Source organism: Panthera onca, chromosome D1, assembly GCF_046562875.1.
Source record: "Panthera onca isolate mPanOnc1 chromosome D1, mPanOnc1 haplotype 2, whole genome shotgun sequence".
Lineage (NCBI taxonomy): Eukaryota > Metazoa > Chordata > Mammalia > Carnivora > Felidae > Panthera > Panthera onca.
In genome coordinates, this window is record NC_138348.1 from 25,762,349 (window position 1) to 25,894,508 (window position 132,160).

Here is a 132,160-nt window from a genome sequence, read left to right on the forward strand (position 1 = left end):
GAATAAAGGAGACTAAGAAAATCTAATAGCTCCCTCCCTCCCAAAGTGCAGTTTCAGGTTAAAAGAGGTTTCCACTGCCATCGTTAGCCCTCCTTCCCTTATGTACCCTGTGCATCTGTAGACTGTACAGAGCAGGACCTAAAAAAAAAAGGTCCAAGTCTGCTGCCCCACGGCCTTACTGTATGTGTGGTGGTCGGGGTGTTATTCACCAACACAAGGCAGACTCTGTGCCACTGAGAGCGAAAGATTAAGACAAGGGGTTGTGAACCCTTTTAGAGCTAGATTTAAATCCTGGCTTCTCGTTTATTAGGATGTGACCTTGGGCAGAGCATCTAAGTCTCTAAATCTGATTCTTGTGCAAGAAAATAGGAGATGATAATGTCAGTGCTCTGAGAATTAAATAAGATAATGTGTAAAGCAACGAGGCCAGTGCCTGGCCCGGAGAAAGAGCTCATTAAATGGTAGCTAGTATTATTAACACAAGGATTTAAAACTGGAGATTGCAGTTTTTAACAAGTACAGATACTCGGCACAGCCAGTTACTGACTTTAAGTGGTCTTTTCGGTTTTTTGTTTTTTCTGTGATATTTTCTTCCAAGATTGGCAGCCTGGCTTTCTCCCGGGCCAGGAGATGTCCCAGACAAGCTGCAATTTCACCCTTTTATGAGTGTAAAGGAAATGGGGCCACCTGGAAGTTGGACCAAGCAAAGATCAATGAAACGAAGTAGAGTTGTAGCTTTCCGAGGGAAAGACAATAAAATGAGAAAGGGCTGGGGCAATGGGATGTGGTGTTGAGATACTGGCACCAGGCAGTAGGGAAGGAAACCTCCAGACACGTTGTGGTTTGTTAAAACATGAGACTCTTGAGTGCTACGGGGCTTGGCAACCCCGTCTCACCAGGCAGAAATGGCCTCAGCAACCGGAGAGGGGAAGGAGGAGACGCTTACAGGAGACAGAGAGTCTGCTGTCCTGGCTCTGTCGGTGTGGCTCGCCGGGCGACCTTGAGTGACCGACTCACCTCCCTATCTTGGACAATTTCTCCGAAGTTCACACAGTCCCCCAGCTAACTAACGAGGTCTGATGGAGACAAATTTGTTCAAAGGAAATTCAGAGTAGGGTTCATAAATCGCAGCTCCTCCAGACATGCCTGGTGGTGGGTTTTGGGAGGGGTTTTTATACAGTGAATTGTAATGCCTTTAGACAGGACTTGCGCTTTCGGTTCACAAAGTGTCTACTCTCCTGGGTTCTCACATTTTGCCTCCGTGCATATGACTTTTGGTTTCACTGCAGCCCCACAGGTGGAAGTTGGGGGGCACCTAGATGGCTCAGTCAGTTAAGCGTCCGACTCTTGATCTCAGTTCAGGCCTTGATCTCAGGGTCATGAGTTCAAACCTGTGTTGGGCTTCATGCTGGGCGTGAAGCCTACTTAAATATATATACATATATATAAATATATATACATATATATATCTCTCTCTCACATGTATAGCTCCAAGGTTCCACAAAGATGTTTTTGCTGGCCTACCTGTAATTTTCTCTACAAAGATTTTTTATTTCTAGAAAATATAAAAATTAAAATCTGATGTGCCCCCTGGTTAATCCAAATTGTAAAGCTTTAATATTACTTGAAAACATCATTCAGGATCAAGTATTCTTTGGGTTATAATCTAACTCTGCTCAGAAAATTTAACCTAGGCATGGATTGTTTTACTTTGAGGAGAAAACATATCTGTAAATAACGACTTTAAGTGTATCCGCTTGCCCCTTCCCAGAGATCTCCAAAACCACTCTGGAGAAGTCAGGAGTAAATGAGCGTCCGTATCTAATAACCACACATCACCGTCTCCAACATCCCCACAGTTAAGGATGGAGATCATCATGAATATTTACACCTAGCAGGCTCCTTTGTGCACAACTCTCAGAGACGAATGGTATTTCCAGTAATAGTTTATTGATTTCCAAATGCACAGGGGCGCTGAGTCCAAACATCCTGGGATAGCGGTAAATCTCTCTTACAAAATAATTTACAGTATGAAAATGATATACTGAAACATTAACTCAAATGTGTAATTCCCTTGGAAGAGCGAGTGTTCCCTTGTTTAACGTGAAGGGTGGAAGGAGAAGGTAAGGAGGGAATGTGACTGTGCACAGGAAAACAGGCAGAGGACAACGGATTCGTTGCTTGTCCCCACCCATGCAGTATGGCCTGTCACTGTACAAAGACTGGTCAGGTTTGATTCCTGTTAATATAAGTCCACTGTCCCCTCAAGGTCCTATCAACCCCAGCATGGGCTCTGTGGCATGTTTTGCACCTTTATACCCACAAGTGTCTCAATTTGTTTTCATTTTCCTGCCCCGGCACTCCTTGTGCTGCTTCTGGTGTGTTTTCCGTTCCAAATGCTACTCTTCCACCAGGCAGGCCCCCTGGGCCTGAGTCTGGGAATGGGCTGGGTGGGGGCTTCAGAGCACTGCTGGGTGTAGGCCATATTAATGAGATCTCAAGTCTCTTCTCTCTCTCTTAAGTCTGGGCTGTGTCATCCCTAAAGAGATTTGTGTTTTCAACGAAAGTCCAGATGGGCTAGGCACACAGCAAACATGCAACCAATTTTCTGATTACGAAGCATGTACTAAACAGCCATTATGTGCGTATGAAACTTCAGGTGTTGGCAAGAGAACACTTTCTGGGTGGGGGGAGGGGAGGACTTCCTATACCCTGCCACCAGCACAAGTCACAAACTCTGTAGCTGTGCCCTCAGTCCGGACTGGAGTGGGCAGACTCCTGGGTCCTCAAAATGGCTGGGTTATCGTTTCCCATATCGTTAGACATCTCGGAGCAGGGCTGGAGCCCACCTTGGCCCTGTGCTTTAGGAGCCGACAACCTCTGCCAAGGAGCTGTTCTTCTCGTGAGCACCTTGTAAGCAAGCTCCTGAGCTCCGACTATGTGGTGACACTTGTGATCGGGGCTGGCAGAAGCCTCCGCGGTGGTGCTGTGGTACACAAGATCAGGAGGGGGCCGCCCCGGTCTCCCCTGAGTTCCCCCACTATGTGTGTGTGAGGGTCTATGCATGTACCCTTGTCATTTACATAAACATATGTACTCAGTGTGTGTGTGTGTGTGTGTGTGTGTGTGTGTGTACACATGTCCATAGCAGGTATCAGCAGGAAAGTCTAGATTCACCGAACTTTGAGTTAACACATCGTCAAAGAGCACAGGACAGGCTGGGCTAAAATAGGAAGACTGCCTTCTCTGAGGCAGTGCAGCAGCAGACATTTTCAAATAAACTTAGCAGAACCCTCTTCACTTGGACCATTTCTAAGAACTTCTATACTCTTGAAGGCCTAGAAAAAGTCTCATTTCTGGGGGATGGCGCCAAAAAGGAAAGGCTCCCCCAACTCCTGGGGGCAGGCTCAAGTTAGCAATGTGGACTTCACGTATCTGCTACAGTGGCAGAATGAGGCTACCTCGATGCCATTTCTGAGCCCAAAGGATAGCCGTGAAATGTAATTTTGGAAAAGAATCCATAAAGTGGGATGGTCGGATTGCAGTGGGGGGGGTCTGAGGCCTCCTCCTCCCTCTGTATCGTCGATGTGCCACCGACCACCACAAAGTGAGGGAGAGCTGGGCTCAAAATCTGGCTCTAATACTTCTAACTGTGTAACTCAGGGCAACGGGGTCTTCCACTCCACATCCATTTTATCAGCTGAGAAACTGGGGCCTAGGGCAGGGCCTGGCTCACAGCTGGTCCTCAATATAGGTCACTTCCCCCCCACAGCTGAGACTCTAAGGACTTCTTAGAATCGGCCTGGATTCAATGATATCAAATCAAAGGACAAACCCACTCTCAGCCTCCAGAGAACCAAAATTTGGAAAGCAGCCAGGGATCGCTGTGGGGACCCAATTCGTTCTGGACACACTCGTGACCTGCCTCCCTCGGTGACTTCTCCCCGGGGATTTCTGCAACACCCACCCCTCCCCCCACAGCCTGCAGTCGGTCAGCACACACTTTCGAGCACTCTGTTACTGACCTGGCAGTAAGGCCTCATCCTGCTGGGGCTTGAGTCTGAGCAGCGTGCTCTGGCTCCAGGGGGGGGGCTGGTGCCACTGCAGGAAGCATCCTCGTTCTTACATTGATAAATGCTGCTGGCAGGAACTCAGGAGCCTGGGCAGAAGCTGTTGCACCATGTTTAATGCTTCCCTGGTTAAAGTTTTATCAGGTGCTGAAGACAGCAGGAGCCCATCGAGCAAATCTGAAATCCTAAGTAAAAGCAAAAGTGCTTTCCTTGAGGATTACAGAGATATGATAACATACGGAGATAGGCTGGCATGTATTTTTATACTTCTGTTCGTATCTACCGCATACATGCTCGAGTTCCCCAGAAACTGACTTTAAGTAATAACATATAATCAGGTATGGAGGAGCCAATGGTCTGTCCATTGCTAAGATAAGGCTACTACTTGGGAGATTCAACAATAATTATTGGGGAAAGACAAACACAAGCATCCAAATCCTCAAGTGTTCTTAATCTGTTGGTTTTTAAACTCTTGTAAGAGTGGCCCCTTGTCCTTTTTGGGGAGTTCTGTTGGGTGAGGCTGGAGGTCGTCATTAGTGGTATGCCAAATTCTCCAGTCTTTGCAGGCAGGTAGGGAAAGCACCAAAACTGTCTTAGCCATTTGTTGACCACCAGTTTGAGAGAAAAAAAAATATATATATATATATTATTTTTTTTAACTGCCCAAAGGACTCCTGGTCCCAACATCCTAACATATGTAGTGAGTCAGGGTAATCCTAACCCAGAAGCAGATATGCCCAGTAGCTTCCTGGCCTCAAAGAAATAGTTTCATAGCAAACACAGGATTGGACAATGACATAAATAGGCTTCCTACAGTAAGTATTGCTTCGGCCTCAAAACCACCCCCCCCCCCCCCACACACACACACAAACCAGCTGGCCCTAAAGCTCTGTGATAGGTACACAGGTCACAGGCAGGCAGGAGGAGAGGGATTTCTCCAGGGCAGATGCCTTCAGCTCTGCTGCGGAGGCAACTAGAAGTCGAGGCCCTGAGTCAGCTGCGTGGATACGGTTCCGATTGTACTTCTCGGGAGTGGACACCAAAATACCGCTAAAGGCAGAGGACAGGGAACACATACATCCCACTCGCAAATAAGAATTCCCTGGGAAGTGTCCCATTTTACCTTAACTGCGTGTACGAACATTCTATTTCATAATTAACTGTTTTATCTAAAAGTAAGGGCATCCCCTAACTCCAAACCATAAACTGATGTCTGAGAAAATGCAGGTTCTTTAGCTTGCGGGTTTGCACTCCCTAGAAATCATGGCTTACTTGGGAATAGAAAACCTGATGGTAAGGAAATGTGACTCGGGAGTGGGGAAGGGCTGGAAGGGCAACCACGGTGTGCCTCTGCTCATGGTACTCGAGAGGGGAGAGCCTGGCTGCAGGAGAGGGTCCGAAGGCCGGTGGGTGGGATGCCATGGGAAGAGGGGTTCCAGCTGGAGTGAAAGGTGGGTGCACCTGCTGGGAGACGGGGCTTGACTCAGCACACCAGAGCGATAAGAACTCTCCCTACACTGCATTTAAGCCAAATGAGGCCACGGGGGTTGGGGCGAGGGCACCAAAAACCTACACTGAAAAATTCCCACTTTGCAATATACATTGCAGACTTCATGTTGTGACAAGACCCAGAAAACTGGCAGAATTCACCCAAATAACTCAGGCTCCATCAGATCCTTTAGTGACTATTTTGGAAACTCAGGCAATTTGAGTTCAGAAATACTGATTTCAACTTTTAATCAGATCTCTTTGGTCCTTTTTTTTTTTTTTTTTTTTTAAAGTCATTTCCTTTCCACCTCTTCAATCATTTTTTTCATTTCCACAGCAGTGAATTATGGATCTGAAGTGCTGGATAACCTCATATACTAAAAATATCCCTGTATTTCAAACTTTTAACTCTTTCTCCAACCCCATCTTCAGGCCACCCATCTCACTTCATGGAACCACATTTTCACAACTGTATAATGGGACTTTCAGAAACTATCTACAGAGCCCTGCTTTGCCCCTCCCCCATTATTTCATGCTTCAGTATAAATAAAGTGGGGTTTTATTCGCAGGTAGGGAAAAAGTTCTGACTGCCCTTCAAGATTATTCCAGATCCTTCCAGATGAAGCGATGCTGTCTGGGTATACGATATTCCAAGGGCTGGCTTTCCTGAGTAAGTTCAAAGCAGCCATTGAGGGACTACCTGAAGGACGCTTCTTAATTAACTGCTCCTGGTTGATCACAGGGGCACTTTTCCTTGACCTACCATGACAAGAGAATGACAAGCACAGTCAGTGACAATAAAGTTGGTCATCCCTTGGACAGATGTGTGCCTGCTGTGGACCTGGGGATGGATCCGGTGGAAGGACGTTTGTTGCTGGGCAGCTTTCACAGAAATCAGAAGCCGTTACATACACGCCGTCACATACACACAGGGAGAGGGAGGAGTTTCCACTGGGGACAGCAAGCCTTCATGTGTCCTCGTCTTCACTGGCACCGCTGCAGAGGAAAGGAGAACCAGGTGAGTTACGACCTCACAAGAAGGGGGGTAGCCTAGTCTACTGGCTGGGGGCACAGGCCCTGTTCTCAGACCCACCTGGACCCCAGTCCTCAGCTACCACCGATGGGCCGTTGGCCACGGGCAAGTTAGTTAGCTTCTCTAAGTTCTGATTTCTTTGACTACAGGGATAACTTTGATGATAAACCCTGCTTTACTGGGTTATTGGAGAATTAAATAAATAATATATGTAAAGTACACAATGCCTGTACACAGTAAGTGAATAGCTATCAAGGCGCAGGTGAAGGTCGTAATATTTTTTAAGCTTACTTGACAAAAAGCTAGTAAAAATCAGCAGTTTGACTTCCCCTAAGCCTTAAATCCTCTATTGTTAGGAGAGAAAAACAAAGAGAAGCTCTGTCTCTGCACTGGCCAACAGCACGTCTCATTTGGCATCAAGCCAACGTGTCAAGTCGCGCCCCAGGACAGTCACAGGGCTCAAATGTCACCTCTTCAGGGAAGGTACTCCCTCTATCGAAGTCGGATCCCCTGGTCATCCCCCCATTTTATTTCTTTAATTGCCCTTATCACATCCTATGAATTGTCTGCTATTTACTCTCCACTCTACCTCTGACTGGAGCCTACAAGAGTAGCCACACTGTTTCTTGTATTAGCACGATCTAATATTTTATTAGCAGTATCTAGCGTTGGTATTGTGCTAGGCACAGAGAAGTGCTCAAGAAATAGTTGTTGTCAAAAAGGGAGTGAGAAGTAAAAACAACAGGAAGGGAGGAAAGGAGGGAGCTGAAAGGAATACTTATTACTGCCCTGACCAGGTGGTCCTAAATGTCAGTGATATTTCAGGCACCAAAAAAGTGAGCTGTGAGTCCCAGAGGCATGGCTAGGACCTCGGGCGCCTGAGGTTAGAGCCTCCCTGGCTCGGTCCCAGAAGGGAACACTGTTGATATAGGGACTGGGTAAGAAAAGGGCAGGGACAGAAGTGAGCCCACTACAAAGGGCATAAGGAGCAAACTTGCCTGGTTTCTCCTCCTCTGCTTCTAGAGGCCACTGTCCTTAAAATCAGACGAGTCAACTTGATCATGTGCCTACTGTGTGCCAGGGACCCTGAGCTAAGCGCTGCTCATGATGATCCCAGAACATAGGGACGGATGGCGTTATCCCCACTTTGCAGATGAAGAAAGTGAAGCTGAGAGGTGGAAAATCCTCAGTCACCAGTGAGGTCTGTGTCCTTAAAACTTAATGATTAGTATGGGCTGGATGAAATCTGAAGTAGTGAAGTGGGGGGTGGGGGGTGCTTACAAGGGCAGAAAAAAATCTTCCTCTGGTAGAGATAGGAGCTGGAGAAAAGGGAAGGTCTGGGGTGCATCCACTCCCAGCTATGACCTAGAAATGTTTTATCTCGTGACAGATTATCTACGTCCATATAAAATCTGTGCTTTCTTGCATCCATTTGGGAGAGAGGAAAATATCCCAGGCAACAGACTTGTAGTGCTTCCGCTAAGAGCAAAAACATTTCGAGACACAGAGCCTGAAATTAATGTAAGTGTACTCTAGGAGCCAAAAACTCAGCAACCTGCACTATCCAAAACTCTGCCTTATTTCTCCCCTTTTCCTGCCTGTGGTCCAATCACAGGATGAAGGGTGCACGCTAGGAAGGGCTGGACAGTGGACTGTCATTCAGGAGTAGTGTTTGGTGGCATCTGTCCCAAAGGGAACAAAGGGTCTTTTACGAAAGTGTCTCACCAGAAACGAGGCACGGCTGGAACCGGCGCCATAGTCTCCCCTTTGGTACTATATCCAAAGCAAGCTCTTATTGTTCTCTTGTCAACTTTCCTTCAAATATGAGAGGTCTAGCAGGGTGACTGTGCCCTTTCCTTAAGCTGCATTTCACTCTTTAGCATTCTTAACTTGAGATGCATAGTTTAAAGGGTTCATGAACCTACTTAAATTGTACATCAAATTTTGTCTGTGTGTTCCTTTGTTTCAGAAAGGCCGTAATTTTCATCATATTCACAAAAAGGTCAACAACCCTTCCTCCCAAACTGAGTATAATAAAATTAAAAATAAATTGAGTGCTTTTCTAGTTGCTAGGTTCTTTATTCTAAGACTTGCAGGGTTGGCTTGGGGAAAGGATCAGAAGCCCTGACTGACAGAATCTTTTCTCATGACCCTAAAAGAGATCTATTCTGGAGTCTGAAAGATATAGTTCATCTCCTAGTTTAGAAGCATGAGATCTTAGATTCTGGCATATCACTGATTCTTTCATTTGCTAAATACTTATTGACTGTCTACTATGTGTTAGGCATGATGCTAGGCACAACAATGAATGACGGACACAGTAGCTGTCCTCATAGACTTTACAGCCTTGCAGATGAGGGGCGGGGGGAGAGGAGGGAGAGGGGAAGGAGAGAAATGTGGGGAAGGGAGAGAGAGAGAGAATTTTTGTATCTTCAAATACAGTATATTTATTTTCACCATTAACAAACAAGCTCTTTTTCACAATAATGAAGAAGAAAAAGGATCTGAAGTGAATCGGCGACACAGAACTTTGCTCACTTTGTGTGTGGTCTCTTCTGGAAAGTTACACAATCCAATTAGTATGAGATAGCATCTCCTGAACGCTTCTTCACTTTGTATATAAGCTGGTATGTGTTCATAAGACTTTATCTCAAACAGTCTATGAAAGTCTTTACTCTCTCCTAGGGAAGTAACACAGCCTTCTACCTCAGCCACTTAACATCTTCCTCTTGAAACATCTGCTGATCACATTTAGATTTAGATTTATAATTGGATTGGTACTCGCATGTTACGGAGATTCCTCCTACTGTCCGCGTTGTTACTGATGTCATTGTTGTTGTTTTGAGAATGAACTAAGGGTGTTAGAAAGACAGCCCGTTCACGTGAACTACTCCAGAATAGTTAAATAAAATAAATAAAATACTTAATTTAAAAAAAAAAAAAAGGAAAGACAGCCCACTCTATTGTAGGTATTGACCAATGGGAGAGGCAGCATTACAGGACTTTGAAGTCACCAAGACTGAACTAGGTTCAAATCTCTGCTCTGGCACTAATGAGCTGTGGGCTTGGGTGAGTTACTCAACCTCTCCGAGTCTGTTTTCCTCATGGTATTTCTATCTAATCTTACAGGTTTATTGTGAAAGTTCTATGTATTTCATGTAATATAAATGATTAAAAATGTGGGCTCCCTTCTTCAACCTACCTTCCTTCTGTCCCTGAATCAATACCTCCCGCCTCCTCCTAACTCCTTCAATGTTCCTGGTCCTGGCATCTGAAACGCTACACTCCGGAGCAAATGTGTCCCTATCTGCAAATGCCCTTACGTTTCTGGAGAGCGAAAGTGCCTTTCTTTGCTTGTTTGAGGAGTTTTGTTTTTATTTTAATGACAGCTTCAGACCTGACGAAATACAGGTACTGAATAGAAAGAAAGGCTGAGTTCTGTGGTTCTGACCCTTCCAGCTGACAGGTCTCTGCCAAACAGGAGTGAAGACAAATACCGAGTGAAGCTTAGTTCACTGGCTGCAGTCACAGACTGACGCAGTTGGAGAATGCTGTTGTAGCTAAAAGCAGGGGTTTTAAACTGGGGCACACATATCCTTGTGGTACATAATGATTCTCCAGGGGGTATGAGGGCATGTGTGATTTTTAAGGAACTCCAGGTCTAGATCCTTAACTTCCATGTGTACTCTTTCTTAAAACTCACTTGTCGGGGCACCTGGGTGGCTCAGTCGGTTGAGCGTCCGACTTCAGCTCAGGTCACGATCTCGCGGTTCGTGGGTTCGAGCCCCGCGTCGGGCTCTGTGCTGACAGCTCAGAGCCTGGAGCCTGCTTCGGATTCTGTGTCTCCCTCTCTCTCTGCCCCTCCCCTGCTCATGCTCTGTCTCTCTCTGTCTCAAAAATAAATAAAAACATTAAAAAAAATTTTTTTAAACCCAACAAACCTCACTTGTCGAAGAACGTGCCCTCACGTGATCTCTTAAGTCCCCACTGTAGGCCACTCCCGCCTGCACAATCACCGTCCTGCCCTTCAGAAAATAAACGCACGCCTCTCACCCTCCTGACTCTTACCAGGGGACGATTTTCAAATTCCTTGCCTCTAAGAGAGTCCTAGGAGAGCAAGGCAAGACACAATCAAGGACACAATCCTTCATTTTGCCCAGGTGACAAACTCTTGGCCAGGTTGTGTGCTCCTGTCTGTCTGTCCACAGACCTAAGGGTTCACATTCAGAAGTCAGATGCTTGTCACGATGTATGTACTGCTATTTGATTGAAAAAGGTATCCAACTTGGATCTGACAGAAAGCAAGACTGATCTGGCTGGACGGTTTGACCACAAAGACCTCTGCCAGTTAGATTAGGTAGCGAATCTTGCCCGTCAACTTCATAGGCAGTGCCAGAGTTTTGCCAAAAACATGGGCAAGGCTCCTCCCATGTCACATGTCAGATATCACACCCTTTGAACTATCTATACTTGATGTGTAATTTCAGGAGTTAACTTTAAACTGGACAAGGAGGCACGTAAGTTTTCTTTTTTGAGAGAGAGAGAGAGAGAGAGAGAGAGAGAGAGACAGCACGAGTGGGGGAGGGGGCAGAGAGAGAAAGAGAAAAAGAATGAGTGGGGGAGGGGCAGAGAGAGTGAGTGAATCCTCAGCAGACTCCACACTCAGCTCGGAGCCCAACACGGGGCTTGAGCTCACCGCCCTGGGGGCATGACCTGAGCCAAAATCAAGGGTCGGACGCTTCACCGACTGAGCCAACCAGGCGCCCTGGCACTTAATTTTTTCTAAATAATTTTAGCAGGTAGGAGACACAGTTTCGCTAAGGAACCGAGAGCCCCTAAATCCGGACTGGGAGAGTGGCATGCCATCTGACACACCCCTGGCCGGGGAGCCAGGGTCGCGGCGGGTTGGGGCTGGGATGGGACTAGGAAGCCCCAGCCAGCAGAAGGCCGTGCCCCCTCGGTCAGCCAGGCACACTGTGGAGGAGGGATTGCGTGAAATCGAGGGATCTACCAGGGTTACAACACAGCCCCCGGCACACGCAGCCCCTGAACACCTGCTGACAAGAGTGGCGATTCTTCAGGCAGTCCACGCAGATAGGAGCTCAGCCTCTCCACTCGTGTCCCCGGAGATGGCAGCTTATGAGAGGACGTTAATAAATGAGGTGTGCGGCACTCTGACCTCGCGAGTTTAATAGCTTCTTTTCCTGAGAATATAATACAACTTAATTTGATTTGGCATCGCTCCTATCTGCTGAGTCCTTGGCTATTTATTAATTCATTATTGCCGTAAAAGGATTATTCAACTCGAGAGGATAGAGAAATTAAGAGGTATCAACAAGGGAGGAAGGTTAGATTTGAGAAGATAGATTTAGTAGTCTCCGAGAGTGAAGCCACACAGGCATCGTCACGGAGCTCACCGGCAGCCTCCATTAGCCACCTGAGGCTGTGGCTGCCCAGTTCCAGTAAGCGTGTGGCCGGTCTGGCTTCGGGGGTGGACCGCACGCCCAGATCCAAGAACACTCCTCCACCAGACGGAGCAGGACAGCCACCTCTGTGCCCCTTGTCACCTGCCCTAGCCTGCCAGTGAGCAGGGGTCACCGTGCTGTAAAGAATTAGAACTTCGATTTTTAGCCGCTGCCTATGGAACTAAGTGAGGTATGAATATAACAGGAAGTGAAATGTCCTCAGTTTATCCCGGGTTAACTGAGAAAAACACGAGAGGACTTCAAAGTTTTAGTCCTGGCTTTGCTGGGGGACTCTGGGCAATCAGGATGCATTGCGTTCTAAGTGAAATTTAGGAAAATTCCAAACCGGACAAAAGCCAAGCTCCTTTCTGACACACAGGCTCGCTGAGCTAATTAACTGGCTCTCATTTATACTGTTTTCTCTCTTGCTTCCTGTGTACGTCCCTCTCCAGCTCAATCTGAAGGCTGGCCTAAATGTTCCAGGTTCCTTCACCTCTTTCTCTGGCGGGGTCCAAATAGCAGGTTGTTGAATAGCACTGCTTGATTAGGACCCACTACAGAGAGCCAAGAACTAAAGCCTGGTGGGAGCAAAAGCCCTCTGACTCGTCAGTTCATCATGGCTCTTAAAAAAGTCTCAGGTGGCTCCAGCCTTGCTGTATCTTCCTTCTCAAATCACAGGAAAGACGGGGGAAAAGGATCCTTCTCCCCAGATCGCATTCTACTTTATCCCATGAACCTTCTCTTCAATAATAACCATTATTCACAGAGCATCAACTTAATGGTCCATGCGCTGTGCTAAGCAATTTATACACACAATCTCACTAAACCCGAATAGTAGCTTTTGGATGGGTGTTATGATCTTCATTCTACAGATGAGAAAATGGAGGCCAAGCAAAGGTACATAACTTCCTCGGGGTAAACCCAGTTGGTAAATGGTGGATCTAGATTATGCAGATTCCAGAACCCTGAGATATGCAACTGGGCTTGGGTAAGAGGTGTGACATAGGCCTGTATCTTTTAACACCCTGTTATGCAGTCAGTAAGTGATAGCCATGAAGTCTTCTGAGGCTTAATTTTTTTCCCCTGAAAAATGAGATGATACCTACTTCCATGGGTTGTTGTAATACGATGGAAGGTACACGCAAATTCTTTTTAAGATGAGACAGTGCCAGGTAAGGGTAGGATTACTACAGGAGGAGAAGGCAACAGACACTGGGTTTGCATCTCAGCCCTCCAGCTGCCTCTGCCTTTACAGACCAGTGTGGGCGCCTCTGAGAGAGGCTTGGGTCTCCAGCCTGGCCTCGGGTCCACCCTCTGACCACAATGCCAGCTCTGATCTCCCTGCACCCTGCAACCTGTGTGCTGTTTTTTATAGGTGGCTACCCTTCTTACACTCCACAGGGGCTAGTGGGTGGTGGCCTGTTTCTATGGGAGCCAGGGCGGGGGGGGGGGGGGGGAGGGGGGAGGGGGAGGGCAGTTCCAGCAGGTCTGTTCAGGTGGTGCATGTCTGTAGGGAGACACTCACTAGCCTGCCAATGCCCCACCTACTCTCAGAACTCCCTTCTTAGGATGGAGTCTCCTGTTGCTGTGGCTGGATTTATAAAGGAATCATTTCCAGCCTTCTTTTTTTTTTTTTTTTTTTAAATTCAGAAAGTAACATTTTACTTTTTGCTGATCTGTACTTTCTGTAACAAATACTGCTTCCATGAAAAGAAAGAAAAATCCATAGCATTATGCATCAGTGATAATTACCTTTAACACACTGAAAGGTATTTATCTTTACCCCTTCATGCATATATAAAAATACATGCTTCACAGGCTCTTTCAGAATCTGCTTTTTCCACTCAACTAGCAATCATAAATACCTTTTCTTATCAAGAAAATATATATCTAGGGGCGCCTGAGTGGCTCAGTTAGTTAAGTGGCTGGCTCTTGGTTTTGGCTCAGGTCATGATCTCACCATTCTTAAGGTCAAGCCCCGTGTGGGCTCTGCCCTGTCAGCACAAAGCCTGCATGGGATTCTTTCTCTCTCTCTCTCTCTCTCTCTCTATCTCTCAAAATAAGTAAATAAACTTAAAAAAGAAAGGAAATACATGTCTATAAGATTGTGATCCATGACTTAATTGTATGGATTTACTGTACCTGGACATTTAAATTATTTCTAATCCTCACTTGTTATCCCACACCTCTGTGACACATATCTATGTGGATGAATCTGCAGGTTCATCCTTAATTATTTCCAAAAGGAGAAGGAAGGGAAACACCTGGGTCACAGGGCATGTTTTTAAAATAAACTTTATTTTTTATAGCAGCCTTAGATTTACAGAAAAATTACAAAGATAGTCCCCAGGGTTCCAACATGTAGTTTTTCCTATTATTAACATCTTACATCAGTAAAGTGTGTTTTTTACAATGAACCAATATTGGCACACTAGCACTAAATGAAGTCTGTATTTTATTCAGATTTCCTTGATTTTTCTCTGATGTTCTCGTGCTGTTCCAGATTTTACCCAAGTACCACATTTCATTTGGTCATCATGTCTCCTCAGTCTCCTCTTGGATGTGACAGTGTCTCAACTTTCTTATCTTTGACAACACTGGCAGTTTCAAGGAGTACTGGCCAGGTATTTTGTAGACTGTCCCTTGGCTGGGATTTGTCTGATGTTTTTGTCATGATTAAGCCATGGTTTTGGGCCTTTGAGAACTATAGAGACGCCTGTTATTCTCATCACATATCCAGGTCGCCAGCAATAGGACTTAGCACTGCTGATGCTGACCTTGATTGCTTGGCCCAGGCTGTGCTTGTTAAGGTTTTTCACAGGAAAGCTACTCTTTCCCTACTTCCCATACTGTACATTCTGGAAGGAAGTCACTATGAGCAAACCACACTTACGGAGTAAGGAGTTGTTTTCTCCCTCAATCAGGGCAGAGTGTCTGCACACATTATTGTAAATTCTTCTGAACATGAGATTTGTCTCTTCTTTATTTATTTATTCAATAGTTTCTATCAGTATGGACTCATGGATATTTAGTTTTACACTTTGGATTATAAACCAATAAATACTACTCTGTTTATTATTGGTCAAATTGTTCAGCTCTGGCCTTTGGGAGCTCTTTTCATCAGCTCCTATGGCCCCTGACATGCCCTCATCAGTGAGGGGTTTGCTGGGGGTTTGTTTTGAGCACTTCCTTACTTTCTGGCACTACAAAATGCTCCAGGCTCATGATGTGTATTTCCTTCCCCAGTCCTAGAATCAGGTATTTCTCCAACAAGCAAAGAAGATGTACTTTTAAAGGCATTTGATATACGATTGTTACATTGTCCTTCAGAAATCATCAGAGGCTGAGTTACAATCATTACTCATATAGGTATGAGAGTGCCCCTTTCCTTACACTCTTGCCAACACTGGACAGTTGCAAAGTGTCTGAGAATGGGGGTGTGTGTGCACACAGCGTACATGAGTGTGTGTGTGTATCTCGTCTCTGAAATGGCTTCCATGTTATTATTCAGTTTCCCATTGAACTTCAAGAGGAAAATGCCATGGGGGCATTTCTCTTTCTGTGGGCCTCCCCCAGCCTCCCTTTCTTCCCCCAGCACAACTGGATGTCACATAACTGATGACCTCCAGTGGTGGGGACTGGAAGGGAACCTTTCCTAAACCCCTATTAGGAGCCAGGCAACTCTAGAGGGTGGGGTGGCTGGAAGCAGAAAATAGCCCAAGGGCTTACCTTCCCTGCTCCCTGCACCTTCAGGAAATCCCCCTGACCCCATTTTCTCATCTTTTCTTGCAAGTGAATAATGGAAACCAAATCTCACTCAAGCAGCTTCCTTCCACAGAAATCTTAAACATAAGATTTCATAAAATGCTGGACTTCAAATTTCCTGTTGCCTCAGCTGCTGTATCTTACAAGTTACCAAAGGGAGAGGGAGAAAGGATCAATAAATAAATACATACTTGACACTAATCTCTAATCTCTGTATGAATTGTGGGCTTTTTTTTTTTTTTTTTTAAGTATTCCAGATTAGTTCTCAGTAGTTTTGAGTCCCACGGTGACCTTGAATTGAGGTCCGGAAGTTGAAAACTGGAAGCAAACCAATTCTCAAGACCCACTGTGGCTTCTTATATCACAGAGGGTTATAAATGTGGATTTAAGGGAAGAAGCACCTAGGTTTGAGTCACAGCTTTGCCATTTACTAGCTGTGGGATCGTGAGCTCAGTGTTCCTACCTGGAAATGGAGAACAATTTAGTGCCCTCCTGGAAGAGTTGCACGGAAGATTAAGCAGAGATGAGCATATACAGAGTGCTTGGCGTGGCATCGTACCTGGCACACAGAAAGTGCTCAATACGTTTCATAGTTCTAGATGAAGAAATCAAGCCTAAGAGAGGCTGACGCTCATACAGTGAGTTGATGGCGGTGAGATGAACTGGAAATCAACATTTCTGGTTCCTGAATACACTGTCAAACTTGCAGGCCCCGTTTTCTCTAAGAATGCCATTTATTAACAAAGAGAAGAGCCAACATGGACGTCACACATGTGCTGTAGGCGTCATGCCATCATTTGAATGGGTTCAAGATTCCTTGAATTCCGGGCCTGTTCCCTTGGTGTCTGGTAACTGGCCATTTGTCAATGATGGCAGCAAACAGCTAGAGCCTATTAAGTGCATCATATGTGCTGACCGTTGTGCTCAGAACATTAGAAGCACCCTCTCCTTATCCCATCGAGTCCACCAGCAAGTTCTGCTGACTCGCACTGCAGAATCCATCCCATGCTGGTTCCCTCTTCTTCTCCACGGCCACCACCACCTCTTGCTTGACCTACTGCCCTTGCCTTCTGACTGGTCCTCCTACTTCTACCCTTACTTCACTACTGCTTAGTTTTCAAGCTGCATTCAGAGTAATACTTCTCAATGTGCAACAGATTATGGTGCTGCCGCACTTAAAACTCCTTTAATGGCCTCCCGTAGCCTTAGAAGAAAGCCCACCGTTCCCAAATCCCTGCACGATTTGGCCTCTGCCTCCCTCTCTAACCCGTTTCAAGCCACCTGCTGGCCACACTGGCTTTGCCTGTTCCTGCAGGAAGGCTTTGGCATTGCTCTTTGATTCCCTAAGTTCTTCCCCTCATGGCTTGGAGTGACTGGCTCCTTAACATTCAGGTCTTGGCTTCAATGTCACCTTCTCAGAGGCTTCCCCTGACCAAGCAGTCTAGAGCAGCCACCCCAGCCCTGCACAATTACGTCAGACTGTTGTATTGTCTCCATGGCACCTGTCACTACCTAAAGCTACTCTGAGATGCTAAGCGGCCTTAAGTATTTTGTTCCCTGCTGTATCACCAGTACCGGATAATGTGCCTGACACCAGGGAAACCTCACCAAATATTTTCTGAATGAATGACCCAGTGAATTATCAAAATAACTCCTTGAGGTATTATTGTTCTAGAAACCTTCCAAGCCTTCCCAGGTTAACTGCGGGCAGCTTGCCAGTCTCAGAGAAACTTCCCAGGAATCTCACGGACAGCTGATTTCTACAGGTGAGCCCGAGCTCTATCTCTTTTCTGTCACTGCAATCACCGGGCACACAGAACCACAAGGGGGTGGGGGGAGGCACCAGGTGTGGCTGAGAATGCTGTATCAGACATGGTTACTCTTACAAATGACTAAGCCTTACTGGTAAAGGATGGGTATGTCCAAGGAATGCTGTGTCACTGAGGGCAAAGCAGAAGCAAGCTCAAGTCCAGTCCTCCCCAAGCAAGGAAATCTGAAGGGCCAATTCCTCCGCGTGAGGAAATGTTCTCATCTGGCCTCCTTATAAAACAGCTGCATGTTTGGCAACTTCCAGCCCTCCACAATCCAGCTGTGAGCTGTGCTCAAGGCAGGTCTGGGTTCTCAACTTTAGCTATCCTCCCTTCCCCTAATGGTGTGCAGAGGGAGAGAGTCAAGCAGGCCAAGGTGGAAGTAAAGGGGGCCTTATTCGTGGTTCTCCTCCCTCCCTCTGTAGAAACACCAGCTGAGGCACGGGTCCAGAAGTGGGAGAGCAGGGATAGCCACTGTGATGGTAGGGACGGTGGGAAAAGCACACAGCTAAGAACCGGAGACAGGGCCTCAAGGCCCCGGTCCACACACATCAGCATGAGACCGTGGGTGGGAGGCCTCTTTAAACCGACGTCTCCACATCTGTGAAATGAAGATAGTGACACGTGTAAGGACTCACTAAGTGGACGCCATCGTTATTATCTGCTGGGCACTGAACTAATCCCTCTCCAACATGTTCACGTTCAGTTTTTGTAGCAAGAGCCCTAACAGCACTAGCAGTCCATTTTACAGATGAAGAAACACGAGGAACAGAGAAACGAAGTGACATCCCCAAGTCCCACAGGTAGGCGGAGTTGGAACTGCGACCAAGGCTGGGCAGGGGACTCGGTGATGGGTGACAGCGGCACAGGAGGGTGCACGTGAAGTCAGCCTGGCTGCGTTCCTCACTCCCAGTGGCGCGGGCGGTGAGCTCTGCTGACCGCTGAAGATCTGTCCAAGGTCTTGGACACTGACACTCCAGTTTGGACATCAAAGACCAGAAACCTTCCTCCCTGCTGTAAGGCATCCCAACAGTCTCTCCGCCTGTGACCTCCCTGTAGGACCCTGGCTGCAAGTTCGCTATTTCCCTCAGATGCTCATCTTGGTTCTTGTGGGCTCCAGCCAACAGTCGTGCCAAAGGGCCCGCCACCAAGACACCATCCCGGGGACTTAGGGCAGGATGCCTCTGGGTCAGACACTGGTTTCAGTTTCAATCCTGTCTGTCCTGAGGTCAGAGGCATCCACCTCTTACCCTTTTAATTAGGATGCTCCTTTCAAGGTTTCAGCCGATTTCCACTCTACCCCCTAGAGGAGAACATCTGAGTTAAGCTGGGCTGACACCCCCTTATCTGCCTGCAGGGAGCCGGTGATGAAGGTGGTCTGACAGATCCCTGCTTCTCCCCGACAGCCTCCAGGGGTTCAGGGATTCAGCACAGCCCTCATGCGGTTGTATTATAAATGTGTCTTCGCCACTTGAGCTCCTGGGAGGCTGAATCTGTTTCTCATTCGCCATTTTATCCCCGGTGTTTAGCAACACGCCTGGCACTTAGGAGGCATCTGACGGCTGGCACACAGTACCTCACACAACCTGCACTGGCCTAGGAGAAAGGATTTAGCAGGTAAAGTGGAAGATGGGGAAGAATGGCCTTCAAGGCAGTAACTGTATCCAACAGAAAAGCAGACTTTCTCCTAGGAACATGAAGATCTGTCTCCTTGGAAAACGCCTAACGAAGGTGGTATCATCTGTGAGGATCGTCCACTTTGGAATAAAACCAGGATTCCCATCCAAGCCCTTCTAAGCTGGGTGACTTTGGCAAAGCTATCTGATAACCTCTCTAAGCCTCAATCTGCTTATCTGTGACACGGGGCATCTTCATTCACTCCTTTGCTCTTTCAGCGAACAAACGCTCCCCGAGCGCCCACGGTGTATTAGGCACTGTACTAGTGCTGGCATTGCAGCAGTGAGCACGGCCGACAAGGTCCCCATTCTCATGGAACTTCCTGTCTGGTGAAGGAGACAACCGAGCAACAAGGAAACAGATCGTTTCAGACAGAGGAAAGTACTGTGAAGAGGGTAAGCAGGACGCTGGGGCAGAGAAGGACGGGCGCATGGGTGCCGGAGGGCAGCTCAAGAAGGGGAAATACCAGGATCTCCCTCCCAGAGTTGCCAGGAGTGTTAAATGAGGTCATAGGTAGGGCGTTTAATGTACTTACTGACAAGTAACGAGCACTCAACCGCCTTCAACAGTTTTCATAGTACTCCTATCCCAAAGCCAACTGCTTCTATTTCATCTCACGGCGGCTGAGCCCCTACTGCCTGCCGGTGATGGAAAAACAGGGGGTTCGGCTGGAGCTCACGGACTGGCAAAGAATGCAGCCTATGCGCTATGAGACAAGGAAGAGATGGTAAATTCTGCTCACAGAGACCGAAAAGACCGCCACTCAGTGCTGACAGATGGACTGGTAGTTTCCAGGAAGCCTACGGGGCCAGAAGGAGGGCACCCCAGGTGGAGGCAACAGCCTGAACAAACTCCTGAAGATGTGGAGCAGCTCGGCATGTCCAGGGAGCTGTGGGAGGTTCCCAGCGGCTGGAGATAACGTGTGAGAGGGTGCATGAGGGAAAGAGCATCTCAGCAGCAGCTCCTAACACTTATCTTCATGGGTCATGTTCAAAGCATCTCTCAAGAAGATGGGAGGGATGTGGGTGGGGAAAAGCAGGAGACGAGAAGGGGGTCAGGGCTCCACATGGCGTCTGCCACACGGCCAGCACTCCACAACGTGAACCAGGGCTATGTTTAGAATATTCAGCCTGGGTTCCGTGTGACACTCTCCAAGGCAGCGCAAGCAGAATTTTAGGGGAAAAAACACACCCAGCAGTAACTCAATATAAAGCCTGCATGGGGGCCAGGCAGGCATCAAGCTGCTCACATGTGATTATGCACCATTAGGGCAAGTCCAAGACTCCCCTTGGATGGACACTACAGTTGCCAATGTATGATGCTGGGGGTCTGGAGTGAACAGACGCTTGCTCCCAAGCAGAGCCCACGACTCCCTCTTTGCCAAAGCCAGACTCACTTGTCCAGGAGTCGAAGGCCTGTGCCAGGGACAGTGAGGGGGCTCTGAAATAGGGAAACAGTAAACTACAAGGTGGTGTCTTATGCCTAATGAACAACTCAGGCATCTCCGGCCAGCTTATATTCTCTGAAATGAGCATAACTAAGAAGAGGTTTAGAAAAAGGAACCCATCAGACGGAGGCCTGGCTCCCTGCCTCTTTATTACTCTGTCCTATCCCTGCCCTTGCAGTAAACACTCTTGCTAGGAGTCCCCCTGCCCCCCAGGAAGTGGAGAAGGTAAGAAAGCTATCCCTACCCCAATGTTCCAAAAGCTCAAGGTACAGCCAAGATCTGGACTGTAGGAATCTGCTCCATTGATGCAGACAGACAGCCAAGGAGAACATCCCATCCAATTTACGTTCGGCGAATCCTGCAAGAGGCTCTCCCCAGGTTCCATGTCAGTGCCGTCAGATGAGAGAGGGCACCAGTCTGGCCAGGAGAGAGGAAGATGACCCAAAGTGCACGGACACACCACGCCGGAGAGCCAGACCAAAGAGAGAAAAGAGGAACGAGTGCTGCAGGTCTCCGCTCTTTGCATGCCATCACCCACTCTCAAGGCTGAACAAAGCCCACTGCTCTGAGTCAAAGGGCTGCCCTAGGCACCGGGGAAAGTCACAGGTACCCAACACGACATCATGGAAAAGGCAGCTACGGCCCCTGTCATGTTCAAAAGATCTCCCCATAAGCCACTAAACCTGAAGACCTTATCGACGTTGTTCCTTTAGTCTGAGGTACGACACTTTTGGCTGAGTCCCTAGAGTGAAAAACTTAGTAGCTATTGTAAGACAAAGGTAGGTCATGGGACCACTGCATGCCACTTGAGCACAGATGAGTTTCTGGGTGAGCCAGCTGACATCTTAGAAGCTGACGGGACAAGGTAGCTGGTTAAGTTTTGTGAGAGAAAGAGAAATTATCATCTTTTACAGGGCCAGGACTAGGGTGTAAGCGCAGGGTGCTGAAGGATGCAGATAAAGATTATTAAAGGCATCTTCTGCCTTCCTCCTGTTTTCTTTCTGAAGTCAGCTCTGCTGTAACACTCAAATGACACAGTCCCACCTCGTCAGACCTGTTCTATCCATCTGCAGAACATCTTGATTATGGCCCAACATAAATCAGATGTCGGAACATTTATTCATGATACCTGAAAAGCAACTGTTCTCCACTGGGGCCAGCCAGAACAAGATAATCCAAATGCCCCAAAGCATCAGGGGAATGTTCCCCTTAGTATCAAGGAAGGCCCAGTCACCCTCCAAAGCTGCAGAGTTGAGGGGCATCTGTCCGCAATCTAGATGGCTCCCTGCTGTCAGACTTTTTCCACCCTGGCTTTCACACTGAGAGGAGCAGGAAGGACAGAGAAATCAGGGTTTGAATTCAGTCGTTCCACTTATTAACTGGGTCCCCTGGGCAAAACTTACTCCACTGGGCCTCAGTTTCCTCATTTGTAAAATAGGACCGATGATTCCAGGTCCTTTATGAATGTAAAAGCATATGGCACATGGTAAATGCTCATTAAGTAACCGCTCTTCTCAGGAAACGGTGTGCAAGATAGTGCCTGACCTAGCAGACTTTCACTCCACGTTGCTCCGTTCCCTTCCTCCTTCCTGGATCAGATGACAGCTCAGGCTCTCACTTCTGCGTCCCAATCAGAATTCTGTTTTGTATAGGATAGTACACATGTCTGATGGCTCTTCTACACCAGCATGAGACATTACCAGGAAGTGTAGAGAGCTTGTGCTTTCCCCGCCCACTCACCCACTCACTGTTTAAAACATTCCACTGCGATCTTCACTCCACCCGGCACTGAGGGGTGGAGGGAGGGAATGACAATGAAATAAATATGCCAGCTAACCACTTTGGGGAAAAGATGAGAGAATTCTTTCAGGGCCTGTTTTTAAATTAAAAAACATTTGCTGGGAGACAATAAAGCCACTCCTCTCTAAAAACTATTTTTAGGGCCCTTGACTGAAATATACACGAGAAAGAAAAAAAAAGGTTAAAAAAATGACAATTCTGTAGATAGAGTTTCAGCAGAGCCTATGGAACCACTTGCTTTATGCTCAGCTGGAAGACAGTGCTTTCCCAAACTGCTTCCCCAAGCTCTCTGGAGTCTGGTCCCCCCCCCCCCCCCCGCAGCTTTATCGAGATATAATCGACACGTAACACCGTGCAAGTTGAAGGTATACGCTGTCATTATCGGGCACGCGTAGATGTTGTAAAATGTCTGCCACAATGAGGTTAACCCATCCTTTGCCTCTTGTTGTTGCTCTTATGATGTCATCTGATGTCCGACAGGCCTTGGAGCCCTGTGGGGCCGGAGGACTCTGGTGGCTAATCACATGCCTCTTCCTGCCCAGTGGAGAGGATGGCAGACCAGGCTTTGGAAACGGGGTGAGATTATCTGTAGGGGCCTAGCAACCACCGCGGGAACCACGGTCCATGTTAAAGAAAAGATGGTCACCCACTTAGCTCTTACTCATCTTAACTGGAATGAACGGTCATATCAAGGCTTTATAAAGGGCACTCCTGCCAGGGGTTAAGACCAGACTCTCAAATCAGGCCTACCATAGGAATGCAAAAACTGTCTGGGGGAGGAGTGTAAAACTCCATGAATCTGACATAACTCTGCACTAGAGGCTTTATTTTCTCCTTCGTTCCAACCTCCCCCCTTCCCTTGCCCTCCAGTAAAGAACAGTAATGGCATTGAAATCCACAGATAATCCTTAAATCTCTGTGGCAGCTCCAGTTCTAAACTCCTCCTTCACACTGACGGCTTTAACAGCTGTTAACAAGTCATAACAAGGGCCTCTCTTGCTCCAGCCTGGAATAGCAATATCCTCTCCCTTTCCCTGCCCAAATCAGAACCAGCCTTCCAGGCTACGTCTTCCATGCAGGGTGTCCCGACCCTTCTGGCCTGCACAGGCCATTCAGCATTCAGCTCTCAGGCTCACAGAGCCTGGGACTTGGCGGTGACCCTGCTCAAGGTAGGGGGGTGGGGGGTGGTACAAATGTAGAATCCCAGGGGCTGGTGAGACCAGCAGACCTAGGAGCAGCCTGCGTGGGGAAATATGCATGAACAACTGCCACGGACGCAGGGCAAGGGTCGGAGCTGGCAAGAGGGGCAGAGGGACAGCCTTGAGTCGTGAGCCAGGTCCATGAACAGGACAATCCATTACAAGGTCCAAACTTCAGAAGGTCCAGGAAGGCTCGGGAGTGGACAAGGTGAGCAGGGCTGAGAGGTCAGGAAGGAGGCTGTGAACAGTGGTGGGCACAGAAGCCTCTTTATAAAGTCCTGGCTGTGTGGCTTAGGGCACAGCCCAGCAGGTACAAGAGAGTCACACACGACTTAATGTGACATCTGTTTCCCCGGCACTGGTCGCTGGCCACCACACGTGTCTCTTGGGGTGGTATTAACCCCATATGATACTTGGCTTTTTCTCCTCTAGACAGTGAGCTGTTGCTCGAGGGCACGTATTATGACTAACCGCTTACAACCCTGTTTAGCAGCTGTGTGTCTATTTGCGAAATGAAGACACAAGGGATTTGCATTTTCCCTCCATTTCTTGCACCTCATCACCTTCCCCTTGACGAAGACAGTCATATTTAGAAGGCTAAAAAAGAGTGGGAGGCAGTGTGGGCCCCCAGGTGGCAGGCGGTGGAATAATGGCTGGCTGGCGCTGGCGACTGCAGATGACCCTGAGGACACCGCACCGCTCCTCACAGCGCCGACCCAGAGCCACCGCGGAAATGTACTTCTAGCAGCCCTCTGTGTACTGTTTTTGTTTTTGCTTTGTTTGTGGCTGGTGTCAAGAATGTGGGGGTCTACCCATACCATAATCCTCTGCTGAGGACACTTCCGGACGTGCAGGAGAGAGGTGGCAAAGGTGTGAAGCAAATGTCTGCGGCCATTCCTCCAGCTGCCTGCCGGCTGCTCAGGGACCCACCACCCTGCTTTGCTGGAGCAGAGCCTGACTCCCTGCTCACCCCCCACTGCTCTCCCAGAGGTCAGCCGCAAGTTCACATCAGCAGCCATTACAGATGGAGTGCCTGCTGGGAATCTCTTTCTAGTGTCAAGCGGCCATTAAAAGCACTTAAGGAAATCACAAAAGGGAGGTGGGAGAATTCTTCAGGGAGGGTATAGGATAGAAAGGGCAGGAGGGAAGGCTTCAGCCTACCTCCCACCTTGGAGGGAAAAACAGGCCATAAAAATTAGAACTGGTTCTGAAGATGAACCCGCCTCTGGGGAAACTGCAGAGCACTGGATCGCACCATTCTCCTGCCGGGGCCAAAACGCTTCAGGGTGCCTGGGAAACCTTCTGTTAACACACAGTAAAATGACATTTTAAGCAACCATGTATTTAAAAAAATTTTTTTCTAATGAGGGGCACCTAGGCAGCTCAGTTGGCTAAGCGTCTGACTCTTGGTATCAGCTCAGGTCATGATCTTGCGGTCATGAGACAGCCCCACGTTGGGCTCCATGAGGAGCATGGAGCCTGTTTGGGACTCTCTCTCTTACCGCCTCCCCACCCCCCTCCCCGCCCCTCCCATGCTTGAGCTCCCTCTCTCTCAAAATAAATAAATAAACTTTAAAAAAATTATCCAAGGAGCACGCATTACAATTGGCAGCGACATACACTCTCCCATCCCATTTGGACCACATCTCTGGGAAGAAGGCATTATGATGCCCTGTTTCACAGATGTGGAAAACTGAGACTCAGAGAGGCCAGTGACTTGATCACCTCTGGGGCCCGGATTTGCCCAACTGCAAAACCAATGTTCTTCCCACCAAAAAGAATGTCGGGCAGGGCAGCGACCCTCGCCAGGTGTGCATTGTGCTGACCTACCTGTTGGTACCTGTCACCCCTGGGTTAATTAGCTCTGGGTCTATAGAGCACCATGGCCTTTCCTGTCCACCTGATTAAAGTAAGAGGAAACCTATCTATCTTAAGTGGGCTAACAGAATCTCTTTGATGACATCTTTCTTCACTCTTCTAGTTGGCAATAACCATCTGAAAGGGAAGGACTGGGTTCTGAAGTAAGTAGATACTAGAATCTTGGGAAAGTCACTTTCCTCTCTGCGTTTTAATACCCTCCTGTAAAATGGGTCCAAGAACCCCTACGTCGTAGAGTAGTTGTGAGTACTAAATAAAATAACTTATTAAAGCCCTCAACATGTATCTGGCACAAGGTCCATATAAATGATGGCTATTATTATAAATGGTTTTATTTCAGTGAACAGTTTTAGAAAATACAAAGATTTGGTGTCAACCTGTTCTTATTCAGTAGGTGCCACTTGTTGTTGAGGAAAAATGTAAAGACCCTGAATTTGTTTCATGGCTAAGGACAACTGTAACCAAAGGATGGCAGTGGAAGTACAGACAACTTAAGTCCAGGGAAGAGGGAGCCATAGTCTCTGTGGGGCCGGTCCCCCGGCTGTCCAATCATCTTAGAGTGGACTACGCGCACAGCTATTTAGAGACCAGACGCTTGTGTCTGCATATGGCAGGAACCTTGAACATTTCAGGAGGCAAAAGACATGTGTAGGATGAATTAACGCAAATGGCTCTGCATCTGGTTATATGGTCCCCTGAAGGCACATTTGCTAGAGGAACTCTCTTAAGATCAGCAGCTCCCCCAGAGAGCAGTTCAGGCTGCTTCTCGGGCTTGCCCGCCAGCTTAACCGAGCAGGTAGCAGCGAACTGAAAGAGAACCAGGCTGATACTGTGTCCTCACCCCTGCTCCTCACTCTGGCCCCACAGCGGCGCGGAGACCCAGAGGTTCTTGGGCTTCGGTCTCCTACACTTCAGATTCCAAAGCGCTCTGGTGGTAAACTGCAACTTCTGCCGTCTGTCCGAGGAGGAGACGTGAAGCCATTGCTCTAGGAGACAGCTTCTATCTGCACCCTCATTCCTGCACTCCCTTCAGACCAACCCCGCCCCAGGGCAGAAGTGAAATCACTGCCCCTCACCTGGGTGACTCAGTCAGTGAAGCCTCTGATTCCTGATTTTGGCTCAGGTCACAATCTCCCGGTTTGTGAGTTCGAGCCCCATGTTGGGCTCTGCGCTGACAGCGCGCGGAGCCTGCTTGGGATTGTCTCTCTCCTTCTCTCCCTGCCCCTCCCCTGTTCTCTCTCTCTCTCTCTCTCAAAAAATAAATAAAAACTAAAAACAAAAAACAAAACAAAAAAACAAGTCACCACCCCTGAGGAAATGGTGAGCAATGGGGCAGACTGCCCAGCCTTGTGGCTCTGAAGTGTTCGCCTCTTGCTGTGTTCTTGGAGAGGATGCGGCGAGCAGTATGGGCATTTGAGTTTGTAATAATAGAGAATGTGGGACTCAGAGATTCAACTCAGAGCTGGTACGTTCATGGTGTTTTCTTTTTTTCTTTTTTAAGTGTTTATTTATTCTTGAGAGAGAGAGAGGCAGAGTGTGAGCAGGGGAAGGGTGGAGAGAGAGGGAGACAGAATCCGAAGCAGGCGTCAGGCTCTGAGCTGTCAGCACAGAGCCTGACATGGGGCTCGAACCCATGAACTATGAGATCATGACCTGAGCCAAAGTCGGACGCTCAACCAACTGAGCCACCTGGGCGCCCCAAGGTACATTCGTGTTTGAATAATGTATTTGGTCCAACAGAATTTCCTGTAAAATGGAATTTTCCATAGAGGACAGTGTTAGTAGATTTTTGTCATCAAGGAAGTAAAGAACAATAACTTCTTTAAGATTACTGCACTGGTCTTCTCTGGGTTCATATTTCTAGAAAGATTTGGAAAAACTAGTTCTTTCGAGTCTGTGTTCTAAGTATTGACAGAAGAGTCAGGTGAATTGTGCAAAAATTAAGGCTGCAGAAACTTGGAGGGGAAAGCACTGCCTATGAAACAGAAAAGGACAAATATTGAAATGCTACAGTCTAGATTCTGATAGATTTTCTTTTTTAGCAATAAGAAGCTAGTGAGATTTAAGATCACTTAGATATAAAAATGTTGCTCTCCCCCACACCAAATTTTAGAAAGGGTCTTTCCCTTTTTTGCTAAAAGAAAAACATTTCCAGACCCCCCAATCTATGTGCATACTGTATATACATGCGTATATGAAGTCAGGAGTCCTGAACTGAGCACACAACTTTTACTAAAGGGCAACTGGAATAGGTGTGATATAAAAATGTGGGATTTGACAGAAATTTAGGCTACTCTTCTGTAAACCACCAAGTCAGCTTCTTTTGAATTCCTAGAAGCCCTGAATGAAGATTCCTAATAATGGGGCTCACATGCTATCTTCCAGGGTGCCCTGTAACCACCTCAATACCAAGCCTTGGAAAGGGTATGTTTGGCATAGATGTATCTGAAAAGATACCACCCTAAGTATCCCCAACAGACAGGTCCGATGTCTAGAGACTTATGGCCCACATATTGTTTCAAACGTAGGGAAAACCATTTCTTGGACAGCTGAATACTTCAGCCTCTCTCCACAAAGAAGCCACACTCTACCACAATTTGGCATTTCAAACTCTATGCCTACCATCATCCCTCCACCTCACAGATAGTCTCTCAAGGTAAGGATCAGTTCACACAACTAGCCCCGAACCAAGCACCTTCTGCTCCCCAGTGGGCCTGTCTCATTACTCACCCTCAATGTCAAAAAGGCTATAACAGTGTGTGGCTGGCTGATGGGGTGATTTGTTGGCACTGAACACATCAGCAACCTCGCAGGCTGTGCACATGAAGGCAAGCTCTCGGGATACCCCAGGACCTGGATCCCTCAATCAGCTAAGTTTTCACTCTACCCTTTCTAACAAAATCTGACTATAATTTGTGTCCCTTCAGTAGGCCCAGACACTCATTCATAGAGAAACCTGCTTGCACAGGTTCGCCGATAGGCACAGCAAATTACCTCCAGTGTGTCCTTCCAGGAAAGGGCCAGACTCATTTCAGGCACACAATTCATTCTGACCAAAACATTCCATCTGCTGCATGAATGCAAAAACATATGCATACACACCGGGTGTCCCTCATTTCCTCTGGAGTAATGGGAGCCCGGGCAATACTTTAAGTATTCATTTTCCAACATAAATTAGAATGGAGCATCGAAAACACCAGTGACATCTGCACGAATACAAAATGTACTCATTATGGTCGGTGCTATTACAATGAAAGGAAATGCATTCATAATGGCAGAACATTTGAAATAATGTGTTGCTGGATTCTCTGTCCATAAAGGCAATAATGAAGAAACAGGAGTGGCTCAAATAAATTAACAAGACTAACAGGGGCATGGGATGGCTTCAAGGGCTCTGGGCAATGTCAGTGAGATGGCACATTTACTGGATCCATGGGGAGAAAGTTCGGAGAGTTTCCAGGTAGAAGAGGCAAGAAGAGCATTAGGAGAACTGAGGCTGGAATCCCGGCTCTGCTCCAGGCTAGCTCTGTGACCCTGTGCAGGTTATGTCAACATCTTACACCTCAGACTGCTCATCTATCAAGTAAGGAGAGCCTGCCTCTTGGGGCTGCGAGGACGAAATGAGAGAACAATGTAAAGTGCTTCGCATAATCTGGTGTGTAATAAGCACACAATCAACATCAGCCCTCATGCTGTTGTTGTTATTGCTAAATAAAGGTACAGCTCTGTGATTTCACGATCTCAGTTTCTTCTTCTGTGAAGTGGAGCCAAGAACACCTGCTTCTCCTACTCTTGAGCTTATCATGAGGAAAAGTAAAATGAAATGTGTTTGGCAGACCACTGTTTGGTTGATCTAGTCACTGCTAACTTGCTTCCCTTGCTGGTTTCCACTCTGGAGGGTGGAAGGGTTAAGTATGTGCATACACTGCAGGGCGAGGCGGGGGAAATGTAGCCTGGTCTAAGCCCATGACACAGAAGAATAAGTCTTCTGCTTTGGGTGGGGGATGTTCACTTTTCTGATTAAGACAGACATGGCCGTTTTTCTGACCCCTTTTTCATGCTTGAACACAGATATGATACCCAAAGCCATAGCCCCGTTTTGATCGTATGGCAACAAGTCCAGGGAGTCTCAGAGACATGTGGCAGACTGATATCATTAGCTACTGAACCAAAGCCAGCAGTCACCTCCCTCCAAACGTAATACGTGTGACAAATAAACCTCTGTTTGCTTAAGCTACTGATACCAGAGTTTTACTCAAAGCCTGATACAATTCTGATACAATGCATAAGCACTCTAGAGAATTAAAAGCCTTGCATCTAAGTATATGATCCTCCCAGTGCCAAGAATTTCATTCCCTTGGACCCATCTGGCTAATTTATATACGTCCTTTAAACTTAGATTTAGTGATCCCTCCTCTAGGAAGCTTTCCAAGACCCTATGGCTAGCATTTGCCCCACTGTGTGGACTTCTCAAAGCACTCCATAAACACCTCTATCAGTACATGTTATAGTGCTTTGTAATGATCCATTTACTTGTCCCTTTGCTCTCCAGACGCTTAAAATGTCTCCACAGCAAGGATTCTTATTTTAGTCATTTAAAAAATTTCCTAGCACTTCGCATACTACCTGGCACACAGTGGATAACTCATTAAGGATTTGCTGCAATACGGAAGGAACCAATGTAAGAGTGACCGAAAAGGGCGCGGAGTGAATGATAGCCTGTCTAACCTTATTAGCCATTCATATTCCTGAAACGCTGCAAATAGCTTTCTAATTCCTATTACTACGTTCAGGGTGTAGAGGCTGGGAACACACTGGTCAAGGCAGTGATTCTTAATGTTTCGGAAGTTATTCCACTTGAACCTTTTTGAGTTCATGGCATTCCTTCTACTTCCTAAATTATTTTATGCTCTGTATTTAGTCCACGCTTTCCTAAAAAAAAAAAAAAAAGTGTTTTTTGTTTTAATTTCCTTGTTGTTTTAGAATTTACCCATTGGGATAACCAAAAACATCCCGGGAATGACCTCGTTTGGTACCAAAATAAGTGTTCTCATCATCCGGCGGCTCCCTTCCTAGATGTCCGAGTGCTGTCTGTGTGATAGGGGCTCCTGGAGGCCTCCCCCTGATCCTGCCATATCTGGGTCCTTACCATCCCTGAATGCAGTGTGACACTGCCCAGGCAGAGCCTAAGGTATGTGGGTCTTTGCCAGGAAACAGAGGTGTCTTCTTCCTACAAACCAGCTTGTGTCCCTGACTTGTATAGCTCACAGGCTTTTTAAAGTAAGTTTACTAGGCCCACTGCCGAAATATCTAGAAAAATAATATCAAATAATATAATATTGTCATTCAAATTATAAATCAGAAACATTGCTCCACTGTTAAGCACATTACATTAAAAGAAAAAAAGTCTAAAAGGTGAAGTGGTCTTCCTGTGACAGTCCCCCGGAGGCCAGCCTCTAATCTGAACTTCCTGTTCCCTTTGCCTGCAATGCTCCCCATGCCCATTTGTGCTTGACTGGCTCCTTTGTGCAGCCAGCTTTCAGCTCAGAAGTGACCTCCTCAGCTTTTCTTTGAACACCTTATCTACAGTAGTGTCTTCTCCCCAGTCCTTTTCAATCAAATCCCTTCTTTCCTTTCCTAATACTGACATCTGAAGTTATTTTATTTAGTGGTTTACTAGTGTTTTCGGTTTTTTGTCTGCCTCTTCCCACTAGAGTTAAGGAAGGGACCTCCTCTTATCTGGCTTGTTCACCCTGTATCCTCTGCAACAGCAGCTATTCCTGGCATAATGTAGCTGCTAAATAATCATGCGTTGAAAATGAGTAAGAAGAAAGTGAGCAGTGTGTATTCACTTAGTAAATCTACTTTGCTGGCCTTTACTTGAGCTTCCTTTTGGGAGCAGGGATGAGAATGGGTTGGATGGCCAGAGTGAACCCTTAGAGATGGTGAGGTTGGCTCTGAGAGGCTCTGTGCAGTTATGGAAAGAGCCAGAGTCCTGTCCTGCCGCTTACAAGATGTATGAGAATTGGAACGTGTCTCTTAATCTCTCTGAGCTTCAGTTTTGTCATCTGTATAATAAACTGTTTCACAGGATCAGTGTAACAGTTATATGAGACAGTAATAACACAGAGTAAATAAGTCCATTCCCCTCTGCCTGTCCCTTAAGGCTGTGAAAAAGAGAAGCAAGCAGTCCAGGAGCCCTGGGAAAGTGGCCTAATGCTTCTTCCCATTCGGGCCGTCACCTTAGCAACCACGATGCTTGTTCACAGAGATAATGTCAACCTGCTGTTTCGGGGAGTCTTAGCCTACAGGCCAACTCTGAAGTCCTGGGTACATTCTCAAAACACTAAGCACAAGTCTACCTTGCAAGATTACTGGAGATTTATTCCTCTCTTCTCAACTTTGTATCACCTTGTATTAACCTGGGATTGATATTATTCCACAGAGGTAAGCTTATAAATGTGTTTTACAGCAGTTTGGGTGCTGATTCTGCCACAACATGCACTTTCTCTAGGCTCATTAAAACCAGAACATTCAAAGCCATCAAAAATCTGTGGTTTCCAGGCCTGCCAGAGACACTTTTGGTGACATCATCCTTGACAGCTATTTGCCTGTTTAAACACATTTAATTCTTTACACTTTATTCCGCCCACTCACTTGTTAATTCAACAAGCATTAATTGAGTGCCAACTGCATGTCTAACCCTAGTAATCAGAGTCACCATACACTGGCAGTTATTAAATGTAAGGCACCATGCCTAACCCCCGATGACCATCAGGTCATTCAATCTGCTTTTCACCCCACAGGCACCAAGATTATCCCCATTTAAGAGACCAGAAAACTGCAGCCGAAGAGTTTACTTAAATAGCTTAAGTGGGCAATAAATGGCAGGTCAGTGCTCTGACCTCAGTCTTTCTGAGGTCATATTCTAGCAAGTAGGTCTTGAACCCGCACTTCGTACATACCAAGGTGATAGGTACTTTAATGAATTAAAAAGAGACGATGCTGAGCTGTGATATTCCTCAGGGTAGGACCTCCATTTTACTGTTCTTTTCATTCCCAACCCCCCAAACGATGCCAATGGTGTTTGCTGAACTGAAGATGACAATGTGGTTCCTGTTCTCAAAGACATAGTAGAGCCAAATAGACAAGTCTAAGGTCTTTAAGGCATGAAAGACCTTAAAATAGCAGCATAAGAAGGCCAAGACACATGGGGCACCTGGGTGGCTCAGTTGATAAGTGTCCAACTCTTGATTTCAGCTCAGGTCGTGATCTCACGGTTCATGAGTTCGTGCCCCAAGTCGGGCTCTGTGCTGACAGTGCGGAGCCTGCCTAGGATCCTTTCTCTCCCTCTCTCTCTCTGTCCCTTCCCTGGCTCATGCTCTTTCTCTCTCTCTCCCTAATAAACTTAAAAAAAAAAAAAAAAAAAAAAAAAAAAGACCAAGGCACAAAACAAATGAATAAATTGGGCCAGGTGAACACTGGTAAATTGGAAAGCACCTGCCTATCTAAGAAGCCAGCTGGTCAACATCATGGAAAAATATGGATCTAGTATTGTCAGAACTTTTGAATTTCCAAAAGAAGCTTTAAAAATCTGTTTTCTTTTGGGGCGCCTGGGTGGCTCTGTTGGTTAATAAGCGTCTGGCATCATCTCCATGATCTCATAGTCCGTGAGTTTGAGCCCTCTGTCGGGCTCTGTGCTGACAGCTCAGAGCCTGGAGCCTGCTTCGGATTCGGTGCCTCCCTCTCTCTCTGCCCCTCCCCCACTCACACTCTATCTCTCAAAAATAAAATGTTAAAAAAATGTTTTAAAAAACTTTGGGTTTTTGAGGTAAAATTGTCCAAGTTTTAAATGCTCATCAGTAATTCATAAAAGTATTCATAAAAAATACTTTAGGAGCCAAACAAAACACTTCCTTACAGTAGATTTGGCTGATGACCCATCAGTTTGCAGTCTTTGGATTAGACTATATTTCACAATCGTTTTAACCATCAATGACCCCTATATACCTTTCAGGAGCTTCAGAATCTGAAACTCTTTGTCTAACAAACAGCATTTTTGAAAATTTAATTAGTTTTCTTGTATTAATTAAATAATCAATAACTGACAAATTAGGTCAGAAGGAGGGGAAATAGCTAACATAACTCAAAATCCTGTTATAGTTAAATGTTAAGATTTCCCATTACAATTTTATTTCTATCTTCATAGATCCTCTTGGATCTGAGAACCCCCATCAGAAATCACTGGATTAAAGTGGGCTCTAAGATCTGGTGCCAGTGACACATAGAAAAATGTGGGAATTTGAATCAGATGAAACTGGACTGAATCCTAGCTCTTTAACTTACTACTTGAGTGACCTACGACTCATTGTTTCTTTTACTTGTTTGCAAAACGGAAATAATTTGTGATCCACGTTTTTTTCCTCACCATCACCATCTGATTAAAAGCAACCCAGATAATAAAAGCACCCCAGATACCAGTCCATGTGATACCATTGTAATGATTAAAACAATTCCACCTCCGAAATGAACCAAAGGCCCTCTATCATGACCAGGAACCATGATGATATGCACACCGATGAAGAAGCATACACCTATTACCTCTCATTACACCTTTCATCCAACGAACTCCAAGTGGTTCACGACAGCCCTGAGACTTAAAGGTGGAGAGCCAGAAACTTGATGTTTAGGGATCTTGCCTAAAGCCACGACCTTCCCTGGGTAAGCAAATGACAGATGGTCTATTCCATAGCACCTCATGTTAAATGCCAAACAAAAAACTGTATCTTTGTTCCCATCTCTAACATAATTTATTAATACCTGAACTCATCTGTATAGTGTTTTACTATTCACAAAATTATCCAACACACGTTTACCATGAGCTCCTCACAGAGCACCCAGAGAGGCTGGTGAGGAGCAAGTCAACCCCATTCTGTGAATAAGGGAACAGAATCTAAGAAGTTGGAACTAGTTCACAGTCACCAAACTAGCAAGAGATGGCAGTAACTCCTGTGACTTCAGATTCATAGTTTTTATCATATACCCTGGCTTGCAAGAAGTCACAGCAAATGAGAGACAGGGGTGCCATTAGGAACCGTATGTTGGTCGAGTGTTTCATTCTGTGAAACAGTTAGGTGAATAAGAAATGGAACTTGTCTGCGATGGGCACTCTGTTGTCTAATTATCAAAAACCGTGTTAGGGAAAGCTAAATTGTCATCCTACATTATGCACTAGTTTGTCTCTCTAGGGGAGCATAGCAGAATTTCATTCAATCGTGCCTCCCTTCCCCAACTCACTCTGCTGCCCTGCCCCCTCCTGTGGAGAAGCCCTACAAACCACACGTCCTCCCCTCCCCCCCACCCCCTTTGTTACTGAAGCTGTGTGGGTGAGGTACGGCCACCTAACTCAAGGGCAGATAATTAATAGACATGAACTAGCTGGGTCTTCTCTCGAGACCCGTGATGAGGCAATACTGAATCCTGCGTCAGAAAACTGCCATACAGCTGGGCCCACAGTGGCACCAGGGTGAGCTGGAATTACAAGGGAAGAGGAGGGACAGAAGCAAGCACAGGAGGCTGCTCTGTCAGGTGGAAGGTGAGGCAGGAAGAAGACAGGGACGAAGAACAGAGACAGAGAGTCTCGACCAGCTGACACTCCCGTCTCCACCAGGCACAGGAAGACTTCCTTCAATCAGGTTCTGTGAAATGCCCCATGTCCTTGCCGAAGCCGGCTGTGCTGTCTGAACTAGTTTGGGTGGTTCTGTTCATTACCAACAGTCTCACTTAGGAAGCTGTGCTTACAACACAGAACTGCTGAAAGAGGAGGAGATCGTTAAAAGGAAACTAATCTCCTTCTTTTACATTGCACAGAGAGGGAGAGAATGTGCGAATGGATGAATGAATGAATGAATGAATGAATGAATGAAAGTTCCAAAGTGAAAAGGCCCCCAAAATAGCTTCGAAATATGCCAAGTTTATTTCTATTATGTCCATGCTCTTTTTAGAATCAGAAGGATGAACGTTGGCAAAACTCTCTTCTCACGGAATAAAGCACAATGCTTACCAAGGGCTTAAATCATGAGATAGCCAACATCATGTCAGGACTTAAATATCTGCCAGTTAAAAGGCATATTTCAAAACACTGCCTGGTGCTAGGGATAGGAAAGAGGCTAAAAACCTCAAAGTTGTTAGGTACAACTGTCATCCTTGGTGAACTTAGACTGCACAATAAAGTCAATACTGAAAAATCAAAGTAGTCATTTAACTGAAATGACCACATGAAAAAAGTAGCAAACTCAGCATTTTGGCCGAAGTGGTTAAAATGCCAGATACAGAGCTGGACTAAGCTTCCTAGAAACACAGCTTCCGGGTCAAGCAGACACTGGCTGATGGCCACTCAGCTTCATAAACACACTACTTGCTGTGATGCACGGTGACGAGCAGTCCCCTCTCTTAACAGCTGCACGTGCCCACTGGAAAAGCTGAGGAAGGGGGTCTGAAAGCCCTTACCAACCGCGATATGATGCCAGAAAGTGTTCTGTGGAAGGTCATGGTGCCGCTTCTTCACTGTATTCTCATTTCAAACAAGGACAGCAGGGACTTAAGGAGCTAAGTTGCCATCAAGGTGCTACTTTTGTTAATGGAGACCCAATTAATAAAGTTCCGTGCTGCCTGAGACGGACCCGTGTCTGAGGCTACACAAAGTGCCTCCTGCCACCAGGCCACTATCTCAAAGTTACCTGAATTGCAGGGCAGGAGTGACTCACTCATCTAGTCACCACAGATAGGGAAGCTGGAACAAAGACCTATCTGCGTCCTTGAGAGGCAATTCCTTCCTAATCTGCTTACCACAAAGGAGAGCAGAAGAGCGAGGGATCCCCATCCTGCCTGAACCAGGTGAACCGAGAAAGCAAAAGAGAAGAGAGAAAGATATGGCCATGTTGTCTTTTCAGTGCAGTGACTGTTAACATATTCACCCTGCACAACACAGAAGAAAAGCCAAATGACCGCCAGACTCTTGCCAGTCAGACAAGTTACCCCTCTTCCCAAGGGCAGGGGCCAGTAGAAGCTAAGGGAGGCAGAAGCATGCCCTCGAGAGGAAGCGTTGGCAGAAGTTTCTCGCCGTGAGGATATATGGGGGAGGAGGCAGTAAGTTTTCTCCCCAAACAGACCCCCAGGCTGACATGGTGAAGATGTTCTCATAAGATGAAATATGCTGGAAGAAGCGTATAAAGATGCCAGGATACTGGAGAAACACTGTACACACGGCTACATAAGTCCCACGACCTCAGGCCCTGTGTGTCCACAGATCCCACTCTGGAGATGAAAAAAGAAATCCTATCTCTTGTTTTGGATTCACAACAAAGCCCAGGAGAAAGTGAAGATTATGAGCAGAGAGGCACAGTGGAAGGCAGAGAACCCAGGGAGCTGAGACACATGCAAACTGGAGTTCTCACAACGTCTTCCTTTCCAAACCAACTTTCCCTGCCAACAGCCTGGGTCCCCACAGTCTGTGGCCTCCTGAGACAAAGACCTTGTAGTCTTAGAGCCACAGAGGGACAGAGCTGGAAGGAACCTCAGGGGTCACATCAGACTCAGGTCTCCCCTTTTATTAAAGTTCACACTCCAGCACCGCAAGCCAGCAAAGCTCAACGACTTGTCTGACTTTATGTGAGGAAGCCGTGGCAGGGCTAGGCGTGGAAGCCAGGGCTCCCGATTTAGCTCCCTCTTCCTCCTTTACTCCTCAAATACGGTCATTTGCTACGTCCTCTCCACCTCCCCAGCCCATGCTGCCCCATCTATCCTTTTCTCCCCACTGCTCCTGTTCTTATCCAGGCCTAGAACTTCGAGATCTTTCACCTAGATCCCTGCGACGATGCTTGGGCCATCAGGACCTAGATCACTGCAACAATGCTTGGGCCATCAGGACTCTTCTCTCCGTCTGAAATCACTCTGTGCATTGCCCCAACGGTGACCCCCTGCTCTACAGGGGTGGGGGTGCACGGTTTTGGCATTGCTCTTTTCCCTTTGCGTGCATGTCCCACATGGGAGCTGCTCCTTAGTTTTGGCCTTAGAATGAAGAAGGGAGCAGAGTGAAAGCTGATCCTCCATGGACACAGACTATGAGAGAGAAATAAACACCTGTGTTGTAGCCACTGGGATTTCAGGGACATGTGCAAACTCCATACACTTAGATGCTGCCTTGCACAAAGAAGGCACTCAACAGCCCTTTTTTGTTAACTGAGTAAATATATCATCTCGTTAATCCTCGCAGCGACCATATTTTAGACACTATTAGCATCTCCATCTTGCAGACGAGAAAACCAAGCCTAGGGAGTTTAAATGAGAGGACTAGGCTATATAGGGCACTAGGTGTATAAGGCTAGGAATTCAGACCCAGAACCTCTGATCCCAAGGTCGTAATTGTTTAACGAGTACATCTTGCTGATTCTAAGAACTCTTAAAACTGTGAGAGTCTAAAACACACATTTGGTTTTTAGTCTGTATTATCTCACTGTTGTTGTCTAATTACTTCGTATATTCCAATCTTGACTATCCTCCCCATTTCCTCTTGGTTGTAAGCAACCCGCATGCTACCACAAGCCTAAGCACCTGGTTAAGACTCAGTAAAGACCTGTTTCCTTGACTGACGATGGTTGATGCAGGGCAAGAGCTCACTTTCTCGCTTCTGGCCCCGTGGGAGTCAGAAGTCTGGCCCAAGCACTGCTCACCTTGACTCAGAGCCCCAGAGGCCACAACTTAATTTTAAACAACTTTCGGGTCTGGTGGAGATATAACCTTTGAAGGAGTCGATCACTTCCTTCTTCCCAGATGTCAGCCCTATTACCCAAAGGCAGGAAGGAAGAGAAATGCCTTCTAGAAAGATTGTTTTAAAAAAAGAAAGAGGAAACAGCCAGGCCTCAGCTGGAAAAGCAGGAGTCAGAACAAAAAGTCTGTTTATTTTAGGAACTATCTTGCGATGATACATCTGAGATCGCCCCTGCTTTTGCAGACAGCAGCTTGCACGGGGGCTGGCTCAGATAGGCTGCTGCTCTCCAATCTCATCATGCACAAGGCACATGGGTCTGAAGCCGAATGGGCGGCTACGGTCATGCTAGCACCTCTGTCGCCTGTTACTTGCCAAGGACAGGAAAAGAGCACTGCCCAAACCTCTCCAGGGGCTCTTCTGCCACAGTCCTGGGAACACAGTTTACTCCCTCCAAAGCTCTCCCTGCCGCCTTGCTGCCCTTCCCAGAAGCTGAAACACAGCAGACAGAGCAAGTGTGCAGCTTTAAGTGAAAACAGCAAAGGAACTAGCCTTGAATAACTAGGTTAAAACCCCTCATTCGAGTAGATGTGCATGGGAGAAATTTCATTTACTTAATATTTATCTGCTAAATATTGAAGATTTTTGTTTATTTATTTCAGCGCAAGCCTACAGTGGTGATTTGAGAAGGCAATCGAGACAGGTGGGTGTCCAGATGGCTCTGGTTCAAACCTTAGTTCTCTCCCATTCACTGGCTGCGTGACCTTGGACAAATTATTCCATCTTTCCATGTTTAATTTTCCTCGTCTGGAAAATGGGGACGGTAGCAGCCTCTACCCCTAAGGGGCTGTTGTAAGAATTAAATGAAATCATGACACATAACACCCTCAGAACAGAGGGTAAGCCCTCCATCAGTGTCAGCTATTATGGCCATGATCATCATCATCCAAGGGATGGCCAAGGGCTCACCAGTCCTGGTCAGTCACTTTCCCAGTCTGGAACGTGGCAAAATCCTGCTCAGGTATAGCATTAGCGAAAAGCGTTAACAGACCTGCTACGACTTCCTGAGAGAAAGAAAAATAAAGTACAGACGTTGCCATTCCAAAGCTCACAGGCTGTTGGTGTGACACAGCACACACGTGATTACAAACGGAGGAGAAAGTGGTAAGTCCAGAAATGAACCATAAAAGCTGGAGGACCACAGGAGGATTCAAAAGAAGGAACTGATTTGGACCCTGAAGGAAGGGTAGACGCGGTACAGGGTAAAAAGCAGACAGATGGCGGAGTCTCCGTAACAGCCGAGCCCTGGAGGGACGGCAAGAGAAGCTGCTGCTGAAGAGGTGGCCCGGACACTGGCCACGAGGGTGGCACGAGGTCCAGAATGGTGTTTCCACGAGGCCTGTAAGGAGGCTGACTGTTGCCCGTGCTCTTTACTTACCGGCGCATCTTTACAAGAACTTCTTAACTAACTACTTAGCTCTCTTTTATGCACCCGAAAGATGACCACTAACACCAAGCCTGAAGGCTCAGGGCAATGTTTACACACAGGCAGAGCGCTTAGTGCTTACTAGGCACTTACTAAGTATTCAGTGAGTGGATTCTATTACACTGCTACTATTACGTTGACCTAGATCTAACATTTGTAATCTGATTCAGGTCAGGAAGAACAAAAGAACCCAAAGCGCAAGGAGGAAGGCAGGATTCTCAGCTCCGCACTTTCGAGAGGCAGCTTCCTCTCCTGAAACTCCTCCTGGAACTACAGTGTGTCCCCAGCCATCAGGCTGCCTCCAGGGCCTGCTGCAGAAGCAGGTAACGGTTCCTCCCCATCTATACTTCTTCCCCTCAATCTGGGGTGCTAGAAGCAGCAGCTTAGGCTCTGAGAACAGTCCGGTCCTTCCTCTTCACCCACAAACCATCCCCCTGTCCTTTTATGTGAACAACTAGATTTTATTTATTTGGTAAGGCCCTTCATTGCCGCAAGACTCATGCTAAAAGTGTCAGCACAACTTACAGTAACTAGAAATTTCACTGCATTACCAGTCAGCTTCTAGTGAGAAAGAAATGGTTCAGGATGACAAGTGCCTATATCGGTCGGAGGGTGAGCGAGACGGCCCCTTAGAGGAGGTACGAGGAGAAGGAGGCTGGAACCAGACACCACATTAAGGCTGAGTGTCCAGGGGCAGAAAAACAGCAGGGTATGGGTCTCCAAAAGGAGTCCTAGCCCCCTGTGGTGTCGACACACAGTGTTACGACAGGAGGGTCAGTTCCTTTAAATCGATTTGGTAGCTGCAGAGGATGAGGCCTTCCCGTTCCAAACCGCATAAAGGTTAGATCTGGTCTGAGAAGTGACAGTGTTACTCATCTATTTAAACACAGGCATGTTCAGGGAAACAAAATAAGACTGAGTATAATCAAGAGAAGATTTTCCCATTGTTAAGGTAGCCCCGTGTAAGGAAAACTGCCCCTAGATACTTTAGTTATCAGTGGGTTGTAAGCAAAAAATTATGATGCATAACCATTATTTTGCATTGTCATTTGGGAACCCTATGGCTTGGTGTTCTTTAGGCAGGGTTTGAGGATGAATGAGAGGGCCTAGGCTTACGATTTTAGCGTTGCCAGAATAGTCTCTGCCAAGCCTTATGGGTACAGAGCTCAAGAGCTCTGAAAGTCACATAAGGGCTTTCTCTTCCACGTCTTTTCAGAGGATGCATACACATTTGCTCGTTTCATCTCCACCTACTCCTCCCACTCCAGATTCTATGACCTTCTTACGCTCATTCTGTGAAGTTTTGTGGATAACAAAAGCAGACTCACCAGTAAGAGCTGATGGTGAATGGCCTGCCAAGGTGATAGACTGAAAATGCCTTCCAGTGAATCTAAGGGTTTCCTATTCCAAACCAGGGTTCCCACCACAACTCAGAACATGGATTTTGCACAGCTATTCATTTTTTCAAAATCTTAACTGTGTGCCTAGAGCGTTCTAGGCACTGAGAATGCAGTGGTGAGAAAGGCAAGGCTTTTCCCCTTATGACCCTTATTGTACAGTGAGGACGAAAGAAAGTAATAAGTTACATACATAACATATTTTCACGTAGTGATAAGTATGTGCAGAAACCCAAAGCTGGGTAAGGAATGGAGGTCTCAAGAGGCCTACATAAGGTGAGAGAGTGAGCTATGTATGAAGATCTGGGAATGAACATTCAGGCAGAAGGGAACACCACACAGAGGCCCTGAAACCAGAAGGAATGCCACACGTCACACCTGTTTGAAGAAGAGTAAGAATGCAGTGTAGTTAAAGCGAGCCTGGGGTGAGCGGCAGGTGTGTGGGGACAGAGAGGCAGGTGGGAGCCACGTCTTGTGGGACCGTACAAGCTCCCTTTCCCCCAGTTACTCTGGAGCAAATTGCAGACACGACAGAACTCACACTGGAGGACTCTGAGTGGACAAAACCGCATGATCTTCACATCCCAGAAGATCATTCTCGGCTCTATGTGAAGGATGCAGTTGGAGGTAGAGGGGAAGGACAGATAAGGATGGTGACAAGGGGAAGGCAGGGGGACTCTTGGAGAGAAAGGATCTGGTTGGAACAGGAGGTGGGCTGGTAGTGAGAAGTCCTTGGATCTGATGTATACTTGAGGGCAAATCTGACAGGATTTGCTGACTAATTGGATATGGAGTGTGAAGAAAAGAGAGATATTGAATATTATTAAGTTACTGCCTTGAGACATGATGATGCTATTAGCTGAGAAGGTGAAGTCAAGGGCAGAAGCACGTTGGAGAGGGAGGAGAAAACAAGAATTATCCTTTGAACCCAAGTAGCTGTGAGAGCAAAGATACAGAATACAGAACAAGAAGGCCTTCCTTCCAATAGCGCGGACCCTCTCCACTACCAGCTCTAGCTGGGAGACCCTGGACAAGTCACTTACTCTCACTCAGTCCCCTCAATCTGTAATGTGAGGACAGCAAAACCACCTCTCAGGCTTGTCAGTATAAGGAAATGAGATGTCTGTGCATACCCCGTAAGTTGTAAAGGTGGTGAATCAAGGTCAATCTTCTTGTTTCCTTCATTACTTCTGGTAAATGTTTATTTATTTATCCTGGTGTTTATTTAAATGACTCATATACGAACCTCAAGTTGTAAACACAATTATGTCTTAACAGATACCATTATACAAAGACTTCATCTTGTACCATCCAATCCTATTGTGCTTGCTTCACGCTTTATACTTCTGAAGGGCACAGAGCATCATTCTCATTTCTTATCTGCATCTCACATACTATCATTCACATATATGCTCACTTGATTCTCAATACAGACAGAGAGGGTGCCCTTAGAAGGCTGAGGAGAAAGCGGATGGGCAGAGGTTCTCCCGAAGGCTTGACATCTGAGTCCCGTTGCCAACGTCTCTTGGGCCTTTAAGTCAAAACGCTGCGATCCTGATGTATAATCCATCTGGCATCAGTGCTTGGTTATATCAGGGAAATTTCTGAGACAGAATGCTGAGCACTTCCATAATCATTGGTAAAATACAAAATACACCTATTCCCTGGGTGAAGCACTTAACAGTTTGCAAAACACTTTTATATATGTTATTTTCTTAGTTGCTCCTAAACTATGATAAGCACATGACTGCTACTGGATATAAGAGGCACCATCATGTGATAAAAGGGCGGGCCCACTTTATACACTGACTTAAAGCAAACAAACAAACAAACAAACAAACAAACAAAAATGACCTTGTTCTGGATTATTCTGTGTTTAGTAATGTCCCTTATCATTGTCTCATTCATTCATTCCTTCACTCAACCAACATTTAAGGGTCTACTCTGTTCTAGGCAAGGTGCTGGGTGCTTGGTATGCACCGGTGTCACAACTTTTTTGTTGTTAAAAAGTGAAAGGAAATACATTAAGATGAAAAGAACAAAAAAAAATTAGTTATGATGGATGTCTTATTTTTAACGGAATTATGGAAATCCAGGTTTTATCTTTTTTCATGTCAATTAAAAAAAAAAATCCCAGTGGCCCTTCCTAGGTTTCTTTTTCCCAAGAATGTATATCAGCTTCAATTATTTGTACCCCTGATAACTACATTTCCAATTGTACCGGAAATAAATCACATCAGTGAAAGCAGTTCAGAAATCCCAGTTATTTGACATGAAGTACAATGAGGGGGAGATTTCAGCCTGAGAGATGTACACTCCTAATATATCGCCTTAGGTCTCCTGCCCTCTTTGAGTGGCCAATTGTCAGCATTCGGTCTCATCGTCTAGTGGAGACTGAGCTGCATTCCTCCAGGTGAGGAACACTGTTCTGGGGGATATTTATGTGATAGGAGTTAAAAGAGCCTTATAATCAATTAGTTTGGGAACGTTGGGTTAAACAAGGAGGCAGGTCTCATTATCACAAGGCTGCTCGAACTCCATCATACCATGCACGGTACTTGTGGAGCTCCGAGATAAACGGGTAGCACGTTCCACACTTACTGGACGTGGAACTCTACCTTAGAAGAGTAAGTCAACAATTCAAATTAGCGTTCAGTCCACTATATCTGGGAAGCCTTGCACTGGGGGATTTCCATTTACAATTGCACATGACATGCAGTTTTTTAGTAGGCTGCCGATTCTTTACGCTTGCAGAGAGATGAGCAGACAGAGCAGATGTACGCCCCTGAAATGCGGAGGAGAGACCGACCACTGTACGTAAACAAGGGCTGGTTTTGATTTTGACTTCTACGACAGCTCCAACATCTAGCACTGCCTAGGTCATAGCAGACACTTGGTAAAATCTGCTCAACAAATGGGTAAAGGAATAAAACTCACAGAAAGGAAAGAAGGTTATGTTGATTTCAGTATGAGTGGCCACACTGTTTTTCTGTCTTCAATGATTTCAATTTCCATATCTAGACTTCTAGACAGTGCTTAATTTATTTTCTTAGAACAAAAGACTGAGAATTGTTCCCACAGCCTTTTGCATCATGACCCTGTACTAATCTAATAAGAGAAAGGTTACACTGCTCTTTGTTGATGAGCAGCACATTAATGAGATCTCCTTGAAATAATCCCACCTCTATTATGCAGGCAAAATTACATTTTCCAGCATAATTATTGTGTCAGTCGAACTCCCAAATTTTGATATTAATTGTTTCACTTACAAAGGCAACATCAACTTAGGAGAGTTTGTCAAACTTCTGGAAAATCGAGGGGAAGCTCATAGTTTTAAGTGGTGATTATCAACATATACTTCACTTTTATTCTATTTTCTGCATATTTTCCTCCCAGTCAGAAGGACTGGACAAGTTTGACTTCCTATAATTGGTTTTAGGAGAGAGGCTAATGGATTTATTTAAAATGTGTTTTTAAATTATACACCACTTTCATTTCACAATCCTTACTTGAGAGTCTAGGATATAACCTCATTGAGGACATGAACCTTGAATGTTTTGTTGGCAACTACACTCCTAGCACCAAAGACAACACCTGGAAGCAAGTAGGTGCTCTGAAGATACTGCTGGATAAATGCTAGGTTTCTCTTTCCACTGAGACTCATCACTTTAGTTGTTGTCTCATAAGTAATCTCTACACCCAATGTGGGGCTCAAACTCATGACCCTGAGATAAGAGTTTCATGCTCTACTGACTAAGCCAGCCAGGTGCCCCTGAGACTCATCATTTTAAAGCAAAATTTTTCTCTCCCTGGTCCTTTCTCCCTCTCCACCCACCCCCATCTCCCTCTCTCTCTCTCTCTCTCTCTCTCTCTCTCTCTCACACACACACACACACACACACACACACCTCTCTCTCTCTCTCCCACACACACACACTCACAGAATACAGGAAAGTCTTGCTATACAGTATGACATTTTTTCCCAATGAAAAATACATAAACCAAGGAAGTTTGACTAAAATACATCATTAGGTGGGCATCTATCTGGGTGGCTCAGTTGGTTAAGCATCCGACTTTTGATTTCAGCTCAGGTCATGATCTCAAAGTTGTGAGATCAAGCCCTGCGTCAGCTCTGCACTGGGTGTGGAACCTGCTTCAGATTCTCAATCTCTCCCTCTGCCTCTGCCCCTCCCCCACCTGTGTGTGCCCAGTCTTTCTCACTCTCTCTCTCAAAAAAAATACATCAGTGGGGTGCCTGGCTGGCTCAGTCAGAAGAGCATGCGACTTTTTTAAAAAATTTTTTTATGTTTGTTTATTTTTGAGAGAGAGAGACAGAGTATGAGCAGGAGAGAGGCAGAGAGAGAGGGAAACACAAAATCCGAAGCAGGCTCCAGGCTCTGAGCTGTCAGCACAGAGCCCGATGCAGGGCTTGAACCCACAAACTGTGAGATCGTGACCTGAGCCGAAGTCGGACACTTAACCAACTGAGCCACCCAGGCACCCCTAAAGAAGAGCATGTGACTCTTGATCTTGGGGTCATGAGTTCGAGCTCCACATCTGCAAAAAAATAATCTTAAAAAATATATAACAAGTTAGGAAGGAACCATGACTCACACTTATTCCCCGATCAGAACTGGAGACACAGGGTTAATCTGTGAGATCTGTGAGCTAGGAGTGTGACAGATCTCAGAAGCATGACAGGACATTCTCCAATATTTCTCATTCAGTAATTTTTATTTTGTAGCTCACCTTACCTCCACTAAAAAAAAGTATTTTCCTTTTTACCGTAAAGTGTTCATATCTACTTAAGTCTGATTCTTCCCTATAGAGTGATATAGGTTTTATTTTATAAATACAAATCAATAGGACAATAGGATTCAGCACAGTGACTTACTAGCTCTGTGACCTTGGGCAAGGTACTGAATATTCAAATTCTTTTAGGAGAATAACAAACACCTTCACACTAGGCGGCTATAAGGATTAAATGAGATGGATAATCCATGTGGAATGCTTAGCTTACTTTCAATGTTACAGTCTCTGAGGGTTTACAGACTAACAGCCACAATGATCAAGCACCTCAACAAGTGCCTTGTCTCTACAAGTCTTCCTTTTACTCTCTATGAAGCCGCTGTCCCTCATTCCATACATAGAAGTACAAACTCAAAACAGGTGTGCTTTATGGGCCCTGCTTTCTCTCCAAGCACGAATTCTTCCCGCAGAGTTCAGATGGCATTTCTGGATTGCTTCTAGACGGCTGCCGTCATTTAGGGTAGTCATTCACCTGACCCCCTGAATTTCTCTTCCCAGCCTATGTAACGTTCTTCTTTCCTCATCTGGTTCCTTAAAGTGTCTTGGTTGGCTGGGGACGAGTTATCAAAACTTCCTAACCAGAGGGGATAGGCACTGAATTCCAGGGGCATCTGTGTCTGGCCTTTTCATCTATGCAGCTTGCTGGTAATTGCTAAGTTTTCCCTCCTGAAACAATTATCCCCCCATTCCTCTCCTTACCCCCCTCCCCACCCCCGAGTTAATTATCAGTTCTGGAATTAAACTTGCTCGCCTCTCCTGCCGTTGCCATGACAACAGTTGGCCTGCACCTGCCACTGGGTGAACAGTGGCTCTTTCAGAAAAGGCGATGGCAGTTGCTGGCTCCACAAAAGCCAGGGAGTAAACTCATGTTTACCTGTCTGGGGAGAGAAGTTCTGGTTCGTTCCCCCTCAGGCAGTTTCCTGGCAAGCTCTGCTTCAACTTCCATCTCAGGCAAACTGCTTGTTGCCATTCAACAAAGAAAATGAAAAGTTTTTCTGATAAAAATGCCAAATCCCTGCCGCCTTGTCACTTATTCCCAGCCAAGACATTGGAAGATACGAATCCTGCATCACCTTAGAAAGGCAGTACGGCGCAGTGGTTGAAAGCACAGAATTCTAAGCCTGACAGATCTGGGTTCCAGTCCCGATGGACTCACTTTCTGACGGTGTGACCATGGCTTAATCATGTAACTTCTTGGAATATCAGTTTCCTCGTCTGCAAAAAGAATGGAATAACTCTACCTCACAGAGCTGTGTTCAATGTCTGAGTACGCTATGCAGATCCGGCTCCTGTTTAACGTTCGGCACATAAGCAGGCAGCGCCCCTGCTGCCGAAGAACTGTGAGTCCTGGACAAGCGTGGAAGGCAAAGCCGGCCGCCTGGGCGGCTCTCACTGGTCCTCAGGTGGAAGCACCTGTTCAGGTGTGGGGGACCACACAGCACCCCACTGCATCTCCACCGAGACGCGTCTAGCAGCCAGGGGGCAGCTGAGAGATGCTTCTCTCCCACCTTCGCCGAAGTTCTCACATCCCCTCCTGCTCTGGGCTGTGTTCCTCATGCTCCACCTCACTTTCCTTTAAATAGAACTGATGGAGCCAGAGGGGAAGGAGACGTGTACTCACCAAGGAAACAAATGCTTTTCCACTTTACAACCACACCACAACCTACGGGGAACAATCGGCAGCGGTGCGAAGCAGTGGGGGGAATGAGACATTTATATAAGAAGGTGCTTTTCTTCCCCGAAACCCCTGCTTGTGGCTAAGGAAGTATTTCTTTTATGAACATACACACGCTCATAGTTAGGTCCTAGGTCCAAACAGGCACATACATGAACACTGGTCCTTGGCAAAGACCTCACCATTTAGGGTACCCAAGTTTCATCTTGGCCTTCAGCCACCTCTTACTGTCCTGAAGCTACCTCCCTGGGTTTAAAGAGACCTACGCTTATTAACTCTTAACTTCACATCATCTTTGAAGGAGAAAAGAAAACAAAAACAAACCAAATCACAAAAACACACCAGCTTCTGCTCCCAGCATCTGTCATGGATGCTGCGGGTTTCTGGGTAAAGAGGTGAATGCAGTTCAGGCACACGGAGCTACAAAAAAAGGAAAGATCCTTGGAAGCTGTTGGGAAAATGGAATTATTGACCTCTTATGTGCCTCTCACTGGGAGCAAGTGAGAAGATGCTAGAGCTTGGCAGGTTTCTTCTAAAATGAAAAAGACACCACTAACGACAATTTTACAATGGCTGCCCCAGGAGGGGGGCACAGGCAATGACATCCAATTTAGTTATTCTTAAAACACAGACTGGAGTTTTGTGACTTCCTCAAACGAATTATGTTTAATTGCTGGTCCAAAATGGCTATGAAGACAAACAAGGAAGAAGAGAAGTAGGCTCCAGCCAGACTCTTCAGCACCAGATCTAACTCAGGGACAAATGTGACATCGATTTAATTCTTTGACAAGGTTTTAAAAAATATCTTTAGTCCTAAATCTATTTGGAAAATGTCGGGGCTTTAGTACTCCTTTTCTCTATTAATTTGGAACTAGATAACTACTTTCCAAACCCGATTTTCAGTTTGAGGAAGGCAGGAGATGTCAAAATAGGGTTATAAGACACAAATCAAACAATTTCCCTCTTCAGCTACTTTAGCTCAGCTGCTTGTTCTTCCATCTAAAAAAAGAAACCCAAAAGAACACACTTTCAATGCTTCACGGCAAACTTGTCTTTAAGTATAACAGGATGTGTTATTTTGATGGGGAAACTGAGGCACAAGAGAGCAAACAATTTACCCATAACAAATCATGAGATACAACTACAGGAAGAGACCCGCAAGATTTAGAAGTCTGTCCACTTCTTCTATAGTAAGGACAAAGCGATAGTACAACCTTCTGGCATCCCAGCATAGCGCACAAGACCCTCTGCAGGGCGAACCCACCCATCTGTTAGGCCCACCTCCCGCCACAGTCCGGTCATGCAGTGGCTCACCATTCCTCACACAGCACATGCGTTTTTCCTCCGAGCCTTGAGACATGCTGGTCCCTCTGCTTGGATGGCCTTTCTACCCTCCCCACCTGGAAAGGCCTACCCATACCCATTCTTCGAAGTCCAGCACAAATGTTATCTTTTCTGACTCTCTGCTCTGCGTTGGCTGTACCCTACTCTACATCCAACATACTTCTTACCGAGCACTGTGACGGTGCAGTGGTTAAGAGTCACATGTTCGAGTCAGACTACTGGAGTCTGAACACCAGTTCTACCGTTTTTCAGCTGTGTCACCTCACGTAGGTATCACCTCTCTGCAGCTCTGGATAATGGATTAGCCACCTATGAGGACTGATATGAGAAATAAATGAGGTAACATACATAAATGTTCCCAGTAAAACCACAGTATGCAAAGGGACACCCGGGCCCCTTCCCACTGGGGCTCTTGCTGTTGCTAGCAATATGCACAGCCCAAAAAGGCAGGCAGCTGCTCCTGGCCGGCATTTCTAGTGTGAGGCCGATGGAGGTAAACCAGAGGCACCCTGGCTGAATTTTCCAGCTGTGCCTGCATCCTCTGGTTGTATACCAATATGCATAAAATAAGATAAAGTGACTATTATGGGTAAATATCTGAAAATCAATTACGTTAGCTTCTATTACTGAGAGGCAGCATAATGCACAGCAGAACTCCATCCCTCACCTGGGAGAGTAGGGGATAAACGATCCACATCAGCAGGGGAAAGCAAAGTCAACCCAGGTTCTGTGACAGGGAAATGCGACAGTTAAGAGATTCTCTGTACAGGAGGCCAGCTTAGATGCTGGGACCCCACTTCTGTATAATAAGCAGCCCTGATCACTCCATCCCATGTCACAAGCATCTGAGCCATTTTCTTTGGCTTCGAGCTAGGTCTTCTGAAATGAAGACAGTGCAAAACCAAGTCATGAATTTGCAATCAGAGGACAAAAGAAACCTACGTGTATCGCTGATTTAGTTCTCTTTTATCTCTACAAACTAAGTTTTCAGGAGGAGAGATGTCATGTCTAAGAACATACGGTTATTATTTTGGGGGTGGGGAAGAGTACCTTGTATACAGCCCCAAGAAAATTTTTAAAGAAACAAAATTCAGAAGATTTTTTTAAGAATCTACTAAATTACAGAATCTCTAAGAAGCAGATTCTTTCCACTCCATATGTAATATAAGACTGTATTTCTTCACACAACCACAACCCCAAAAAACTGGGTGGAGAGCAGGGGGAAGAAAGGCTAGTGTTTACAGAGAAATAAAAACAGACTACACAGAGGCAACGAGGTTGAATGACTAGCCCAAGGTCACGCAGTCAGTCTCAGGCAGACCAAGAATAGAAGGCAGGTCTGCTGACTCTCCTTGAGCTCCTACTTCTTCAGAACTCGCTGCCTGTTTGATCACAGAATCGGCACGGGTCAGATTCACACTGATCTCAGCGGGAGCTTTTTGCCTGAATAAGAGCCAGCTCTGAAGATGAAATATTCTACAGAAGTCCCAAATATGGTTGTTACTATTAAAAAGCCATTTTCCTCTATGTTAAAAAAAAAAGAAAAAAAGAAAAAAATCACAGAACATCTCAATAACAAATCAAGATTTCATATTGATCTTGCTCCTTTTTCCTCCGAGCACAAGAGTTTCGGGGTCCTTCCCTCTCTGACTTCCTCCCACTACAAAACAGCTTTAAGGCAGCAGCATCTATTGCCACCCCCTCTCCTGGAATATATATCACTTCTCAGCGGGCTCCAGCAGGCGCTGAGGAGCCGATCTGTGAGGGAGTGAACACAAGATCTCCCGTAATAGCACAGAGAAGACAGAAAATTGCTGCCAAAAGTGTAAATTGCTTTTTTTGCTTGGAAAAAAAAAAATCACTCTGGGCTTCAAAGACACCCTCTTAAAAGATGACTCCACGATGGGTAATATCCATGTTGTACACATGAGGACTTTTGTTCCTCCACGCCCTCCAAGGACCCTCACCATCTATGTAGCCATCACGTGGATTTGAGGAGTAGACCACCAGATGCAGGGGCAACATGCGGCCGATTCTGCGGGGGCGGGGTGGGGGGAGCGGGTCAAAGGAAGGCCTGGCCGCCTGCTCCCCAGGGAGTCTGAAAGGGCCCCGTTTGCTGCTGACCCTGAAAGGGCACTGTGTGCGGGTAAGCGAAGAAATATCCTTTTAGGATGACAGAGGCTAAGGAGGGGAGAGGCAGCTTGCAGAAAACAGAGGCCCCAGCAATTCAGTGTCAAAGCAAGTCAAGACCTCCCAGGTCAGAGGAACAAGAGCAAGGTGATCCCCCGAGGAGTAGGCGTGAAGCCTCCCGGCTCTCACAGCTTTCGGGGAGGAAAAGCAGTGCGCTGGCCGATGAGGGCAGATAGTCCAAATGGTGGTGGAGGGTATGAACCCTGAAGCCAGACTGGATTCAAATCCTAGCTCTGCCACTTACTAGCTCTGTGATCTAGGGCAAGTTCATCCTTCTGAGCATTAATTTCCTCATTTTACAAGTGAGATAATAACCACATCATAGGCTTTACATGAGGATTAAGTGAGGATATATATAAAAACACCATACGTAGTAAACCTTCAGTAAGTGACAGCTATGATTATTACTGTTATTGATTGGTAGGACAACTACACAATAAAATTCAGGGCAAGGAACAGACAGGACCAAAAGTACAATACTGAGACATGTCATGTCAAATGGCTTGGGGAGTCAGAGGGAAAGGGGGAAGAAGGCAGGGAGACCCCAGGTGAGAGGGGACACACACAGCTCTGTTACAGACAGAGACGTTTCAACAGGACAGGAAATCTCCTTTGTTCCCGCCACTGTGGAGAGAGGCTGGACTTCCGTGCAGACAGTGGGGAAGCGGCTGTACGGAAAGAATGCCAGCAAAGGAGACACAGGTATAACCATCCAAGAGACCTGGATGCAGAGACTGCCGATTCATTCCTCTTCCATCCCCTGTGCAGGCAGACCCGCACTTCCTTTCTGTCTCCCTCACACATCAAACTCTCATTTAATACTGTCAGCAACACAGGAGCCTTTGGAACAAAACTCGGTTTGGTTTATTGGGATGGTGAAGTGTATATCATAAATGAGAGAAATTTCAGATCAAAGGCAATCCGCCCTGAAGTGTTAATTGGAATTAACTGAGCCAAATGGTAGTTCAACACAAACTGAATGGAACCAACGAGTATAAATTTAAAGTTTAAGAAGAAAATTTGACTCCTCTTTTCTCTTTCTGCCAAATCAGAACATGTTCTTCAAGTGCTCATCGTACCACAAGAGGGTTCTGTCGAGTCCCGGTCCAAAAGAATCCCTGCTAACATCCATGACAGCCTCGCTTAGGGAGACAGCTTGACTTCGTGGCTGCTCGTAAAGAAACTATGCTTCACGACTGTCTTGTCAAAATGACACGAGGGTATCTGCAATTAAACTCTACAACCAGTATCTTAACACTAAATAGTATCTTGGAAGTGAGGTAATCTCTTCATAAGGTCCCTGTATTCTTCTACTCAACGTGCCTCTGACATGTACCCATAAAGACAAGACGAGTGTGTTCATCCTAATCAGGCTCCTCCAAGCCACATAACCTCTGTTAAGGTGTTTTCATTATTTGGTCTTGTCTGAACGTTCTTTCTGGGGACGAAGAAAGTTCAGGGCTGTCCTCGGCCCAGATTTTCAGGAGCTAGAGCTAGTCTTGAGAGTAGGAGAGATGGAGTGCCAAGGAGACAATTTAGAGTCTGTTGAAACCGAAGGTCTATGCAAAATGGTAAAAACCCGGTCAATAACTAGAGAAGATGTGGATTTAGGCTCCCAGGCTCTGGTGTTAATCCACTTCCAGTTCAGGCATGCAGGGGGGACTTCCAAAATGCAAATCTATCGGGGTCAATTCCCATTTACAATTCTTTAATGCTTTCTCACTGCCGGTAAGCTAGTGCTCAAATACCATAGGTGGCCTCTAAGGCCCTAAATGATCTGGATTCAGCTTTCTTTGCTCCACACTTCTCTTATCTAGAGCTTTCCCACAAGTTGTTCTCTCTCCCTAGAACAACCCTACCCCCTCCTCCTCCTTTGCCTGTCTTCTCATCTTTTAGAGCTCTGTTCATATATAACCTTTTCTGGAAAGCCTTCCCTTATCCTCCAACACCGACTTAGGAGCTTTCCTAAAGCAGCCTAAACTTCCCTTAATCATAGCACTTCACCCACAGTGTAGGGGCCCGATTATACGCTTGTTTCTCCCACAAAGATAGGAACCATGTCTGTCTTAGTTATTAGTGTATACCCAGTATGTAGCATGGTGCCTGACACATAGTAGGTCATAAGAAAAGAAAGGGGGGGGGGTGGCGCCTGGGTGGCTCAGTTGGTTAAGTATCTGACTTCGGCTCAGGTCACAATCTCATGGTTTGTGAGTTTAAGCCCCGCGTTGGGCTCTCGACTGTCAGCACAAAGCCTGGAGCCTGCTTAGGATTCTGTGTCTCCCTCTCTCTTTCTCTCTCTGCCCCTGCCCTGCTCCTACTCTGTCTCTCAAAAAGTGAATAAACATTAAAAAAAAATATTTTTTTTTTAAAGAGAGAGAGGGAAAGAGGGAAGCAAGGAGGGAGGGAGGAAATAAGTGAACCACAACACAGAAGAAGTCTGTTCCTGAGAACAACTGGGAAGAGGAGTTTGAAGAAATTTCCTGAGGCTCTGCAGTTTTAAAGCCAGGGCGCCTGTGGCTTTAGCCATAGTAGACAAGGAGCTAGATCTACGCTGAGAAGCACAGTTCCAAAGCATTAGGAGAGACAAGATGTGCGGTAACATGGCACCGAGGAAGAGGCTCAGGATATGGGGACAGAAAAAGAAAGAAGAAGAAACTTTGTTTGTTTATAAATGAAACCAAGGAAGGACCAGACGCTGATTCCAGTAAGGTACCTTGGACAAGTCATTTAGCTTCTTTCAATGAGAAATTTGAACTAGATAAGTGATTTTCAAACTGAGTTCTGAGGAACCCTAGGTTTGTACATTGGGATTCTACTTAAAAGCTCATTTGAAAACAAGGGCACTTCTTCTAAAACTAAAGCTTGAATAGCAGTGGCCTAAATGAACTTCCTGGTATCTCTAGCCTTAACAGTCCTTGTTGATCCTATGTGACACAGGGGACCCATCTGGACGTTGTATTTTACTTTGCACAGAAGCCCCCTGATTGTGTTGATGGCCAAGCTGCAGCATTTCCGAGAGCCCGTTCTCACCATCTGAGCAGCAGGACAGCAGAGGTAAGTAAACCAAATTCCAGATTTACTGCAAGGCTGAGGCGAGAGCCCGTTCTCACCATCTGAGCAGCAGGACAGCAGAGGTAAGTAAACCAAATTCCAGATTTACTGCAAGGCTGAGGCAATCATGAAACACGCTTTCTAATCTCATGTGATGATATAGAAGCAGAAAGGATTTTTTTTTTCCTAAACGAAGTTCCATAATATCATAGGATTCATGGTATAGGTGTCTGTAGTCAGACACAAAGATGTTATAGATCAGAAATAAAGAATATTGGATCCAGAGCCCATTAAAAAAAAAAAAAGCAATCCAATTCCAATCAAGAAAGAACAATTCAAAAGTTTATCTAGGCAGTCCACCTGAGAGCCTAATTACCATTCAAAATAGTGCCTACTCTTCTTAACAAGGTATTCTGAAGTTACTGTCATTACATACTTTAAAGTCTACCTTTATCTGAAGGTTACAGGCAGGAAATGGCATAGATGGGGAGGGAGATGGGAGCCTTACAAAATAAGATCTTCAAAGCCCCGGCTTAAGATGTGGAGCCCTTTTCTGTGCTGTTCTTTGGCTGTCCATATTTCATGGGGCATTAAAAGGCCACAAATGTCACTCTACTTCATTTCTGAGAACAGACAAGCAGCAATAATGTGATCTTACCTGGGTCCTTCCTCGTCACCCTGAAAGAAACAGAAAGAAACAGCATTAGAAATCGGCATTGGTAGAGACAGATTTATTTTCCTTCTTTTCCCTCTCCTCTGGCAACGCAGAAGCATGGCTTGTGCATTTATTTTAACAGAGACATACCCAGTAGATGTCCAAGGGCTAAGACAAGGGCTAATATAATCCTATGCTCGAACTGCCCAGCAGAGATGAACTGATAATTTGCCCTTGCAAGCAGATAAGTGAATGCACAGACCTAGGAGGCCTAACTAATAGCCTTGCCTTTTTATTTGTATGGCTGGCAGTATTTAGTTCTGAGCAAACCGAGAGCCCAAAAATAGCAGCAGGTCTTAGGCAAAAGCTGACCAGCTCCAAAGGCATCAAGCTGTTTCCTTCAAAGACTCATTTCTGCCTTGGTCCAGCATTTTTTCTCCAAACATGAACATAGCAACTCTAATATAGAGCACACTATGGTAGAAAGGGCACTGAACTGGGACTCAAAAAATGGGGATTCTAGGCCCAGCTCTGTTATTTATTAGCTATGTGCCCTTGGGCAAGTTAATTAATGAATCTGGACCTTTGGTCTTCTCCTTTGTAAAAGGGTAGCTCTGGCATTTGATGATCCACAACATCCTTCAGCCCAACACCGGCTTTTCTCTTTTTCTCATCCCTGTCTGCAAAAACAGTGTGTGAGGGTTATTTGTCCGGGTACTGGATTTTCTGAACCTAACTTTACCAGTGATCAGAACAGAGTCCTTTGAGCCTCTTCTTGCGAATAAACAAAATTTTTCAAATGACTCTCAAGCCTTTTCCAAGGGACCTCACTCATCCTTTTGGTTACAGGGTATTTTACATGCTTCTCTAGCCATTCAGGGTTGGTCTCAATAGAGAATCTATCTCCTAGTTGTTGGTAAGTCCCCAGGGAATGTATCAGATTGACTGTTTCTGTCAGTATAAAGGAATGAACTCTGGAGTCAGACACTCTCAAATCTTTACTCCATCCACTTGTGTCACCCTGGTCAAGTTATTTTGCCTCACTTAACTTCAGTTTCCTACTTTGTAAAACAAGGCATAATACAGTATACAAGGAGTATGAGGATTAAACAGGGAAATATTTATGTATAAACATCAAGCACAGTGCCTAAGATATAGGATGCACTTAATAAAGGTTAGTATCAATATCAGTAATGATTCAGTATGATCATTAAGAAACTACTACATGTGGGCACTGAGGGTGAAAGATAAATGATGATCTAACCTAGGAGCTCCCATTCAGGAGCAGGGGAAACAGACAAAAAAGAGACAGAAAATGAACTGTGTCGAGGGCTCTACCAAAGAAAATAGACAGACTGCTTTAAGAGTCAGAAGGGAAGTGACAAACACTGCCTCTTCTGGGGAAGGGGGAAGGGAGGGCTTCACAGAGAAGGTGACATTTATATTGGCCCTTGAAGGATAAGCAGGATTTTCCCAAGTTGACAACAGAAGGTGAGTGGGAAGGGCACCAGACTAGTAAGAGCAAAGGCATAGCGATTTAAAAAAAAAAAAAAAAAAAAAAAAAAGTATTTTTAAGGAATTTCGAGTTTAATGAAAGTAGAGAACGGGGACGTGTTTGTGTGTGTTCCAGGCAGGGGAGGTGGCAGTGGTGTGGGGCTGGAGGGCTGCGAGTGCAACTGAGGTCAAGGGGGACTGCCAGGGCACAAGCCTAAAAGGACAGTTGTAGCCAGAAAGGTGATTTAATTCAGATGATACACTGGAGATTGGAGAAGGAGGGCATTTTTAGCAGACTGCTAAGGACTTGCAGTCTTAGTCAGGGCACTAATCATCCACACTCTAACGAGACAAGTGGGGCGAGCGGTGGAAGGAGGGCATAGGGGTGTTGGAAGCTTTCTTTGCATTTTGATCGACTAGCAGGTCTTATGGGAACTATAATCTAGTAAGAAAAAACTTCATAGAATTTAAATTGAATATGAGTTACATAACTATCAATGACTTAATTAAACCTCAATACAATTTTTCAATTATCTTTGGATGTTCAAAGTAATTGTCTAGGAGAATCTTTTGGAAAAGAGTAGCCAAACTCTCTCCCATGATTTAGAGTCAGTCCTCCTCACAACCCTGTATCTTGGCACAGCAGTTAAGAGATGGGGTTTCTGACTTAGAGAAACATGGTCTCAAATTTGGGTCCGTCAATTCCAACAGTGAAGCTTTTGGCAATTTGCCTTAACTCCCCAAGGTTCAGTTTCCTGCTCTACACATAGGGATCCTAATTCTTACCTCACAGGGTGGCAATACGGGTTAAAATAAATGAGAAAACATGTAGAACACTGAGTAAGTGTCTGGTACATTACAAGTGTTCGACAAATGGTGCCCATTATTGTACTTTCCCTGAATTGATTAATAACGTCTCTAGGGAGAGTGGGAAAGGACAGAGAAGATGGGGCATAAGACAGTGCTTTTACATTCATTCATTTCTGCTTATAGATATGTGGCTTTTCAGAAGCAATAATCACGCTCACAAAGCATAGAGAAAGACTAGGGTGAGCGTTTCAACCGTTGAAGGAATGAATAAAGGAAAGAACAAACACACACACACACATAGGGCAATTCTGAATAGGTCAGCAGACATCCAGAAGTTTGCAAATCTTCCTTGTAAGAGTGTGCATGCTAGTCCCTCCTATTATGAAAGCCTAATTCCTATCCATCCTGTCAGATCAAGCCTCACTTGGAAATTTTCCCTCACTGACAGATTGAGCGAGGTAATCCTACTCTGTCCTCCACATTTTTATGGCTCATACTTCTGGGCTGGTTCTAGCAGAAAACCAACAGTGACAGTACCATACAGTAGCTCCCTCTTTGGATTTTAACTCCTTGAGAACAGAAACTGTGTGTTGTTAATCTCTTTATTCGTTGCATCTAACACAGCACAATGCGTGTTAATAATTATTCAAGAATGGGGGGCGCCTGGGTGGCGCAGTCGGTTAAGCGTCCGACTTCAGCCAGGTCACGATCTCGCGGTCCGTGAGTTCGAGCCCCGCGTCAGGCTCTGGGCTGATGGCTCAGAGCCTGGAGCCTGATTCCGATTCTGTGTCTCCCTCTCTCTCTGCCCCTCCCCCGTTCATGCTCTGTCTCTCTCTGTCCCAAAAATAAATAAAAACCGTTGAAAAAAAATTTAAAAAAAAAAAAAAATAATTATTCAAGAATGGGAAGGAGGGAAGGCAAGATGTAAGTAGGAATTAAGATTAATTTCTACCCCCATTGCGAGTGAATTTTGGTGTCAGAGAGTATTAGAAGTGAAAGCCTGCAAAACAACAGCTTCTCTTTAAATGACCTGTTAGATTAAGCAGTGCTTTCCAATCCCTCCATCAAATATCCTGTATGTTCTTGGCTGGTCAGCTACTTTCTAGTACCTACGACCTCTTGTTTCTCCTTCCACCAGAGGAAATGTATGTTCACCAAGCATCAAACAAGTTTGTTGCTAAGCCTGTTTATGTCAGCTGAACTTGTAATTAGGACAGCACATCTTATAAATAGCAAAAAGTGAATGAAGGAGGGTACTGCTGCTTCCATGAAAACTAAGTTGAATGAAGAGGAGTTACTTAAAAACTGCTGTCAACTCTGGTGTAGGTGAGACACATGCAAAATATTAGAAAAAATAAAATATACAAGTCTAGGGTTCTACATTCAGTTTGCTTCAAATGTCATCCTGAAATTGGGCCTTATAAACAGTGCAGTACGGATGTGGTTTATGCCAGGAACATGATGCTCCACTCCACGTGGCAAACCCATGTTCTTAAAGAAAAGAACCTGATTGAAAAATCAAAGAAATATACAGATATGTATTTCAAGTTTAAAATAAATGTTTAGGGTATGCACGTATCACTTTTAATTATTTGCTCATTGGAACTTTTTCTAAAATTATCTCACGTTGCTCAGTACTCTTCTCTCCCAACTAGACAAGAGATGGAAGTACTCACGACATGCAAATAAAAATACTTGAAAAGTACTTGACTTTGGCAAAGAAGTTGATAAAATTCAGGCAAAAAACGAGAGACTGTCAAAACTGATGATGAAAATCTACACTGATGTAACTGTTCTATGGACAGTTTACAAATAGGTACAAAAGCCTAAAAAATGCCCATACTTTTGACTCAGTAATTACTTATGACTTATGCCCTGTAATGTAATAAATGGTAGTCAGAAGTCAGAAGTAACCTAAGATTAAGTAAAGTTTGTATCATTGAGATTCAAACATTATGCTTATGAAGAATTTCTAATAATATGAGGAAATTTAATATATAATGTTAAGAAAAAAGAGCATGAGGGGATGAATAGGTTAACCAACTTTATTGTGGTAACAACCATTTTGCAATATATGTATGTATTAAATCATGACACTCGTACACCTGAAACTTACATATATGTCTATTTATCTCAATAAAGCTGGGGGAAAAAACATATACCAAAAAAAGAAGAAAAAAGGAAAAAAATGCCCAATGATAACTACCAATTTAGTGCATTTACTTTCTGCTCTGTCTATAAGTTTTTAATATTCTATAGTGATTAAGAAGGAAACAACTTTATTTAGTTAGTTATTTGAAGAGGGGAAAGAGCACCTCCCATTAGACCTATGGGAGTGGTACTGAAATTCCTCCCGTACCCTATATTCTATAAGAGGACCCAAAAAGATTTACTAGAAATGCATTTTTAAAAAGAAATGTCACTAAAAAACCTTGTCATCTCTGGACTTCCTCAACCAGAAGCTCTGTGATTCTACTTGGCCTAATCAAATTGATCCTACTGAAGATTTCTTAAAACAGGCACACTGTGTTAATGGACGGGTTTTTAAATAATCTTCATAAATCAAAGGCAAATGGCACTTGAGCAGGTAGAATATTTACAATTTTTGTTTTTAACAGCTTCATTGAGGTATAATTTATCATACCATAAAATTACCTGTTTTAAGTGTATATTCAATAATTTTAAATTCACAGTTACACAACTATTATCACAAACCTGCTTAAAAACTAGATATATACAGATACAAAATTATGATTTTATTGTCCTTAACTTAAAAAAAGAATTTTATTTATTTTGGGAAAGAGAGAACGTGTGAGTGGGGGAGAGGGGCAAAGGGAGAGTGAGACAGAATCCCAAGCAGGCTCCAGGCTCAGAGCAGAATCCAATGTGGGGCTTGATCCCATAATCCCGGAATCATGACCTGAGCTGAAATCAAGTGCTGGGCACCCAACCGATTGCGCCACCGAGGAACCCCTGTTTTCCTTAACTTCTTTAGAAGCATGTGACTGTTTGATATAAAATTATAACTGCCTTGTAGTGTTTATAATGTAGATTTTTTACATATGACAACTATAACATAAAGGACATAAAAAGAGAATTGGCCTATATAGTTTCAAGGTATCTACATTTTATAAGAAGTGGTACTATATTAATTATAAGTAGACAGAAAATGTAAGGATCTATACATATATATAACATACATTACATATATCACAATATATGTTATAATCCCCACTGAAACCACTACAAAATAAGAATAAAGTAACAGAGCTAAAAGCCCAAAAAATATATTAAAATGGAATTCAATTAACAGTGAATTCAAAAATCCAAAAGAAGACAGGAAAAGACAAGAGGAATAGAAATAAAGGGATAAACAGAAAACAAATCATGGCTGACCTAAATTTAACCAGGTTAGTAATAACATTAAATGTTAATGGGCTGCATACTTCAATTAAAAGGCAGAGATTATCCGGAAGATGAAAGAATAAGTAAGACCCAGCCATACGCTGCCTAAGAGAAACACACTTTTAACAAAAGATAGACCAAAAACAAATGGATAGAAACATACCATGTATAACAGTAAGTAGAAGACTGGATCAGCTCTACTAATGTTAGATAAAATACACATGAATACAAAGAGTATTGTCAGAGAAAAAGAGGGACTTTTTATAATGATTAAAGGGTCAGTTCATCAGAAAGACATAACAATCATAAGCATGTATTTGCTTGAAGAGACTTCCAAAATATCTAAAGAAATTGATAGAGTTAAAAAGAGAAATAAATAATTCCTTAATCATCCTTAGAAATTTAACCCTTCTCAGCAGTTGATAGAACTGGACACAAAAATCAGTAAAAACATAAATTATTTGAACACTAATTGATATTTAATAGAACACTACAACCACAAACTACAAAACAGGTGCACATATGTATTTACCAAGATAGACCATATGCTGGGCCACAAAATACGTCTCAATAAATCTTAAAAACTTGAAATCATTCAGAACATGTTCTCTGATCATCACAATGGAAAAAGTTAGGAATGAATAACAGTATGACATGTAGGAAAATCCCTAGTATTTGGAAACTAAACAAGACACTTATAAATAATCAGTGAGTAAAGAAAAGATATCACGTGGTAAATGAAAAATATTTCAAACTGAATGATACTGAAAATAGAACACAGCCAAAGTTTAGGATTCAACTAAAGCAGTGCTTAGAGAGAAATGTACAGGTCTGAAAACTGACTTTAAAAGGTAGTAAAATCAATGATTCATAAAGCTAGAAAAAAGAATAAGTAAACTCAAACTAAGCAGAAAAAAAGGAAATAAAAACAGATATAAACAAAATAGGAAAGAATAAAATTAGCAAATCAAAAAGTTCTTTAACACTAACCAAATTAATAAAATAGCAATTAGACTGCTCAATAAAAAAAAAGAAAAATCACAAGTTATCAATAATGAAAGATAGGTTATCATTCTAGATGCTGTAGTTAAAAAAATAACAAGAAAACACTATGAACAACTTTACAGTAAAAACTACCACTTAAATGAAAACAACAAATTCTGTGAAAATTACAGCACAAATAAACACAACACAACTTAAATACAACACAAATTAAATTTAAATAAACATGAAATCAAAACAGCTCTATATTAAAGAAATTAAATTGGTTATCAAAAACCTTTACATTAAGAAGTTCCAGGGTAGATGATCTTGCTAGTAAACACTACCAAATATTTAAGGGAGAAATAACATCAATCACACACAAACTTTCAGAAGATGAGGAGGGGATACTTCTCAGCTTGTTTTCTGAGGCCAGCTAACCCTAATAGGTAAGCCTGACGATGTTATAAAAATATCAAACTACAGATGAATATCCCTCATTGAACACAAACATAAAAATTTTAATTGAACCCAGATAATAAATACATAATGGCCAAGAGGGAGTTTATCTCAGAAATGCAAGGTTGATTTAATATTATAAAATTAATCAATATAATCAGCCATTACAATAAAATAATTTAAAACACCCATATAATCACTTCGATAGATACAGAACAAATATCTTATATACACCACATTCATTCAAATTATTGTTCCCCATAGCTAATGTGTCATTTCTCTGTAGCTACTTTGCTTTCGAGATTTTTTTTGTCCTTCGTTAGTTTGATTTTAATGTGTCTGGGTATGAATTTCTTGGATTTATCTTGCCTGGGTTCATTCAACTTCTTAAATCTCTAGGTTTATGTCTTTCAACCAAATTTTAAAAGTTTTGAGCCATTATTTCTTCAATTTTTTTTTCAGCCCCACATTCTTTTTGCTCACCTCCTGGACGTGGGTGACGTGTATATTAGGTCTTTTTTTATTGTCCCACAGGTCCTTGAGACTCAGTTTTAGTTACTTTTCTTTTTTTCTTGGTTGTTCAGATTGGATCTATATCTTCAAATTCATCAATTCTTTCCTTTCTTATCTCCAATTTGCTACTGAGCCAATCCAGTGAATGCTTTATGTCAGTTACTGTATTTTTCAGTTCTAAAATTTTCATTTGGTCCTTCTTTATATCTTTTATATCTTTGCTGAGATTTTTTAGTTTTCATTTGTTTCCAGAGCATGTGTTATTGCTCACTGAGTCATTTTCATTAAATAGTGGCTTTAAAATCCTTTGATAATTCTAAAATCTGTGTCATCTTGGTTGTGGCCTTTTCTCAGAGTTGAGATTTATTGGTTCTTGGTATAATGAGTGATTTTGGACTGTATCCTGAACATTTGAGTATTTCAGAATCTGATTCCTATTTAAATCTTCTATTCTAGCAAGATGTCAACCTATTTAAATTCAAAACATATGTCCTCTTACATTAATGTAACATTGTACATCAGCTATACTTGAATTTAAAAATAAATAAAATAAAATAAAAATAAAAATAAAAATAAATTATGGTTTTTAAAAAAAAGAAGAATCAGAACACATGTCCTAGATCAGGTCTGTGGACTATGGTTCAAACATCAATTTAGTTTAAAAGATTCTGCAGTGCTATTCTGGTCTGCCCCACTACGTGACAAAACTCCATGCTATAGTCAGCACAGTGCTAGCTGGAGCAGGGGCACCAATTCATTACTACCGGGTAAGAGTGGAAGATGAGGTTCTACGCGCTGACCCCGTTAGGGAGGTATATTGTCTAGTTAGTGCAGGGGTGGGGAGGGAGGAGTTAGAACTCCATCTACAGTCTCCATAGGGGAGGGATACTACTTCCTTCCAGATGCTGCAGGGCAGGGGGGTAAATAAGAGTTCTACCCACAGGCTCCATGGGAGATGGGCACCACTGACTACTGAGAGAGGCAGGGGTGATGACAGAAGCCAGTCTTTCACCTAGAGGCTCCAGGGAAAAGCAGGGGAGGATAAAAAATAGGTTTTCACTCCACTGGCTCCACTACTGCAGTGCCATCTGGGGCTGGGAAGGGGTGCAGCATTATTCATGGTGTGTGTTTTCAGAATATGTAAGATGGTCAAAAGCTTTCTCTATAGCCGAAGTGCCCTTTTTCCTAGTCCTCTAACTAAAGAGAGCAGGCTTTTCTTGGAGATTTTCTTTTTGTCTGTGCTCACTAGGATTTCCAGTTTGCAGGGCACCCAGGCCAGGATATACGGAAGCAAGAAAAATCCCAGAGAACTCACTGCCATGAGTCAGGACCATCTTTTCTCCACGCTTTTAAGAGTTTTCTGGTAGGTGATTTAAATATTTTGTTCGGGAATTTTTGCTGTGATTAGTGGAATAAAGTGAAATATGTTTACTCTATCTTGTTCAGAATCAGAAGCTGCAATTTGATTTAAAAAAATTTTTTTTAATGTTTATTTATTTTTGAGACAGAGAGAGACAGAGCATGAATGGGGGAGGGGCAGAGAGAGAGGGAGACACAGGATCAGAAGCAGGCTCCGGGCTCTGAGCCATCAGCCCAGAGCCCGACGCGGGGCTCGAACTCACGAACCGTGAGATCGTGACCTGAGCCGAAGTCGGACACTCAACCGACTGAGCCACCCAGGCGCCCCGCAATTTGATTTTAAATGCATCAAAAAATAAGATGCATTGAAGATTGGAAGGCTGGAAAGATGGCTATGTATATATCATGATTCAGGTATATTAAAATATTAAAAAATGTTAATGGTAGAATCTAGGTGGAAGTATAGGGTGTAATCTGTAAAATCCTTTCAATTCTGCGATATGTTCGAAAATTTCTAATAAAATGTTTCAGGGAAGAATCTTTTGGCCAAATCCAAATGCAGATGATTAAAAAAAAAAAAAAATCTAGAACATGCAAAAGGAAGAAAAGAATTCCTCTGTTGAGTGAAAGAGAGGTACTAGGGATTTGCTCTGATCAATAAGTTACCAGATTAGCTGGAACAAGAGGCTATTAGATGAGAACAGCTCTTTGTAAAAGCCCTAGCCAGCTGAATGCTACTTTTTGTCTTTAACAGCTTATTCTGTCCACAGCCTGGTCCTTAGGCCTTGTCGGTTTTGCATCCCTAGGAGTAATTCCATCAGAGTTAACAAGCACAGCTCAGCTGAGCAGCTGACGTGCTTAGAGGGCAGTTAATGCAGGGGAGGGACTAAATTCATTATTTGAAATGAAAATAAAAGAGAGATCTCTAAAAATTAAATCTTTACTTTTGAAAAAGCAACCTAATCAACACACAGAAAAATGTGGGGGTCCGATTTGCAGAGAATTTGGGACAGAGTTAGGTCATTGATCCCTTGAGTTAACTCTGGTTGAATTTTTTGTTTAAGATACAAAGTGAGCACCTCGACACTATAAAAGATCTTAGGAGTGCAAAGCCGTCTAGGACACTAATTCTCTTCATTTTCCCCACATAAACAAATGGGACACTTGGCATACAGCATGCAGTAGGGAAAACACACAGGCAACTGGGACAAGATGGACTTAAATCTGAACCCTGGCTCCATTTTCTACTAACTAAATGATACTGGCTCAGCATCTCTGCAGTTCTCTGTATCTCAATATCCCATCTGTAAAACAAAGATAATGGATGCTGATATAAGAATTAAGTGAAATGATGAATATAAACTGCTCTCTTCCTAGCTAGAAACTTACTTAGGCACACACTTTCTTAATTCTGGGGAGGATAAAATGAAAAGAACAAGACCTATTTTATCCTTTTCACACATGGATGAAAATTAATCAAGAACCTTGGGTGAGTGAAGCAGATAACTGTCCAATAGTCTCTTACATTTTCTGTCAGGTAGGCTCAGACAATACCTGCCTCCTGGATTATACCTTGGCTCTTCCGTTGGCTGGTGTCTTCTGTGGCTAGGCTGTCCCGGGCCAAGGCAAGACTGCTAGCTAAGCAGTAAGCTCAGTGAGTCAGCAGCAGTCCTGGAAAGTCCACAGGACTGCCCTAGGTTTTCTTCTAGAAGGGCCTACCCTTCTGGCATAAGCTTGACCAGAATTTTCAACAGTGGCTGAAATATAAATTCCATAATATTTTTTCAAATGGCTGTCTTGAATTTTATTTTACAATTATATTCTAAATGCCAGAATATGTTGTTTGGTAAAATGCCTAAGACCTTTTCTGCCTGTTACAAAATAACAATGAATACAGTGACTAACATCTGTAGTGATTCAACATATACCTTGTGTCCTTCATTCACACCTTTTTTTTTTCTTAATTTTTATTATTTATTTTTGAGAGAGTGAGAGCAAGTGAGCACAAGCCAGGGAGGGACAGAGAGAGAGAGAGAGAGAGAGAGAGAGAGAGAGAGGGAGATGTGGAATCCCAGCAGGCTCCAGGCTCCGAGCTGTCAGCACACAGCCCAACGCGGGGCTCGAACTCACGAACTGCGAGATCATGACCTGAGCCAAAGTAGGGATGCTTAACCTACTTCTCCTGAGCCACCCAGGTGCCCCTCATTCACACCTTTCTTGATCCAGTGCCACATGCCTCTCTTAATCCAACAGTTATGCCCCCAATTTATGCAGTTGGCTCCATATAAAAACCAAGCTGAGGCTCCTTTCCACTACTCACAAAATCAGTCCAAAACGTTTCATTCTGGGCTGCTTTATGCCCTACATCCTGACTTACTCTCATTCACCTTGTTGTCATCCCTGTGATGACTTTATTTGGAGGCTCATTTCACAACTGGGAATCTGTCAACTGCCTTCTTCTGTGACTCTTATTTCTCACTTCCCTCCTTAACTGTGATTAGTATTTGCCCTATCGACTATGCTCCTTTAAGTCATCGTAGACAAATATTTTGCCAGCTCCAGCTGCCGGGTGTAGGCCCTAGCAGCCAATACTTCCATATTGGTTTATACACCGATCTAAACACTTACACCCTATCTGAGCTTTCAATTCACTCATGTTTAGGGACCACAAAGGAGAATTTCCAGAGCTAACAAACAGGGCAGTCCGTTTCCTCCAACTTCCGCTACGAATAATTATAGGCATTCTCCTTTACCTCCGCCTTTGGCTCAGCTGATTCATTAGAGGTATCATGTTGTTCCTTGGCTTGGGCCATCTGAGTCATCAACCTATCCATGTGGGACTGGATGTCTGCCAGTATCTCAGTCACATGAGCGGTAGCCATTGCTTCCTGGATGTCCACTAGATGAAGGGCCTTCTGCTCCTCATCAGCAATCACTTTCTGAACTTTCTTAAATTCCTGCTGTATAAACACCTTCATCTGGTCCCGGGTTACCTGCAGAACACAGACATGTAAGAATAATGAGTTGGACACACAGAGAAATGGAACGGCAGAGTTGCTACTGTAAGTGCTGGACCGCCCTGGCCAAAAGCATTTCCTATCTGATCCTGAAGTTTTAGGAATATCCCCTAAACAATGTTCGCCTGAGATTGTCGATGAATTTCTTACTAATCTTTTTGCCTTTTTTATAATCTTTATGAAGTAATTCCGTATCCTTCCCGTTTTGCTTTTCCTTTTGTTCATTTTTATACCAATAACACATATTACTTTTTACAATTTAATAGGTAAGTGTAAATTGTAAAAAATGAACTTACTCCTCTCTCTCCATCTCAATACCATTTTTCTCTCTGGAGGGTAATTACTGGTATGTAACCTTCCAGCCATTTCCTATCCAGTTATATACATGTACATATACAATTATGTTCTTTTTATATAAATGGGTCATAGTGAACATACATTATGTGTCTTTTCTATTTAAATTATGTCAGTACATACAGATCAACTTCATTTGTTTTATTTTAAATGTCTGTATGATATGGATGTATACAATATGAATACTTGCATATATAAATAAAAAGTCAAACATACCCATTAAATATTTTCCTTCTTAGTGGAAATACAAGATATTTCCAAACGTTTGCTATTACAAACAACACAATAATGAACATCCTTGGATAGATCTCTTAGTATTTGCATATGAGTTTTTTTAAGAGACTTTTGGAGTCACCGAATCAATTTATATGTACTCTAAAAATACTGACTGATACAGCTAAACTGCCCTCCAAAAAAAGATGTACCAATTTCATTCCCGCAACAATGTGTGAAAGTAAGCATTCTCTACACCTTCACCAATATTAGATCACGTCAAGCCTTAAAATTTTTATCCTCTGATGAGTAAAATTATATTACAGATTTATTTTGCAGCAACCACCGAGCCAACCAAATAAAATATGGCTGCAGGCTATACGTGGCTAGGGCATTAGGTAAACAAAGTGAGAAACTACCAGAACAAGAACTTCTAAACTCTTGTCTCTTACCAGTAACTACACTTACTGATGTTTCCCAACGACCATGTTTATCTGAGGAGTACTTTCAAACCACTATGCATGGTGAATAGCTAACGTAGGGAATAGGGAAAATGTGGAGCAGTGGACAGAAGAAAGGCCAGTAGAGAATTTTAGAGCTGAAAGAGAAAGTAGTTGTCACCTACGTGACAACTTTCTTTTACAGATAAGGAGACAGATGCAGCTGCAGGGGACTTGTAAAAGATGCAGGGGACACCAATCTTCTTGTTCCCAGTGGTGCTCTGTTCACTGTAATAGTCTCTGGGAAGGAAAAGTCAAACTGGGAAAACCTAAAAAGTAGACTGAAGAAGAGAAAGTCTAAAGAAGAGGAAAGATGGGGCCATTTTTAATTAGCTCTTAAAAAGTGAAGGAGGCCTGATACTTTAAGCAGCTTTTGTAACACTGCCATAAGAACACCAATACAAAATAAAGCCTGTATGACAGTATCCATATCCTTTCACATATCAAGTGACTAAGTGACATGAGCCCTCAGGAATTCATTATACTCTCTCCCCGTGCTAAAGAAAAGGGGAGGGGGAGTGTTAAATGTTATTAATGTCCCTGCAAATTCTGTATCAGATTTGAGAACTGTGATTTGTGTTTATTTATATAATATCTTTTTATTTTTAGTGTGTTTATTTCAAGGCTTTTCTACTTTATGATGACTTTTACGAATGAATCTGTAACCTTGAAATAAATTACATCTTCTAAGATCTAAGACCTTCTCTTGGAGACTAAACCTAGAAAGTTTTAGCTAAGAGATGAACTTTTCTGAGTGCCTGAAAAAATCACTCAACAGTTACAAGTGACTAAAAATGAGAACACAATAAAAACTGACTCACAACCTATTTTACTAGCCCTCACATATACATGTGGTTTGAGTCAGAAGCTGCTATCAGTCAGGAAAGGTGTGACTAGACTGCAGCAGGTGACTAAATCATGGGTTTAAAAAAAAAAAAAAAAAGTCAAATTCTCGACTTCCCATTGCTTTACATAGGTTTTCCAACATTTATTCTGTACAATTTATCTTATACAGACCATCCACAAATAAGAATTGAAGGCAGAATAACCTACTCCATAAAACCTTTATCCTTTTCCCTACTAATTAACAAATAGGTATTCTCCAACCTATTTCAAAATGAAAAGAACAGATTTCTGGGCCATAGCATCCATTCAAATTCAGAGGCCAAAGAAGGGACTCCCGGGGTACCTGGCTTGTGACAGGTTGAGTAGTCAGGAGAAAGGACTCCTACCAATGGCAGGAGTGAAACAACTTTCAAAATTCCTTTTCAAGTTTTATTACACCTCCCTGCCATCAAAACTCCATTCTGCTACAAACTTCACAGTTCTCCAAGAGCAGCAGACTCCTCCTGTCAGCACCTCTACTGACATCATTTCTGAGTGGGTTTCTTGGAACTTCTTCAGCCTCTATCCTATAGCTCCCCAAAGGTGAGAGTGATAGTCTTATATTCCTAACTATATTACATACAGTGTTAGTAAAAAAGAAAACTCCACATATGCAGAGAAGAGAAGGGTGGGTGTATCACAGAACGGTGAAATTGGCAATGTAAAAGATTCCTTTTTTTATAGGATCTACTAGTAATTGTTAAACTTTTTTAAAGCCCAAAACTTCTTACCCCGAACAAAATCTTAATGTAGAACCCTAAAATATAACAGAACCCAAAATAGAACTATTCTGCTTAAAAGAAAAATCTCCTCCTCCCCCTTAAAGTAATTCCTAGGGCACTGGTAGTGGTCTCCAGCATAATCTCCCCTGAGGTACCTGGGTCCTCTACACAAATGAAACCCTAAAAGGATTTTGCTTCCTTTGGTCACCTGGCCCCTAAGCTGTTGAAACTTAAAAGCCATGGGTTACACACAAGTTGATATATCTTTGTTATGGTTGCATTAGGGTGAGAAACTATGTTATTATTTAAACATAGAATTTTACCAAAATTACTTAAACACAGCATTGTAATTTGAAAAACTTGATGGCTTATTTGTGAATAGTTATAACAAGTGAAGATCTGAGCTCATTAGAGTGGAGTCCAACCTCTTCATTTTATAGGTAATACATACACACATACACACACACAGAAGTGCAGTAATAAAGTCAAGTTTAGAAATCAACTTCCTTTGGTCCACCCCAGTATATTCTGTGTGACAACATTACCGCCTGTAATGATCCCTTTCTGCCTGCTTCAGATCCTTCAAATTTATTTCTTCCTAATTGAGATGTTTTCCTTGGTTAACAGGCAGCACTGATATTATCCCCACTGAGATGTTATTCCCCACAAGTGAATCTTGGGATAAAGGATGCACATCTGAAGAGGTAAGTTTTATCCCATGGTACATCTATATGCTCTCATAGTTAATATTTCCAAGCCAGGCTGGACCCAAGAGGCATACAGACTGGCACTTTACACATACATAATTAAACACATAAAACCTTGAATTAAGAGCTTGTACTTAAAAACAACACCATTCAGTATGCTTGACATGGGTTATAAGCCATCAACTCCTAGCTAGCTGGCTTGTAGGAAACCAATGTTTATTTTTCTATCATAGGCAGATTATTTTTTCAAAAGGGAAAAAGCACACTAGCTAGAAAGCATCATAGCTTAAGAAAGATTTGTTCCAGAAAAGTGTTGCTGACGGGAACTGAGAAAGATGGAACACAGTCAGGAGCAAGAAAGCTACACAAAAGAAAAGCATCAGAGTCTATACTGATTGAAGAGTTAGAAATACTTGTTCTACTAGACAAATTTCCTGCAAGTAAGTTTAAAGGGTCTACTCCAAAAATGACCTAAAAAAGTGTGAACTGTATGAAATGGTTTGTGAAGACTCTAAATTCCTCCCCCAAAGGTGAAGAAGTCCACTTTTACTCCCCCTTTCCTTTTCTGAATGACTGCAATTCTAAAATAGAAAAATAAAAAAGCACGAAATGGAATTTTTTCAGATGCTGCAATCTGTCTTCACTCCCACCAGCACACTGCCCTTCCCTGCATGCCAGTGTCCATGGAAACTTTCATGTTGGGAATCTCAAAGTTCAGGCTTCTATATAGCCTCTAGTATTTATTCTGGCATTTTGTTGCATGAGAGCACTGTCCAAATCTCTATCAGGCTCCAGTGAGGGCAGGTGAGGGAAGAGCTTCATCAATGAGGAGGATAAAGTCCTTTTTCAGTGTCTTTTGTGTATGAGAAGAATAGCCACTATCTGTGACTAAAACCAATGCTCATTCCTAAGGCTTGGAAAATTATCCAGCAGCCTAGAAACACAGCAGACACAAACTATGAACTACATTCCATTACTCACATTCTGATGAGGTCAAGTATTTTCCTGACAACCTGGTTAGAAGCCTGAATCGATTGGATATTACGATGGGGCACTGAGGAGGGTATAGAAAAGGTAATTAAGGTAAATATTTAATCTCTTCCTTAAACCATTTTTCTTATCTTCATCAAAAGACTCTAGACAAAAGCAGTCATGTATATCCTTACTTTCTTTCATTATCCCATTGTGTAAATACAGCACCATGGGATCTCTACCTCACTTATCAATTAGTTACTTCAAGTATCCACTCAATGAAGTAATAATGATATTTACTGTTTCTGTTATTAATATTTCTATTATAAAAGACAATAAGAAATACACCAAAATGTTGGAGAGTGGTTACCTCAGAGCAATGGGATTAAGAGTATTTTTTTTTCACTTGCAGTCCAAATTTCCTATAATAATGTGTGACACTTTTCTTGAACAGTAATTTTTAAAAAGAAATGAAGCTCAAAGAAAATCCTCAATAAGATGTTAGCAAATTGAATCCAACAATGTTATAAAAAACTTACACACCATGACCAAGCAGGATTTATCTCAGGTATGCAAGGCTGTTTCAACATTTGAAAATCAGTTCATATAATCTATCATGTCAACAGGCTAGAGGAGAAAAGTCACATGATTATATTAATAGTTGCAGAAAAATCATTTGATAAAATCTAAGTTCCACTTATGATTTTAAAAACTCTCAACAAACTAGGAACAGAGGGAAACATTCTTAACTTCATAAAAAACACCTACAAAAAATCTATAGCTAATGTCACACTTAATAATGAGCAACTACAGTTTTCCTACTAAGATCAGGAACAAAGCAAGGATGTGTCCTCTTACAGCTCCTTTTCAACACCATATTGGAAGTCCTAGCTAATGCAGTAAGACAAAAAAGGAAATAAAAGGTTTACAGATTGGGAAGGTACAAATAAAGCTGTCTTTGTTCACAAATAACATAGCTGTCTATGTAGAAAATATCAAAGAACTGACCAAAAAACTCCTGGAACTAATAAGGAATTAAAACAAGGTTGCTGGATACAGAGTTAATATACAAAAGTCTATCACTTTCTTATATACCAGCAATGAACAAATGAAGTTTGAATATAAAAGCACAATACCATTTACAATAGCAACCCAAAATGAAATACTTAAGTATAAACCTAATAAAATATGTATGAGGAAAACTACAAAATTCTAATGAAAGAAATCAAAGGAGAACTAAATAGATCCATATTCATGGATAGGAACAATAAATATTGCCAGATGTCGGTTCTCCCAACTTGATCCATAGGTGCAATGCAATGCCAATAAAAATTCCAGCAAGTTATTTTGTAGATATTGATAAAATGATTCCAAAGTTTATATGGAGAGGCAAAAGACCCACAAGAGTCAACATAATATCCAAGGAGAAGAACAAAGTTGGAGGATACTACCCGACTTCAAGACTTACTATAAAGCTACAGTAATCAAGACAGTGTGGAACTGGTAAAAGAACAAACAAATATATCAATAGAACACGAAAGAGAGCCTAGAAATAGACCCACAGAAACCCCTTGAACAAAGCAGCACAGGCAATACAATGGAAAAAGAGTCTTTTCAACAAATAGTGCTACAACAACTAGACATCCATGTGCAAAAAAAAAAAAAAATTAAACTAGCCACAGGCCTTTCATCTTTCACCAAAATTAACTCAAAATGGATCACAGACCTAAATGTAAAATGCAAAACTATAGAACTCCTGAAAGATAACACAGGAGAAAATCTAGATGGCCTTGGGCATGGTGATGACTTTTTAAATATAATTCCAAAGGCATTATCCATGAAATAAATATGTGACAAGCTGGATTTCATTAAAAACTTCTCTGTGAAAGACACTGTTAAAAGGAGGAGAAGATAAGCTACAGACTAGGAGAAGTATTTGGGTTTTTTTTTTTGTTTGTTTTTTTGTTTTTTGAGAGAGAGAGACACAGTGAGAGCAGGGGAGGGGCAGACAGAGATGGAGGCAGAATCTGAAGCAGGTTCCAGGCTCTGAGCTATCAGCACAGAGCCTGACTTGGGGCTTGAACTCACAGACTGTAAGATCATGACCTGAGCCAAAGTCAGACGCCCAACTGACTGAGCCACCCAGGCGCCCCCTGGGAGAAATATTTGTAAAAGACACATCTGATAAAGCACTGTTATCAAAATATACAAAGAAGTCTTAAAATGCAACAATAATAAAACAAACAATCCAATTAAAAAAGGAGCCAACAACCTGAACAGACACCTCACCAGAGAAGATATACAGATGGCAAATAAGCATAGGAAAGATGCTCAACATCATGTCATTAGGGAAACTCAAGTTAAAACAATGAAGTGTCATTACACACCTACTAGAATAGCCAAAATCTGAACACTGACAACACCAAATGCAGACAAGGATGTAGGGCACGAGGAACTCTCATTCGTTGCTGATGAGAATGCCAAATGGTGCAGCCACTTTTAGAAGAGAGTTTGGCGGTTTCTTAAAAACTGAACATACCTTTACCACATGATCCAGCAATGATGCTCCTTGGTATTTACCAAAGGAGCTGAAAATTTGTGTCCACACAAAAACCTGCAGAGGGGTATTTACAGTAGCTTTCTTCATAACTGCCAAACCTTGGAAGCAATCAAGATGTCTTCAAGTAGGTGAACCAATGAATAAACTGATATATTCACACAATGGAATACCATTCGACGTTAAAAAGAAATGAGCTATCAAGCCATGAAAACACATGGAGGAACCTTAAATGCATCTTACTGAATTAAAGAATTTAATGTAAAAAGGTTACACATTGTATGATTCCAACTACATGACATTCTGGAAAAGGCTATGGAGGCAGCAAAAAGATCAGTGGATGTCAGAATTCCGGGAAGAAGGAAAGATGAATATGCAGAACATGGAGAATGTTTAGGACAGTGAAAATACTCTGTATGATACTATAATGGGAGATAACATATTACTATACATTCATTCAAACCCCCAGATATATAACACCAAAAGTGAACCCTAATGTATACTGTGGACTTGGGGTGATAATGATAAGTCAATACAGATTCATCAAATGTAACAAATTTATCTACCGCTCTGGTGTGAAACATTGAGAGTGGAAGAGGCTAAGTGTGTGGAGGCAGAAGGTATATGGGAACTTGGTTATTTTTTCTTTTTTTTTTGCTCAATTTTGAATCTAAAACTGCTCTTTAAAAGTCTATTAAAAAAAAAAATTAAACAATTAGAACAAAACTAAATAGCCACTGAAATGGAGCCTAGAGAAGGTCTGGGGGGTGAAGTGAGCATCCAAAGGGCCAGGCCAATTCAAGTTCTTCTACGTCTCAGGCACATCAACATTTTCATTCTTTGCCTTCCCAGTTAATAACGGACCCTTCCTTCCTAATCGGACTCCCTTTTCTATAAGAAATCAAAGGGTTTTTTTAAGCCCTTTTCAACTTAAGCCCATTAAAATAGTGGCTTCCGCAACAGTCAAGCACTTAGCACATGCTACTCCCGTCATTTGAAGGTTCTTCCATGGGAGCTTCAGTCCTCCCGAGGCTCCTCAGATGAGCAGGTTTCAGCGTCTTGAAAAATTCTAAAAAAGATCTAACTAACTAATCCGATGAGTAACCAAGTGTGAAGCCACATATTTTAGAGAAGTATCGGGCTCATCAATGAGAAATGGACATCCTAACGATACATCAGGGGGACATCTGCTTCAGGACCTCATATAACCAAGGAGCACTAAGCCTCATGATACTGCTTTTATTACAAAGTGGGAGATGGAGTTAGAAGCCACGCTGGGTGGAAAGAGAAGGTATGCCTAACTTTGGCCTGATTCCATCACTGGACATTCTCGGATCCTTTAATCCATGACAAAGACAGGGCCTTATGAATAATGACAATGAAAATACTAAGAGCTACCACGTGTAGTCAGTGTTCCAGGTGCTGTTACAAGTGTTTCTAGTCTAACTTTCAGGTAGGTAATAACGTTTTCATTTTATGTTAAGGGAAACTGAAGCCCACAGTGATTAAGTCACCTGCCCAGTGTCAGGCAGCAGGTAAGCTGTGGAGCCAAGATTCGCCTCAGTCGCCCCTGTTCCAGGTCACTGCCCTGACAGCCACCCCACAGAGCACCACGCGCCTGAAAAGGAAACTGAGCCCCCGCGAACCAGTATCAGACGACGAGAGAGCAACTCTAGTAGTTGCACAGAGGAGAGCACTCAGGATGAGAAGGCAGAGGCCCTGAGGGAGCCAGTCCTGCCTTCTGGAACCAACCAACCAGGTGACTTGGGGCAATCACTGATGAATCTCTCAGGGCCCCAGGCTCCTGAGCTACTAAGAGTGAAAAGCCAAACGGTGTCCCTTTTATCTCTAAAATGATATAACTGCATCAATTTAACATTCCTGGAGCAGTGCTTCGCCAATTTGGATTTGTCTCTAATCACATTTGTTGCCAAAACTAGAGGGGCTTTTGGGAGACTAGGAATCTGCTATAGAAATTCTGAAGGGGACACAAAACAAGAAGTAAAGAAGAGAATAAAATAAACTTTTCCCTTGACAATGCTGCCCTGTCAAGCAATTACCCTCTCTCCTACCTTTAACCACCAAGCTTATTTAGAAAGGCACCTAAAACCCACTCATGAACACCACTAAAGAGTCAACTAGTCACCAACTCCATTTAACCTCGCTAGTCACCTGTCTGTAGCATTTAGACACCACCGATGTCCCTCAGTCTTTAATTTCCTTCCAGGGTTTCTGTGACCCTGGACTTCTCGGGCTTTCTGTATATCGGCTCCCTCCCTGCAGTTCTACCCTCTCTCTCTAGGTGACTATGATGGAGAAACTCCTCTAACCAGGGTTTTTTCAACCTCAGCATTATTGACACTCGGAGCTGAGAACTCTTTGTGTAGAGGAAATGTCCTGTGCCTCGTGAAATACGTAGCAACACCCCGGCCTCTTCGCAGGAGGTGACAGTAGCGCCGCGCCCCATCTCCAGACATCGTCAAACACCCTCTGGGGTCAAACCACCTTCTCTCCACACCTTCCTCCTTAGTCATTTCATCCCATTTTTGCAATTCAGCTACTGCCTCCACACAGATGGCTCCCAAACCTCGATTTTCTCTTCAGGCCTCTAGTGTCGCAATTGCTTTTGATGTGTGGCTCTACCTGGGTGCTTTTCTGTTACTCAAACCATTAAGCCTCAACTGAGGCCTCTTCCTCCTCCTCAACATTTTCCTGCTGCCTGGTCTGAGTGGCCAGATATTAAGTACTATGGAAGCATTTCACGTGTTTTCCTTCAACTAGTCATCACAATGACGATACCAAGTGGTGGCAGTTATTATTCCATCAACTTTACAAATGAAGAAACTGAGGTCCAGAGGGGGTGAGAAACTCACATAGAGTAAGTGGCAGACCTGGAGTTTGAACCCACATAGTTTGACCACACATCTGCCTTTTAACCACAATATTATTCTTCCATATTCTCCCTTCAGACCTTGTCCTATTCCTCGCCTTCCCCCTTAATGACACCAGGGTTTAGGAAATCAGCCAGGCTCTAAACTCTGGAGTTCAGTTTTATTTTCTCCACCAGAGAATAGGTCTTTTGACTTAGTATCTAGAGGAGAAACGATGACACCTTTGCTTAGGCTCTTGCACAAAACGGTGGTCAATACATTCCGACTAAATGTGAGAAGCCATCCCACATCTGCCTCTCCTCCACCACAGTGGCTAAAGAAGTCTGCCCTGTATCTATGAAAACCCCTTTCTTTGCATTCCCTTCCACGACTCTCCACCAAATACCTATACCCGGTCTCCAGACCCACACTCTTCACTTTAGCTCCAACTGCCACCACCCCCCTCAGGCCCTTTAGTTCAGTCCCACTCTCACTCGTACCTCAAACTTGCTAACCAGAATCCCAAGCCCCAAAGAAATTCCGGCTGATCCTCCCTTCCCTCCTCCTTGGTGTTTAGACTTTGCTTTGTCCTAGGCAGTCCTTGGTTTGGCGTGTACCTTCGATTCAGGTAGGAACCCCGTATTCCAGTCAGAATACTCCAGCCTTCCTTCATTTTATGCTAGAGTGCTTCTTCCTGTGACTGTAAATTTTGGTACCTGAGCCTAAGTACTCTCTTCTTTAACAGCTTCATGCATATGAACCTGTTGTATGCTTCTTCTGAATCTCCTCCTTCATGGTTTTCCCTCCCCCAAATGCAAATATGAACATACATGTACACGCACGCATGCACATACGCTCACAGCATTAGAGGCTCAGGACCGTGCTGCCTAAAGGCTTTGTACTGGAAAGGTCCTAACAAACAACTGAAGTGAATCTGCCAGTCAGCTGTGAAGCAGATAGCAACTGTGTGCCCCCAGTCATCTGAGAGAGACATGGTCACAGCAGACTGATGAGCAGCTCTTACGGTGAGAGACGGAGATCTGGCCACGATGGTTGTGGCATCACCGCCAAGCATCCTCTCCTCCCAGGGCTGCCTGTTCATGCTGTCAGCTGCTATGACTCTATTGCCATGACAACTTGATGTGAAACCCAGGGTCACTGAAACCCAGTGGTGCTGAACTGGAGGCACCGGAGAACAGTTCAACGGGAAGCTAGGCTCACTGAGAGTCCACTCAGTCTACTGCTTGCTCTTTAGAGGCCTTTCTCCTTGCCTGACCCCAGGCTGGCAATAAAGAAAGCAATCACAAACTTCTGAACACAACTCTTCCTGAGTGAGCAGAAAAATAATTGTGAGTGACCTCCCCCACCGCAGAAATGTGAAAGGAGTCCCCCAGAGACACCCAGGACCTGTAACAGGAGTAAGAGTCAGAGCTTCCAGTTTACCTTGTTCTCTTGCTTTTCTTCCATCTTAACCTGTGCATAAGCTAGAAAGACAGTTCTTGCCTCAGAAATTATCCTGTAGGAGGTGGGAGGTGGGAACTGACACTGAAAGTTTCAGGGGTAACTAAACAGAAATACTGTTTTCAACCCTTTTAGACTTGAATATACTAAGTAGGCCTATATTACCTGCTGAAGATTAAAGCAATTTTAAAATAAGACTTAGCCCTCCTCCTCTATTCCACTTCCCTATTTGAGCATTCTCCTTGCAAAACCACAGTTATTTGTTGGCCATCAAAACCAAACAATGGCACACCACCAAGAACACCGAGGAAAGGGCACGGAGAAAGGGCAAAACAGGTCTCCTTTGCTACATGTCAAAACGGCAAACCTCACGGAGTCTGTTGTGGTAGAGAAACAGGTTTCAGTACTGACTAATAACTGTGTTTCTGAAGCTCAGAAAGGTGAAAGTTTCATCTGTAGAACGGAGATAATAATATCTTTCTCACAGATATTTTTTGTGAAGTCTACACAATACACAGAAAGAACTTCGTATTCTCCGGGCACACGGGAACATCAGCAGAACTATTCTGTAGGTGCAGATGACAGTAACCATGAACGTGTATTGTGTGCCTTTTACACGGTACCCACTGAGCTCTCACAGACAAAGAGCCCCCAGTTAGTTTTCTTACAGAAGGAGAACATACACCCTTGGGAGAGCAGATTCAGATTTCCCAAAGGAACACAGGAGGGACCTTCTCGTACAACCTAGGCAGGAAGAGTAAGGATGTCAATCAGGGGCTCCTTGCCTTGGTTTCACAGGCCAGCTGTCAAGGAGCAACGTTTGTCTCTTCTAGTTTGATAAGATCAGATACAGTCTACTTCAGTGACACCAGGGCAAAACACAGCACGCGGAAAGGGTAGGTCACATTCTGCCCCACAGCTCCTAAGCACAGTCTGCCTCAATCTCACAACCTACCTCTACCATATTGTCTCTCTTCTGCAGACTGAAGCCCTATTACACCCCTGGAGCAGCTAACAGTCTGCTTACCCAAGAACCACAGGGTTCTAAGGTACTAAGTACAGTTGCGAAAATACTTTTTCGGTCCCCAAGGCCATGCTTCTTTTTTTTTTTTTTTTTTAATGTTTATTTATTTTAGAGACAGACAGACAGAGCATGAGCAGGGGAGGGGCAGAGAGAAAGAGGGAGACACAGAATCCGAAGCAGACTGCAGGCTCTGAGCTGTCAGCACAGAGCCCGACACGGGGATCGAACCCACAAACTGTAAGATCATGACCTGAGCTGAAGTCGGACACCCAACTGACTAAGCCACCCAGGCACCGCCCCACCGCCCCCAAGGCCATGCTTCTAACCATCCTCCATTATTTCTTATCTCCTTCTCAAAAGTTTCCATTTTCAGGGTACTCAGTAATAAAAATGTAATATGATTAGTCCTAGCTTATGGGTGACGCTAAAGGCTCAGACAAATCAAGACGGACAGGTAACAAGTGCCAGAAGGACTCAGGTCATCTGACTCCAAAGTCTGTGCCCTTACGCCACAGAAGTAAAGAAAGCATGTCATACTCGACAGGTTTTTTTTCCCTGGAAGTCTGAACAAACTCTCTATTGGTATACTCTTCCCAACCCATTTCTGTAAGTAAAAGTTAGTAACTTCCTACAACTACTATTATTTCCACATAGCAATCATAAAAAGGCAATTTATTGGCATCATTAACCTTGGACAAGTCATTAAACCTGTTAAATCTTTGTTTCCTCCTCTGTAAAATGGGGATTATACCGTCTAGCTAATCAGGTTGAGTTAGGAATTAAGGATCTATCATAGAATTTATTTCACCAGCCGCAGAGGTAAACAGAAGCTATTCAACAAAGGTTAGTAATCAACTAAATCACTGGGTTTAACTGACCTTCTCTACACAGCCACAAACGGGTTTTGCCGTTTGGCTAAATGCAGTCAGGGGAGAGATGTGGTTCTCAAATTTTACATTTTATATATACACACAAGCATCTACATACAGACCTGAGGTAGACTGAGAGTCGCACTCTGTAACTTTAGCCTTAAGAGATCAAAGAAAACATCTTTTTTACTTGAGCAGACCTGAGTGTTATTTCCTAGCTGAATGAGAGGTAGAACTAACAGGAAAAGGGGAAGAAGGGAGAAAGAAGGAGGCCGAGGCCATTACATAAAAGTCTGGGTGGTTTTTATCGCTATTATCACAATAAAGTTTTATATCTAGGCACCCAACCTCCTAAATTAAATGTCAAATACAATCCTGCGCTGGCAACATGAAGTGTGGCTGCTCTGGGGGAGCCCCGACAGCCCCACTCCCCTCTCCACACTGGTCACGTAATAAGTCCTTCAGGCTTTGGCAGAGAGTATATTATCAGGTCTCCCATCAGTGCAGACAGGACCTGGAGCAGGGGGAAGAGGACATCACAGTGTATTAATTTTATTAAGCCATTTAAAGCTCAATCCCTTTGCTTTCGAACAATGCTCTAGCCCACCAGGCAGCTCAGAAACCATGCCTACCGTAGTTTTAAATGCCCAGAGTTGATTTGTACGGTACTTCAATTAGGAGCTCTGGTGCTCCAATAGAAAGAGGATGGCCAAAGGGTAAAGCTGCAGGAGAAGGGGGAAGTAGGAAGAGAAAAAGAATCTCAGTGGTGTTTAAAGTCGAGACATATCTCCTAATGTGTTTCTTAAATGTGACACTTAATTTCTTCTGTGACTCTTAATTTATTTTTTTTTAATTTGGCACCAGGCAGTTTTGCTAACTACAGAGTCTGCTCCACAACAATAAACCTAACTGCTTCTATGCATTGATTTCTTATTTCTATTGGGAATATATGGACACACAGCTGTAAACTCCCAAGGCAGAGATATGTGCCTCAACTTGAACGGGCCACGTTGCTACACTGAACTAACGCCAGGCAAGGAGGCCACGCGAGGCCTAGAGCCAACCAGCCAGCCAGAAATACCAAGGGGCTCCAACTTGGGAGATTTAACTCAACTTAACTGCATGCCATTATCGCTCAAAAGAGGTAGCAGTGGCCCTTCAAAGTGTCACTAATCCTGGGAAGCGTTAATTGATCAAAGTATAGAATCTAGTTAGGTATTAACAGGTGGCTTACTTTTCTCCACAGGGATCAGAAGGCCTCCTCAACTGTGGCTTGGGACACGGCCCCCACATACCCATAGCCTTCCGCTGGAAGCAGCAGTGGTTCTCAGGACTAGGAGAAAGCTAGCAGCAGCCTTCCTTCACAGGATATTGTACAAAGCACTTTAAATGGATTATCTCACTTAATCTTCCTAACAACCCTATGAAGTATGTACTATTATCCCATCTTTTGCAGCTGAACAAAACAAAAACCTGAGCAATGAAGAGATTAAGCACGGGATCTGCCCTGGGCTGGAAAAGCGGTCGACACTAGAGGTAATCTGACCAGCCGCGGTCCCATCCAGAGCCTGAGTTTCCACTAACTGTAGAATACTGCCTCCCCATGACAGAGGCTGACATCAGGTTTCTGCCCCTCATCCTTGTCTGGGGAGAAAGACAGACTATTCCCTGATGATGCTTTTAAGTGAAGGGCTGAAAAAAGGGACTGGGACAGAAATCTTTCTTCCTCTCTCAGAAGCTTTATTGAGATAGAACTCACATAATCATACAACTCACCAATTTAAAGATGCAATTCAGTGGTCTTTAGTACATTCACACAGTTGTGCGATCATCCCACAATCAATTTGAACATTTTCATCACACCGAAAAGAAACCCCCCAGCCCTTACCAGTCACCCCCACCCCATTTCTCCATCTCCCTCAGCCCCAGGGAACACTGGGTCTATTTCCCACCTCTATAAATCTGCCTGTTCTCGACATGTCATATATACGGGATCACACACTATCTGGTCTCTGGGGATTGGCTTCTTTCACTTAGCATCACATTTTCGAGGGCTATCCTTTTTGCAGCTTGCAATGGGTGCTTCATTTATGTGTATCGCCCGGCAGTATCCCACTGTATGGACATACCAGGTTATAGTTACACGGTCATCCGCTGGGTGGTCTCCACATTCCAGACGGTATGATCATGCTGCTGTGACCACTGGTGTGCAGTGTTGGTGTGGACACCTGTTACCATTCCCCTTGGGTATCTATCCAAGAATGGGCTTGTTAAGTCCTATGGCAACTCTGTTTACCCCTGTGAGGAACTGCCAGACTGTTTTCCAAAGTGACTGTACCATTTCCAATGTTTCTACACCCTTGCCAAGTTGAAAATGTCTCTCTACTGGAAAAACTAGAGCCCTGTAGTCCTAAAAACTGCCAGCCAGCTCTGGCTCTGCTATCACTGCCTGGGTGACCTCCGGCAGGGGGTCCTGGCACCTCAGTTTCCTCAGCTGTTAAGCAGGGGACTGGAGATGGCCTCAGACTTTCCACTGAGCCCTACGTTTATTCGTTTAGTCACATCACGTGAGACACCCTGACCAGTGGGAAGACAGATGCTGTCAAAAGCTCAGCTTGGGGCTGACTACACACCTGCGTACCTGACTTCGCATTAACTCAGTTTCCCCTGTACCTGAATAATCTTACACGGTGACTGGTCTGCCTGAAAAAAAAAATTAACAGAATCTGCTTATGCTATTAGGAAGAAAACAGAAATGCCTTACTGGATAAAACTTCCCTTTGGCAATAATGGCATACTGGCCTTTAGGATTTTAGTTTTCCAAGTACCAGTTCAAAGACTGAAGTGGATTCAAATGATAAAAATGTTTATAAGGAATGATGTTAGATGAAAAAAGCAGGATACAAACTATGTATGCATGTGTGCGTGTGTATATATATATGCATACACACACCCACAAATACACACTCACACCAATACATACACATAGATACACACAGGATAACAGCTACACAGAGAGAGACAATAATACTAATTTTCTATTTGAAAGACCAACACATCAACCAGTTTTCTCCTAGGTGTGTCTTCAAGTGTGAAGAAGTGACCATGTGCACCAGAATCACGCAGGCTGTGTATCACAAGAGCAGTCTCAGAACTACCCAGTTGGACGTTCTGGGTGAGGCTCAAGAATCTGCAGTCAAAAAAAGAGGCACTCGAAGCTTACAAACCAATGCAAATAGCATAAGGCTTTTTCCTTTCTTTTTGATGCTTGTCTGTTTTCCACGTTTTTCTACAGAGAGAATGTATTATTTTGATAACTGGCGGACAGGGAAAAAGGGAAGCTGTCTCGCTTTGTTTTGATAAAGGCAGGGGGACAGTGAAGGAGGATAAAGAGCATGCTTCTCCTCTTTCTGCTACTCAAGTGTCCACAGAGGAAGAAAAGGGCCACGTTTGTTTCTCAGTGGATTCTAGGCCTCAGAGCCTAGATCGGACCTGAGAAAGCACAGCCATTTTTCCCACTTGGTGTTCTACATCAATAACAGGCAAATGCTGAAACACCAGCCTGGGTTCTTCATTTAGTCAGGGCTAAATGCTCCGGGCTGTCATGGCTCCTTTGCCACCTCCCCGTACTTGTTGTTGGAAAAGGCCATCTTCCAGTCCTCGGACCCTGGGGCTGTAGGCTGCAGGACCCGGTAAAGGCAGGTAAAAGAAGAATGTGAGGGAAAAATAGTCAGTGAAGAGTCATACTGCTAAGGACGATAGCACATCTATCTACGTTTACTCATCCGTGGGTTCAACAACCGTGTGTGGGGTAAGAACAGGAAGCACCCCAATGTGGAGTCCTGCTCCCATCACTTACTAGCAAGCTATTTAACCCCGCTAAGTCTCAGATTGCTTACCCAAAGAACAGGGCAAAGGATAGTATTTCTTTTCATACTGTTGTTGTAATAGATAATGTGTATCTATTACTATGGCCAGGTACCCGACTAGGGCTTGAGGGTACAGAGATAAAAAACACAACAAAACACTTCAAGATTACTACTTACAACTTCCTTTATTTTTTATGAAAAGTGCAGAAATAGGTCAGTAATTCTAATTGCTTTCCAACCAAAGAATCACTTTTGAATGAATCATCTTGATAACTGAGGCATCTCAATTCTCTGCTTCAGTTGGCTGAATAAACACTGTCCCAGTGAATGCTTCTGTCTTAGGGCAGGGCAAGGACCAGCACCGAGACCTGGCTTGACCCTGGTAAATAACAAGACACTAACAACGGGAATTTAAGTTAGATTTTGCTTACATCCATTTCTATTTGTACATGCCAAACCTACCATTTTAACAAGAGTCTGATTAGCACAGTAGAGTGAAGGACTGGGCTCTGTTCCATTCAATGATATCAGCTACTAAAATGGACTGCAAAGTTCTCTTGCAATTATAAAATGCTATGTAAATGCTAACTAAAAATAGGACAATTCTCAGATATATTTAATTTCACGTGGCCAGACAATTCTTTGGTTTCACACTTTAGTACGAACACCTTTAGAAACTGAAGAAAATACAAAAAAACAAACAAAAAAAACCCCTGTTATGCTTTAGGCAGTCTTAGTATGGCTAGCTCCCATGTTTAATCCCACTCCAGTCTGAAAGAATGTGAGCCATTTGGCTTGAGTTTAAGGCACTTTTTTGAGAATAACTTCTTAAAGATTAGTATGATTTTTTGAGACACAACTGTGTTTTTAACTACTTGTTTCAAGCACACCAGACATAGGAAACAATGAACAGCGCATCTTAGATGGAAAGAAAAGCAATCAATACTAATAGAGAAAGCCACTAATAGAGTGGCTGTTATTAACTGCATAATAAGAGGTTAGTTGGACTGAGTTTAGCATGTTATCCTTTTGGTTCAATGTTTTCTGAGAGGCTGGACAGGGGGAAGAAAGGGAAAGGAATCAATGTGTTTTCTGAGTTTTAGTTTCTTCTGGGTAGACTATGAAAGATTATTGCATAGTCACTTCATAGGAGAGCTGTGAAGAACTCAAAATGTTTTCAAGCTGTTAAAAATCCAGGTGTGGATGGACACGGACACAAGGACACAAGGACACAAGAACACACGGACGGACACACACACACACACACACACACACACACACACGATTAACTACATCTTTTAATTTCCCTGAAGTCTAACATAAATATAAGAAATCTACAGATAAAAATCGTGCTTTGTGCAATAAATGTTTCTGAAAAGTAGGACTGAAAAAAAATTTGTTTGCAAACTGGTTCGTATCAAACACATCAGGATGCCTTATTATTTAAAAGACCACTTCCAATGAAACAAACTAAAGATTGCTTGTTACTAAAAATATTCTCTTTCCATTGTAAACAAAGTTCTAGATCCCCAGAGATATGCACCCTTAAAACAGGGCTCACCATAGCAACATGCATGCACACAACTTAATCGGGTTCTGTGCCTTACTTCCCAACCGCCACTGGCTCTGATTCCTGTCCTCAGGCTCACCCCTAGTGGCTAGAAATTTGGTGTCCCCTGATGTTCCTCTGGTTTTAGAACTCAGCCCACTCCTGTACCATGGCATGAGCCTCCGTCACCCTCTTAAATCCTGACCAGAACTCTTCTCCCTCTTTCGGGCCTTGGTGTTTCTCTGCTGGACATGGTGCCTTACAGGAATCCTGTCCTCTCAGGCAGCCTCGGTGTACCTCCCTCTCCTCTCCTCTGCCCCCTCAGCTCAATTTGTTTGTTTTCTAAGTCTGAAGTTTTATGTATCTCATTTTTTTTTTTGAAGTTGAAATCGCTTAGATTTATTTATAAGGGCTCTTCTGGCCATCTGCTGAAAGGAATGAAAAAAAATCAAAACAAGAGGGAAGGAAAATCACTAAGGTCCACCATAGTCTCTAATCACCACAGACCCACTGAATCAGCAACCATGGGGGGTGGGCCCAGCACTCTGTATTTTATAAGTCCTCCAGGTGATTTTTAAAACATTAAAGGTTAAGAACCACTGGTCTGAAAGAAAAAGGGGCATCAGACAAATATTTAGGACAAAATGAGGCTTCTCATTCAGAATAATTAAGTCTACATTATTGATACAGAAGTATACCCAAGATATTCTGTGTAGTAAAACCACAGGTATAGTATATTTCTTGTAAAAAAATCTTAGAAGTATATTTCCACATGGAAAAACTGTCTAGAAGGTTACACACCAAACTGTTAGTAGTGGTTAGCTTGGGGGAGATTCACTTGACTTTTCCTTTATAGATATCTGTATTTTTTAATCTATAAGCATATATTATTTTATAATTTTAAAAAATGGTTAATCTAGTCATCTTCCACTCCTCTCTGACAAAACTCAGAGGTAAAAATTAACTCAGTCCCCTGTAGATTTCAGTGTCTGGACTAATGAAGCTTTGTGATGCTTTAGGGAATTCTAGAGGAAGTGAGGCAGAGATAGTGCTCAGTGCTCCATGACTCAAATCAGTGCTTCTATGAAAAGCTCCTGTGCCAGGAAATGACAGGTCATAAAGCCTGAGAGATTCTGTCCCTCTTAAATAGGCCACCTTAAAAAAGATATGGTGGAGTTCTGAGGGAAAGCAGAACAAACTAAAAACTTCTCTCGGAAGACGACTATTTATTTGTTGCAAAAATGATATATATAGTGTCCCATTTCCCACACACCCCCCTTAGTGATCTGACATTCATTCTGCAATTACAGTGGTCCTTCTTCAAGCTAGCTCTGGGTCCATATAGCATATGTATACAGGAAACTGGAATGGGGCTTGAAAATAAAATAGATTGGTGGAAATAATCTGGGACAAGATAAAAAGAAGATAAGAGAGGTGAGTGTGTATGCACATATCCAAGATCAAGTCTGGTCCTAACAAATATCCTTTAGCTTATGATGCATCATGGGAAAATCCTGAGGCTTCCAGGAGTTGCTCCCATGGGACCACTCAATTTTTTCACCTCTGGCAAGCTTCCCATTAGAAGCACTATATGCATCCATAAAGGACCCCAAAGCACTTTACTTGTATTATCATCATGCACAGAAGCCACTCAATGTAATCTGTACACGTCCTCTTGCTCCATCACTGCCCACAAGCATGTGGGTGTGGCAGAAACAGAAAACACAGTTGTCTCCTTCAGGATAGACGTTGCCCCAGAAACCAGAGAAACTCAGTTAAAAAAAAAAAAAAAAGCTTTCAGTAATCTTTAATAATTAATTAGGTCATCTTCACTTAAAGAAAACTACTCACACCAGGGGTCTTTCTACTCTGAGCTAAGAAAATTGATGAAGGCCACCCCGATATTTTTCTATCAAGATCCTCTCTATCTCTGGAACCCTAACTATACCAGAAGATAAGAGATATTACCAACGTTCCAATACTGTCGATGCTATATGAAGAGAAAATTATTTTGCAGATTCAGGACCACAGCCACCTTTTGAAAAGCCTGTCATTGTCTGTGACTCTGCCCTGATAGTGTTTCCGATTAGAAAATCGAGGCACAATGTGATTAGAGGATAGAAAGGAGGGCTTGGTCTGCAGCATGACATAAAAGAAAGAGCACAGCTACTGGAGTCAGTATCAATCGCAGCTTTAAATTATACTAGATTCAGGGCAAATGGCCCTAACCTCCCTAAGCCTCAGTGTCTTTATCAATAAAATGGGAATAATAAGCTACTCTACCAGGTTGTTGCAAAAATCACAAGAATTTAATTCAGGGGGAATAAGAAGCGTTTAACGGGCAGAGAGTTTCAGTTTGGAATGATGAAGAAGTTCTGGAGATGGACGGTGGTGGTGGTGATGGTTGGACAACAATGTGAATGTACTTAATGAGACTGAACCATACAGTTAAAAATGGTTAAAGGGGTAAGTTTCATTATGTACATTGTACCACAATTTTTAAAAAAGGAATGTCAGGCTCCCAGCACAGTGTCTGGCTCCCAGTGGGTACTCAAAAAATGCTAGTCTATTCACCATATGAAGAACTTTAAATAAAAAAAAAAATAAAAAAAAAAAAAAGGTAGGGGATACAAAACGTGAAACAAAATTGTGCTCTTTTCCCTATTTAATTGTGAGAGGCTCTGATTGTCAGGAGAGCCAGCTGGCATCGATACCAAGTAGTGCCACAGTAAGTCGTCTCCGGGTAGGAGAAGGGAGGCTGTGTTAGTCATAATCCCTCCGGCATGTTCAGTTCCCAGTCCACCCCCACCCTGGTATGGAATCTCCCAGAATATCAATCCTACAGCTCCTAACATCTTGCAAAGAAAGCTGGGAAGCTGAAACCATTTCCCAGACCAGACTCGAGGTCATGAGGACAAAAGCATTCGCAGTGGCAGCTGGTTCCTGTAAGTGGCAGAGAGACAAGACGCGAGTGCTGAACACCAACTGGAAAAGTCTGGAGCCTGTTCCAGTCCCCAGCATTAAGCTGATCAGTACCTCGGATGCCTTTGGCTGAATTAAATGGGCACAAAGGACAGAAGTCTCAAAGGCCTGTTAAAGGAAGATTAAAAATGCACTTGTCTGCAGTTCAGAGAAAACAATTAATGATTATGTGTTTTAAGTCATAAAACAGAGAAGGGAAAAAACAGATGACTTATCTCTAGGCATATGAGAACAATGCTTCTGATAGGCAGACTTAATTAGATCTTGATGCGACGTTCAGATAGATGATCATTAACATCCCTAGAACTTAGCTCAAGGAGAACGAAATACTTGGAGTACCAATACCAGATCAATTCCAAAACAATACTTACTTTAGGATCTGAGCTCTTGAACTTTAACCTTTCCACCAACTCTATCATAGCCGCCTTCAGTCCACCAGAGTCTTTGCTCTAGAAGAAAGAAAAGTCAGGGGTCATTAGACAGTGTTTTGTTGCTCTTTCAAACACAAATAGCATTTCATGGGACAATGAAATGGAAAGCAATTTTTTCTTCTTATTAGCCAAGAGAACTAAACGACTAAGGAAAGCTGCACTGTCCCTCTTCCTCTATTGGACAAAGAGGGTCGGGACATAAATTGCCCACTGACCTGAGAGAACTACTGGAATGAAAACTAAATGCAATTTGTACAGGCTGACACATTGCTTCATCTTAGGGTTCAACTGCGCCAGTGCTCACTGAGGGCTGAGGGTCTGAAAAGAGATTTTGATCTGGGATGTCCATTTTATGACTTAGTGGTTTTTATTTTGAACTTCTACATGCCAATTACAGAAGTATACAGTATTAAATATTCTTGTAAAAATAAAAACAAAGAAAATGCCCCGAGATTTCAAATGGTATTACAGTGTGCTGTTGAGTACAGGCTTTTGAGTCAGACATGTAAGGTTTCAAATTTGGGGTCTGTCATTAACTAGTTGACTAACCTCAGATAAATTACTTTCTCAAAACCTTCTCCCCTTCTATAAATGGGGATAATAAGCAGCATTATTTTGAGACTTCACTAGAACAGTGTAAAGGTATTTGCTCAGTATGTGGCACTTAGTAAGTGCTCAATAAATGTCTGTTATTATTGTTATTTCATTAGAATGATTAGAGTAACACAATCCAAGAGAAATGTAATGTAAGCCATAAATGCAAGCCACATATGTAATTTTAAGAGTTCTAGTAGCCACAGGGGCGCCTGGGTGGCTCAGTTGGTTAAGCTCAGACTTCGGCCTAGGTCATGATCTCGCAATTCGTGAGTTCGAGCCCCGTGTCAGGCTCTGTGCTGACAGCTCGGAGCCTGGAGCCTGCTTCAGATTCTGTGTCTCCCTCTCTCTCTCTGCCCCTCCCCTGCTCATGCTGTCTCTCTCTCTCTCTCTCTAAAATAAATAAATGTTAAAAAAAAAAAAAAAAGAGTTCTAGTAGCCACAAAAATAAAGTGAACTTAATTCTAGTATATTTAACTCAGAATACCCAAAATATTATCACTGCAACATGTAATTTCAACATGAGATATTTTATACATATTTTTCATACTAAGTCTTTGAAATCTAGTGTGTATTTCACAAATGCAGCCCAATTCAATTTGGACAAGCCACATTTCAAGTCCTCGAAAACTATAGATAGCTAGTAAGTACTGTGTTGGTCAACACAGACTCAGTGAATGGACTCTACAGGCACACAGCCTGGACTCAAGTCCCAACTCTACCACTGGCTGTGTGACCCAAGGCAACTTAGCCTCTCTACGCTTCTATTTCTTTACCTGTATAACACGAAGCTAATAACAATACTTGCTTCATGGGGTTATATCAAGATTAAATGAACTAGTATACGTTAAGGTGCTTAGAAAAGGACTTGGAACATGGTAAATGCAACAGATACATGAGACACTTTTATTATTGTTGTCTATCTGCCTCATAATGTTTTAAACTCCTTAAGGGTAAGAACTACATCCATCGCTGCATCTATGCCCAGCATCAAGAAGGGTTTGAAAAAGTCTACTGAACAAATGAATGAATATGCAATCTGAAAAAAATGAATGACCTAATTATAATACATGTGTAGCACACTCTAAAATCACATAAATTAGCTTATTTTATCTCAACTCCTTTGTGGGGTACGGTAGGATCATCACCCACATTTTACCAGTGAAGAAAAGGAAGCATGAGGAAGTAAAATGATGGTCATTTTTATGGGGAAAAGGATAATAAAGAGGTACAATATAAACAAACACTACAAATATCTGTTACTCAAAATTGGTCTCAGAATCAGTGATATTTTCCAAATTTGCAGAACCAATTCCAATTCCTCTAAAACAGGCAATACTTAGTAAGACCCCTTAAAGTAGATTAAAATAGACTAAAGGCTCAATGTTTTTTCCCCTCTAACTCTCTTTCTCTTCCAAGTCTATCCAGTAAAAGCCTGGTGTAATACGACTAGACTGGTATCTGCTTTAGATGTGCTCTCTAAACACAGAGTAGTTGACATTCCCATCCTAGCTGTGGTTCTAAATTTTAATAATTTGTAGTTTTAAAATGATGGTTCACAACTCTCCAAATTTCATCACCAATTTAAATCCTTAATCTCTGTGGTCTCACAGCAGACAGTTGGGAAAAGGAATCCAGAGGTCACATACCAGAGAGTTGGGTGAGACCGAAATACCTAAAAAAGGGTTAAGTCGCCAGACACAATCCTGCTTTTATGAGATGATCAAACAATAAAGCCTGTCTGGTGATATCATTTCTCTAACCTGCTTCTCATTGGCTGAACAAGCAGGTCACTTGTCCCTGGAAAGCTCTCTTCCCCCACATCCCAGCTGCCAGCGCCCAATTTAAGCTCTTAAGCAAGAGCCCTGATATATTATGACTTCCCCCCCGGCTCTAGACAACAGAAAGGAATGCACCAAAACTGTGCCTTAAAACATTCAGAAAAGAAATGGAACGACGAAGGAATCCCTAAGAAGCAGACAGCCCCTTTGCAGGCAGACGTGCCTTGTGTGGAGAGATAAGGGAACCCTTAGCCTTCTCTCATAAAAATACAGTGTGTCAGCAGAATCCTTCCTCCTCTTCACCAAGCATCAGCAGCACTGCCTACCCAGGGGAGAGACAGAGGAAGATGCACAGATATTCTCCTTTCAGGAAATTCACCCATTCCACCCCCACCCCACTCTTTTTGAGAATTATTCTCAGAGATTAACTGGGGTCTATATTGAGCCAGCTATACTCAGCCTCTAAACGGGTGGTGAAGAAAACATGCCCCAATGGCTTCCCCCCCCCCCCCCATTAAAATAAGCAGATGGTTAGAAGGGAGAGGCTCCTCTGGGCAGACCTGCCCCCAACAGCTGCAAGGCTGGGGCAAAAGTCCAAGTGGAAGACCCTGTCCCCAGATTCACCTCGTTTCTTTCCCCACACACCAGCCCCTTCCTGCACCTGAAAAAGCCTTGTGCACAGATGTGAAAACTAGTGCACCCAAGCTCTGGGAACATCTCTCTCAAGGAGTTACCCTTGGCCACATCTGGGATCTAGTTATACACATTCAGGGGTAGAATCTAACGGCTTGATCCATCTTCGGAGGAACAGACTCAGAAAGAGGCTCTACAGGCCTCGAAAGCAGATTCAAGATATTTCATCAGGTAATTCTTGAGTCCTGGATACTTGGGAGAGTAGTCACGAAGGGGATGGCGAAAGGAAGGGCCCTCTACAGCATGCTACGTAGGGTAGAAACACAGGGTTATCTAGGTCTGAGGTGGCATTTGAATTTGCATGTCCCCAAAGCATAGAGTAGTATGTTTTAGTTAATCATCTGTTTGCAAAAGGTAACCAGGATAGGAAACTATACCCTCATACTTCCCTACTGTGGGGGGAGAGAACTACTGCCTATGAAGCTGTGTTCTATTTGAGAAGTGGACCATAACAGTAAGAAGAGCCAGGCTAATTCTAACCCTGTAGATATCTGGTTCCATAAATGGCCAGATTCTACTGTGTCACGCCTGCAGCAGGCATTTTGAGTGGCAAAGTGAGAGTCTCCTGATACTGCTCTCCTCCACCTCCATCCCACCCAATACCTTCCAAGAACACAGGAGTTCAATGTAAGCGTATCTTGTTTACACATCTCTCTCCTTCCCTGAAAGAATGTAGAACACAAAGAGACAATTGCTATGTTGTGACACCCGACTCTTAGAGTTTGATCAATCTGTGGAGAGTAACATCCTTCAGAAAAGTCAGCTCATAAGGGTGAGTCATAATAAAGCCAAAGAAAGGAAAAATGCCTTACACTGGAAGGTGTTCTTTACTCTCCAAAGCACTTTCATATGCTCTTTCATTGGCATTTCACAATAGACTTAAAAACTAGTATACTCGCACTTCACAGCCAAGAAAATGGCTCGTGGAAATCAAATGAGGAACCCAAAAATCACACGGCTCATACACTTTGTCAATGGCATTTCACAGTGACACAGTAACTAAGAGGTGCTATGTTCTCACTTTACAATGGTGAAAAAATGGTTCTGTGGAAGTCAAATGAATACCCAAATGATGCCCCCAAATCACAAAGCTAGTCAGTAGCAAAACCAGGATCAGAATGATTCAAATGAAAAAGATTGAGATATATATATAACAGAAGAGATTGGTGTCAAGAATACCTAAGAAAATACAAAAGGGATTCCTATAAACAAGTAAAAGTCAAATATGCCCCAGAGAAATCCAAACATAGGATAAGAACATAACAGAAATGTAGAATGGCTAATAAACATCTGAAAAGATGTAAAAGATGCTCAAACTTCTTGCAATTAACATATTTTTTATTCATCACATTGAAAAAAAGTTCTGGGGGTGCCTGGGTGGCTCAGTGGGTTAAGCGTCAGACTCTTGAGCTCAGCTCAGGTCATGATCTCGTGGTTCAGGAGTCAGGCCCACATTGGGCTTTGCACTGATGGCGCAGGGCCTGCTTGAGAGTCTGTTTTCTTCTCTCTGCTTCTTCTCTACATGTGCACTTGCTCTCTCTCAAAATAAATAAATAAACTTAAAAAACTGATAATACGAAGCGATGAGGGGCTTTGGTGAAACTAGGAACTCTGCTACGTACCTGGATTCAAGGCAAGACATAATGATTTTTTTTTTTAAAAAACCTTGCAAAAGGAAACATAGTATACCTATCATTTATTTAAAAACAAACAAAACTATTACTTTTTATGGGTGCTATGTATGTATGTAAAAGACCTGAAAGAAATGACTGCAGGTGCTGGTATTACAGATAGTAGTAGGAAGGGTCGTACATTTAGCTAAACGTATTCCTATTGTCTATTTAAGATTTAGTATCCATAAAGGTGGGAGTGAGGGAGGGAGGATAGGCCTACAGCTTAAGTACCTCTCTACATGAGTTTGCTTAAATAAATACTAGGGCACTGTTCCCCTTTACTGCAAACATATGAATCAGCAGGTAATAGGTTTCTTTACCTGGTGTTCATGTAACGATTCCAGGGAGTTAGAAATCCCTAAAATTGTATGCAAAATTTGGAATGTACTGCACTTTTCTAGGGAAAGGGGCTTAGTTTTCCTCAGAGCACCAAAAAAGTTTAACTTTCCTAGTGCAAAGACAATTGCACACAAAGAAAGAAGACCCAGGTTCTAGTCCTACTTCTGCTACTAACCACAGTGTGAGCCTGGGAAAGTCATTTTATATCTTTGGGTTTCTGTTTCTCAATATGTGAATAAAGAAAATGGACCAAATCAGAATCTACAAATTTGTAGCCTGCAGCCTACAGAATTTTTTTTTTTTTTTTTTTTTTTTTACTTTTTAGAGTGTTGTCCCACATAGCATACTGGGAATTTTAAATTAGTTGCCAGCATTTAAAAATCAGGAGATAAGCTAGAATCGTGTTCTGTCGAGGACAAAACACAATTCTAGCTTCTTTGGAAAATCTAAAAGACCTGATTTATACTGGGCTTCCATTCTCATACAGCAGCAACCGGCTGAGTAAGGACCAGCTATCTGCCTTCTACCAGGCAAGCTCTCTCCAGTTTGCCATAGTCACCCTCATTGGCTTCTCTCATTTACATTACCTTCCTGGTCCTGCAGACATCTGAAGTGGCTGTCCCTGGAGGCAACACTGAAAAGTTCTCTACCTCTAAGGGTCCTCGTATTTGAACACCAAAAGTTGGGAGGTCTTTCTTCACAGGGGTTGAGAACACCTCATCAACACATGTCCATCCAGTCACCTCCAAAATAAAAAAATAATGTAGCTCATTCTAATGTAAATGTCCTTTGAAAAAGCGTAAGGGCAGAAACAAAGGTGGAATACGGTAGGTGAAAGCGGCATCAGAGCTCAAGAAGTATCTCTTGACTTTTGTCTCTTGACAAGAAGTATCTCTGTAGTTTTATGGGAGTTAGTCTAGTCTAATGCCAATAACCAGCTGGACACCAAAAGAACAATCTGTCAGTAGAAATGCAAATGTTAATCACTTAAACATCCTCAACTGGTTCCTAAGTATTGACTTCTGCATTACAAAAAAATCAGAAGATACCGAGTTCAGAAAGCACACTGGCTGGCTGTTTTGGTTTTTTTCCTATCCCACTGGCCTTGTGTTGGTAACATGCTTAAAAAAAAAAAAAAAAAAAAAAAAAATCAACCCAACTTTGTTATTTTTACAAAAAGAGTTTTTTTGGGAAAAACAGTGGAAGAGGGCTAAAGACAGAATATACAACAAGTCCTCCTAAGGAGTCAAATCAGAAAGCAAAGCCTTGTCAAAAGGAAATGAAACTGAGTTTTTGTATCACCACGCCATGCATAAAAATTCTTTACTGTCTTCAACATGACTTGATTTTCCAGCTCCAAGTCCACTCCTATGTTGGGCGACCACCTTCATACAGTTGCTCAGATCCAAAATCATTTCTTGGTCTAAGGAACCCACCACCAAGTCTTTCTAAACCTAACTCTAGAACACCTGCCGCCTCCAACTACTCTTCACCGTCCACACTACTCCTCGGGCCAAGCAGTAACACCGCCCCCGTTCTCGATACCCTACCAGCCGTTCTCCACACAGACACGGTGGTGAAACCGTAAGAACACAGGCCATGTTGCTCACACCCTTTCTTAAACAGTCTATGGCACTCAATCCTCATCATGGCCTACCTCATCAAGGTAATCAGACCTTATCTGTTACTATTGTTCCTTCATCCCCTACCCTTACTCATTTATTCTCCAGCCATCCTTTTTATCTTCCAGCAAGCTTATTCTGGCCTCGAGCCTCCTCACATTCTACTCCCTCCACATGAACCACTATGCCTCCAGATCTTCCCATCACTGGCTCTAACTCTACCCAAGTCACTACCCTCGAAAAACTCCTCAGATCCTTAAATAGCTTCCCTCTCATTCCCCATCCTGGTCAGTCTCCTCTCCTTCTCCTAGTTTCTTATTCACGGTATTTATCATTATTTGAAATACTATTTACTGTTGAACTTCCTCATGTCTGTTTTGCTCATACAATACGAGCTCCATGAGAGCAGGGACTTAGAACTACTTACTGTTAAATTCCCTGCTGTCCAAAAATACTCCACACCTGATTAAACGAATAGAGCAAAGAAAAAAATCATCACGCTACTAACTTTAAACACTACATAAAAACATCTCAATAAGTACTCTACCTCAAAGAACGGTGATAAAAATTAAATAAGATAACGTGGGAAGCTTATAGTAAGGAACTTAACACATACTAAGTTCTCAATAAGTTTTAGTTACTGTTGTTTGTTATTATTAATTGAATAACAACATACTGAGGGACTAGTAAGTACCAAGTACCGGACTCGAGAAGTGATAAATGGAAAAAAAATGACAAAATGATCTGTTATTAATCAAAATACTGTGTAAAATATCTAAGAGGAAAACTTCAGATTGAAGAGAAAGAACAGTTTTAGAATACTCAGAAAGTATTAAATGCTTTCATACAGAAGGTAAACATCAGAATGTGCTGGTACAACATTCAAGTTTAAATCTAAGTGGGAATAATTAAAACGTGGGAGTAGAGGCAACAGGAGGTGGTGGAAAGAACATGTACTTTGGTATCAGACCTGGATTCAAATGCTAGTCCTTCTACTTATTAGCTAGGTGACCTTCTGCAAAGCTCAAGCTCTTTGAGTATCAGTTTTTTCATCTGTAAAATGAGAACCATAATATAACTTATTGTGGGAGTTGTACCGAGATCAACTGAAATAATGAATGAAAAGCACCTGACCTAAAACCACTCAGTAACTATTATTATTATATTCTCATCTCCAGAAAGAGCCTCAAAATTCAACAGCAGACAAGAGTTTCTAGACCTCCTTAGTTTTATAACCTCAGCCAAAGATTAGCATTTTCATTCTTCGTACACGTTAAGTCAGAGTCTACCACTCAACACAGGTTATACCCTACCAGGGTTCAGGCTGACCCAAAGAACAGAGAGGAGAGCAGAGGGGTGCCTACACTACCTCTCCCCTACTGGAGAGAAAATGGAGGCTATTTTCTAACCAGAAAGTAAAGGGTGTATTGCCTCTGCCTCCCCTCTGCTTCTATAAAAATTTCCCACAGTTCAGAATGTAAAACAGAATTTAAAGAGGACAACCAGCAAGACTTGTGAACCTAAAATTAGACCTACCAGCTGTGTTTTGGTTAGCTAGTGCATAAGGCACCAGCAGGACACTGAAACATACAGGAGCCTCTTCTCAAAGATAAGGTTTTCACCAGACTATCTTGCCACCAGAATAGAGCAGGCAGAAGGAGCAGAAGGAGAGGAGGCTGAACACTTTTCACCCAAAGAAACTTGGTGTCCAGAACTTCTACTGCTGCCAGACTAATCGGTCTGGAATTGAACTCAGAACAGAACCTTAGATGGCTTTATAATGGTAATAAGAATAAGACCTACCAATTGCTGAGGGCTTATTATATTCCAGGCACTATGCTAGCCTCTCTACATGTATGATCTTTGTTTATTTTTCACTATAACCCAATAAGGAGAAACAATTAATAGCCCATGTTACAGACGAGGAAACCAAGACTCAGAGAGGCTGAATTATCCAACACGACACAGCTAATAAGTACTCAAAAGCACAGACTGCAAAGCCAACTGATGCAAGACTGCTTGGCCCTTCATATTTATTGTCCCATTTTCCCTTAGTAACAGACCCCAGCTTTTAGCTGGACACAGCCTAGAGAAAACATCTCCCCTGCAACTAGATAAGGCCACAGGACTGAATTCTGGCCAGTGAAACATAAGCAGCAATGTATACAACTTCTAGAGGGTTTCCTTAAAATGGAGAGGCGTTCCCTTCTTCACCTTCCTGTGCCTGCTATCCTGGAACCTGGATGTGCTGGCTGGAACACCAGCAGTCAACTTGGTCCATGACAATGACTACACCCTAAAAGTAGCAGAGCAGAGCTAGAAACAACCTAGATTCCTAATAACTTCACAGTTTCTCCATACTAGCCTTAGACTGCTTACATCCACATCCCTTTGACACAGGGAGAAATAAACATCTATCTTTTATTTTGGATTTTGCTATTATTTGGGATTCTTCCAAATTATTTCATTATTTTAGATGCAGCTGAATTAATGGAAACACTGATATACTAAATCATGCAATACTGTCTCTTTCAGTTTTTCATTGACACCCTAGGACTAGATATTTCATATCACATATTTACCAAATATTATATGTACATCTACTACTCAACAGGCACTGTGCTAGGTACTGGGAACACAAAGATAAATAACATAGAAGAGTGGCCCTAGAAGAGTTTATAACCCACATTAGACATGAAAAGATATAACACTGATACAGTACGGTATTTAATACCACAGTAAATATGCATAGGCTGTTGCTATGGGAACATAGAGAAGGGGTACCTAACAGTATCTAGTCTGTATTTACCTAGTAAAATCCTATCCATCCTTTCCACCTCGAATACCACTTCTGCCAAGAAATCTTTCCTAATTCCATGCTTACAGATGAGGTTAATTTCTCTTTTCTTTGAACCCCCATAGCATACTATTTGTACCTCTCCTCTAACATTTACACACAAACAAGCACATGAAGACTATCTCTCCTACTAGACTATAAGCTTCCTAATGTAAAAAACTTGTCTTTATTCTCAATATACATCATACAGCTCACCAAAAGGACTCAAAAATTACTCAGATAAATAAGATTAACTTAAAAATACCAGTCTTTAACAATAAGCTAACTATATGCTGTAGTTTGTACACATTAAAATGAATGTCTTCTTTAATCTTTTACTGAAGTTAAAGGGTTACCCTGCTACCTGATCAAAAACTAAACACATCTAAACTAAGTTTAGCACATAATGAAATGTTGAATAAGAATATGGTTATTTGGCCTACATTATGGAGAGAGCTTTAGCATATTTGAAGAATTTTGTTTTTTTCATTCTTGATTTATTTTGTGACATCTAAAAAGGGTATCAATATTGGTATTTTTTTTCTTTGATGCCATGTTGGCTTGATCCTGATCATAGTGATACACACACACATACACACACACACACACACACACACACACACACACACACACAAAACAAAACACACATACAAGGGATTTAAGTCTCCTAGGGCCACAGTTCTGTTTCTTCCCCCATTCTCATCTCTACCCCACATATCAGGACTGAAGCTTTCATTTCACCTATTCCTTGTATATATTCTTTCCCCTCTTCTGAGAGGTCCGTGAGCATCTGTGCTTCTTCCTGTCACATACGTTTAGACTCTGGCTCTGGATATTAAAATAACCAACAGGGACAGGAATGTGAAACTGAGCTGGTCATCTCAGGCTGAACTGTTATTTCAAGCAGAAGACACAATGAGCACTGACACAGATCCACCTCTGGCTTCTCAGTCCTGGGTCGGACGCAAGGGAAGAGAAGAAGTGGGTGCACCAGTGAATAGGCAGGGCGACTTCCATGCTACAGGCTGTAGTTAAGAGAAGCTGGTGCCACAGGCACACAGTCCTTAATTCTCAGAGGGGTTTAAGAATTATAAGACTACTGCATCAGCAACCTTACCCTGAAAAGCAATAATCTAAAAATATAAAATGCCCATTAACCCACTCTATTTTGTTTTCTGGTTTTGTTTGTAAAGTTTATTTATTTATTTTGAGAGAAAGAGAGGGAGAATCCCAAGCAGGCTCTGCACTGAAAGTGCAGACGCGGGGCTCGATCCCACGAACCATGAGCTCGTGATCTGAGCCAAGATCAAGTCAGACGCTCAACCAACTGAGCCACCCAAACACCCCAACCCATTCTATTTTGATTGAAAGGTCAGGGAAGAGAAAAAGAGGGCACTGGATTCTTGGGAGAAAGAAAAGGAGAAGCCTGGACCTTTTCTGTGAAGAGTCAGCTGTTAAGACTCCTGGCTAAGCTCGCTCACTTTCCAATTGTAGGACTCTGAGCAAGTTATATGAACTCTCTATGACTAAGTTTCACTTTTCTTTAAAATAGAGATAATAATGTACCTCCAGGGTTGTTACAAGGATCAATTTAATATATATATAAAGAGCTTAGAACAGTGCCTGGCACCTATTATATAACTACCAGCTATTAATCCATTCTGTCTCCCAGACACCAACAGTGATAAGTCATCTTGATAGTGTGTACCCTTAATTCTGCGGTCTTCCTTCCCAAAACTACTAACTCCAGTCTAATCATGAGACGAACACAAGACAAATCCGAATAAAGGACATTCTACAAAATACCTGACCATTCCCAGAGATCTTGATTTGATTTCACTGGCTGGGATAGAGCCAATCCAGGTATTTTCTAAACAATCACCTCCACAGATGATTCAGAAACGTGGCACCGAGGTAAGGAACACAGTTTACTTTGTTGACCTCACCTTCTACTCCTCTTTCACTCCACTCTACTTCATAATGACCTTTTGTTGTCCCTCCAATACCCCAAGTTCACCTCTACCTTAGAACCTTTGCATTCACCATTCCTTCTACCTTAACCACTCTTCTCCCGGAATTTTTTTAATTTTTATATTACAAGGTATAATTTTCATTCTTTCATGCACAAAAAGTCCATTTCTTTAACAGGACACACTGAGATGGCTTTTTCCCTGCATTTAACCCCGCAGAAGCCCTCCAGGCTCTCTTTAATGAAGCACTGCCTTAGGGGATGTTGAATCCCCTAATAAAGTGTTGTAAAAGGGATCCCCATCAGCTCATACTCCCTCCACAGGGTAATATTTTCTCTGTGCTAACAGAACATTACAACTGCTAGAATAATGTTATTCTTCTTACTTCAAGAGTCAACTATCCCTTTATGAAAATTTATATGAACCAAAGCAATCATATCTGCCACGAATCACTGAACTTTGCAAAAGCAGTACTCAATTGGTAACACAACAGAAGAGTTTCCCTAGATCTCATAAATTCAGGTCTCTGCCCAAATGTCATATGCCCACAGATGCCTTCCATGACTACCTCATCAAAATATAACCCTCTGCTGCCATGCCACTCACTCTTTGACTACTATGATTTGACAAAGATTTCATACTACATACTACCATCCAAAATTACCTCTCTTTCTCCCCAGCTAGAGAGTAAAGTCCATGAAAGCTGGGGCCCTGTCAGTCCTCTTCACTGCAGAACTCCAAGACTTATTACAGGGTCAGAAAGTACATTTTGGAGGACAGACTCATATAGGGAATCCCAGAAGTACAGGCCTCTCACAAACTTTTCACAGAACGAACCACTGGGGTGGAACTGGTAGGAAGCCATTCTCTTTACCTTAATCTTAGTTTGTCTTATTCTAAACAAATAAATAAGACACTGAACCACTACACAGCTAATGCTTCATGGTTTTATTAGAAGTTAGCCCAAGGGTGCCTGGATGGCTCAGTCGGTTAAGCATCTGACTTCAGCTCAGGTCATAATCTCGTGATTTGTGAGTTCAAGCCCCACGACAGGCTTTGTGCTGACGGCTCAGAGCCTGGAGCCTGCTTCAGATTCTGTCTCCCTCTCTCTTCCCCCCCCCCCCCCCCCCCCCGCTCGTGTGCATGCACTCTCTCTCTTTCTTTCTCAAAAATAAACATCAAGAGGCACCTGGGTGGCTCAGTCAGTTAAGCATCTGGCTTCAGCCCAGGTCATGACTTCAGGGTTTGTGAGTTCAAGCCCTGCATCAGGCTGTGTGCTAACAGCTCAGAGCCTGAAGCCTGCTTCAGATTCTGTGTCTCCTCCTCTCTCTCTGTCCCTCCCATGCTCATGCTCTGTCTCTCAATAATAAATAAACGTAGGTATAAATAAATAAATAAATAAATAAATAAATAAAATATTAAAAATTAAAAAAAAAGATATCCCAAATCTTTCAGAGAATTAAAAATAATATAAACAGGTCCATTTCAGCAGACCTTCAAGCTTCTGCCTCCCTACCAGAGCTGCTTCTTATGAGCTGACTGAAGAGCCGGAGTCATGGACCATTATAGGATGTAGCAGTGACCTACCTCCAACTCCAGGCCTTCCAGAACCACAGCTGTTCTGAGCATATGCGTATATCCTTCTAACCTTCCACTACTAGTGCCCCTTCACCAGCTCTTCTCTGCAGTTGTTCCCAATGTCACTTAACCCAACATTCTTCTCCCCAAATACCCATCTTAAAGACACACTCGAGGGCAGAGGGTGTGGCTTCAAATCCTTTGATCTATCCATAATAAAGCCATGTTAAGAATTCTACAGATGCTCATAAGCACTTGCTGAACTCTGCACCACTTGTCTCAGCCATTTTATAACTTACCTTTTCCTCAGTGATCCTCGAGTGAGCTAGACATGTACTGTTCAAGTCACAGGACATAACCCATTAATGTGCAATACAATCAACTTAGCGGGAGAATCCAGACCTTTTTTGAACAGAACAAAAACAGAAAACATCGTATCTGGTAAGCCATACATGTTCCATTTGAATTAGTTAAAGGAGTGTGTATGTGCGTGTGTCTAAGCAAGGTTACAGTATAAAGCACACTTCCCCTACTGTAAGTTGTGTTCAATTTTTTAAACTACTGGTCTAGAATTCTGAGTATATCTAATTGCACTTCTTTAACAAAAATGATTCATTAACGCAGCTATGAATGCAAATCCCCTTGACAATATAAGAATTTTCATGTGACTAAATCCATAAGCCAGATCGAGTTCCTTTGTCAGACCCAATGACCCATTTTCAGGGCCAGAAATTATGGTAAGAAAAACCTGCGTATCTGGACGAGAGGTTATGACCCAGATGAGAGATCATAATTTGGGCTGTGTAACTATATTTCTATGATAAAGCTGGAACACATGTTCAATTCAAATTTGGACCCACAAAATTCTTTGAAGACAGAATCCTCTGGATCCAAATGGAAATAAATACAGCATAGGAGAAAAGGCAAGACTTTAAAAATCACTTCAGGGACTAGGTGTTAATCTTGTCCCTTCAAAGTGTTCACTTTAGTTCTTTTGGCCTAGCCTTCCAATAACCTCTCCTCAGTCCCCTCTTGCTTGACAACCACCTTGGTTCTCTGTCTATTCTTAAGTTTGCTTTCCTCTAAGTGTCAGCAACCCTTGGCAACAATTTGGCCTTCTACCACCAACACCAGATACTCACAGCCTGGCTAGGCATGAAGCTACCAAAACATATATTATACAAACTCCTCTCAACTCAGAACGTATATTTCACTACATTCCTTATATTAATAATAAAAATAGCAGCTAACATTTGCTGAGAACTTACAATGTGTTAAGCATCGTTAAAGTGTCTTATCACAAGCTAAACCATTTTATTCACATCAAAATCATTTTATTTTTAAAAATGTTTTAATGTTTATTTATTTCTGAGAGAGAGACAGAGTGTAAGCGGGGAAGGGGCAAAGAGAGAGGGAGACACAGAATCCCAAGCAGGCTCCAGGCTCTGAGCTGTCAGCACACGGGGCTCGAGCTCACAGACTGCAAGATCATGATGTGAGCTGAAGTCAGACGCTTAACCGACTGAGCCATCCAGGTGCCCCCAAATCCTATTTTACTTTATTTCATAACTTTATACCCATTTTAGAGATACAGAAGTGTAGCCAAACAGCTTGCCCAATGTCAAAAAGCAAGCAGCAAAGCTAATTTCTGTCCCTCTCTAATCCTGCACTGTTTTATATTTTTCTTTACAACACTTATTACATGTATATTTGCTTATCTGTTTTTCTCTATTTTCTTAGCTGCAACAGATATAGGGGCTTTTTCCACTGCTCACTGCTATATCCCCAATACTTAGAAAGCACCTGTCCTTGGCCTATACTCCATAAATACTCGCTGAATGAATGAATGCAGTGGAACATGGATCCTGTTCTCTCACCATCATCATGCAGTGCTACTTTTATAATATTTTTTTAATGTTTATTTTTGACAGAGGGAGACGAAGAGAGAGAGAGAGAGAGAGAGAGAGAGAGAGAGACAGAGACAGAGGCAGAGCATGAGTGGGGGAGGGGCAGAAAGCGAGGGAGACACAGAATTTCAAGCAGGCTCCAGGCTCCTAGCTGTCTGCACAGAGCCCGACACGGGGCTTGAACTCACGGACCGTGAGATCATGACCTGAGCCGAAGTCAGACGCTCAACCGGCTGAGCCACCCAGGCGCCCCATGCTGTGCTACTTAAAAAAAAAAAAAAGTTTTTTTTAATCTTTATTCTTGAGGGGGGGGGGGGGGGGGGGGGAGGGGCAGAGACAGAGGGAAACATAGAATCCAAAACAGGCTCCAGGCTCTGAGCTGTCAGCACAAAGCCTGATGTGGGGCTGGAACTCAGGAACTGAGAGATCGTGACCTGAGCTGAAGTTGGTTGGTCACTTAACCAACTGAGCCACCCAGGTGCCCCATGCTATGCTACTTTTAATATTCCAAGAGCCTTACTCTCTTCCAATAAGCAAATGTACATTGGCCTCAAAACATCTGAAACCAGAGTGAACTGAAACTAAAGCTGTAACTAAGCTCTGATCCAAGCTCAAATATTTACTGGATCAAAATAATTAGCCCTTCATCCTAGCTGCCTAGTAGAATAAATAGCATACACCCCTTCTGAGGGACAAAAAAGAAAATACTACTGTCCCCAGTTCTTTTAAACACAATATCTAGTATTAGATGAAAAATCATGAGACATGAGAAGAATTATGAAAATGTGACATAAAATCAGACCCCAAAAGATCTTTTACAAGATCTTTTAAAAATAAACAAATAAGCATTCTAGAGTTGAAAAATACATTATAAACTAAGAATTTAACAAATGGGGGCGCCTGGGTGGCTCAGTCGGTTAAACGTCCAGCTTCAGCTCAGGTCGTGATCTCGTTGTTCGTGAGTTCAAGCCCCGCGTCGGGCTCTGTGCTGACAGCTCAGAGCCTGAAGCCTGCTTCGGATTCTGTGTCTCCCCCTTTCTCTGCCCCTCCCCTGCTCATGCTCTGTCTCTCTCTATCTCTCAAGAATAAATTTAAAAAATATTTTAAAAAAAGAATTTAACAAATGATATACAACAGAGTATATGTACCTGTAAATAAATAAACAGATTTATCTATTATTTCCCAGACATACTAAGTAAAAAAGCAAAGCAAAAGAGATAATTTATATCCTCCAAAACCCAATTAATTCCAGTTTCACCATGTGAAAAACATCAAACAAATCCAAACTAAGAGACATTGCACAAAACACCGGACTAGCACTCCTCAAAACTATCAAGGTCATCAAAAGCAAAAAATGTAATGTGACCACAGGATCCTGGTACAAAAGTCATTAAAGGAAAAACTGGTGGAACTGTAATAATGTCCATAGTTTAGTTAGCAATACTCCAACGTTAACATAAGAAGAGTACAGGAAGGAGCTCTTGTTTTTTGTTTTATTTATTTTGAAAGACACAGAGACAGTGTGAGTGGGGGAGAGACAGACAGAGGGGGAAAAAGAGAATTCCAAGCAGGTTCTGTGCTGCCAGCACAGAGCCCGACCCAGGGCTTGAACCCATGAGATCATGACCTGAGCCAAATCCAGGAGTCCGATGCTTAACTGACTGAGCTACCCAGGTGTCCCTGGGAAGCAGCTCTTGATCTGAGCACATTCACTGATCCGAAATAAAATGGGATGTACATTTGACTGGGGGTGCAAAGTGAGGAGAAGGTAAGAGAAAGCAAAGTTGATGACATGCTCAGAGTGAGATTTTTTTTTATTTTTATTTTTTAAAGTAATCTCTATACCAACGTAGGGCTCAAACTCATGACCTTGAGATTAAGAGTCAGATGCTCTACCAACTGAGCCAGCCAGGTTTCCCCCAGAGTAAGACATTTAAAAGAGACCCTATCCACACAGACCTGAGATGCTTTCACAACTGCCAAAGAGTAAAATCCTAGAGTAAAGACAAACTGAAGTAAACCTTTCACTATCTCACCCTCCAAAGGGGACTGTGGGAGTGTTGCCTTGGAGCTGAACAAAAGGGGGTGAGGAGCTGTGGGAATGGATGAAAGTAGAATCTTTAAGAAGTTGTAAACGTGGGCAGGTACCTCCTAAAAATTTGGTCCAGGAAATCTCAAGCAATTAATTTAGTTTAAGGGGGTTCTAAATAAATTGTACCCTCAGGCCTTTGCACAAGCAAATTCAAATCCTCTTTCGAAGAATATAGCTTCATGCCGAAGAATACAGCTTCGTGCCAAGGCTTGGGAAATCGCCACAAATAATTTTTCAAAGGCATTGAGAAGCTATGCAGGCATAACAAAGCACAAAAGGAAATAAACATGAAAAACACCATCAAAGTGTTCACATACTGGATCCACAAAGTCTTCACATACTAGAATAATCAAAAACAGATTATGACCAACATATTCACTGTTCTCAAAGGAATAAAGAGAATAGTTACAATATGAAGAAAGACAATAAGAGCATATGATTCACAAATTTATATTAACACATTTAAAAAGTGAGACAAAATGGACAAACTTATGGTAAAATGTAACTTTTCAAAACTGACCTGAGGAAAAACAGACAACTTGTACAGACCTATTATCATTAAAGAAATTGAATCCATAATCAAAAATACCATAGAAAGGGGGCATCTTGGGTGGCTCAGTTGGTTAGGTGTCTGACTTCAGCTCAGGTCATGATCTGACAGTTCATGGATTTGAGCCCTGTGTCAGGCTCTGTGCTGACAACTCGTGAAGCCAACATAACTTTGATAGCAAAATCTCATAAGGACAGTACAAAAAAAAATTTATAAGCTAATTTCTCCCATAAATATGTGAAAAAAATCCAGATAAATTATTAATTAGCCAAATTTAAAAACATAAAGATATTTCATCATGACCAAGTTGTGTTTCTCCCACAAATGCAACGTTGCTTTAATTGTAAAATATAATAATAATGACATGAAGGGATGGAAATAAGACCATATATATGCACACCCCTGTGTTTTTGTGTACAAATACAAGAACATTTGAAAACTTAGCAAGAAACTAATAGAAGTGGTTACCAATAGTCATGGGGGGGGGGGGGCACCACGTGAACGGTACAAGGGTGAACAAGAGACTTTTGAGACACGTGAACATATTACTTTTTTAAATTTAATTGAAAAAATCAATTCATATAATTCACCTCATCAACATAGTAAAAAAGTAAAATCACACGAACATCCCAATAGATGCAAGAAAACCATTCAAAATTCAGTATCCATTCAATATTAAGAAAAATTTTTAAACTAGGATTAAAAAGGAACTTTCTTGGGGCACATGGGTAGCTCAGTCGGTTGGGCGGCCGACTTCAGCTCAGGTCATGATCTCGCAGTCTGTGGGTTCGAGCCCCGCGTCGGGCTCTCAGAGCCTGGAGCCTGCTTCCAATTCTGTGTCTCCCTCTCACTCTGCCCCTCCCCTGCTTGTTCTCTGTCTCTTTCTCAAATAATAAACATTAAAAAAAAAAAGGAAAATTTCTTAATCTGATGAAATATATCTGTGATATATATAATATATAAATATATTACCACACTTATTTGTGAATGTTGTAAATTATTCATCAATTAGAACAAGACCACAATATCCACTATTACTTACATTCAACATTATATTGGAAGTCCTATCTGAAGCAATAGGCAAGAAAAAACACATATAAGGATTGGAAAGAAACAAAAAGTGTCTCTCTTTGCAAATAATAAGATCATGTATGTAGAATAAATCTACACATTATTAGAATATTTAAGAGAATTTAGGAGACATTTTAACACAAAAATCAATACATAAAAGTTAATCATACTCCTATATACAAGTAGAAAACAAGTTTTGGGGGCACCTCAGTTGGTTAAGCATCCAAATTCGGCTCAGGTCAGGATCTCACAGTTTGTGAGTTCCAGCCCCGTGTAGGGCTCTGTGCTGACAGCTCGGGAGCCTAGAGCCTGCTTTGTTCTATGTGTGCGTGCGTGCGTGCGTGTGTCTGCCCCTCCTCCTGTCATGCTCTGTCTCTCTCTCTCAGAAGTAAATAAACATTTTTAAAAATTTAATTTTTTTACAATACTATAAAGTTTTAAGTGTCCAGGAATAAATTTCACAACGAGGTACAAGATCTTTCAGAAAAAAAAAAACTATAAAACTTTATCATGAAGCAATTTAGACCAAAATAAACATACCAGAAGACTTTATCTTGTAATGATGTTAATTCTTCATATATTGCTTTATACACTAAATGCAATACAAAAAATGTCCTGCAGGCTTTTTTGGATTCTTTTGATTCTTTTTTGGATTTCTTTTGATTCTAAGAAATATAAAAGGCCAAGACTGGCTGAGATACCCATCTAGAAGAACAAAGTGGAAGGACTTGCTCTACCAGATATTAAGTCTTGTTACAAAGCTATGATAACTAAGAAAACATGTTTTTCACACAGGGATACACTAACAGATCAATGGTACAGAATAGAAGACCCAAGAAACACATTCACACACATATAGGCAGGTAGTATAGCAAATCCATGTAGAAAAGGCAGACTTTTCAATAAATGTTGCTAGAGCAATTGGCTACCTGTATAGAGAAAAAATGAAATAGAGTCCTTACTTCCGCCACACAGAAATCAATACTAAGTGAAATAAAACACAAAAGCACTAACAATAAAAGCAATTATTGATAAATTCTACATTAAAATGAATTTCTACCCAAGACATAATTTAAAAAACAGAGAAGATATTTGCAACCCACATAAACAACAAAGAAGTCAAAGAAATATATGAATACGCCTATAAGTTAATGAGAAAAAGACAACCTAATAGAAATATGAACAAAAAAACCGAAAGGGTATTTCACCAAAGGAGAAATACAAAAGATACACAAAGTCCTCAGTAACTAGAGGAATACAAATTTATTTTTTTTATTATTTTTTTTTAATGTTTATTTATTTTTGAGACAGAGAGAGACAGAGCATGAGCAGGGAAGGGGCAGAGAGAGAGGGAGACACAGAATGTGAAGCAGGCTCCAGGCTCCGAGCTGTCAGCACAGAGCCCGACGCGGGGCTCGAACTCACGAACTGTGAGATCATGACCTGAGCCGAAGTCGGATGCTTAATCGACTGAGCCACCCAGGCGCCCCGAGGAATACAAATTTAAACCACAAGAAGATACTATCACATATCCACAAAATTGACAAAAATTTTAAATTCTATAATAGTAAGTCCTAAAGATACAGAACAACAGGAATTTTCACATACTCTTCCTGGCAATGTAAATTGGTACAACCACTTTAGAAAATAACTGGCAACATCTGGTATTATTTAAGATATGCACAGTCTGTGACCGGACAATCTAACTCCTAGGTTTATATTCCATTTAAGTATATGCAGATATGCACCAGGAGACTTGAACAAGAATGTCCATACCAACATTGTTTATGATAGGCAGAAACTCCAGAATTTCTAAGTCAAATTTCCATCACTGACAGAACAGGTAACTTGTGGCACAGTCATAAAATGGAATTCTACACAACAATGGAAACGAACAAACCACAGCCACCCACGGGACAAATCTCAGAAACACAATGTTGAAAAAATGAAGCATAACTCAAAAGAATGCACAATAACGATATGATATCAATTGTGTCAAGTTCAAGTAAGTTTAAGAATGTGTGGACAGATGGATGGATGGATGGATGGATGGATGCATGGATAGATAAGCAAGGAAATACCACCTCAGAAGTTGGATAATGGTTACTGGGAATGGGAACTGGTTATAATTGGAAAGGACACTGGGCTTCAATATTGCTACTAATATTCTATGTCTTAATCTGGATAGAGGTCACATCAGAATTTGCTCCATAATGACTTGTTAGACTGTGCACGTTTTCACACACTGCATATTTTACAATAAAAAAGGGAAAATCTCAATAAAAGAGATACTCATTAACCAAGTATTTGTTATTCCATTGCCTGCAATTGCAAGGTTGCTTAAGGAAACCAGTCATCATAATATGACAACATTCACTAATAACTTGATCATTCGGTTTCCTCCCTAGTTAACTCCAGCGATTTCTCTCACTGGCTGTAAATAACCACAATATAAATAAAAGGCAAATCACTTGCAAATCCATTCGCCCAGCAAATATTGATTAATGTCTACTACTTTCCAAACACGTCCAGGGGACTAGCAAGGTCCAAAATAGAAGGCCCTGCCCTCCCATCAAGAAGGAGCACACAGGGACTCCCACTTGCATTCCAAGTTTGCCTCCAACCTCTCATCTTCCTTTCCAAATAGGTATCACACATGAAGAACCTAAAAGAAACTCAGGGTGCGTATGACCTTAATAGGATACCACCATCTCCGACGGTCTCCTCACTACAGAGGAACTACCTGGACTCATCTGGCCAAACCACAGCTTCCCGTGTTTTCAAGCAGGCAAAGAGACTGCCTTACCAAGTCAAGGCACTATGCTCAACAGGGTGATGTTGTGGGAACTGGCTTACACGGAGTCAAAACTCCCAAGGAATGCTTCACCCGGGATCCAGGGACCAGTGGCTTGCAATTTTCCAGAGAAAAGTGTACACTAAGCTTTGTGTGTACATATATCTCCCTTGGGTCAGAGTCCAGAACTTTCATCTGATTCTCAAAGGAGTTCAACCAAAAAGGGGGAATACGCACTGCTCCCAACAAGTTGCACAGACTGGCTTTTTAGGGTTACGGTGAAAGCGAACGTTGACACCCAGGTGTCCTGACCTCTAGACCTATGCTCTCAACTCCCAATACTTACTCTTAGTTCCTCGAAGGCTTCATCTAGGGTGGAGAGCTGGTGTCCCTGGTGAGTCCCAATGACCGGACACAGGACACAGATAAGCTGCTTATCTTCCTGGCAATAGGTGCTCAAATCGAGCCCATGGTCCGGACACTTCCTCTTGGCCACTCTCTCCGCTTCCATTTCTATTTCTGGGTCAAATTCGCTTTCTGCCTCCGTTTCTCCCTCGGCCTCAGATTCTCCTTCTTGGTTGTCTTCCTCTGCTTCGCTCTCTTGCTCATCCTCCATCTCTTCCTCACTGTCGTCTTCACTGTCTTCATCGCTCTCATCCTCACTCTCTTCCTCCGTCTCGCTCTCTTCTTCGGATTCACTGTCTTCCTCGGACTCGCTCTCCTCCCCCACCTCGCTCTCTACATCCCTCTCATTCTCCACCTTGGCCTGGGCATCTTCCTTCGCGTCGCCCTGCGCGGGGGCGTCCGCGGTCCAGGCCGGGGCGGCGCCGTGGACGTACTGGGCCAGGTGGTGGCTGGGGAACTTCTGCCTGTGCGCCTCGGCGTGGCGGTGGCAGTAGCAGAAGGCGCACTCTCGGCACACTTCCTCGGCCCCGGGGGCCTCGTCTGGCTCGCACTCGTCACACGTGCCGTCGTGCGGCAGCTCCTCGAAGGCCGCGCCCACTCCGGAGGCCATGTGGCTGCGGTGACGCGGCCCAGGCCGCTGGGCCTCCGAGCTCGCCGCGGGGCCTCCTCCCGTCCTCCTCCCCGCAGGGGTCCCGTCCCAGGAACTGGCCGCGCCGGGTCTTGGGACAGGCCTGGGGCCGCGGCGCCGCCGCCGCCCGCTCGCGCCAGGCGTAGGAGCGAGGGGCCTTCCCGCCGGCTCCGCCGCTCGGCGCCCGCTGCGCTTCCTCCCGCGGCGCGGGTACTTCCGGCGCGGCGGCCCCGCGCCCCCGTCGGCCCCCGCGCCGCGCGCCTTCCTGCCTCGCGCAGCCCGGGGCGAGATCGCAGCGCCGCCAGCCCCGCCGCCCCGGTTCTGCTTTCCCTTTCCCTGTCAGCGGTCTCTTTTCACTTCCTGAGTCATTTAAAGTGGCAAGGGCCCTTTTCCGCGTTCTATGGGGGGAGCTCGGCAGCCCCGGATGGAGGGGGAGGATGGAGGAGGTCTCCCGCTCACTCCCGAGGCGGGAATCGGGCCCCGCCTCCCAGGGTCCCTCCCTGTAGGTGTCAACCTGACTTTTCAAGGCCGCTAGGCAGGTGTAAGTGGGTATTGACTGCAGTCTCTGTCCTTCCAGTTGGTCGCCGCCCGTCCCAGTCCCCATCGCCCCGTGTTCCGCCAGGTGCTAGGACTGAGTGTTGTTTACCAGACCGAACCTGACCGCTTGGGATTTTATGAGGGCCCCCGGAAGGGTTGTGTTTGTTCTTTTAGGCTCAGGGAATTTCAGAGTCAGGCTGGGCAAACAGACACTTTCGATCCACAGCAATACTATACTTTGTCTATTTGTAAAGTCTATTTGCATTCCTGCTTCTCTGGGGCTCAGAATCTCTAGGGTGGCAACCTGAATGCCTTTTTTTTTTTTTTTTTTTTTTTTTTTTTTTTCTGAGAGCTTCTTGCCTTGGGTTTGGCTGAGATGTCAGGTGAAGCAAGTGAGGAGAGAGGATTTGTCCAGTGAGAGTTCCAACGTGCAGTCATTTTGCTTTATGTTAGGAGACCGCCCAGATCCAGATTGGGATTCAAGAGAAATGAAAGGGACTGTTATTTATTAACCGGTTCTGAAGTGCCAAGAATTGGACCAGATCTTTTTGTGTCATTTTAAAAGCTAGTTTTGGAAGATCCACTGCCGGGGGGCTCCCAATTCTCAGTACTACAACTTATTGGCTTTGTGATCATGAAGAAGTTAATTGATCATTCTGTGTTTCGCTTTATAAAAACATACATAAAGTGGAAATAATGGTAATCTCTACCTGCTGGGGCTCCTTTGTGGATGAAATGTAAAGGTGCCTGCCTTGTAGAAGTATTCACTACATTTTAACTATTATTATTGGCTCAAATTCTATTTAGTTGCCCATATTTGAAGGAAGTTTTAACCATATTTTTAACGCACTAGGCATTATTGGCTAGATGCTGGTAGTATAAGCACCCCCCCCCCTTAAACCTCTACCCCATATCTAAGTCTCTCCAAGACTAAGAGCTTTTGTTTTGTATGTAGGAGAGGAAAAGGACATTTTGATCTAATCCAGGGAGAGGCTGAGGTATGGTTGAACAGAATGGAGGGGAATGGAATGGTGTTTGTTTTCTGTTGATTCACTTCTATAATTTTGAGCTGGGATTTCCATTTGAGTTTCACAAAATGCCAGGGCATGGGGTGAGGTAAAAATCATTTAAAATCATTTTTAATGTCTTCACATATGTAATGTATGCTTCATTTGTGTGCAGCTTTTGTCCAAGACTTATGTTTTTGAAATCTTTTTTTTTTTTTTAACCTCAGAGTAATTGTATAGAATTTTGGTGGGGGTAGGGGGGGATCAGAAGGAAGGTTTGTTTTATTCCAATTCCATACACATTTCTACTTTCTCCATTTCATTTCTTTGGAAATTATTTCTGTGCCTGCATTTGAAACAGGGATTGATGCATCATTCTGAAAAAAATAAAAAAAATAAAAAAAATAAAGTCAACAAATGTCAACTCAAATATCAGCAATAGTATACCTAGTGAATAGTGTTTCCTGCTTGCTAATTTCCACCACCCCAGGCTTAAAAGAAACAGCAGCCTATACAAACATAATGTTATCACAGCTAGAAAATATTTTTTTCAGTGAAAACAATTTTTTAATGTCTTAAGAGAACATTTCTGTGTCCAGGGTCTTTGGTGGAGAGGGACATGTGTCTTTTGTTGTCATTATTATTGTTGTTGTTTGTTCTTAACTTTATCTGAGGGAAAGTTAAAAGATCATACTGTGCAGTTCAGTGTCTAACATTTCACAATCTTTCTTTGAACTCTCTGCGATAAGAGGATCTTAGAGGCAGAAGTTGATGGAATTGTTAAAAAGGGACTTCATAAAGTTCTGGTAATGGGGTGTGGTTGACTCCATGAGATGGACCTTCTGTCCCCCTCAGCACAGAAATCAGAATGGTCTGATTCCCCAGGAATCTTTGGGAGCATCCAGAGATAGAAACTTTGTTATATTAATGTTTTTGCTTAGAAAATTACATCAAAAAGTAGCAGCTTAAAACAGTAAGCATTTATGATTTCCTACTTTCTGTGAGCCAGGAATATGGCAGTCACTTAGCTAGGTGGTCTAACTCACAATCTTTTAAGAGATTTCAGTGAAGATGTTGCCTGGGGCTGTAGTCACTTAAAGGCTTGACTAGAAATGTTAAGATTTGCTTCGAAGACAGCTCACTTATTCGGCTGTTGGCAGGAAGACTTACCACTTTCAATTGGGCTGCTTGAGTGTCCTCATGACATGGCAGTTGAATTCTCCCAAAGCAAGTGATCCGAGAGAGGGCAAGGTAGAAGATGGAATGTCTTTTATGGCTCTAAGCTCAGAAGTCACACATCATCATTTCTGACATAGCCTGTTAGTTACAGAGATCAGCCCTATTCATTGTGGGAAGATACTACACAAGGGCATAAATATCAAGAAGTGAGGATCTTTGGGTCATTTTTGATGCTGGCTACCATGTTCTACTGTCAGACCCCTAATGATTCACATCTCTCTCAAATGCAATTCACATTCACTTCCTCCCAAGGTGCCCAAAAGTCTCGACCCATTACATCATCAGCTCAAAGTCCAGAATTTTATCATTTAAATCAGGTGCAGCTATGGAGGAAGCTTCTAGTGTCTTAAATGCAGCCCTCAAGTATAGTTCCCCTTCATCTGAATAATTATGTTTCTGCACACTGCCAACTTAACGATGGTGGGACAGGCTTAGGATAACTGGTACAGACACTCCAGTTCAAAAAGGAGAAAAGACAGGAGACACAAAGGAGTCACTGGTCCACAGCAATCCTATAATCCAGTTGGACACATGTTAGAAATTCTTTGATTAGAGCTCAGTCCTACTTATGCCAGGGAATGGCTCTCTATGGCTTTTGACTTTACCCTGTGGGCTCTTCATTCCACTTTCTGAGTCATCTTAACTTTTCTCTGAAAAGTAGCCCATGTGTGCAGCTAAGTAATTTATCAGTCTGCTTCCTGCGAGTAGAATTTAGGGGGCCGAAAGACCCCTTTTCATTTTGTACTGTCTCTGTCCCCCTAGTCCATGCTGGCAGTATTTCTGTATTTCCCAATACAACTCTTTTAAAATGTTGTGAGTTTCCTATGAATGTAATTGAGGCACCACTCCATTGGACAGAAGCCATACCCATACCCTTCTCTTTGGGATAAGCCCTTCTCTACTCTGGAGAGTCCCTCTGCTAAAACTGCTGAGGCACAACACTCATCAGCTTCTTTGAATCCCTGTTGTTTCTCTGAATGATTCTCTCTGAGTCACTGCTGTAGATCTTTTTGAGGTCTGAACAAAGGGTTTTATAGCCACACTGTCAGATCCATTATTTGATGATGTGCTCCTTGAAGTATCCTAGAGTTTATTTTTGAGTGGAAACCATTTCTTCATTTCAGCATTATTCGTCATCTAGAGAAGATGGGAATTTTCTAGTCTACCAAGTTCTGGGCTTCTTTTTAGTCCTTCTTTAGATTTTTCTCCTTCTCACATTTTGCTATAATAAGGAAGAAGACATCAGTCAGCACCTTCAACACTCTACCTGGAAATATACTGAGCTAGAACACTCCATTAATTAGACACATTTTGTACTTTCTACATCCCTCCAGATGACAGTGTTGCTAAACTTCCTGCCACTGTGTTACAAGGACCCCTCTCCTCCAGTTTTCAATAACATTTTCCTTATTTCCCCTAAAGCCTTCATCTACAGCCTTGTCAAAGGCCATCAGGATTGTAGTCACAGATTCTTCAAGACTTTAAGGGCTTTTGCTGACACTCTCTCCCAAGTCCTTCCAGCTTCCCCCACTGTCCAGTTCCAAAGCCACTCCAACATTTCAGGTTTCTCTTACAGAAGCACCTCACGCATCATAATAAAATAATGCATTCGTTGTTTACGAGTGTATAATAAATTACCCCAGAACTCTGAATCATCTTGAGGGCTGACTTACTGGCTTTGGTGCTGTCTTCCCAATGTGGTTAGCAACACATGGAAGGCATCTCCAGATGCTACTGCCGGAAGGCAGAAGACACTCCTTGCTACTCCTGTGGAGGACACGGAAGCTTGCATTTGAGACCAATCTGTGTGTGTGGGACTTGTAGAAATAAATGTTGTATTCCTAGAAGAAACAGGTGTCTCTTAATTACATGGGTGATAGCTCTTCAATTATTAGACATTTGAACTCTACACACATGAGGAAACCTATGTGCAGAGAGGTGAAGAAACCTGTTGACGTTTACCCAGCCGGAAGTTGGCCTAGTTGGGATTCAAACTCCGATCTAACTCCATCTCACCAGACTCACCTGTGGTATAAATAGGTGATAACTGCTTCCCCATAACCTCACCTGTCTTTCCCTTCCACCTGTGACGTCAACTTCTATCCCCTTCACCTGTTCCCAAGAGATGACCTGGGTTTAGTAAGATTCATACCATGGTACATTTCATTTCAGAAAAACATCTGGAAGTTGAGAGGGAGCAGTGTAGAATTTCTAAGTCCACTGCTTCGGGTAAGGTTTTTGCACCCCCTCAGCTGGTCCCATTCTTATATCATTAGACTGTCATTTTAGTGACTGGTTTCATTCCCCCTGCCCCAAGCCCCTGAGATCACCTAAATCTCCTCTCATGCTGTTATCGTATTAGCCAACACCTTATCCTATTAAAGTCAGCGCAGTGAAATATGTTATCCCCTGGCCAATCCCAACCCTACCGAAGTATAAAGAAGAAAGCCTCTATGCCTGAGCCTCTTCTTTTGCTCAGAACTCCATTGAAGATGAATACCAAAATGGTGCATTGGCCCAACACTCTTCCGAATATTTTCATTTCATCCAATTCTTATGAGTGATTCACTGCTTACTGATACTGGAATGCTCTAAACACCTCTCCCCTTTAAAAAAAAAAAAATATGTGTAAGGACAACCCCAGACAAGCTCTGACTGAGCGATTTTAATTACATTCATTTGGTATTTTACTTGCTTAGTAGTGTTAAATAACTCCAATAGCCACAACAAATAATAAAAATACCTCATTTTCTTTTTTCCTTAAGTTTATTTATTTATTTTGAAAGAAAGCATGAGCAGGGGAGGGACAGCAAGAAGGGGAGTGAATCCCAAGCAGGCCCTGTGCTATCAGATCAGAGCCTGTCGATCTCATGAACCACAACATCATGACCTGAGCCGAAATCAAGAATTGGGCGCTTAACCAACTAAGCCACCCAGGTGCCCCCAAATACCTGATTTTCATAACCACCATGCCCTTCACACTCAGAATTCAAGATTCCATAGATACTTGTTTTGGTTTTCTTCAGAGGCTTTCAACAAAGTCCCTGACAGTGGATGTCCCCGTTTTAACATGTGGAAATTAAATGCCAGGCAAGTTATTTACAAGAACATGCGGTCATAGGGGCGCCTGGGTGGCTCTGGCAGTTGAGCGTCTGACTTCGGCTCAGGTCGTGATCTAGAGGTTCATGAGTTTAGGCCCCGCCTCAGGGCTCTGTGCTGACAGCTCAGAGCTTGGAGCCTGCTTGGGATTCTGTGTCTCCCTCTCTCTCTGCCCCTCCCTCGCAAAATAAATATAAACATTAAAAAAACTTTTTTAAAGAACATGTGGTCACAAAAAAACAAAACAATTTCTAAAAAGTGTGCATATGCGATATGCTACTCACAGCAATAAACGATGAAAATTTAAAAAAAGAAAAAAAAAAAGAATATCCAGTCAATTGTGAGTTAATCTCTGACTTCCTGTGTGGTCTTCAAGCCAGCTCCCTAATCCCTGGGTGATGCTAATTCTTTTTTTTTTTTTTTTTTTTTTTTTTGTCAAAATTATATTTTCAAACTTCACTCCTTGGAAATGTTTTCGTAGGGGTGGTCTTGGCTTTTATCTGAGTGGGCTGCAGGGAACAAGGGCGAACACTTAATCATCTGTAAGAGCAGTACTTGGGGAGTGAGAAAAATCCCCAAATTTGCCTTCCGTTACTCCAGTTGGAAAAGCAGTCACCTATGGACAGGAACTAATTAAAGACTTTGTGTTTCAGCAGTTAGCGCGCTACCTTGTAAATCAGAGATTATGAGGGGAAATCTCCCCGAGGCTTGTTCTCTCCATTTATTTATTTATTTTGGAACTCAGGTGCAGATGAGCTAATCACGCTACACAGATCACAATCCACCTTTAATCTGTGCAAGAGAGCTTTCTTATTTCATTTAGTTTTAACTTTATTTTATTTTCCCTTTCTCCAAACCTCACTTCCATTCCCCCAACTTCTTCTGACAGAAACTCTCTCTGTGTTCAATAAATGTCCTTGAAAATGTATGTATCTTTAAAAAGTATTCTATCGTTTTGTGTATGTGTTAAACTTTACATACACAGGACACTCAAGAATTCTGTTTCTTTTTTTTTTTTTAAGTTTATTTATTTACTTTTGAAAGAGAAAGAGAGCATGAGCACAAGCCAGGGAGGGACAGAAAGAGAGGGAGAAAGAGAGAGGGAGAGAGAGAAGAATCCCAAGCAGGCCCCACAATGTCAGCACAGAGCCCTATGCAGGGCTCGAACCCACGAACCATGAGATCACGGCCTGAGCCGAAATCAGCAGATGCCTAACCAACTGAGCCACCCAGGCGCTCCGTTTTCTTTCTTTCTTTCTTTCTTTCTTTCTTTCTTTCTTTCTTTCTCTCTTTCTCTCTTTCTCTCTTTCTCTCTTTCTTTCCCCCCAATGCTGTGATTGTTAAAACCTTGGATATCTACTCTTTGACATTTGGTATTTTCTAAATTTCTAATTTTCTTCTATCTAATGGATATTAAGTGTTAACTCATTGTCGTATTATAATTTGCATTTGGGGGGTTGCTAACAAAGAAGAATAGCTCTTTATACTTTTGTTATATGATGTCAAATGACAAAACTAAAACAATGTTGTAGTGAATTCGATGTCCTTTATTCAAGGGAAAACAATCCATGGATTGGGTGAGTACATGCCCCATAAGCAGTGGAACACTCTTCCCGAGGGATTTTGGGCAAGAGCAAGTTATTAGAGCATTGGAAGCAGCAAAGCAGAAACAGGGCACGATTGGCTGGTGTTATATATCTGGCCTTATTAAAAAAAAAGAAAAAAAAAAAAAGAAAGAAACAAGGAAATAAGTATAGAACCCAGAGTTGACTTGGTGTTTGGAGATTAGCTAACTGGATATATTCCATTTCTGGCCAAGTGAAACATTTACAGGAGCACAAAAGTTTGAGGACGTGGCATCCTGGGCAGGAACGGCTCCACCTTGGGCCTAAAAACGTATTTCAACAATGAATAACCTATCTTTAGCTTTTGCCCTGTTTTGATTAAGTTATCTGCCATTTTCTTCTTTTTTTGCAGGGTTTTCTTGTACCTTCCAGATGGTATCCCTGGTCAGTTTTAGACGCTGGAAATATCTTCTGATCTGTCACCCATCTACTAACATTGTCTATAGCCGTGTCCTTTTCAAATAGAGATCTAATGTTTTGATGTAGTCAAATCCATCTTGTTTGAGAAGTCCTGTCTGCTGCAAGATCATACAGCTTCTACCTTTGTTTTCACTTTTCACATCAAGGTCCATCTGGAGGACACCTTTGTATACAGTTTGACGTACCGATCCAACTTTATTTTATTCTCTAGAGTGAGACAGTTTTCTCAATATCTGTATTCAATTTCTAAGCCTAACCAGGAATAAAGAAATTTGTATTATGGGAGGTGCCACAATGAAGTGACTAAGAGTAGAGGGTGATGGGCAAGTAACAAGGTGACTTATTGCCCTTAATATGCTCCCTAGAAGTGGTACCTTTCCACAGAAGTTTTAAGGTAATATATTGGCATAGTAGTCCTTGAGACTTTAATGATGAGACATCAGAAGAGTGGAATTGGTTAGAAGAAGGGGCTCTGGTTGGGAAAGACAGATTAAACCAGAAGGGACCTAGGGTCAAAAGTGGGAAAAGCCGTCTTGAAAACTCTTGAGGTAGCCTCTTCTGATGAGGGTGAAATGTGGAGTAAAGACAGGTAGTTTTAGAGTGGGCCATTTGTTCATTCACTCATTTATTCATTCACTAAGGTGTTTTTTTTTTTTAAGTTTATTTATTTTTGAGAGAGAGCATGCATGTAAGCAGGGGAGGGCAGAGAGTGAGGGAGAGACAATCCCAAGCAGAGATCAGTCAGCACAGAGCCCAACACAGAGCTCAAACTCACGAACCGTGAGATCATGACCTGAGCCGAAATCGGGAATCTTACGCTTAACCAACTGAGCCACCCAGGTGCCCCTACCCCCCCCCCCCGCCGCCCACCCCTGAATCCTTCACTAGGTTTTGACTGCCTTCCCTGAGCTGGGTACTCTTCCAGCCTCTGAGGATGCAACCACAAAACGAGATTGACAGGATTACTGCTGCCAGTGCACTTGTATTTCTGTCATAAATTGACATTCTTACATTTCTGGGCCCCTCTCTACATTACCACCCACATAATTCTTCCAAAATGCCGATTTCATTAAGATACACTGATCTTATGAACTTTTATCAGATTTCCATTGCCTGCTGCAGACTTGGCATGCAACCCAAGGTCATCCGTGATTTGACCACTTGCCTAACTCTCCCACTTCACCTCTTGCTGAGCTCCACGGGCTGGTCTCCAGTAGAACAAACCATCGCATACACTAACCTCGGGTGACCCCAATGTAAGGCGATTCCCCCATCTTGTCATGACAAGAGCACCCCAAAAAAGTTCTAATGGCCCGCTTGAATGTACAAATGTTTGGGGATATCGCTGAAAAGCCTAAATAGCTACCAGTAATATTTAACATATTCACTTAAACAACCAGGAGATAACCTGATAAAATGAAAGACTTTGGAAGAAATCAAATATAAGATGGCCCCTTTCCAAAAAATACCTGGGAGGAGCATCTTGCCTTACAATTTGGTCGTGAGGAGTGATTGCTTTCTATGGTTCCCTAAACCATGCCGTGCCTTTCCAAACCACCACGTCTTTGCCAATATTCCCTCTTCCCATAATGCACTGCCTCGGCTCTTTCCCCCAGCTGCTACCTACCAGTGGGCCCTGTAGCACCATTGTTACTGTGCTTCACACATCAAAAAGCTGTTACATGGCTCCCACACACACCGTGGACTCCTTCAGGTCAGGGGCTGCGTCTTTTGACCCTGGTGTCCTTGGCATCCTTCATAACATCTAGTATCCAGTACTCTTCCACGAGACCTGATGGGGTGGGCTGACAGTGAACCATGATTGAGGGGTTCACCGTGTGATGTATTATCCAAACCGGACACCCAGAGAGTGCAAACGAGCACTATTGACGATCCTGCCAGGACACGAGGAACGGACCCAAACTGACGTGGGTACACTGGGTGGTGCAGTCATCCTAATAAGGTGACGAGGGCAGGCAGCCTTAGGTTTCTCAGCCCACAATCATCGGCCAATATTTTTACCTTTCACCCGTCCAGCTTCCTTCCCGCGTATCCCCTCTTTTCCATTGCTCTTTCCTGCCTTACTTTCTCTGTCCTTGCTCAGCAAGACGCATACAAACTTGCTAAACCACAACACTACAATTTTCATCCTTCCCTTCACGAGGTCATTTAAGGGCGAGAAGAGCACACAGAATCCTGACGTCGTGTGTATGGCGCGTGGGGTGCAGGGCAGCAAACGCCATGATTATAGCTCTAGGGAGGGATCAAATCTCAAGACCTTTTTTTTTTTTTTTATTTCTCACCTTAAAAGGGGTCTTAGTGACCCGAGCAAATGCCCAGTAAGTAGAAACTCTTAGAAGGAAGGAAACATGTGCGCTGTCTTCGTCCTGAAGTCCATCATGACCTGGAGGCACAGTTAAGACATGAAATGCAGAGTCAGGCCGAAGGGCGTCACGGCATCATGCAAGAAAGAGAATCTTGGTAGGTTGGGAAAACGCCTTTGTGGGTCCGTGCAAGCCGTGTTCCAGGACAGTGATAAGAGCAACACTTCAGAGCCTGCTAGATCTAATTTTGAATCCTGATTGCACCTCCTGCCTAGCTGAGTGACTGTGAGCAAGTTTTATTTATTTATTTATTTTTTTATCTTCTTTAAACTTAGTTATCTTATTTTTCTAAATGGAGGGTTACATTAGACCTACTTTGTGGGCTCATGTGTGAAGATTAAGTGAGATAATGCATTTAGCACTGTGCCAAGCATATAATAAACACTGGCTCAGTGCAAACCGTTACATTATATGCACATCAGCAAGAGTTGCAAATGCACTCGTTTTATCTGTATGAAAACAGTTATGCCGGGTTTAATGATCGGTGACCTGAGAAAGCAGAAATCCGGGTGCCTACCATGCGTCTGCCACCATGGAGCTAGGAGGCTCTTAGGTAGTTATTTCACTTCGTTGGTTGTTTAGTCTCCTCTGCGAAATGTGTGAACGGGAAATGGTTCCTGTTTCAATTACCCATTGCTATGCCACACACCACCCCGAAACGTGTTTGGCTTAAGCCAATAATGATTCAGTCATTCTCAGGATCTCGTGAATTGCCTGGGCTCAGTTGGGCAGTTCTTCTGCTTTGTATGGCATAGGCCGTGGTCGTTCAGGCAGCTGCTTGCAGCTGGGTGCCCACCTGGAGCTGGAACATCCAGAATGGTGTCACCCATATAGTTGGCAGCTGTGTTTGTCAGCTTCGGTTCTCCGTCATCCTCCGGGGCCATTCTCTCTCTCCACGGCCCTCCAACCAGATAACTGAGACTCAGGACGTGGCAGCAGGCTTCCAAGAAGGCAAAAACGGATGCTTCAAAGCGTCTTTGGGTCTGGGTCACGTGTCACACAGTGTTATTTGTAAAATATTTGTCAAAGCAAGTCGGAGGCCAGCCAAGATTCATGGGGGAAAGAAGAGACTCCTCCTGAAGACTTTCAAAGTCACATTATGAAAAAACGTGCAGGATGGTACCGATTACTGTCACTCCTTTTCCAAGCAATCGCCGTAATCCCTATGGTTCATGTTGGCTCTGACCCTCCATATTTAAACCTAAAGTTTCAGGGAAATCCCACTTCTTGATTTGGTTTATGGACTCCATGAATTCCCCAGGGAGCATCTAGGGGGCTCCAGGATTTGAAACTTTCTCTGCTCTCAATTTAGCCCAAATAGAAATCCATTGTTTTTGTCAAACAGTATCCTCTCTGCTTCATTCATTCTGGTGACCAAAATCCAGGGACCTGGTGCAGACACAGCTGGTTAACCAAAATGTCACCCCCCCCATTCTTCCTGATCCCCCCCCCCCATTTTTCCAGTTATTTACATGTTAGTATCCTCAGATATGAGGCATGAACCTTCCAAAAGCTAGACATGTGACCCAGCACCGGCCAATGAGACATCAAGGCAAATCTCATGGGTGAACTTCCGGAAAAGATTCTCCTTCCCAAACAGAAGTAAAAGACTTGTAGGGAGAAAGCTCTGTCTCTTCTTTACTGATTTATGATCTCGTTGTGTGAAACTGGCTGTGGAAGCCACTTTGTGATCATGAGGGGTAACCCTAAAGGACCACAGAGAAGTGCCTAGACCCCTGACATGATGTTAAGTTCTGGATTTATCCAATCCTGAACTGCCTACCACTGAACTTCCTGTTACATGAGATAATAAATGAGTCCGTTACCTATGCTCAAAAGTATCCCTCCCCCACCCCTCTGAGTGTATATGTTTCTAGTGACGTTGACTCCACTCCTAACTCCAGGAAGAACACATAACCCATTACTAAGCAACTAGCACATGCCTTCACGGGACCAAGTAGTTACGTCACAGATGGACCAGGGACTCCGGCAGAGCCAATGAGGGGCAATGCAATTTATCTGGGGACCTTTGGAAAAAGGACTTTTTATTCCTGCTGCACCTAAAGGCTGATAGGATATAGCAGCTAGAGCCACTGTGACTGTTCTACCATCCCATGGACTTGAAGACTCAATGAGGAAGGCAGACTCAAGAAAAAAAAAGAAAGAAAACAGATTCTCGACAAGATCACGGAAGTTCTGCATCCAGCCATGACTGAAGCCCTCATCTTGCATTTTTTCCAATTTATTTGACCCTCCCTTTTTAGAATAAGCTGTCCTGGTGGGCTTTTCTGTCATTTGCAAGGAAAAGACTCCTAACTGAGGAAGTGTGGCTATTCATTAAGAAACCACCCACCGAGTCTCCACGTTGATTTTAGGGTGTTCGCTGCAACTTTTATCTTGAACCTGTGTTCCTCAGCCAAGTTCGTCTACTCCTATAGATATTCTTGCCACCACCTGTAATTCTAGGGTCTAGTCATTAAGAGTAAGGCCTTGGGACTTGGCTTGGCCTTGGGTTCAAATCCCAGCTCTGCTACTGATTGGATCTGTGACCTCGGGCAGGTCATTTAAGTCCCATTAAGTTCTTTAGCTTTGGCATGTTTAAAATTAGGATAATAATGGTGCCTGCCCCCTCCCAGGGTTATCGTGAAGATAAAAGTAGGGAATGCATGCAAAATGTTTAGTCAGCATAGTGTGTGGCACATATGAGGCTCTCACAAATGTTTGCTATTTTCAATGAAAACATTATCTAAGGTGACAGGCAGAGTAATGATCCCTACAAAGATGTCTCTGTCTCAATCCTCAGAACCTGTGAATATGTGGTTTCACTGCAAAGGGGAATTAAGACTGCAGATGGAATTAAGGTTGGTGATCAGCCGACCTTATAATAAGAAGATAATCCCGGATTATCCAAGTGGGTCTAATGTAATCACAAGGGTCCTTAAAAATGGACGAGGGAGGCAGAGGAGGTAACCAGAGTGATGTGTTGTAAGAAGGTCTCGATCTGCTGTTTCTAGCTTTGAAGATGGAGAAAAGGGGCCACCGGCCAAGGAATGTGGGCAGCCTCCACGAGCTGCCAAAGACAAGGAAGCAAATTCTCTGCTAGAGCCTGCAGAAAGGAGTGTAGCCACGTTGACCACTGGACTTTAGCCCAGTGGGACCTGCCACTGAGCCCCTCCTCTACATCCTTCTGTGACTGCTACCAGGGACTCAGCGACCAACAAGTAAGTCATAGCTCTACCTGCATGGAGCTTCCGAAGTATGTATTCTGTGGCACCAGGGTCTTTTGAAATCCTATTTGGTAACAAGCATGGGAGTTGCCAATGAGAACAAGAAGGCGTAAGTCCAGGCAGCTATGGGGCCGAGATGTGGCAGAGAAACCCATAAAGAGGGAAAGTAGTGGGTGAATATGGGTCGTTAACTGGAGCAAAAGCTGAGGCAGCAGATGTTTGCGACTCCACCTAAGATGGAGGTCTTGGGGTAGAACCGGAGTCTGGTTCCTCCATGCAGGGACATCAGGGAGGAGAGAAATGCCAGTTTTGATAACAAGGGGCTGTGAGAAGGGGACAGGAGGCATGAAAAATCACACCCTCTATGTACCTTCAACCCTTGCCACAACCTTTCAAGAGATGTTATTAGGCCCCTCTCCTGGAGAAGAAAATCAAGGCTCACGGAAATGAAGTAGTTGACCATATTTACACAATAAGCAAATGGTGAAATGGAATTTTAAAAAATTATTATAATTTTTCCTAACGAAGAACCACAAATTCTCCCCGTTTTCATCCAATGTCGACTTAGTTGTTTCAATGTTCTTTATACACTGTCCATCTCACATTGTAAATTATTTGGGGGAGCAAACTGTCTGGGCTTATTGGCTCAGAACAGTACACCAGGAAGCGTTACACTTAAAACCATATTTCATCAATCCTTAGATGCCATCGGTTGAAATACGCACTAATTCTTCCGTACAGCACGAGGAAAGAAAACATGGTGAGGACCGTAAGACTTTGCAATTTGGGAGGTGTCAAACATGGAAAAAATATGCATCTTGGAGTTTGTAAAATACAGTAAAAAAAAATTTTTTTTAAGGGTGTTGAAAGTGTCAAATCCCCTTTTGCCAATCTACTCCCAGCCTTACCATGATTTAGTCTTAACTCAAAATGTTTTTTTATTGAAATATAATTCACATACAGTGTTATAGTAGTTTCTGGTGTCGAATATGATTCAATTCTATATATCACTCGGTGCGCATCACAATGAGTGTACTCTTAATCCTTTTTATCTATTTCACCCATCCCCCCACCCACTTCCCCTTTGGCAGCCACTAGAGTGTTCTCTGTATTTAAGAGTGATTTGTTTGTCTCTTTTTACCTTTGCTTCTTCATTTTGTCTCTTAAATTCCACATATGAATGAAACCACATGGTATTTGCATTAAAATGTCTCAAGTAAGTTCCCTTTGAGCAATTCTATTGGAAATTTTTCGTTGTTCAAAATATAGTACTGTTAAGGAGACACCTGGGTGGCTCAGTTAAGTATCTGACTTCAGTTCAGGTCATGATCTCATGGTTCATGAGTTCCAGCCCCGCATTGGGCTCTCTGCTGTCAGGACAGAGCCTGCTTCGGATCCTCTGTTCCTGTCTCTTTGCCCCTCTCCTGCTTGTACTCTCTCTCGAAAATAAATAAACATTTTTAAAAATTTAAAAAATACAGTACTGTTAAGGATTATCTCCATAAACATTAATAATGAAATATACACCTTCTTGTGTGCGGGACGCTGTGCTAGGTACAATAAATGTACTATGCATCTTGATTTCTCATGATCATTTTATGAATAATTAGGCTTTTACTATTGCCATTTGCACATGAGACAATTGAGGCTCACAGAAGTTCAGTTCCTTGTGCAAGGCCACCCAGCATGTAAATGGCAGAGGCAAGACTTGAGTCTCTGCCTGGGACTTCAGTGCCTGTGCCCATAACCACTGTTTTTCGTATAAGCAACAACGGGGTGGGGCTGGGAGCGTCTATTTTCCTTTATAAAAAATTCTGCAAACATAACCCTTTGCGTCGTATAATTAATGTCTGCTCTCCCTCAGTCTCCCTGAGCCAGTTATCCCTCCAATAAGTGTTTTTCCTCCCAGTACTCATTTGTTCTTATTCTCTTACGGATCAGTCTCCAGAATTTTAATCATTCTTGGCTCACTTCTCTGACAACCGTACCAAAGACATGTGCTGGAATTGCAGTCAGAACAGCGCCCTGAAAAACGTAAAAAAAAAAAAAAAAAAAAAAAAAAAAAAAAATCAACAACCAACTTTTATAGTTCATCTGATCCGCACAGGAAATTAGAAAACACCCCATACTTAACTGGAAAAATACTTGAAATGAAATGAAAAGTGAGGTTTACTGTTACTTAGATTTTGATTAAAAAATGTTTATCCCTTATCTAAGGTTCAGGGACACTGGAAATGAAGGAGCTGAAGGCTCGCTTTATAGAACTTTAATGATCTTCTCTTATTATGTTATATTACTGTTTCCTAAGCCTGTGGTCAAATACAATAGCTTTATTAAAGCTGTGATTCAGTTAGAAAGGGGAATGAATTTTTCTGCCACCAGAGCACTGGTTGGAGGTGAGAGAAGGTGCTGGCACTGGTGGAAGAAAGCTCTTCCCCACAGAGGGGTCGGGGCCAGGGGCTCACGCAGCGTTGGGGGGGGGGGGGGGAGGGGGATGGGAATGGATTCTTCTTCCTAGGAGCTAAGCTTTCCTGAGTTCACTGTGAAAAAGCCACGGGGGTATTAGCTTCTGGTCCCTGGGAGAAGGAAAACAACCCAAAACAGAGAGGCTTTGCAATTTGAATGCAGGATAAAGCTGCTAATGTTCCGTCTCAAGTTCTCAGGCAGGAGGCGTTGATATAGTGATAAACGCTCACATTTATGGAGCATTTGCTTGGGGCCAGGCACTGCTCTAAGCACCATGCGTTTGTTACATCATTTAATCCCCTCAACAACCCCATCAGGTGGATATTATTATCCCTTGCATTTTACAGGGGAGGAAAGTGAGGCAGAGAGTTAACACAAGTTCACACAATAAGTGGTGGGGCCAGGATTTGAACCGACATTTCTATTCGACTCCAGAGCCCATACGTATGCTTGGCCGTGACACTGCACCGCTAACTCCCCACCTGCTTTTGCCAGCAGGCCTGGCACCCTAGAAGCTACTAAGGAGTGGGGGCGGGGCAGCCTCTGAGACACCCAGTAACCTCAATGCAGCCTGAGAAAAGAGGGATTTGGAAGGAAATTATCGTGGCCTCCTAACCCAAGCAGGACCGGCTCCCTTTGAAGAGAGAGAAACGAAGCAATTTCAAAGAGTTGGGGGGGGAGGGCGGTTAGAGGTCAGGGCTAAGCCACCGTAGCTAAGTGATGTAGCAATGCAAGCCTGTCATTGCTAAAGTGACAAAATAGAATATCAGGACACATTCAAAACAACCTCACATAATTATTATGGAAATTAACTGTTGCTATTTCTGAGACATTTTTGCCATCCATGTGAGGGACATAGGACATCATAAACAATTACTGAGGGGACAGAGGATGAGGAATTGAGACTTGGGGCAGTCATCCGACCTCGGCCAAGTTACCTAACCTCTCTGAGCCTCGGCTCCCTCACTTGTAAATGGAGATATTAGCAGCATCTACCTCCTAGCATCCTCTAAGGCTTAAATGATGGTAATGTAGGCAAAGTGCGTGGCCTCATGCAGAGTGCACAGAAAGTGCCCAGTATATGAATATTTGAATTCCTCGGTCAATCCCACCTGCTATGAAACTGAGTCCCATCTGTTTTGAGGGAAATACATTATTTACGTATGAAGGGGGGGCGTTCTGAATACCAGCAAATATTTACTGAGTGTCCTCTATGCCCAGGGAGGGTGTTGGATGCCAGAAATATAGCAAGACTCTCTTTGGCACTGGGTGTTTACAAAAAACCAAGAGGCATTTTCCGATTCTGAGAATAGTTTAGGCCTCCTGCTCCGTATTCCTATTTTGCCCTATCCTGCCTCTTTCCTACTTACGATTGGCAATGCCTGACTCCCACCAGACTATAAGCCTCCCTAAGGAAGTGACTAATTAATGCCTCAAGGGTGCATGTCAGGTGGCTGAGGGGGAGGGCACTCGGGGTAAGAGGCCCCCAGATAAGGGGAAGAGCTAGTGTGAAGTCTCAGAGTCAGTACAGAATGAGGCATGTCAAAGCACTGGAAACCAAAATGATCCAGTCTGGTGGAGCTCAGAGAGCAAGATATGATTGGTGTTAGGTGAGTGAGGTCACAGAAAGAGCCTGAGGTGGGATTATGGAGGTTTTACAGCTCAGTTGTGGAAGCCAGCTCCTCAGGCGAGCCCCAGAGATGAGTAGCAGCTTCATAGCACTGTTCGAAGTCTAGACATTAGGCCCCAGAATGGTAGAATCGTGTGTGTGTGTGTGTGTGTGTGTGTGTGTGTGTGTGTGTGTTTCTATTATTCTAGAAAAGGTAAACAGGAAAACAAAGGCCACTCAATATACTCCACGATGGAAGGTTACGGTTCAGGGAATCAAAGTTTTACAAAACTGAGCTGAGGGTAGGAGGGATGGTAGAACAAAGGTCAGAAAAGCAACTGCTGGGATTTAGGACACACTCTCCCCAAATATGGCACCTTGGCATAGCGAGCTGAAAGAATTTGAGAAAACAGCAAAACAGGAACCTCATGCAACCGCCCCGTTTCTTCCCTTGAACAGATTGGGAAACTCCAGGGGCACCTGGGTGGCTCAGTTGGTTAAGCTTCTGACTTCGGCTTGGGTCATGATCTTCTGGTTTATGAGTTCGAGCCCCGCGTTGGGCTCTGTGCTGACAGCTCAGAGACTGGAGCCTGTTTCAGATTCTGTATCTCCCTCTCTCTCTGCCCCACCCCTGCATGTGTTCTGTCTCTCAAAAACGAATAGACGTTAAACAAAAAATTTAAAAAAAGATTGTGAAACTCCTGTGTGACAAGTGCCCTCCTGATCTGTACCAGGAGGAAGGAAGACGTTTTTATCCCCAGAGATGGGGAATCGGGGGGCTGAGAAGTCTCCACAGCAGAATAACCTTGTTAAACTTATCCTCATCTTCCTAGCGACTTCCTCGCCTTGTACTTCTGCTAGCCCAAACCCCTCTGTCTTGTTGATTCTTCACAAATGTACTATTTCTTTGTCTTCTCTGAGGCCTTGTTCTCTTGTGACGTCTCCCATGTGCATGTAAAAATTCAATACCATTTGTACGCTTTTCTTCTGTTAATCATTGTCAATTGAATTTTCAGACCCAGCCAGGCACCTTAAGAGGGTCCAGGAAAACTTTTTCCTCCCCTACGTAGCCTCTGACCCTCGGGTCCGGCTGTCCCAGACTCGGGGATTCTCGAAGGTCTGCCCACCCATGAGTCTGCTTGCAACTACCTCAGGAGAAAAATGGCTTCTCCACTCCTGCCTTCCAAATACCTCCTTAGGGGCTTCTCAGTGGCAGACCTGAACCTGAAAACGTGCAGGGGAAGGGGCGGGAAATCTAGTGCCAGCTCCTAGAGAAGCAGAGAGGGCATTGGCAAACCATCTCACTGTTCAAGAGACGTACTGTGCCACAGCAGATCTAAGACACACTGCCATTTTACGTACCACGAGAAAAGAAAAACCCTGCCAGTAACACCGACACAACGCTTTCCTGTCATCACCAGTGAGGCACATGCCCATTTCAAAGATGTAAAAATGTGTGTGTGCGCAGTGGAGAAGCGCCTCTTATCACTGATTTGATTTTATTTAAAAAAATTTTCAGTTTATGTATTTATTTTGAGAGAGAGACAGAAACAGCATAGTGGGGGAAGGGCAGAGAGAGAGAGAGAATCACAAGCAGGCTCCGTGCTGCCCAGCACAGAACCCAACACGGGACTTGAACTCAAGAAACTGCATGATCATGATCTGAGCTGAAATCAAGAGTCAGAGGCTTAAGCGACTGAGCCACCCACGCGCCTCATCTTACGATGGATTTTAAACAGAAGAAAAAGTTAATAACCACTGGCCGTTGTGAATGCTTATGTTCCAAAAGAATATGCACCTTAGGGAAACTGAGGCAATGCTACAGCCTGCCTCACTGTCAGGACCGATGAACCTCTGGGTGGGAGCAGAAGGGCTTGCCTCCCTGCCGCCCTGAATCGACCGCCTCGAATGGTCTCCCAGGCTTCCCTAAAGTGGCCGTGAGGAAACTGCAGATTCACATTGAACCAGGAGAGCTAATTGCCCTTTCCTGCCTCAAGGCCAACCTCAAGGGTTTTTTCTTTCTCAGCTTTTTATTTTTTGTGAAATAATATCACACAGACCAAAAAGGGCGCAACACCGACAGCTAGCCAAGAAATGCAACATTGCTGGAACCCCCCAGAAAGTGCTCTGTGTACCCTGTCCTTCCTTTTCCCCTGAAGGCAATCTCTGTCCTGACGGCTCTCCCCACAGATCAGTGTTGCCTGCTTTGTAGGTTGTGTCTAAATAGAAATCACCCTGCACCCAGCAGGCCCTCCGTGGGTCTGGCCTCTCTCCCCCAGCGTCGGCTGTGAGATAGCATCCCTGTGATATGCAGTTGTGGTTCGTTCATCGCGTTGATGTTTAGTTGTCCGTTGTAATGGTGGGCATGTGGGCGGTTTCCCGTGTGGGGCTATCGTCCTGAGTGCCGCTGTCAAGATTCTAGCGCTTGGCTCTTGTGCAGGTATGTATTAGATACGTACCCAGGAGCAGAGCTGAAGGCCCATCGGGCCTTAGCAGACGCTACCCGGCTTTAAGTGTTGTGTGCAGACTCCGCTAACCTTGCTGTCGTGCCTCAGGAATCACGACAGGACCGCTCGGGAACTTTTTCAGACAAGCTTCCAGCCAGGGACTCGAACCCTGGAAGCACAGAGAAGAAAACGCCTTTGTTGACGGCAGATGAGGAAAGAAGGGAGCAGGCGCATCCTCTGTAGGCGGGAGACAAAGTTTGAGGCTTGGCGAATATACCAGCCTACAGCTGCAGCTGAAGGATTTCCCATTTTGGAAGTGGCTTTGGGGAGGGTCAGTTCTTGCTTCGCCTTGCTCCGCACCTTGTCACCCGGGCAGATGCAAAGCTCCTGGCTTCAGGAACCTCCATATGCATCCTTGGGTTGTGCAGCCATGGCAACGCGTGCTTTACATACCATCTTATTTCCAACAATGGGAAATTAAACGTTTGATGTGAAGCAATGTCAGATTTCTGGTTGGAGGGTGGGGGAGGGGGCTAAGACTGTGTCTCCAAGTGGCAACTT

The 132,160-nt window shown here is 43.4% G+C and overlaps 1 protein-coding gene across 3 annotated transcripts; it reads right to left on the reverse strand.

Annotated features, from left to right (window-relative positions):
• Positions 1 to 1,928: 1,928 nt before the first annotated feature.
• Positions 1,929 to 111,895, reverse strand: TRIM44 (tripartite motif containing 44). Of its 3 annotated transcripts, none has more exons than XM_060606364.3 (5): positions 110,853 to 111,889; positions 88,947 to 89,024; positions 66,778 to 67,017; positions 55,007 to 55,026; positions 1,929 to 6,554 (listed from the first exon to the last, which is right to left on the reverse strand). In XM_060606364.3, the coding sequence occupies exons 1-5, from the start codon at positions 111,519 to 111,521 to the stop codon at positions 6,527 to 6,529; spliced, it is 1,035 nt and encodes a 344-aa protein (XP_060462347.1). In that variant the 5' UTR covers positions 111,522 to 111,889; the 3' UTR covers positions 1,929 to 6,526. The 3 variants fall into 3 exon arrangements, with proteins under 3 accessions (XP_060462347.1, XP_060462349.1, XP_060462350.1); XM_060606366.3 differs by lacking the exon at positions 1,929 to 6,554 and adding an exon at positions 13,770 to 18,932 and having other exon boundaries at positions 110,853 to 111,890; XM_060606367.3 differs by lacking the exons at positions 1,929 to 6,554; positions 55,007 to 55,026; positions 66,778 to 67,017 and adding an exon at positions 84,208 to 84,441 and having other exon boundaries at positions 110,853 to 111,895.
• Positions 111,896 to 132,160: the final 20,265 nt, after the last annotated feature.

Coding starts and splice junctions, on each gene's coding strand:
- TRIM44 (XM_060606364.3), bottom strand. CDS start 111,521: ATGGCCTCCGGAGTGGGCGCGGCCTTCGAGGAGCTGCCGCACGACGGC. Junction 89,025..110,852: donor AAGCCTTCGAGGAACTAAGA/GTAAGTATTGGG, acceptor TCTTTCTTCTAG/AGCAAAGACTCTGGTGGACT. Junction 67,018..88,946: donor TCAAGAGCTCAGATCCTAAA/GTAAGTATTGTT, acceptor TGTGTTCTGCAG/GTAACCCGGGACCAGATGAA.